Genomic DNA, 144,179 nt, shown 5'->3' on the forward strand with positions numbered 1-144,179 from the left:
GTACAAAGTGCTGGTAAGTGGGATTGGCTTCATCAAGCATCCTCTTTTCTTTCTTTTTCAGGGCTGAATGCTGACAGAAGTAAGAAGAGGTGGGGAGGGATGGAGCAGGCTGGAGGCTTATCAGGCAGCTCGTGCTCCTCAATTCTGACAGGTGGTGGGGGTGGCAGCATGCTGCAGTGTAAGCTTGCTCACCTGGGCACCCTGGCAGGCAGAAAGCTCCCTGGCATCCCTGGGAACACAACCAGTGTCCAGGGGTCCTGCTCTCCCAGATGCCTTTGTATGAGAGGAGACACTTCTCTGGATGTTCTCCAAGTACCTCCAGGTGCATCATGAAATTGAAAACTCGTGTCCTGCACAGCAGATGCAGATGACTCGCCTACTTCGGTGAAAATCACTTTCTTTCTGGAACAACCCACCTGAGGACTCGAATTCAACAAAATGGTTTTCTTTTTTTTTAACATCTTTATTGGAGTATAATTGCTTTACAGTGTTGTGTTAGTTTCTGCTGTATAACAATGTGAATCAGCTATACATATACATATACATATATCCCCATAACCCTTCCCTCTTGCATCTCCCTCTCACCCTCCCTATCCCACCCCTCTAGGTGGTCACAAAGCACCGAGCTGATCTCCCTGTGCAATTCAGCTGCTTCCCACTAGCTATCTATTTTACATTTGGTAGTGTATATATGTCAATGTTACTTTCTCACTTTGTCCCACCTTATACTTGCCCCTCCCCTAGTACTCAATTCCATTCTCTACGTCTTCGTCTTTATTCCTGTACTGTCCCTAGGTTCATCAGCACCGTTTTTTTTTTATTTTTTTAGATTCCATATATATGTGTTAGCATACAGTATTTGTTTTTCTCTTTCTGACTTACTTCACTCTGTATGACAGACTCTAGGTCCATCCACCTCACTACAAATAACTCAATTTTGATTCCTTTTATGGCTGAGTAATATTCCATTGTGTATATATATATATATATATATATATATATATATATATATATATACCACATCTTCTTTATCCATTCATCTGTCGATGGACACTTAGGCTGCTTCCATGTCCTGGCTACTGTAAATAGAGCTGCAATGAACATTGTGGTTCATGACTCTTTTTGAATTATGGTTTTCTCAGCGTATATGCCCAGTAGTGGGATTGCTGGGTCATATGGTAGTTCTACTTTTAGTTTTTTAAGGAACCTCCATACTGTTCTCCATAGTGGCTGTATCAATTTACATTCCCACCAGCAGTGCAAGAGTGTTCCCTTTTCTCCACACCCTCTCCAGCATTTATTGTTTGTAGATTTTTTGATGATGGCCATTCTGACTGGTGTGAGATGATATCTCATTGTAGTTTTGATTTGCATTTCTCTAATGATTAATGATGTTGAGAATCCTTTCGTGTGTCTGTTGGCAATCTGTATATCTTCTTTGGAGAAATGTCTATTTAGATCTTCTGCCCATTTTTGGATTAGATTGTTTGTTTTTTTTTGATATTGAGCTACATGAACTGCTTGTATATTTTTGGAGGTTAATCCATTGTCAGTTGCTTCATTTGCAAATATTTTCTCCCATTCTGAGCGTTGTCTTTTGTCTTGTTTATGGTTTCCTTTGCTGTGCAAAGCTCTTAATTTTGATTAGGTCTCATTTGCTTATTTTTGTTTTTATTTCCATTTCTCTAGGAGGTGGGTCAAAAGGGATCTTGCTGTGATTTATGTCAGAGTGTTCTTCCTATGTTTTCCTCTAAGAGTTTTATAGTGTCTGGACTTACATTTAGGTCTTTAATCCATTTTGAGTATATTTTTGTTATTGTGTTAGGGAGTGTTCTAATTTCATTCTTTTACATGTAGCTGTCCAGTTTTCCCAGCACCACTTATTGAAGAGGCTGTCTTTTATCCATTGTATATTCCTGCCTCCTTTATCAAAGATAAGTTGACCATAGGTATATGGGTTTATCTCTGGGCTTTCTATCCTATTCCATTGATCCATATTTATGTTTCTGAGCCAGTACTATATTGTCTTGATTACTGTAGCTTTGTAGTATAGTCTGAAACAGGGAACCTGATTTCTCCAGCTCCATTTTTCTTTCTCAAGATTGTTTTGGCTATTCGGGGTCGTTTGTGTTTCCATACAAATTGTGAAAGTTTTTGTCCTACTTCTGTGAAAAATGCCAGTGGTAGTTTGACAGGAATTGCATTGAATCTGTAGATTGCTTTGGGTAGTATAGTCATTTTCACAATGTTGATTCTTCCAATCAAAGAACATGGTATATCTCTCCATCTGTTTGTATCATCTTTAATTTCTTTCATCAGTGTCTTATAGTTTTCTGCATACAGTTCTTTTGTCTCCTTAGATACGTTTATTCCTAGGTATTTTCTTTTTGCTGCAATGGTCAATGGGAATGTTTCCTTAATTTCACTTTCAGATTTTTCATCATTAGTGTATAGGGGTGCAAGAGATTTCTGTGCATTAATTTTGTATCCTGCTACTTTACCAAATTCATTGATTAGTTCTAGTAGTTTTCTGGTAGCATCTTTAGGATTCTCTATGTATAGTATCATGTCATCTGCAAAGAGTGACAGCTTTACTTCTTCTTTTCCAATTTAGATTCCTTTTATTTCTTTTTCTTCTCTGATTGCTGTGGCTAAAACTTCCAAAACTATGTTGAATAATAGTGGTGAGAGTGGGTATCCTTGTCTTGTTCCTGATTTTAGAGGAAATGGTTTCAGTTTTTCACCACTAAGAATGATGTTGGCTGTGGCTTTGTCATATATGGCCTTTATTATGTTTAGGTGAGTTCCCTCTATGCCTACTTTCTGAAGGCTTTTTATCATAAATCGGTGTTGAATTTTGTCGAAAGGTTGTTCTGCATGTATTGAGATGATCATATGGTTTTTATTCTTCAACTTGTTAATATGGTATATTACATTAATTGATTTGCATCTATTGAAGAATCCTAGCATTCCTGGGAACCCACTTGTTCATGGTGTATGATCCTTGTAATGCGTTGTTGGATTCTGTTTGTTAGTATTTTCTTGAGGATTTTTGCATTTATGTTCATCAATGATATTGGCCTGTAGTTTTCTTTTTTTGTGACATCTTTGTCTGGTTTTTATATCACGGTGATGGTGGCCTTGTAGAATGAGTTTGGGAGTGTTCCTCCCTCTGCTATATTTTGGAGGAGTTTGAGAAGGATTGATGTTAGCTCTTCTCTAAATGTTTGATAGAATTCGCCTATGAAGCTATCTGGTCCTGAGCTTTTGTTTGTTGGAAGATTTTAAATTACATTTTCGATTTCAGTGCTTGTGATTGGTTTGTTCATATTTTCTATTTCTTCCTGGTTCAATCAGAAGGTTGTGCTTTTCTAAGAATTTGTCCATTTCTTCCAGGTTGTTCATTTTATTGGCATATAGTTGCTTGTAGTAATCTCTCATGATGCTTTGTATTTCTGCAGTGTCAGTTGTTACTTCTCCTTTTTCATTTCTAGTTCTATTGATTTGAGTCTTCTCCCTTTTTTTCTTGATGAGTCTGGCAGTGGTTTATTAGTTTTGTTTATCTTCTCAAAGAACCAGCTTTTAGCTTTATTGATCTTTGAGATCATTTCCTTCATTTCTTTTTCATTTATTTCTGATCTGATCTTTATGATTTCTTTGCTTCTGCTAACTTTGGGTTTTTTTGTTCTTCTTTCTCTAATTGCTTTAGGTGTAAGGTTAGGTTGTTTATTTGAGATTTTTCTACTTTCTTGAGGTAGGATTGTATTGCTGTAAACTTCCCTCTTAGAACTGCTTTTATGGTATCCCATAGGTTTTCGCTCATCGTGTTTTCATTGTCATTTATTTCTAGATATTTTTTGATTTCCTTTTTGATTTTTCAGTGATTTTTTAGTTATTTAGTAGTGTATTGTTTAAACTCCATGTGTTTGTATTTTTTATAGTTTTTTTTCCTGTTATTGATATCTAGTCTCATAGCACTGTGATCGGAAAAGGTACTTGATATGATTTCAATTTTCTTAAATTTACCAAGACTTGATTTGTGACCCAAGATATGATCTATCCTGGAGAATGTTCCATGAACACTTGAGAAGAAAGTGTATTCTGTTGTTTTTGGATGGAATGCCCTATAAATATCAGTTTCAATTAGGTCTATCTTGTTTAATGTGTCATTTAAAGCTTGTGTTTCCTTATTTATTTTCATTTTGGTTGATCTGTCCATTCGTGAAAGTAGGATGTTAAAGTCCCCTACTATGATTGTGTTACTGTCAATTTCCCCTTTTATGGCTTTTAGCATTTGCCTTATGTATCGAGTGCTCCTATATTGGGTGCATAAATGTTACAATGTTATATTTTCTTGGATTGATTCCTTGATCATTATGTAGTGTCCTTCTTTGTCTCTTTAATAATAGTCTTTATTTTAAAGTCTATTTTGTCTGATATGAGAATTGTTACTCCAGCTTTCTTTTGATTTCTATTTGCATGGAATATCTTTTTCCATCCCCTCACTTTCAGTTTGTATATGTCCCTAGGTCTGAAGTGGGTCTCTTGTAGACAGAATATATATGGGTCATGTTTTTGTATCCATTCAGCCAGTCTATATCTTTTGGTTGGAATATTTAATCCATTTACATTTAAGGTAATTATTGATGTATATGTTCCTATTACCCTTTTCTTAATTGTTTTGGGTTTTTTAGGTCTTTTCCTTTTCTTGTGTTTCCTGCCTAGAGAAGTCCCTTTAGCATTTGTTGTAAAGCTGGTTTGATGGTGCTGAATTCTCTTAAGTTTTGCTTGTCTGCAAAGGTTTTAATTTCTCCATCGAATCTGAATGAGATCCTTGCTGGGTAGGGTAATTTTGGTTGTAGGTTTTTCCCTTTCATCACTTTAAATATGTCCTGCCACTCCCTTCTGGCTTACAGAGTTTCTGCTGAAAGATCAGCTGTTAACCTTATGGGGATTCCCTTGTATGTTATTTGTTGCTTTTCCCTTGCTGCTGTTAATATTTTTTCTTTGTATTTAATTTTTGATAGTTTGATTAATATGTGTCTCTGTGTGTTTCTCCTTGGATTTATCCTGTATGGGACTCTCTGCACTTCCAGTACTTGAGTGACTATTTCCTTTCCCATGTTGGGGAAGTTTTCAACTATAATCCCTTCAATATTTTCACAGACACTTTCATTTTCTCTTCTTTTTCTGGGACCCCTGTAGTTTGAATGTTGGTGTGTTTAATGTTGTCCCAGAGGTCTCTGAGACTGTCTTCAATTCTTTTCATTCTTTTTTTTTTAATTCTGCTCCCTGGCAGTTATTTCCATTATTTTATCTTCCAGCTGTTTTATCTGTCCTTCTTCCTCAGTTATTCTACCGTTGATTCCTTCTAGAGAATTTTTAATTTCATTTATTGTGTTGTTCATCATTGTTTGTTTGCTCTTTAGTTCTTCTAGGTCCTTGTTAAATGTTTCTTTTATTTTCTCTATTCTATTTCCAAGATTTTGGATCACTTTACTATCATTACTCTGAATTCTTTTTCAGGTAGTCTGCCTATTTCCTCTTCATTTCTTTGGTCTGGTGGGTTTTTACGTTGCTCCTTCATCTGCTGCATATTTCTCTGTCTTCCCATTTTGCTTAACTTACTGTGTTTAGGGTCTGATTTTTGCAGGCTGCAGGTTCATAGTTCCCATTGTTTTTGATTTCTGCCCGCAGTGGTTAAGGCTGGTTCATGGCTTGTGTAAGCTTCCTGGTGGAGGGGACTGGTGCTTGTATTCTGGTGGGTGGGGCTCGATCTTGCCTTTCTGGTGGGCAGGGCTGCATCCGGTGGTGTGCTTTGTGGTGTCTGTGAACTTATTATGATTTTAGGCAGCCTCTCTGCTAATGTGTGGTGTTGTGTTCTTGTCTTGCTAGTTGTTTGTCATGGGGGATTCAACACTGGAGTTTGCTGGCCATTGGGTGGAGCTGGGCCTTAGCATTGGGATGGAGATCTCTGGGAGAGCTGTTACTGATTGATATTACATGGGACTGGGAGGTCTCTGGTGTACAGTGTCCTGAACTCGGCTCTCCCACCTCAGAAGCTTAGGCCTGACACCAGGCCGGGCCACTGAGACCCTGTCAGCCACACGGCCAGGTACGTGGGGATTTTCTTGCCTTTTGGGATGTCTGAGATCTTCTGCCAGCATTCAGTAGATATTCTGTAGGAGTTGTTCCACATGTAGATGTATTTTTGATATATTTGTGGGAGGAAGGTTATCTCCACATGTTACTCCTCCGCCATCTTGAAGGTCCCTCAAATGGTTTTCTTTTTTTATTTTCCAGATGGTTTTCTTGATCAATGATCTTTCCTACCTTTCCTTTCCTGTTCATTGTCTGTGAAGCTGAGGCACCACCTCTTCCCCCATGTTGGGGGAGGAGGGACTCAGAGCAACTGTTCACAAGCTGTGGGTATTAACAGTGTTGTCTTCCAAAGAGCTTTGACATCCTTGGTGGTTTATAGAAATTCATGGTGTCATTTCATATGCGCTATGCAGAATAAACAATACTAGACACTGGCTCTTTACTTTTATGAACGAGGAAGAGTTGTTTGTGAACAACATACAATTTCCACTCACTGTTCCACAGTTGAATGGTTGTCATGGAAAACTGAGTCATTTGAAGACCTCAAAGACTGCAAAGGCGTAAAGTCTCATGAATCACGACTTGGGTAAAATAACGCCTTGCTGAGAAAATAGCTCCTGGAAATGTCCTCAGCTGAGTAACATGTGGGCTGAGAGCATCACTTAGTCAGCTAATGCCCCATAAAGGGGCAGTGACTGGCAGTGCCCAGCTGGTGAGATCATGAGTTTAAACAGGCACAGGACGGGTTTGAATCAGCTCAGGACGTGCTGGGTGTCCAGGTGGATTTTTGCTGGATTTGGTGATGGTGGCTCTGGAAATGTGTACTTTCTTAATGTAGGTTAATTTTTTAAAACTACAAAATAATAAATAAGTGGTCTTAAAAAGAGCTCTATGTAATGAAACATCAAGTTATGTGCCCTGGGTCCTCCTTCTGTATCAAAATGCTATCATTTTATTTCTTTTTCTTGGAAGGAAAGATTGATTATATGTGTCCCAGTGTTGTGTGTATGTGTGTTTGTGTTTGTGTGTGTGTGTATGTGAGAGAGAGAGAGAGAGAGAAGGAAAGAGAGAGAGGGAACATGATGTATAAATAACCCACATTTGAGAACAGGACAGGGCTGGTTTTTCAGCTAATAAGAACAGGGTAACTGTTTCCTTGGATGATTTCAGGGACAGAATTACGTTCCCACAAGTGCACAGTATCCCACTGTAGAGATCCCTCCCTCCTGCGTGGTAAGTCTGGCATTTCCTAAAGTCTGTGAGGAACACCAGCTTGGTCTTGCTAGTAGGCATTGAGCACAATAGTGCTTCTGTGGTCAAAGAAGCCGGGAAAATGATGAGCTAGAAAAAAATGTGTGAAAACGTCTTTGTTGCACTTTATTCCTTGAACTTTGGGCTAACGGGGCACCAGAGTCCTTACGTGGGAATGCACTCAGCCGTGTTATTTGATCAGGGAACTGCTGGGTGCAGAGCACAGCTCTGTCTTCCAGACTCATGTTTGCAGGAAGACACCTGTGAGCTGTTTCTCCGGTTTTTCTTTGGATGGACAGCAGGGAGAAGGAAAAGGTGTAGGGCCTGGGGCCTGACTGTGCTTTGCCTCTGCTGGGCTCCCAATACCTGAGAAAGGCCATGATTCAGGAGGACTTGCTTTCCCTGAAGCAGGGACAAATTCCACCCTGAGGCCACAAGCCAGTGTCTAGATGGAAGCAACTGCTGCATACAGTGGGAAATGGCAGCATCGTTTTTCCTGAACTAGAATCTCTTTCTGGCTCTTTCAAATTATTTTCATTTTTCTGAAAATCAGCTTTATGTTTCAGAAGCTGGGAGCCACTCATGCTCCTGGCCTTAGGTGTTCTACAAATTGATAGGCAGTTCAGGGTCACACAATGAGTTGTCACTTCCATGTATCAGGTGGTCATTTGATACGTTTCTTTATAGCAATGTCATTCATAGCCCCCTCCCCCCCCCATATGGGGGGTTAGTTTTCAGACCCCTCGGTTTGGCCTGTGTGGGTGGGATGGGAAAAACACATTCTCTTCCTCCAGTCAACACCACCAGAATGGGCCAATTTCAATGAAATGGAACTCTTGAGTGGACAAGAAGTCACCCAAGCGTACAGGAAGTCAGCTGTTCTCTGCCGCCCCCCTTTCCTTCGGGCCCCAGCAGCTCTCATCTTAACAGCAGCTCGGGACAGACAAGGTCTAATGGGTGCTTCTTCTAAAAAGATAAAGTGTTTATTGGCTGGTTCTGAAGTCCCCTCCTCCCCTTGGAAAGACAAGGGTAGGTCTTAAAATCTCTCTCTGCCCGAGGTCACTTTGGTGACAAAGCCATCTCACATCCCTGCTTCCAAGGATCACAAACATGTGATTACCTGGGTTCTGCGCCCTCCCTGGGGTTGAAGAAGTCACTTCCTGAGCTGTCACACAGTGCCACCTGCTGGCCTACCGAATCCCCATCGACCAGGTCGCCCATTGCTCTTGGGGGCACAGGCTGTGGGGCCCACTGGCATTTTTAGAATATGGCTCCTGGCCTCTGTGGCCACCACTTACACATGTCATCGTAGGTCAGTGGGTAACCCTCAGCTGCAGTCATGCACATCAGGAGGTTGAGTTTGCATGACTCGCCCAAGGTCAGTGCCGGAGACCACCTGTTGTGCCCTGCTTCCAGGGAAACCAGCCAAAGGGCTTTTTGGCAGTCATCCCCCTTCTGGGGCCCTCCTGGTCTCAGGGCCCACCAATGGAGTGTGAGGCCAGCCAACCCAGGTCTCCTCCAAACCTCTGCCTGCCAGGAGCTGGAGGACCTCTAGTGGGGCTGGGAGGGAGGCTGATGGCCAGGAGAGACTCTGGTACTTTACACAGGCCCAGAGCAGGTAGAAGAGAGATGACTAGATCCACTAGCATGTATTCTGAGGCAGGATGTCTGCTCCACGGTGGCATTGAAGTGGTCATTCGGAATAAGGTTCAGTGTGCACGTGTGCTTTATTGCAGTGTGTGTATGTGCATGGTGTGTGTGTGTATGTATGTGTATGTATGCGATGTCCATGCATGTGTGTAACCTCCTTTAAAACAGGGGATGGGGGCTCTGGATATCTTTTCTTGATACCCCCAATGCTCCCTAAGCTATCTGTACAGAGAAAGGGAAAGTTCACCAGCCACAATGCTGCTCTGGCCTCTTTTGGGATTTCTGTCTTGTTAGCCCACCTCTCATTAGTGTACGATGTGAGCTATGAGGCTCTCGCTGGGCAGATCCCCTGCCCGTGAACAGAGGATCATGGTGGGCCAGGGCCCTCCTTGACAGGCCTTTTCCTTCTGTGCATGGCAGAAGCTTCCAGATGTGCTCCGACCAGCCTGCATACATCCATCTTTTTAGGATGTGGCTGGGGACTTACCATTTTTTAAAATACATGTTGCACATTTGACAATGCTGTTTGGCACCGTGTATTTGACAGTATAACCTATCATACTTTAATCACATCCATGAATATCATCACAAAGCTCATTTAAAAGTTTTATTAAAAATCACAGTTGAAAAAAAGTCCAGTGACAAAAGATTGCTCTTCTGAAATGAATGGAGAATATGATGCCCGGATTGACAGGTAGAGTGTGCTCTTTGGGAGTGTGGGAGCCTGATAAACCGGCAGTCACCCCTACATGTGAAAACCCAGGTGGGGTTGCAGTCATTGGGCTGGGGTAAATGTGAAGTCACCACGCAAAGGACAAAGGCAAGGCTGGTACCAGCAAGTGCAGGGGAAGGACATGCTCAAACGAAAAGCACTTGTAATTATTTTAACCACAGAATGAACTGTGTTTCTGCTACAAAAACTTTTGGTCCCACTGAGGTGACAAAGTGTTTGTGGCATCAGCAGACAATTGGTACTGGCCAGGGCCGTGTGTCTGATGTGCTGTCCTTTTGTTCCTGCTAAACATGGACCAAAAGGTGAAGGCACATGGAGGGCGCCCAGACCCAGGTAAAGACGTGGTTAGACCCATCAGAAGGGCAGCATGCATGTGAAAGCCCAGCCCTGCAGTAAGCCCTAAGCTTCCAAATTTTGCTCATTTACATCATAAATCCTTCCACAAAGGTGCCTTTCCCTATGTGCCTTCCTCTGTGACCCCAGGGAGGAGAACAGTTATCTCTAACGCAGGACACAATTTTCACTAGACAAGACTTGGGCGAGCGGCCACAGTGAAAATTCTACACACAGGCCTCTTTCCACTAGGGGGAGAAGCAGAGGACAGAGCGGAGGGGAGTGCTGGCTGCCTCCTGGGCAGGGCATCTCTTGCCCACTCACATTCTAGATGTTCTTCATCCCCAGACTCCTGGGAAGTGTGTTGAGCTGCTAGACAGTGTGGAAAATCCCACTGGAAAGAAGGCAAGAGCGCTACATGTTTATGACATGCATGCCCTCTATTCCTGTAAGTGTGTGGCCTTGCTACAGACACACTTTGCGGGTAGAAGAAGGACCCTGGGAGTTCAGCAGTGTGTATGGATGGTCTCTTTCTCAGATGCCATTACTGCTTTATCCAGCCCTTTCTGTGATGATTCTACAAACAACCTGACCACAGAGATTGTGTCACTCATCTTTATAATCTCAGGGACTCTAAATGTGCATTGCCGTTGTTTTGAGTATCTGCTCAGCATACAGGGATCCTCTCTTTAACACGATGATTAAACCACCATGTGGCAAAAAAGCATGGGCGGCTTCTGAAAGTTTCTTAACACAAGTTCTACCAGTGGACCCATGTCTTCTGCTGGCTAAGCTGGGGTGCCGACTGCTGCCTTTCTCCGTGCCTGGCTCCCCTGTCATGAGTGGGGCCTCCTCTCTGGCCATAGGCTGGATGTACACTTTAAAATGTCTTAGGTACCACTGAAGACAAGATGGTCTGAGTTTATGTGTCTCGACTGACCTGAGAAGGATGGCTACAGCAAATCTGATATCAGTGAGATCAAACATTAGCCAAGGATTAACTAAGACTCAGGGACTAGAAAAAAGTTCTCGGGTCTTGTATCTTCAACCCAAAGTCACACTCAATGAGGTTTACTTGTGGAGAGGGTCAGGATCTGTGGCTTTATTGTGAATTGATACTTGCCTTAGAAACTCCTCTTTAGATGACCTTGGCCACCAGGTTGTCCCTCACTATGTATACAGAAAAAGTCAGGGAATTCTGGCTGCAGGCCCTCTCTAGGGGAGAGCAAGCTTGGACCCCACTAAGCAGACGACAGCCCGCTGTACCCTGCTGTCTGTCCTAGGTCAGACCTGAGAGGACAGACATCCTCTTCCCTACTGGGTCTCCACGAAGAACTTTATTTATTAGTCTCCAGTCAAGTACAGTCTTCAGAGAGGCTTTTGGGGGGAAAGTAAGCCAAGCCAATTCATTCCAACAGGCTCCATTTTTCATACAGATGTGAGTCTTCTGCCTCAGAACACATAGAGCAAAAGCAGTATCCATACTTTTTATTTTCCCTTAACTGGGCTACAGGCTTAGAAATTGCAGTGGTCCAGCCTGATTTTTTTAAGCCTCAAAACACTTTTATCGGGGAATGTTTTTCAGTGGCAGGGCTCAGTCTTGGGACCTGTAGGGGCCATGTTCTGGAGGCAGTCAAACCTCTTCTCCTCTCCCTTCCTTCCCTCCACGGCAGGCATCACAAGCCAAGGGCACCCTCTGGCCACTGAAAATGCAGCCGAAATGGGCAAGAGGGTTCAGCACCCCATGGTGATGCTGGGTATTCAAATGCAGCCCAGGAGCCCGAGAACTGAAAAGACAGAAAGAAATTTGGAAACAAATCCTGCAAATAACCTGCCACACAGACAAGAAACACACATGAATCCACGGGACCCTTGGTCCTGGTGTCTGTCTGTCTTCCCACCGTTCCTCTGGGACGGGTTGCTTTGTGGAGGGCGTGTTCCAGGACAGGCTTTGGGGAACGACAGTCAGTGGAACATTCCACCTGAGCTGGCTCTCCCGGGCGGAGGAAGATGGAGACTCAAAATCAAAGCATTGGAATAGTCTTCCCTCGACTGCTCATTTGCTCAAAGGCAGCCACAGAAGGGCGCCAGAGCCGTTAGTTAACCACATCGTAGTAGTAATTGCGCAGCCGCAGTTCCACTGCTACAAATCCGGGCCTGTTCTCCACGCTGCAAAGGGAAGAGAGGCATTATTGTCTGTAATCAATGCTTGTGAAAAAGTGCTGGTCACAGCAGGGGTCTTTGCAGGCCAAGCGCTAGTGGAGTGGCGGCGCCCCACTTCCTCATGAGCCTGCGGTCACACTGCATCCCTGCTCTAAGTGTGGCTGACCAGAAGCCTCTGGGGAATACAATGTTAGGCCCACCCCAGACCTAAAGAACGCAATATGCATTCAACAAGGTTCCCAGGTGACTCCTGTCCACCTTAAAGATGGGAAAGTTTTGTTCTCAAAGTCAGGATCTTTCAACCGCAGGTTCAGAGACTGTTTCCTTATGACCTAGCAAAACAGAACGTGTCTGAAAATACTTAGTTGGTCAGTGTGCTGCAGATATATATTTAACGTTTGACTCAATGTGGACACAATTTAAACTTCCCATCCCCACACCCCAATCAGATGGCTCTGGATTTTCTGAAAAGACGCTGCTATTCTAAACCTTAACGTGGCCAGGCCTTACTTCTGTCACTGTTGGCAGGTGAGGCGATGATGTATATAAACCATGGGTAAAAGTTTTTTTAACAACTTGCAACCTCTAAACAAACTTCTATAGACATCTCTGCTTTCTCTAACATGGGCATACTGAACAGAATCAGTTGGAAGCAAGTATTTCTTAAAATTCGGAGAGTCTATCCTTGCTTGGAAGTTAATTTTATTTTGCAAGAGTTTTGGCTATATTGCAAGTGGGTAAAACTGCCCAAAAAGTGACATAGAACTTGAGGTTAAACTGCATGAACTGTCCACATTCAACCTTTTTGACCTACAACAACTGTGATTTCACATGGTTCAGTCTAGTTATAAGAGAACAGCCAGGGACCACCCATGGGAACCAAGAATCATTTACTGTTATAAGGGCAGGGTGGCTTCTACAGAACCAAAATAGGTTGTCTTGTCAAAGGGCATCAAACAAATGGTTGCACCTACAGCTTTCAAGAGCAGGCAATAAAACTGCGTAAAAATATCAGCCATCTGTGGTCATGTCTATAGACCACACTCACTGTGGGAAGATGTCTCTGGCCACCACATTGTGTTGCAGGAGGGGACGTGATGGCCAAGCCTGGGATGTAGGACCATGTGTGGAAACCTGTGTCCACACGGAAGGAAAGCCTCCCTCCTGCTACTAAACTTCAAGCCAAAGAACACAACTTCAACATCTTTGCCAAACAGGGTGTTCTACTCCTACCATGGGGATCCAAATGCACCAAGAGTCCCTTTGAGTCTTGCTATAAGGGTTTCATCCACCCAGCAGCCTAGCACCAAGCAAACAAACTAGTGTAGGGAAACAGGAGTACAGACTGGCCCTCAGCAAAGACACCTGGTCAGGTTTCCCAGGGAACCTCTCCTTTATACCACGGGTGAGGTTGCCTCTAGGACATCACTGAGCTTCTGCAGAGGAGGGTGGTCAAGTGTCCTGTGTGTGTGCCAGCGTCCTGGTCACTCCCGACTACCTGGGTCTGGGGTGCTCTTTCCGCTCTGACCCTCGTGCCTAGTGGGGGCATTGCCGGCACTCAAGCTCCTCAACCTGCAGTTCTCGGTTGGAATGCCCCTCCCTAAAAGAGGCCAGTATGGACTCTCCAATGGAAGTATGACCCTCCCCCCAAAACTCTCTACTCTCATTCAAAGCTCCCTGTAGCTTGCTCTATAGCACCCATCACAATACATAATCAGACGTTTATGTTGGGGTTAATTTGTTTCCTGTTTGCCTAGCCCAGAATTGTAACCTCCATGAGGAAAGTGGCAGGGAAATAACTGCCCTCTCTTTTGCTGACCCTGGGTCACTTCTAGATAATAATGAGATTCTTCACTTCCACTCCCAGCTACAGTTGTGGAAGATGCTTCCCGGGGTGTTGCAGAATCCCAGGTGGCATCTGAAAGCACCTGAAATATCCATCATCCTGAAGATACTCTTGCAATATCAGCTGTCATATCTGAGAACAAACCTGACCCTCGAAGTACCAAATCTACTGGCAGATATATGAGCTCCCCCGGATGACAGACCTGCATCATTGCCAAGTTGCAAGGGCGCTATACGCACACTTCAGTGTCAGAGGGACAGAGACCATGGCTTGGAGGTTTCCCCATGATGCATGTCCAGGCTGCCAAACCCAGGCAAGGTCAAAGGCCACGTCCCTGATTCTTAGGTGCAGTGTGTTTCCCTTGCCAGCTGAGCTGCCCTGGACATCACCTGCCTACAACGTCACATGTGCTCTACCAGGCAGGCCATGTGAGGCCCCTCAGTGCAGACCCTAGGGCCACTGTTCCAAGTTCTGAGTTGCTTCTCGGGAAGTGCTACCTTGGCCAATCCATCTGTGAACTGGCCACCATCCGTGGTCATGCCTCACTCTGAAAGGTGGTCAGGAATTAGGAAGTATGACATCCCCCTGCTAAGTACCTCTGCCATCCGCTCATGCCAAAATAGCACGTATCACCAGACCAGACCCTTAAGTGTATGTTTTTACTTTGACCACCCCTCCACCCTTTGGCCAATATTATCTACGTTTAAATTTTGATATCCCGAATTAGAGTAATTGTCTATACTCTTTAGACTAAAGAATATAAGTGTGTGGTCCAGGAAGCAAGACCTCTCCCCCCATTGTTTGTTTAGAAAGGAGCCCATCCCTGATTCATGAAAAGACAGAATTCATGCTCCTTTTTAGTGCTCAGCAATTCTATCTGCCTCCAGAGCATTGGGCTAAATGGCAGGAAGGGCTGGGTACTCACTCATAGGTCCAGCACAGGGTCATCAGCTCGTACATCTCTCTCGGACACCCTGGAGGGCACCCCATCCTCTCTCCTTTCTCCAGCATAGCAGAAACTTCACTGCCTTTCATTCCCTAAAACACACAAAATATTCTTGAGCTTTTTAAACATAGCACGCAGCAAAACAAAACAAATACATCCTACCCCCCAAAAGAAACAAAAGAGTACATGCTGTGTGATTTCAACTATATAAAGTACAAAAAATAGGAGCACCTAATCTATTTTTTTAATATTTATTTGGCTGCTCTGGGTTTTAGTTGCAGCACACGGGATCTTCATTGTCATGTGCAAGATCTTTAGTTGTGGCATGTGGGATCTTTTTAGCTGCGGCATGTGGGATCTAGTTCTCTGACCAGGGACCGAACCTGGGCCCCCCTCATTGGAAGCGTGGAGTCTTAACCACTGGACCACCAGGGAAGTACCAGGAGCACCTAATCTATGATGCTAGAAGTCAGATGGGTTACCCTTGGGTAAGTTTTGTGTGTGCAGGGGGAAAGGGGGGCTTCTGTTCTGTTTTTTCATTTGGGGGCTGGCTTCATGGGTGTGTCCCAATTGTGAAAATCCATCAAGCTGTGGCCTAGGATTTGTGCACTTTTCAGTATATATATATATATATATATATATATATGAATGAAAGAAAAAAATCGAAAAAAAGGTAACAGCTACAAATTTGATAACGGGAATAGCCATTATTTCTATTTCAAATCTAATAAATGGTGATTTGGGTATACATTTGATGAAATAAAATTTATATTTTAAAGCAGGACAAGAAAAAAATTAAACATAAAATTCTGTGTTTGTTTGGACATTCTCCCTCCCTCCCTGCTGTGCAGTGTGCATCTGCGTTACACATTAACCAGAGCTCCTCACAGATGGGAGTGTCTGTTTGACCATAAAGATCACTGTTTTTCCTTTCTTCTGACGCTAGCACTGTAACTTCTTTAAAAAACAGTGCTCTTTCCTAGCTCTGTAGGTCATGGTGACTTGCCGCTCCCTCTGTACATGTTTACCTGGACTGTGTATCCCTAGTGACCTTTATGTAAAATATCGGTATGTCATTTTGATGTATGATCCTTTGTCTCAAAAATATATATGACTGTGCCTTTGACTTCTAACGGTGGAACAGTTCTCAGAGCTTTCCGAGAATCTACTTCCTGGGTTATAGTCCTCAGTTTGGCTCAAATAAAATTCCCTTTTACCCTTCTTAACTTGATAGTTAATTGAATTTTTGTTGACATATTTTATGCATATTTATATGTGTAATACACAATTAAAAAAACCCCACATACTGTCCAGATAGCTTCAAATATTTCTTTCAGTTTAGAATAAAGTGAGATCATATTCACCCCCCACTCTCAAAAGATAAAGACTCAGAAAGGGTGTCCAGATTTGATGATTTTCAGGGTCCTTTAAAGATAATCTGGGGCTTATCTGTTTTGATGGTCTGTTAATTAGGAAATGAAACAAATGTAGCTCACCCGATACGGCTTCTGCCCGTAGGAAAATGCTTCCCACATTAACACTCCAAAGCTCCAGACGTCACTCTTGCTGGAGAACTTGAAGTAGTTGATGCATTCCGGAGCGTACCACTTCACGGGCCACTTCCCGTGGGTCTGGGCCTGAAAACCAAGCACATAAAGAGATGTTTCATTAAGAATAAAATGGTGGACATCATGTTTGTTCATAGCAGTACTATTCACAACAGCCAAAGGTGGAAGCAACCCAAATGTCCATCGACAAATGAATGGATAAACAAAATGGGGTATATTGATACAGTGGAGTATCATTCAGCCTTAGGAAGGAAGGGAACTCTGATACACGCCACGACATGGATGAACCATGCGGTTACCCTTTATTATGCTCAGTGAAGTAGGCAATTCAAGTCACTAAAGGACAAATATTGTATGATTCCACTCATCTGATGCCCCTGGAGTAGTCCCATTCATAGAGACAGAAAGTAGAATAATGGTTGCCTGGGGCTGTGGAGAGAGGGTGGGATGGACAGTAGCTGTTTAATGGGTATAGAGTTTTGGTTTGGGAAGATGAAAAGAATTCTAGAGATGGGTTGTGAGCAAAGTGAATGTACTGAACATTACTAAACTGTACCCTTAAAGACAGTTAAGATGGTAAAATTTATGTTATGTGCATTTTACCATAATTAAAAAAAAGAAATAAAATCATGACTCACAAAATGCCTGTGTGTATATAACTGGTCTGAATCTTAAAAATATGTTAAATATTAACATCTTAAATTTAAAAAATTTAAATACATATTTTTAAGGTTCAGACTGAATTTTTTGTATTTTTTAGTCGCTTTCTCTTACCTCTTCCTTTGTCTACTCACAGCTTCTTGGAGCTTGGCGTGGCAATGCAAGAGTCAGGCCTGAATATTACTTCATGGTTTTGCTCCAAGAAATACTAGGTTGTTCATAATATATTTAACTATTACTGTACATTTGTCTACATCTTTAAGCCAACACTGTTTTGGGGGAGATGGTTTGCTAGTATTTAAGACAAAGTTGTAAACTTTCTAATTTAAAAAAGCAGGTGCTAGTAAAGAGATAAAAATCTTGCCTAGCAAAACTCTTTCTTTGGGGCTTTAGGGTTCAGCGTGGTGTAGTGAAGTCTTGATACCTCCCATGGAAGTCACTCTAACCTGGGCGACATCTCTTGAAGTGGAGGGAGGGAGGTGAGTTGCCCTACGGTGGTCAGAGGAGACAACTCGGGGATATCAATCTGAGACCACAGGTGCTAGGGCACTTCTCTAAATGACACACTGCTTATATGTCTGTCTCATTCATGTTATGTATTATTTCTAGATTTTGATTTCAAAAGTTGTGGACAATCTAGTCATGTGTGTTATTTCAAGTTTATTCTGAATTTTAAACTGATCACAAGATAAACCTTTGACAAACCCTAAATATGATGAAAAGGGAATCTCTCTCCACCACAAACTCCAAATCCTCACAAGAGAGACAGCACGTTTGATCGTTTTTCTTGAATCCTTCCAGAAAAATCTACATATAAGTATAAACTGGTAATATATGCTTTCTTGAGGGGTAATCAAGCTATAGGTATACACATTTTGCACTTTTTACTTTTTCTACTTAACCATGTGTCATAGATATATGTCTATGTCAGCACATGCAAAGAAAGTCACTTTTAGGAGAGTTAATTGTATGCTTCGCATAAATCTGCTACAACTGATTTAACCAGCCTCCTACTGAGAGGTCATTAAGTCGTTTACTGATTTTTGCTATTACACATCATGCTAGAATGAACATTACTGACAGTGTATCTTCCCTGTGTGTAGAGTACTTGTAAGGAGTTGCTGGATTAAAGGGCATTTGCATTTACAGTCCTGCTGCACAAATTCACGCTGTCATGCACAGTTCTCTGAGCACTGAGCTAATCTGCTTTCATCACTATCATTTCTCTTTAATCTTGCTTAACTCTTTAATGTTTTCCATTTCACTTTGTTTTCTTAAAGAAATTCTCCATGTTCCCATCTTTTCATTTGTGTTCAGTCTCTTTTAGCTGCTTCTAACATGGCTTCTTTCTTTTGTACAGTATGATGATTGAGACACGTATATATTGCAAAATGTTTACAACATAAGGTTAGTTAACACATCCTTCACCTGACAAAATTGCTAATTTTTGTTGTCACTGTTGTAATGGTGAGAACACTTAAGATCTACTTTCTCAGTAACTTCCAAGTACTATACAATGTAGTACTGTTAACTCTAGGCACCGAGCTGCAGATTAGATTCCCAGAATTTATTCCTCTTATAACTAGAACTTTGTACCCTTTGATCAACATCTTCTCATTTCCCCCACCTCCCAAACCCTGGCAACCAAAATCTACTCTCTGTTTCTATGAGTTTGGCTTTTTAAAATTCCACATATAAATGATATCATATAGTATTTGTCTTTCTCTGACTTATTTCATTTAGCATAATGCCCTCAAGGTCCATCTATGTTATTGCAAATGGCAAGATTTCCTTCTTTTTTATGTCTGAATATATCCTATATATTTGTCTACAGTTTTAAGCCAACACACACATACACACACACACACACATGCACACACACACATACACATATCATATTTTCTTTATCCATTCACCTATTGATGGATATTAGGTTGTTTCCATGTCTTGGCTATTGTAAATAATGCTGTAATGAACATGGGGGTAAAGATATCTTTACAAGATAGTGATTTCATTACCTTTGGATACATATACAGAATGGGATTGCCAGATGATACAGTAGTTCTACTGTTGATTTTTGAGGAAACTCCATACTGCTTTCCATAGTGGCTGCACCAATTTACATTCCCACCAACAGTGTACAAGGATTCCCCTTTCTCCATATCCTCAACAACACTTGTTATCTCTTATCTTTTTGGTGATTGATCGCTATTTTAACAGGTATGAAAAGACATCTCATTGTGGTTCTGATTTGCATTTCTCTGATGCTTAGTGATGTCAAATACCCTTACATGTGTTTGTTGGCCATTTGAATGTCTTCTTTTGTCATAGAAATATAGAAAAAAATAGAATACTTCTATTCAGGTCCTTTGCCCATTTAAAAATCTGATTATTCGGGGGGCTTTACTATTGAGTTGTATGAGTTACTTATATATTTTGGATAATTACCGATTATCAGATAGATGGCTTGCAAATATTTTCTCCCATTCTGTAGGTTGAACTTTCATCCTGTTGATGTTTCTTTTGTTGTACAGAAACTTGTTAGTTTGATGTAGTCCCATTTGTTGATTTCTCCTTTTGTTGCATGTGCATTTGGTGTCATATCCAAAAAATCATTGCCAAGACCAACACTGAGGAGCTTTTTCCATATGTTTTCTTCTAGGAGTTTTATGGTTTCAAGTCTTACAATCAAGTCCTTAATCCATTTTGAGTTAATTTTTGTTAATGTTATAATATAGAGGTCCAATTTCATTCTTTTGCATGTGAATATCCAGTTTTTTTAACACTATTTATTGAAGAGACTATTTTTTCCCCATTGAACATTCTTGACTCTCTTGTCAAATATTAGTTGACTATATATGCATGGGTTTATTTCTAGTTTCTTGATTCTGTTCCATTGATCTATGTGTCTGTTTTTATGTCAGTACCACACTGTTTTGATTACTACAGTTTTGTAGCATAGTTTGAAATCAGGAAGCATATGCTTTCAGCTTTGTTCTTTCTCAAGATTGCTTTGGCTATTCAGGGTTTTTTTGGGTTCCATATGAATTTTAGGATTATTTTTTCTATTTTTGTGAAAAATGCCACTGGAATTCTAATAGGGATTTGTATTGAATCTATAGATGGCTTTGGGTAGTGTAGTCATTTTAACAATATTAACTCTTCTGATCCATGAACACAGGTTATCTTTCCATTTCTTCAATTTTTTTTCATCAATTTCTTATTTTTGGTACATAGATCTTTCAGTTTCTTGGTTAAATTTATCCCTAAGTATTCTATTGCTTTGATGCAATTGTAAATGAGATTTTTTTCCTTTATTTCTTTTTCAGATAGTTCACTATTAGTGTATAGAAATGCAACTGTTTTTTGTGTGTTGATTTTGTATCTTGCTATTTACTGAATTTGTTGATTAGTTTTCAGTTTTTTGAGGGAGTCTTTAGGGTTTTCTATATACAGTTGACCCTTGAACAATGTAGGGGTTGGGGGTGCCGACACTTCACACAGTCAAAAATCCATATATAACCTTACAGTTGGCCCTCTGTATCCACAGTTCTGCATCCATGGATTCAACCCATAGTGGATTGTGTAGTACTGTAGTACATACTAATGAAAGAAATCCATGTGTAAGTGGACCTGCACAGTTCAAATCTGTGTTGTTCAAGGGTCAACTGTATAAGATCATGTCATCTGCAAATAGAGATGAGGTAATTTTGGTTTATAAGCCTTTTATTTCTCTTTTCTTTCTTTCTTTCTTTTTTTTTTTTTTTTTTGCCTAATTGCTCTGGCTAGGACTTCCAGTACTGTTTAATCAGTGGTGTGAGTGGGCACCCTTGTCTTATTCCTTATCTTAGATGAAAAACTTTCAACCTTTCTCCACTGAGTCTGATGTTAGCTGTAGGCTTGCCATACATGGCCTTTATTGTGTTGAGGTATGTTCCTTCTATACTGACTTTTTTGAGACTGTTTATTATGAAATGATGTGAATTATGTCAAATGCTTTTTCTGCACCTAATAAGATGACCATATGATTTTTATCTTTCACTCTATTAATGTGGGATATCATATTTATTGATTTGAGTATATTGAACTATCCTTGAATTCAAGAATAAATCCCACTTGACCATGGTGTATGATCTTTTTAACGTGTTGTTCAATTTAGTTTGCTAGTATTTCGTTGAGAATTTTTGCATCTATGTTCATCAGGGATATTGGCCTATAGTTTTCTTTCCTTGTATCTGGCTTTTGTATCAGGATAATGTTGGCCTTGAAAAATGAATTTGAGAGTATTTCTTCCTCTTCCATTTTTGGGAATAGTTTGAGAAGGACTGGCATTAATTCTTCTTGATATGTTTAATAGAATTCTCTTGTAAATTCTGTTAGGCCCATTTGGTCTAACGCACAAGTCAAGTCCAATGTTTCCTTATTGATTTTCTGTCTCTATGACTTATCCATTGTTAAAAGTGGGGTATTGAAGACTGCTACTATTATTATATCGTTATCTATTTCTCCCTTCAGATATGTTAATATTTGATTAATATATTCAGGTTCTCCAATGTTGGGTACATGTATATTTACAATTATTTTATCTTCTTAATGAATTGACCCCTTTACCATTATAAGATGACTGACCTCCTTTGTCTCTTGTACCAGTTTCTGGATTAAAGTCTGTTTTGTCTGATACAAACATAGGTATACCTGCTACTTCTTGGTTTACATTTGCATGGACTATATTTTTCTATCCCTTCACTTTGAGTTTTTCTGTGTCCTTAAAGTTGAAATGAGTCTCTTGTAGGCAGCATATAGTTGACTTTTTTTTTTGTCCATTCAGCCACTCTATGCTTTTTTGATTGGAAAATTTCATCCATTTACAATTAAAGTAATTATTCATAGGTAAAGACTTACTAATACCATATTACGGTTTTTTGGATGTTTTAAATTTCTTTTGCTCCTTTCTTCCTCTCTTACTGTCTTCCTTTTTGATTTGATGAATTTCCATAGTGGTATACTTTGCTTCCCTTTTCTCTATCTTGTATGTATCTATGGCAAGTTTTTGACTTGTGGTTACCCTGAGGCTTACATAAAACATCTTATAAATATAAGTCTATTTTAAGGTGATAACAGCTTAACTTCGATTGTATGTAGAAACTCTACCCTTGTACTCCTCCCCACATGTTATGTTTTGTTTTGTTTTGTTTTTTGCGGTATGCGGGCCTCTCACTGTTGTGACCTCTCCCGTTGTGGAGCACAGGCTCCGGACGCGCAGGCTCAGCCGTCCATGGCTCACAGGCCCAGCCGCTCCGCGGCGTGTGGGATCTTCCCTGACTGGGACATGAACCCATGTCCCCTGTATCAGCAGGCGGACTCTCAACCATTGCGCCACCAGGGAAGCCCATGTTATGTTTTTGATATCACAATTTATGTCTTTTTATATCATGTATCTATTAACAAATTATTGTAGCTATAGCTATTTTTAATACTTCTGTTCTTTAATCTTTGTATCAGCATTAAGTGATTAACACAACACCATATTAGAGTAATGGGGTATGCTGAATTTGACTATATACTTACCTTTATCAGTACGTTTTATATTTTCATATGCTTCCATGTTACTAATTAGCTTCCTTTTATTTCAGCTTGAAGAACTCAGAATTTCTTGTAAGGAAGATCTAGTGGTGATAAACTCTCTCAGCTTTTGTTTGCCTGGGAAAGTCTTTGTCTCACCTTCCTTTCTGAAGGACAGTTTTGGAACATAAAGTATTCTTGGTTGGCAATGTTTTTCTTTCAGAACTTTGAATGTATCATTCCACTCTCTCCTGGCCTGTAGGTTTGTGCTGAGAAATCTGGTGGTAGCCTTATGGGGAGCTCCCTTGTAAGGGACAAGCTTTTTTTCCTCTTGCTGTTTTTAAGATTCTCTCTTTGCCTGATTTTTGACAATTTTATTATTTTGTGTCTTGGAGAAGATCTATTTGAATTGAATTTATTTGGGGACCTATGAGCTTCATGAACTTGGATGTCCAAATCTCTCCTCAGATTTGGGAAGTCTCAGCCATTATTTTTTTATTTTTAATTTTTTGTTTTCAGTATGCGGGCCTCTCACTGCTGTGGCCTCTCCCGTTGCAGAGCACAGGCTCCGGACGCGCAGGCTCAGTGGCCATGGCTCACGGGCCCAGCCGCTCCGCAGCATGTGGGATCTTCCCGGACCGGGGCATGAACCTGTGTCCCCTGCACCAGCAGGTGGACTCTCAACCACTGCGCCACCAGGGAAGCCCTCAGCCATTATTTTTAAAAATAAGTTCTCTGCCCCTTTCACCCTCTCTTCTTCTTGGACTTCAGAAATATATAACTTGTTTCTCTTAATGGTGTCCCATAAGTCCCGTAGGCTTACCTCACTTCTTTTTATTCTTTTTTCCTTTTTGCTCCTCTGACTAGCTAATTGCAAATGATCTTTGACTTCACTGATTCTTTCTTCTGCTTGGTCCAGTTTGTGGTTGAAACTCTCATTGAATTCTTCAGTTCAGTCTTTGTATTGTACAACTCCAAAAGTTCTGTTTGCTTCTTTTTTATGTTCTCTATGTCTTTGTTGAACTTATTTTGTTTTTGTACTGTTTTTCTGATTTTTATTAAATTGTTTATCTGTGTTCTTTTGTAGCTCTCTGAGCAGAAGAATTATTTTGAATTATTTGTTAGACAATCTGTGTATCTCCATTTTGGGGGGATCAGTTATTGGGAGTTTACCATGTTATTTTGGTTGTGTCATGTTTCCCTGATTCTTCATGATCCTTGCAGCCTTGTGTAGGCATCTGTACATTTGAAGATGCAGCCACCTCTTCCAGACTGTATGGGGTGACTTCAGTAAGGAAGGACTTTCACCTGTGGGTGGGAGCATGCTGGAGCATACTTTGACCCTGGGTCTAGGACATGGGTCCCCAACCCCTGGGGCAAAGACCAGTACTGGGCTGTACAGCAGGAGGTAAGCAGCAGGCAAGCGAGAAAAGCTTCATCTGTTTTTACAACCACTCCCCATTCCTCGCATTACCACCTGAGCTCCGCCTCCTGTCAGATCAGTAGCAGCATAGATTCTCATAGGAGCACGAACCCTGCTGTGAACAGCACATGCAAGGGATCTACGTTGCGTGCTCCGTATGAGAATCTAATGACTGATGATCTCAGGTGGAGCTGAGGTGGTGATGCTAGCTCTGGGGAGTGGCTGCAAATACAGATTATCATTAGCAGAGAGGTTTGACTGCACAGAGCCCATAATAAATCAATTGCTTGCAGACTCATATCAAAACCTTATCAGTGAGTGGCAAGTGAAAACAAGCCCCGGGCTCCCACTGATTCTGCATTATGGTGAGTTGTATAATTATTTCATTATATATTACAATGTAGTAATAATAGAAATAAATAGAAATAAAGAATAAAAAAATAATAGAAATAAAGTACACAATACATGTAATGTGCTTGAATCATCCCCAAACCATCCCCACCCCCGGTGTGTGGAAAAACTGTCTTCCACAAAACTGGTCCCTGGTGCCGAAAAAGTTGGGGACTGCTGGTCTAGGGTACAGGATATCAAGTGCAAGGGTATGTGATGGCTCCAGGTCTGGGGGTAGGGCTTGATGTTTCACTTGCTTACATCTCTGTGGTTCACAAAACAACAACTGTTTGCTCCTTGGCAATAGCTATAGGGGATCTGCAGTGGCTTCAAGGGCTGTTGGGGTCCTCAGTGGTACCTCCAGGCCCAGCAGCTAGGGACCAGGCAGGTGTTGGCAGTGGCCAGAGCCAGTGGTGTGCATATACTCAGCTGTGGGGGCTGGCTGCAGCTGCCTCTGTAGTGACTGGGGCTGGCTGCAAAACACATAGTGGCAAGGGCTGGGCCTAGCAGCACAGGTTGAGGCCAACTGTGGGTGCACTAGCAGCTGCAGTGACCCTGGGCTACTGACATGCTCTTTTGTGGCTGCAGAGACTTGCCATGGGTACATGCGTGGCACTAAAGGTGATGGGAGTTGGGCTGACAGTGTGTAAGTGTACAGCTGCAGGTGAGCCCAATGGTGCAGGCCAGTGACAGGAGACAGGGATATATCCAAGCCCACAAGATGCCATAGGGGCCGTGGCTGTCAGAGTGCACTCCTGCAGCCGCACAGGCTCATCCCAGGTATACGCACAGCAGTGGAGGCCAGTAATGGGATTTGAGCTGGCAGCGTGCAGGTGCACAGCTGCAGGAGATAGCCACGAGTGCACACATGCCGGTGGGGATCAGCCATTGGGGTCCAGGCAGCTGCAGCAGCTGGAGCGGGCTGCTGGTATGGATCCTGCTCCCCAGTGGGTGAGGTGGGGGGAGTAGGGAGGGACTCAGGTGGCTGGTGAATTAGAAAACCTGTAGGGCAAAAACCCTCAGCAGTGAAATCTGTGGGGAGTCCATGATGAGATCCTGCGTGATGAAAGCTGGGGGGATCTGCAGCATCTGTAAGGGCGGTTGAAGTCCTCAGTAGTGAAGGCTGCTGGGGTTCCTTTGCAGAGTAGGTCACCAGGAACCATGCTCACTCCTGCTGTGTAGCTGATAGTGGTAGCCCCCACTCTTCTCCCTTCTTCCTTGTTCCTAGCTGTCTCTAGACAGCTCAGCTTTGCTGGCCTCTGGGTTGGGTGAAACTGAAGCAGGTCCTTCGTGCACTGCTCCAAAAGGCTGGGGAAGCTGGTTGCTCACCCTGCTTTCCCTTTCCTGGTGAAGAGAACTCTTTCTAGCTGGGTTCTTGCCTCCACTGAGCAGTGCTGACCTGAGGGATGGGATGACGTAAGCAAAATTAAGCTATTGTTCCTTCCCTTTTTATGTAGCTATTCTCAAGTTTTTCGTTCCACTGTGCTGCTAAAGCTTCTTAAGTGGACTCCAGCATTCTCCCAGAGCTGTTTCATTCACGGATAGCTGTCTAACTGTTGATCTTTGTTGGGGGACAGAAGCCGGGGTCTCCTACTCCATCGTCTTGTTCCTGAGCCTTTGCCTTTTACTTCTATACTGCCTTCTATATTTTCTTCCCCACTGATTTTCAGAGATTCACTGGTTTACTTTCAATGGTATGTTGTTTAATATCTGTGGCAGTTGAAAAAATTGGCCCTCGTGTTCTTTGACATTCCTCCCCACTCCCTTGAATATGGGTGGTCTGTGGCTGCTCTGACCAATAGAATAAGTGGACATGACTCTGAGTCAGTTCCTGGGCCCTGAACTTAGGAGCCTGGCGGCTTCCACTTCCTGCCTCTTGAGTACCTTGCTCTTAGGACCCAGCTGCCATGCTGTGAGTAAGCTCAGGGGCACATGGAGAGGCCACATGTAGTTAAGTTATTGTTTAATGGGTACAGCCCAGTGGAGGTCCCAGACCACAGCCCATGTCAAATCAGTCATTCGCTGTGTGAGTGAGCAGAGTGGAAATAAATCCTCTGACCCCTTGGAACCACCTCCTGAGACACTGTGTGGAGCACAGATGCACCATTTCCACCAAGCTCTGCCTACAGTGTAGAACTGTGTGTAAATAAATGCTTGGCATTGTTTTAATGCACTAAGTTTTGGGATTATTTGTCATCTCAACTTCTTCGTCTCCTCTTTGAGTCCTTGTTTTAGTCTATATTTTCTTCTAATTATCTTGATGAAGTGCATGTTACAAAGTGTCTCCAACATAAAATCTATTTTTTTCTGGTGTGCATGTGTGATTGTTATTCTAGGCTATTGTTCCCTTTGCTCCATCTCCCAGCAGTCCCTGCAAAGGGCTCACTTGATACTTTTCTCATGATGGCTCATTTCTGAAGCAGCTTTGCTTTGGGGCCAGCTTCTCTATGAAGAATGGAGTGAGGAGCTGTGATGGGAGCTCTGCTACTGTTGCTCGTACCTTTGTGCTGACCCTTAGCTGACCAAGAGCTGCTATCTGCTGCTATCTGTCATACCCACACCTGGCTCTCAGAGAAAGGGTGGGTGGGTAGGTGTGGATACTTAGGCGTATTTCTCCAGCCGCTCCAGGGTGTGGCACACAGGGCAATCCCACAGATCCCATCCTGCCATTCACTAGTTAGATCTTCAAGGTATGCTGTCTATTTCTGAGGTGGCTGGACATTCCCAGGGACCTGAAGAGGTGGGAATCTGTTCTTGGTACACTCTTCCACCACCTGGTCTCAATCTTAGTACATCTTCTAATTGATCAACATAGACTCTACATACAGACTGTGATTGAATTCATATGAGGATGGGGCTTTCTTATTTTTTCCCCTTCTTTTAGTTGCTATTAGTTCATTTGAGGGTTCAGAGAGGAGCTTTGAAAAGTCCTGCAAGAGTCAACTTGTTCAACGCATATTTTCCAAAACAATTTAACAAAGGAATTCTATTCTTGTTTTTTTCCAAATGAATCATCATTAATACCTTGATTCCCTATTGCTCCAAGGAACATAGTTTGGAAGATACTATTCTGAGTAAATCCCAAGTTGTGACATATTAGGGTATTTCCATTTTTTTAAACAATAGAATCAAAGCTTAAGAAGAAAATTTCTTACATAGTTATTTTTAAATAGGGAAATTGCTTCTTGAAACCCTACCATAATAAATTAAGAAAACATACGTTTGCATTTCAGATTTTTACTACCTGATGCTCTGAATACTGGCTAAGTTGTTCCTACCTTGTAGTAGTTTTCATCAGCACGAAGTGCTTTGGAAAGTCCAAAATCACTGATCTTGGCATAATGTTGAGTAACCAGCAATACATTTCTTGCAGCCAGATCTCTGTGCACAAAATTGCACTCTTCCAAATACTTCATTCCCATAGACACCTGATGAACCAGCTCTATGATGTTCTTATCCTTGACATGCCTGAAAGTCACAAATGTGTTATTAGTGATAGTGAACAAGAGTCCATTTTAGAACAACCAACCATGCACACAGAATATGAACCCACTCACTTCCTATTCTTTTTAAGCAAGAGTCACAAATGGTGGTGACTGGTGTTCAGCTGGTAGAATTTTCAAGGTATGCTTTGAATTGCATGAAAAGCAGTATAATGGGGTGGTCAGACCTGGCTCACCAACAAACAGGCTTCAGTTGGAATCCCCCTTCCAATATTGGACAGCTAGCAAAACCAATCCTGAGTCTCAGTTAAGTATAAACATAATGTAGCAAATGGGATAAAGTAATCAGTGGCTATTATTATGACTTATTCCACGTGAGTTCCTCCATCTCAACCATGGCTGGAGATGAGCACAGAATGATTACTCCATCGATGGTTGTAATCAGTTAATAGCAATGGATGTTTTCAGAAGTAATTACTCAAGGGAATGTAGAGGTCAGCCAGACATGTAAAATATCACTGTTTTCTTTTATAATTGTTTATTTAAATATTTCTTTTAAAAGAGCATGTTTTTTCTGCTTGGTGAGGGGAGACTGCTTGCCAAGATAGTCTAAGGCTGATTCTATCACCAGGCCAGTACAGAGTGAGCAAAGGAGACCAAATTGTTGGATTAGAGTTTTTCTTTACACATTAAGAACTAAAGAGCACTTGATCCAAAGACTACAGCTCTCTTGTCTCCCTGAGTGTGGACCAACCCTGGGAAGGTGTGGGAGGAGACAAGGCTTCCTGTAGAAATCAGGTTATGATGTGCATTGGGCAGGTGGGCCCTGCCCCTCACAGTATGAGCTTCTGGGGTACCTAAGGATACCTGTTCTGCTGTAAATATTTGTTGAGTGGACCAAGTTCCGCCATCTCCATAACCAGCATCCAGGACTCGGCTTCGCATATCCCAATCATGCGCACGATGTAAGGGTTGTCAAGTTGCTGCATGACGTTTGCTTCTGCTAATAACTCATCTTTAAGAGCGGGGTCATTGGCCTCGTTTTTCAGGATTTTCACAGCCACTGTTTTCACAACTCTGCAAAAGAAATCACAACACATAAGAAGCTTTTCAAAGTGGCTCACATGTAGGTAACTATCTTTCATGAAGCATAATTCCTACGCTAGAAATGATGTTATAGAAATATCTGTCACAGAACGGAAATGCATCTTAAGAAGCCATGTTATACATGACTAATTTTCCAATCATGTTCTCTCATTTTATAGACAAGGAGAGGAACACTCAATTGGTTAAAAATAATGGGAGAGCGCTGAAGAATGCCGCAACCAAGCAGAAAGCCAACACACTGTAGAATATTTAAATAACTTTCCAACAAACTTTACAAACTATGACATACATGAATTCCAGTAACATCTTGAGATGTATCATCTCAGATTATGTGTAATGTATGTAAATACAACATGCCTTTAATATATGTTACAATGAATTTCTAGCTGGAGAATTAAAAAACATATACTATTAAAGCTCATAATTTATAAAACTTTTAAAAACTGAGCTCTGCTAATTTTAAGCACACTTCAACAAGTTTGAAAAAAACTAATTACTTTCCATTTTCTAATAAAAACACCACCTGGGTCATGTTTCAACTCTTGAAAATATTCTGATATAGTGGGGCTTAAATAAATGAATGCAACTTAACTACGTATGATTTGAGAAACTGCATCTCTCCATGATACAGTTCCCACAAATACAAGAAATATACCTCTTTTGTTGAACTCTGAAATGGGAGAATAAAAACAGAACTATCCCATAAAATAGGTAAAATAACAGAGTAACAGACTAAGTCTGACATACATTCAGAAAAGAACATACAGCTTCAGTGCAGAACTCAGAAGAGTATTTACACATTGGACACATGCTATAGCTCCTACACAGATAGAGATACACAGCATCACCAGCACCCTAGAAGACCCCTGCATCCTCTTCCTGAGACCAAGGAAATATTATCCTATGCTATCTCTAGACAGTTTATTGTTTTACCTTTCACATTTCAGTCTGCCATCCACCTGGAACTGGTTTCATGTATGGTGTGAGGTAGGGATCAAAATTAACAAGGAAAAACCTCTTGATTCTTCCCAATGTTTAAGGAAGAGAGAACACCCACAAACTCTTCCAGAAACAAAAAGAGGAAGGGAACTTCTCAACTCATTTTATGAGGATGACATTAACCTCATTAAAAAAAAAAGAAGTTACAAGAAAATAATTTACTGATATCCCTCATGAACGTAGATGTAAAAATTCAAAGGGAAATATTAATAAATTAAATTCAGTGATTTATGAAAAAGATATGATGAATATATAATTCATGAACAAGATGGGTTTATTCCAGGAATGCAAGGTGGGTTGAACATCTGAAAGTCAATCAGTATAATTCACCACATGAACACAATAAAGGAGAAAAAGCCTGTGGTCCTAGCAGCAGAGGAGAAGAAGTACACAAAAAAATGTAATACACATTTAGGATTAAAAACAAATCCCTCAGAAAAGTAGAATAGAAGGAAACTTTCATAATCTGATAAACAGTAGCTATAAACCTAATGGTGAAATGTGGAAAGTTTTCCCCCTGAAATCAGGAAGGAGGAATGAGGCTACTGCCACTTTTATTCAACACTGAACCACAGTTCCTAGTTAGTACAATAAGGCAAGGAAGAAATATAAAAAATATAAGGATTGGATGGGATGAAATAAAACTGTTGTTATTTATAGATATATTTCTGGGTCAAAGAATACATAGATAAACTACTGGAAATAAGAAGTGAGAAATAATAGGGGACTTTAAGCAAAGTTGCTGGGTATCAGGCCAACAGACTAAACCAGTCATATTCCTGCATTCAAGCAATGCCAAGGAATAACAAGTAAGAATTTTTAAATTATACCACATATATTAACATCAAAAATACTAACTACCTATGAATGAATCCAACAAAGAAGTTGTACAAGACCTCTACACAAAAAAACTAAACAACTCTGCTCAGAGAAATAAAAGACCCAAGTAAATGGAAGGATGGGTCACTGTTATTGATTGGAAGACTCAGGATTGTAAAGACATCATTTTGCCCCAAATTCACCTATATGGCCTCTCCTCTCCCCAAATCGCTAGCTGAAATTATGTATCTATAGTTATATCTATGTTAATTTATATATTTAATTAAGCAAGGAATTTGAGTATCACAAACTAGTTGAGAACATCTATACCTTAATACAGGATAATTTATATTCATTTTACAAAATAACTGTGATATATATATGTATACACATATATTTAAAAATAAGCACAGCAGTCACATATATATATATACATATACACATACATACATATATATATATATATATATATATATATACACACATGTATCCACACACACATACGGTGGAAGGGGCAGGATTAAAAGCGTAAGTTTCTGTGCATACTTTTGTCTATATTTTTGACCCTTGAATCATTTACATGATTCAAGGGTCAAGAAAAAAAATTTACACTAATTTCTTAAATTTAAAATAGCATCAAACAACCAAACCCAATTATATTCCTATCAAACAGATTTTCAGAGAAGATTTGTTTCAAAGGACTTTAGAAACCAGTATTTTTCAAAGTACTTAGGAACCAGTACTTTTACTGAACATTCCCTGTTGGATTCCTTCTAAAGACCAAATGAAGTACAAAGAGATTTTTAGTAATTTAGCAATTCTAACTGTTATGTAATATATACTATTATTTGAAATTACAGGATAAAGCAAATAATTATGCTAAGGATATTTGTAATCAAGAATTTTCTGGTTAAGGGAAATGAGACACAATATTTAAAAATCAAAGAAAATAAGTGAGAACACTGGGTTATCACTGAATGATTGCATTTTAATTAATTAGTACATATGTGCACGTGTGTACATATAAAGATCAAAAAAAATATAGACACGTTTGTTAACAGTAGTGGTGTTTGAGTGGTAAAGTAGGATGTTTTTATTTTCTTATATTTTGCTTGTTTCTATTTTCTAATTCTCTGGAAGGGACACATAATACATCTAAACTAATATGTATATAATTATTACATACACAGTTAATATATATAATGGATGCTTTCACTTCAATTGTACCAGAACAGAACAAAAACTACACTGTTGATAACAAAGGATTTAGCTATGCTAGGTTAAATTTTGCATTTGAGATTAAATAAACACAATACATGTATATGTGGTAGTTTCTAGAATGTAAGCTCACATGAGAATGAGTGTGTTGTGACAGGGCACAGCTTTGACTTACTTTTTCATCTGGTAGTAGCCCTTCTTCACCGTCCCAAAGTTCCCAGAGCCCAGTTCCTTGTCCTCCAGGGTCAGCAGCTTCCGGTCCAGGTAGACCTCTTTGGGCCTGATCTCCTCGGGGTCTGCATAGGGGCTTTCATAGACCTCGGTGTCCATGGGCAAGGCTTCTCTCTGGGCTTCTGCAACGCAGTCAAGAAATGCACAACCCTGGGGCTGGATCCCCCATGAAACTGCCATCGTCCCCCCCACCCCTACCTCCTGGGCTCACAGCTTGCCTTTTAGGACCTTGGTTACCTTGGGCAGTTATGGTGTCTGTGAGCGCTCAAAGCACTCAAGGCAGCTGGTAGCGGGGTAGGAAAAAGCCCTTCATCCCTGTTGTACTTGACCCCTGTTCTTGCACTAATGAACATCGAGAAAGGGTCTTCCTGCCAGAGGCAAAGACAGATGGGGCCCTCCTAATGGGCCGTGGTGGCTTTAAACTATGTCTGAAAATTGTGACCCTCCTTCATTGAGAGGTGGAATCTATGTCACCTCACCTCAGTGGCTTTTGTAATCATGTCAACCAACAGAGTGTATCAGAAGTGATGTCTGTGATATACTCAGGCAAGGTTCTAAAAGGCCATGCACCTTCTGCCTGGGCTGCTGGAAATCTACTTCTTGAAGCTTCAGATGCTATGCAATTGTCTAACTGCCCCGACTCCTTCTATGCTGTGAGAATGTTCCAGTCAGCCCAGGCGGAGAGACCAGACTGAGAGCCTCCGAGGCTCTGTGGAGACAGGGAGATGCTGGCCAGCCGCCAGAGCCCCGGCCCCAGTCTCACCACAGCCTCCACCCACTGCTGGCCCAGCTCCACCCCCAATCTCCCTGCAAGAGGCCCTGAGCCACCATGGACCAGCTCAGCCTTGTCCAGATTCATGATCTGCATGAGATAATTAAATGATTGCTGTTGATTTAAGCTACTAAGTTTGGGGGTGCTTTTCTTTTTGTAGCATTAAACAGACCAAGTTCATCAATTTAAAAAAACCTGGGGCCACCTAGAAAACCTAAGAAGGTCACCTAGAGGTCCCATTTCTGATCAGTCTAGTAGAGGCCTATTGAGTTTGAGGGGGTGCCTCTCTGAATCCTATCCTCTCCTGGCCTCACAGAATCACTACAATTCCCTGAACATGTGTTGAATTCCAACAACTCAGACATTCCTTCAGTTTTTACCAGTCACCCATTTCTTTCTGCACCTCCTGCTGAAACGTATTCCTGAACACAGACATTTTTCCAAGAACAGGATCTTAGAAATGGAAACTTTGAGTAGTATCAGTTATTGTTGCAAGAGGTGAGAAATCCTGAAGCAGCAGGACTGAAGGATATTTTCAACGTGGCCAATTTATTGTGATGGAGGCCGTACAGACCATTTCATCCAACAGACAGCACTGCTCACAGACACGTGGCATCTGTCCCCCGCCACCAGATGACAGGACCACTTGCTGCTAACCAGTGCTATGTTACAGCTGCTGACAGTGGGGTGAGCCCACCCTGCAATCGGCAAGGGACTGTGGGAGACAGCTCTGTGCTGTGAACACCCAGGGACAAAAGGTGCATCTCTCACCTCTTTCGTTGGCCCAGGGCCCTCGGTCTGGCTCATAAGGGTTGAACGTCACCGAACTTTCTGGCCTTTGGGATGAGGAGCCCTGAGGCACACAAATGATAACAGCTCACTTTTCTTCAGGGATAACACTGTTGAGTTGATCTGCGTAATTATTTTTATTTCCAAATAATCACATTTTAACTTAAGCAGGGAAGACAAAGGAAGGAACTAGGAAAAGAGACGGGAAAATAACAACGACATGGCTTATCTCATTCTTTGGGCAACTGATGGGATGCTGTGAGGGTTAAATAAAGCTCTTGCTCCCACAAAGAAAGGGGCAGGCAGGGGTCCCATTGTGAGAGAATTAATCGTAACTGTTTGGGTGGTATTCCTTCCTACTTACATGCCCTTTCAAATCCTACTTCCACTTACTAAAAGATGCTGAAGATTCTCATTATCCCTTTGGATTTGTTTTCCTCCATTACTTCTTTCCCTTTAATATTATATTGTAGGGAAGTTATTTAGAAAGAAACACTAGGTATCCACCAGCTGCTCCCACCCACTCCCCAACTCCAAATACCTATGCCTTCCTAGTATCCTCTTATATCTTTATCATCCATGGAGATGTAGCAACTTTTGGGTAGATGCCAGAGGGTAGTGCTGGTCAGTAAACTAGAGGTCCCAAGAGGAAGCGGCTGCCAGCAGCCCAGGGTCCACTGCCCCTGCTGTCGATCTTCATCATTGTCATAATCATCATCATCATGGACCCTGTGAGATGGGGAAGCCTCTTTTTGCTAGCCAGAAGGAAAGTAATTCTTCCTTGTACTCAGAGCAGGTAACTGAAGCATATGGAGACAAAGCCTTGCTGGCCATTATTAATGGCAACCTTCCGTATTATTTATTCAATTTGCATCAGTCTGCAGCATGAAATAATGGGGGAAAAAATCCACTGTTATATTCTTATATCCTTTCCCTTCCAAAAGTCTCTATCTCAAAGTCTGTCTGATCCACCTTCACCCCAACTTAAAACAAGGGTATTGCTACTAAATTTGGTTCATGGGAAAACCACGATTCAAACTATTTTTTTGGCATGAGTGAGTGGAAATTTTATATATCTATTTACCTTAGCAGTGCCCAAACACTGGCCACAAAGGAATGAGATACTGCCAGATTTTGGAGAAATTTAAAGAAACAGAGACAGTAAGCTTAATTTTACACAGTCACTTATCTCCTGGTACACACTGAATCTTCTGCTGCCTTCCTGATACCCCAAGCCCGGGAACCAAAAGTACAGTAACAAAGTCACAGTGCATCACTGCCGCCACTTGTCCACTTGTCTCCAAACCTTCTTGCTACCTACTGAGCTCTACAGAGCCACTGCTCACTGGGCAAAGGCCCTTCTGACAGCCTACGGGACATTCGCTCTTATGTGTCAATGGCGTGTCACTGGATCCATTTTCTGACGACTATCTCAGCATTCTTATCAAACTGTTTAATAGAAGTAGCTATGATATATCAAAAATGAAAACAGAATATAAGTTACAGGGGGCATAGTCATTTATACACTGAACTAGAGCTTTTCTACTAAATTTGGTTCACTCAACCCACCACTGATGCTAAACAAAAATGGGTTCAACAAACACATGATGAATGAATGAATGAATGAATGGAGATACCCTTCAAACTGGGAGATGTGAAGTGTAAACTTAATGTGATTTAAAAGTGAATTCTCTCTCAAGTTCTTATATTAACAAAGAATAGGTGTGGATAATTCCAAATGACAATATGCCACTTTTAAAAATTTACATATAATTCCGAGATTATCGGACGTGCTGTGAGCTCACTTCTCATTTATAAAATAATTATCCTGTCTCAACAGAACTGTCCTAGGAGAAACTAGGTAATTCCCAAGGCTTGCCATCCTCCTGCTCTGCTCAATTCTCTCTAGCAATCAAACTCTAAGATGGAAATAGTTTGCAAATTTTAAAAAAAGGTCTCTTTTAGGTTCATATTGACTATCATTTCAATTTCTCTGATTTTCCCTCGAGGTAGGGAGGTTCTGAATCCAAAGAGACAAAACTTCAAGACACCAGGACCAACCATCATGGACAAAGACAGGGCACCAGCACCCCTTCTCTTGACTGGAAGACCTCCCACCCTTTGTTCACTTAGAGATGTATCCTGGGTCTGCAGCCTCTCCATCCCTGATGGAATGTTCTCCAGAGCAGGACTTCATAAAGGCTGTTACAATTAAGTCAAAATGCAATTACCTGCCATATGAATCCTGTGGGAGAGAATTTAAAAACAGAGGTAGGGGTGTAAAAAGTACTGAAAAGGATACTAGGGCACGAGGAGTAAGAATCAGCAGGGACGGACACAGTTTGCCTAAAGCCCTGGACACAGTAATGTATACTCTGATTAGCTGTGTAGTGCTCACCCCTCATCTGTCTTGGCTATGGATAAGGAAATGGGTTGGGGGTCTTCTTTGAAAGGTTGGGTCCCATCTTTTAAGCTGAGGTGGTTCAGGACTTCATTTCAATGCTGCCCACATGGACCACCACTTGACTAGGAGCCTTTGCAGAGCCTTGAGTTTCCCTCAATAACCACATCAGCTCCCTGTGCGGACCCCTCGGCCCTCCCTGCCCTGACGGGGACAGAGGATGGAACTACACTCGAGAGACTGTTCTTTGGAAGAAATGGGAGGTTTTCTGCTGTGTCTGTTAAAAGGGTAGTATTGACTTTATGTGAAGATGAAGATACAAAATACAAGTTTCATCTTTCCCAGAGTACTCGGTGAATATGCCATTAGTAAAACAATGACAAAAGCCCTCTGGAATCAAATGCTCAGTTGAAAAGGAGAATTTGAGGACTTTGTAAAGAATGAGCTCTAAGGCAAAATGATAAATTATCGAAGAATTTAAAGAATTTAAAGAAATTTTAATTTAATGAAAAACATATTGCTGGTCCAGTTTGCTGGTCCAGTCTATCATTTGTCATTATTCTTTCTTCCTTGTATTTGATAACTTATTCTGTCCTAATCAATAGCATCCCCTTTTCTACACAGAGAACAAGGTATAAATGAAATGTTGACTGTTGCTTTTTTCCCCATTTTTGCTGGTATTCGAAACAGAAGTCAAAGCTGAAGGACACCACTAGATGGCACTAGCTACCTTAGCTTTCCACCTTCCAAAGAGCAATTTGCGATTTTTCTTTAAGTTTTGCAAATTCAGGTAAAAACAGATCACTCCACAACAATAAAAAGAATATTTGTTTAGGTTATAAATTATGATCTGTGATCTCTGACTGGCCAGGCTTAACTGCAAGTAGGATATATATTTGACAAATATTCTTTCCGTGCCTGTTTCTAAGAAGTGCACATTCAGAAGTGAACAAAGGAGAGAAAAAAAATATTGCTGTTATGGAGCTGGTAGGCTAATTCAGAGTTTCCTGATTGGGGAGTATTGCTAGATGTTCTGATGGCCATTTATAGACTTTAATTTTTAGACTTCTTAAAAGACATTTTCAAATCAGGCAACAGCAGTAATAAAGATGACAACGTATTTGTCACAACTGAAGTGACAAAAAGAACCAGTAGGCTTTAGAAATATTGGCTGCCCAAACCAGACATGGTTCTGGTCTCTGGTGGAATGACCGTGGTCCCAATGGGGACTAAGGTTCCACAGGTGAAGGCAGACTCTTCTTGGCCAGGGTATGAGATAATCTTAGGTTTGCTTCAGATCCATGAAAATAAACACTTCACCTTCATAATTAATCTTCCCTCACCTTAGAAGCAAAGATCTAAAATCTGGCCCTTTATAATCATGTGGAAATATTTTCTCAGGGGTCTGGTCCACTGCTCCCACATTACCAAGTAAATGGGTATGACTTAAGGATTCTTCTTTCTCTCCCAGCTGAACACTAGTGAATCATGTATGAAAATGTCTTAGGGCTTCCCTGGTGGCGCAGTGGTTGAGAGTCTGTCTGCCGATGCAGGGCACGTGGGTTCGTGCCCCGGTCCGGGAGGATCCCACATGCCGCGGAGCGGCTGGGCCCGTGAGCCACGGCCGTTGAGCCTGCGCGTCCATAGCCCGTGCTCCGCAATGGGAGAGGCCACAGCAGTGAGAGGCCCACATACCGCAAAAAAATAAATAAATAAAATGTCTTAAAATATTCCAACCAGCAATGTATGTGTTGGAATAAAACATGTAAAATGGGTTTTAACTTGAAATTCTGGAACACTTTTCCACAACTAAGATAAATGTGAATGCTATGTCTCATCTTAGAGACTCTGCCTTTGAACTGTGAAACAGAAGCACAGTCTTTAAGGCTGCTGTTGTTCCAACTCTGCCAATCATCCTTAATAGAAGGATAGGTTTATGCACTTAAAGTAGCAAAGAAAAATATTCCAAGGCTAATAACAGGAGACATTTTATTCCTGTAAGGACTACAAGTCCTTAGAGTAAGTGATGGCAGGGGGTAAGGAGAGGGTGAATTATACTTTGATTTTTCAATTAAATCCATTTATATTTTTAAGTGTTAAAATGTACTAATCTCTAAAGAGAAGAAAAATACACCTGCTCTAAAGATTTTATTATGGAATTTCAAATTATCTGATTAATAATATTCTGCAGATCAAAAAACACTTGTCATTAACTACCTACATGCTAGAGTTAATTCAAGTTCGAACATGTCCATTTTGTGCCTGAATTATTAAAAACAACTATTTATATTGATCAAATTAACAAATTCAAGAAAATTATTTACACCTTAGCTTAACAAATGGGATATTTGACATAATTCCCACAAGTCTTTTCTCATGACTGGTTAAATAATGGAAAATTCCCCTTCTATTTGTGAAAACGTAAGTATTAGTTCTCCTAAAATATTTCTGGTGAGCAATTAAAATATTTTTAATCCATTGCTTAAATCACACAATCCTTCCTTTATCAATTAACTATTGATATTTTTGATATTTATGAAAATTCAATGCATACTTCAAAGTTGTTATAAATTTACATAGGGACTTCCCTGGTGGTCCCGGGAAGTGGTAAAGAATCCATCTTACAGTGCAGGGGACACAGGTTCAATCCTGGTCAGAGAACTAAGATCCCACATGCCTTGGGACAACTAAGCCCGTGCACCACAAATACTGAGCTCACACGCCTCAACTAGAGAGCCCGTGTGCCACAAACTACAGAGCCCACGCGCTCTGGAGCTTGTGCACCACAACTAGAGAAGAGAAAACCCCCATGCCACAACTAGAGAGAAGCTCGTGCACCACAACGAGAGCCCACGCACCGCAACGAAAGATCCTGCATGCCTCAACAAAGAGCTCACGTGCCATAACTAAGACTCGATACAGCCAGAAAATAAAAATAAATAAATAAATAAATAATAGAAAAAGAAACAGCAACAGCATGCTTTAAAAATAAATAGACAACAGCCCTCTTTTAGCCAGAAAAGTATTTCCACAGTATTAATCAGATTAGTTTCTAATATTTAATTATCCTTTAAAATTGATTAAATAATTTAGGAGGGGCAAATTGTAAAAGGCACAACAGGGTTTACTATGAAAAGCGGGTCTGCTTGACACCCCATTTCCTACTCCCAAGGCAACTAGTGTTATCAGTATTTTCTGTATTCTTCTGGAACATTCTACACTATATCAGCACATATATACGTGCATGACTTTGTTGTCTTCAATTAACATTGTATTTTGGAAACAATTCTAGATCTCAGCTACCCATCACAGTATGAATTTTATTGTAGCTGATTTCATTTATTTCTCATTGCTTGTCTTTTAAATTATTTCCAGATTTTGTCAATGATACAACGTTAGAATAAACATTTTCATATATACATGATTACACATAAGTGCAAGAATATCTGTATGATAAATACCTACAAGTAAAATTGCAGTTAAGAGGTTATATGTACTCTCAATTTTGATGGATGTTGTGAGATTGCCTTTCTTACAGATTGTACCATTTCACACTTCTCCAATAAATTACAGCTGTGCTTACTCACCACACCCTTGTGTGGTGTCACCAAGCTTGTTTATTTGGATCAGCTTCACAGGCGGACATAAGGGAGCCCCACAGTTTTAACTTGCATTTCTCTTATATGAAATGGAACAGCTTTTCCTATGTTTAAGAGCTATTTATGTTTGCTTTACTATAAACTATTGCCCATTAATCTGTTAGACAGTTAAAACTTTTATTAATTTATAGAAACTCCTTACATATTAAAGATATTAACCTTATATATGGATCATCATTACTAATACTTATTCCAAGTTTATTATGTTTCTTTTGATGATGTTACAGTTCTTATCCACACATATTTTATTTTTAGGCAGTCTTACTGATATTTTCTTCCACTTTCCTTAGACATGTTCTTCTTTAATTTAAAGATCTACTAAAACTTATTTTCTGTATATTTCTTTAGTCACTGTGGGTGACCTGAGCTGGCTTCAGCCTGCTTGGGACAAGGACAGGGGTGGGAGTGGGGCTTGTCTCCTCACAGTGCTGGGTTACTGTTTCCTGGGGTGATGGCATTTTGATGTGTCAACCTGGCTAGCCTGAATGATATTTCTGTGTTAATGAGTCAAACTGTGATCTTGGTACTGCTGTGGAGGGATTTTGCAGAGGTAATTAAAATCCTTAATTTGCTGATTTAATTTGAGGAGATTATCCTGGATGGGGCTGGCTTAATCGGTCAAGAGTCCTTAGAAGAGATTGAGGCTTTCCTAAGCGAAAAAGGGCACCAAGGGGAGAGGGGTGACTGACCCTTGGCTGGCTGTGAATGATAGCTTTGGCTCTTCCCTGCGTGGTTCCACCCTGCTCATCCTCCCTTCATGATGATCTGCTCTATGGACATTGAACTTGCCCCTACAGTTGTGTAAGGCAAGCCCTAGTGATAAGTCTGTATATCTGTGTGTGTGTACATGTATATAGATGTGTGTATGTATAAATATGTACATGTGTGTGTTATGTATGTACCTATGTGTGTGAGTGTGCTGTGTGTCTTTCATGCATAAATCTCTGACTGGTCACGCTTCTCTGGGTGAACCCTGAATGATGCCCTTGGAAACCACAGGATTAAGATAAATGTGGATTGCTGTTGTCTACTCTGTCTGCAGTGAAACTGCTCATTTCTGGGACTGCGCATGGGGAAGGGCTATGTGTTGGCACACCAGCTGTGGGCCATCATAAAGAGAACAATGAAGACACAAGCGGTGGGAGCCAGGGGCGTGGCCCACGTCCACGGGGGCTCCTCCATGGCTGCCAGTTAGACCTGGTGCGTGGAGAGGCCAAGGAAGCCAGGCGAGCGAAAGGTTCTGGGCCTGCTGATGGGGCACCATGCACGGGCAACTCAGTGTCCCTCCCTGAGTTGTGCTATGAAGCTTCGTCAATGTAGCATTTGATCAGGACTCCTGAAAAGATGACTCATGATTGAAAAGCACCCTGAACCAGAACACGTTTTGAATCACCTCAGTTGATGGGGTACCATCTGACCTATTTCCCCCAGACAATGGTCCTGTGAGATGCCATCCTGGCAACCAGGTGAGCCCTGTCCAAGGAGAAGGGGCGAATGCCAACAGGGGTCGAGGGCCAGGTGGGCCAGAAGGTGGCCACCGTGGAAACTCTCCATGAGTTTCGCCTTTGATCATGGGGAATGCTGACCTCTTCAAGGTCAACGCCTCAATCACCTACTAGCCCTGATGGTCTGAAACAAACACCAAGTCATGGGGCAAAAGGGACACCAACATAGAGCATGTATTGCCTTGACAACCTGGTCCCCAACTCCTAACATGCCACGCTGGCATGGGTAGCCGTCACTGTCACCCGCCCCCCCCCGCAAAAGGGATGCCCCCTCATGGCTGATGTTTCCCACGAGCTGATCCACACTGACTGGGAGCATGATATTGAAACAGAAAGTTATTCCATTCAGGTTTATTACATAACTTTTCCCCTCAAACACCACACTAAACTCACTTCTCTGTTCCGTGGTCAAGAAGATTGAGAACATCTAGAATATGACTGCCACTTGGAAAGAAAATCTCCGGGCTTTTATGCTTTTTATTTCCGTTGTTTCTAATAAGTACTTTAGGCAATCTGCTTCATGAACTGACACTCAATTATATGCTGAAATGTTTGGAAAAATACCAACCGATATGAAAATGGAAAGAGTTATTAATAAAATAATCAATTTTAACCCCAATGATAAAACTGAAAAGTAAAAAAAAAAGCAATCCATATACAAGTTATAAATACATTTTTTGAGGGAGGTGATTCATGATAAATAAAAATCTTTAAAAAAGAACTTTTTATGTCCTTCATAATTCAATTATATAGCAAACTATGAAAATGCATTACATGTCAGTTTTTTTTGTTTGTTTGTTTGTTTGTTTGTTTGTTTTTTTGCGATACGCGGGCCTCTCACTGCTGTGGCCTCCCCCGTTGCGGAGCACAGGCTCCGGACGCGCAGGCCCAGCGGCCATGGCTCATGGGCCCAGCCGCTCCGCGCCATGTGGGATCTTCCCAGACCGGGGCATGAACCCACGTCCCCTGCATCGGCAGGCAGACTCTCAACCACTGCACCACCAGGGAAGCCCCTATATGTCAGCTTTACTGTCTCATAAAGAAAAACAGCGTTTCTAATTCTTAAATCCCACCTTGTCTTTATACATGTTATAGTTAAAGTTCTGTGTTGGAACTCTACAGCCACAATGAAGTTGCTGTGGCACTTGATATTTATAAAACCAATGGCCTTGTGTAGTCCCTGGGCAGGATCCACACAACCTTGGCTCTTCCTTCTGCCAACATGTAATTTATCTAGTCAATTACCATAATGCTGCAGCATGTGATTCTGGCTTGCTTTGAAAAGACTCTGCCATATGAGAATTCCCTCCCACCTATCACATGGACTGAAATGACTTCCAAGAGCACATTATAGCGGAGAGAGCACACTCACGGTGATGGACTTTGCAGGAAAGGGACTCGGACCACACAGAAAGCAGGGCGTGGGCTGCCCAAGAGGGCTACATATGGCAGGGACATGAGACCAGAGCAGCAGGAGGGTCAGCAGCAGGGCACACGGAGTGGGCAGCCACAGGGCAGAGTGTGGGTGCTGACTGCGGGTCTGTCCTACCACTTAGTCAGGGACAGCAAGCAGGGGACGTTTTAGCACCTTTCTGTGGCCAGGCTTTGGGAAGGAGTATGATTTGATTCTTGAGATTATTCCACCTGCTGACCAAGTCTAGAAACCATAACGGCAAAGAGGAACAATAAATGTTTCAGAAAACAAATACAGGCTACCTTACATGACATGCTATTTTAACCTGTTCTATAATTACACTAACGCCCTCCAGATTCTGTTGATGAGATGCACTAGAGGCAACACATGATCATTAGAAAGGCTTCAGGAAAAGCCGACCACTTGAGCAGAAGGATCTGGAAAAATACTTTGGCAATATTTTCCACAGAAGGCTATAAAATTTGAGGTTTTACATCGAATAGCCGACTTTTCATACAGAATTATTAGGTCACAAACTCAAGACAAATCATCCTAAAGAAACTAATTTTGCATGCTCAATTTTGTTACTTCTTGTGGGTGCTGGTTCCATGATGTTTGTGGAAATTCACTGAGTTTGGCCCTTAGGGAACATGCATTTTTTTCCTGTATGTTTTTCACTAGTCAATAAAAAGTTTTTCCAAAATGTCCAACTCCTCGAAGCCATTAGGTGATGCAAAGTTAAATAGAGGGCTTGATATTCTTTTAAGAGTACTCAGCCCTAAGCCCTCATGCCTCTTAGAGGAAAATGGACCTGTCTCATGATGGGTACAACCTTAAAGTTGACTCGCCAGGCCCATGAGCTGTATAAAGGGTAAAATAAAATGATGACTCCATTAAGGTGCTATATTTTAGAGACTGATCCCAAAGTTCATCGGTATTTTAGCAAGTTCCAGTTCCCCCAGTCTGTGGACAGGGGCTGCGCCTGGAGAACCTGCCTGGTTCAGCACAGCTGCAGCTTCTGAGCAAGTCAATAGCCCCCTCAGAGGGCAGAGTGGGCATTCTGCCTTTTGCAGATTTTAAGGGTTAACAGGCAGAAAGTGAGGTATAGAGTGCACAGCTCATGATGGGGTAATTTTCATTCCTCACAGATGGCATCAAAGGGCATCAAATGTCCACAGTGAGGTCCCCCTTAAAGTAGCAGGACATCATTCCTGCTTGGAGTATAAATCCGTGTGTCAACTCATAACAGTCTGGAGGGAGAAGAGAGCTGGAATTCTCTCTTTTTGGGAGTATCAGGCATGTGTTGGGCAAACCCACGTGGAGAAGTGTGGACAAACCACAATTCTCACCTCCTATTGACATGGAGGGAGATGTGGGTTCTGGCCAAGCCCCTGACTCTAAGGGCTTCTCTCATGTGATGGCACAGAGCATCCCCATTCCAAGCCTTCCTCCACCAAGGTATGGCCAAAGCAGCTCTCCTGGAAAGGGTGATTTTTCTGATAACAATGTCTCGGTTGATTTAACCAAAAGAGTCGGGCAGCCAACCTCAGTGAGATGTCTTACACACCTGGCTCACCACACCATCATGCACGTGGTCACATGGATCGTGCACACGGCTCCACATGGACGGACCAGGGACTGAGCCTGAACAATATGCTACATTTCCCAAATCTGCCAGGAGGCATATTTCTGATTTAACATTGGGTTGCATGGTCATTTAGTATACTTTTAGAAAATGGAGGAATTTTAACCTACCTAAGAAGTTAAGTTGGCTAGCTCGGATCTGAAAATAGGCTGATTCTAGCTGACACCCACAATCCCAGTTTACCAAGTGTGATGAAAACAATTACCATGACTCCTGTTATCTAAACATGCTTTTCATCATGCTAATATACAACTGTTTCACTTTTAACAGCATGGCTAAGTAACACTTACCACAGGATGGGAACTTGGAAGTTGTGGACGGAAATTAATATTTCCTGGTTAGAAAGAACATGGACAGTTACTGCTATGTTAGTGAAAACCAACTATTTATCCCCTCCCCCACTGCAGATCAATCAATGTGACTGTAAAATATTACTGCTTGAGGAGTATATACATTTTCTGCATACATTTCTTGATACCCACTTTCATCTTTCTCACATAAGCAATTAAAATGAATTTGTTTTTTAAAGTTAAACTTATCAGCTATTTTTTGATGAACGATATCTATAAAACTGGAGCAATCTAACATTATTTTAATCAATCAGTAAAAACAAAGCCTCATCCCATCTTGTTTGAGTTTGCAACAGACCAAATCTAAAACGAGGCTGATTATTACCAACATCTGAAAGAGGGAGACTCCAATGTCTTGGCTACTCACCCATTTGCCCATCAAATTTTTGACATGGAACTGTAAGAACTCTTAACAAACCATCTGACTTATAAGAATAATGCTCGACGAGCTGAAAAAGAAGAAAGTAAGAAAGTATAATAAATTATGGAGGCAGGCAATGGAGAAATCCTGACCTGGAGCAGCTGACTCCCCTTTTGGACTTTAAAAGTGATTCAAGGACAGCGCTTAACAACAGAAGGTGCTTCCTTGGTGGTATTCCTGATCCCTTCCCATGCCTCTCTCCTGCCACCCTCAGATTTCTGGACAGAAGTCCACATGCCACCTTCCCTTTTGGACTCTGCTCTTGGCTCACCCTCTTTCTTTCTTTCTTTGTCTTCTTTTTTTTTTTGGGGTAGCAAGTTGCATTTATTTGTTTATATTCTCCCATATCTGTGTGATATTATAACAACGAATTCAGCACGCTAATGTTCATTAATTTATTCAGTCATTAAACAAACATTCTGCTGTGTGCTAGGTCCTGAGATAGGACAAAAGGTAAACTATGGTGAATCATCCTACAGTTGAGGTACTTTCTTGGTGGAGAGAGATATAAATGAACAATGTAAAGTGATTAATGGTGTAATAGTGCTGTGGGCAAAGGCTTTGGAAGGACCAAACAATTCAGCCCAAAAGTTTCAGAGAGAAGACATCACAGCACAGGTGATGTAAGAGCTGGGACATGGGGAAAGCTGACACTTTGGCAAATGGCCTTATGTTGACAGGATATGGACAGCCTTGGCTAATGGCTCCCAGAAAACTATGAATCATGATGCCTGATTGCTACATTAAAAAATAAATGAATGGCAAATAGATTTATTTATATCTAATCAAAATTATGCAATAGGAAGACAGTCTTAGTTTTCACATTTACTTTTCTCATACAGACATTTCCTCTTCAGACAAGCTAAAATCTTCCTATCTGATATTTCTTCCTTATCTGTTTATTGGTACCTTTTCCAGTTAAGGACTCGTTGCTTCTGAATCTTCTTTCCTCTCAAAACTTACTTATTTAGGTGAATGTTTGTTGAATGAATATATTTTATCCTTCCAGGGAGCATTCTGTTTTTTAAATTTTATTTTATTGTGGAAAGAACACAACATGAGATCCACCTTCTTAATAAATGTTTCAATCTGACCAGCCCTAACACGCTACTGAGATGGACATCAAAGTTCTCTCTATTCTGTTAAATGCAATAGTGTGTTCTAGGGCTAAATAGTATTGAGGTCCCTACAACAGCTGAAATATCACACATCTCTTCAATGTCATTCAAATATCTCCTTACAAGCTTATGTTTTCAGATAATCTATGCCACAAGGGTGTCTGGGAGGTGGGCATACATGTTAGGATTTCCCTCTTGGGCAGGGGTCTGCAAACTTTTTCTGTAAAGGGCCAGATAGTGATATTTTAGGCTTTTTCACTCCACATGGCATCCCTGTCACACAGTTCTTTATTTTTTTAAAAACCACCCTTTAACGTATAAAAACCATTGTCTTCAAGTACTACACAAAAGCAGACCAGGGGCAGATCTGGTCCACGGATGTGTTGACTCTAGCTCTAAAGAAAGGAATACTAGAGTAGTGTAGCAGTTACCACCTCTCAGACTCCTGGGTGGGGGAAGGGCACAGAGGTACCTTACGTTGATGTCAAGGAAAACCAATGAAATCACACTTGTAAAAGTGGAAGGTACTGCTGGCATTTTTATGCTCTTTCTTAAACATATATACAAGGGGAAAGATTTAATTAAGGCTGAATACTGTGAGATGCTGGAGGAATCAGTAAATGGGAAAGCGTAAATATGGGAAACAGTCTTGGGAAGGAACTTTCCAACAATGAAAGATGTTTAACATTATAGTCAGCATGCAGACTTGGAAACTGTGACTGGGCTCAGACAGGGAAAATGGTCATTCAGGAGAAGTATAATGGCTGTGTACCAGTGATGGAGCCCAGAACCCTCAAGCATTGGGCTGACAGATGGACTCCAGTGCCTTTAAATGCACACCATCAACAATTCTTGTAGGAAGTGAGAGACTCTGATGGGAAATTAATACCAGAAGGCAACATTCCCTACTCATCTCTCTGATTTGCATTGGGCATTAGTACCTAATAGGTTAAATACTCTTTCAAAGCGATACCATTAAAACAAAGCAAAGTCTGTGGTTGATAATAAGCTACATGCTAATGATCTACAAACCAAAAGACAATGTCAGCATTATGACTAATATGAATAAATATTAAAATACCCAGAATTCAAAGAAGAAGATTTTGTCTCCAACTACAGCATTAGGAACCAAAATACACCGTGTGGTGGTTACTCTAAGTGCTTTAAAGGTAATGGGGATCCCTGATCACAGTTTTTAAAAAGGCAAGATTTTGAGTCGGGTCCTTTCCTGCTGTAACCACACATGAGGTTCCTGGTGGGGCCTGGTGTAGACATTTGAACCCATCCCCGATGATGTCCCGCACCTACAAAAGCTCAACGTAGCTGTCGCTCTTGGGATGGCAGAGTCCCTTGGTTTTCTCTGTCTCTGGACCCACTACAGTTTATAGGATGCTTTGCCATTTCCTCATGGAGCTGTGATTTAGAATGAAGCCAAGTCATTCGTGCCCAATGGAAAGCAGGGATGAACACCGGATTAGGGCTCATTAGTGCCTAAGAAACTCCCAAATTACTCTCTGTTTTCGGGTTTACTATCAGGTAGGTCAAGAAGAACCCCTTTTTAGACCAGGGCTGAACAATCCTATACGAGTGGCGGCCTGAAGCGCAGGTTCAACTGCCAGGTTGCCCTAATTTTGCAGCAAGATTCATTCTGCAGTTAAGAATGGCACCTGGCATTTTATATTAAATTTGGCCTCTCACAACTCAAAAAACAGTCTGATTAGCCACTTCTAGGCCTACCTTCCCATCCATCCACACCTTTCTATTGTGTGTATTTGTATGATAGGCTGTTCTGGGTTCCAGGCAGAACGTCTTAGAAAGAAATGCCTCTAGCGCCCCAAGGCTGGGTCTCTGGTTAAAACTAAGCACAGTCCTGAGTGGGTACCACTTACTAGTGCCAAGAGCTAAGGGGCGGGCTTCCCTGGTGGCGCAGTGGTTGGGAGTCCGCCTGCCGATGCAGGGGACACCGGTTCGTGCCCCGGTCCGGGAGGATCCCACATGCCGCGGAGCGGCTGGGCCCGTGAGCCATGGCCGCTGAGCCTGCGCGTCCGGAGCCTGTGCTCCGCAACGGGAGAGGCCACAGCAGTGAGAGGCCCGTGTACCAGTAAAAATATATATATATATATATATACCAAAAAAAAAAAAAAAAATTAAAAAAAAAAAAAAAAAAAGAGCTAAGGGGCCCTGGATAAGCTATGGGAGCCTCTGTCACCTGACATGATGACCCTAGACCAGTCATCCAGGAACCTGAAGGCTGAAAAGCAGACTCTGATTGGGCAGGTCTTGGCAAGGACCCAGGTGGCATATTCTAACAAGGTCCAGGGGCCGGTTCCTCTCTTTTCTGAGGTTGATGTATACCTGCCATAGTGTGTCGAAATTCTTCCCGCCAGGGATGGAGAGCTTCCCTGTTTTGTCCTTATCGATGCGGTAGTGCAGCACCTTCCCCTCGTGCAGCAGGCACAGGGCGTAAGACCCGTTGTCCCTGGACCTGATCCTGGAAGAGAGGAGACAGCGCATCACCATCACTCCTACCGCCTGGAAGGGAGGAGCGCCCTGGGGAGGCACCCTGCAACAGCGTCCCAACCTCGGGGACAAGGGGTCAAGGACTTTGTACCCAGGGAGGCCCAGCCCACAGCTCAGTGACACCGCAAGCTCCAGACAAGGAAATGCTATGGTCAGGGACAGGCCACAGCCAAGCCCAGCAGGCTGGGGAGCGTTGGGTGGGCATCAGGAGAGGCCTGGGCTCTGGGGGCAAGTCCTCTGTTTGCCTGGAGCAGCAACGCTGCTCAGCGTACCAGTATGTGGGACCCTCAGCATTCCGCAGCTGGGGAGTCTGGAGAGCCCTCTTCACTCACCTCCTCTCTTCAGTGAGGTCTGCATTTGGATCCGATTCCAGGGAGTGCAGCTCCCCTGTATAGCCAAGGGTGGGCGTGGAGTGGGGGGGTGTCTGGTGGGCATTTTAACTAGGAACCTTCTGGACCCCAGATGGAGGGGGCTGAAAGCCCTCTTCCCTCCCTCAAGCTCGCTCTCCCCTTTGCAGGGAGGAGAGGGCGGGACCAGGACGGGTATTTAAAATGTTCCATGTGATGTGGTCAGATGACGTTGCCAGGAGAAGAAAATGTCCTCCAGCGTGGGGTGGTGAGCAGCAAGCAGAGCCAGGTCTGCACTGGCTGTGCTGGGCGCCCAGGCTCTGCCTGCTGGTCCCAGTGGGTGCTCCTGGGCACCACCCGCTTCCCTTATTCAGGAAATGAGTGTTGTGAGTCTGCTACCGAGCAGAGAGGCACCCGCTGTGATGCAGGGGGACCTGCCGCCCACGGGGAGGGCCTGTGGGACTTGGGGAGGGCGCAGGCCAGGTGGGGCTGCAAAGGCACGGAATGGAGGTGAAGCCCCTCCCCAGCTGAATTCCTCAGTCATCGCCATCCTCAGCCCATCTTCCCCTCTCAGCAACTCAAGCCCTTGGGATCACAAGATCTGCGAGAGGGTGAGTCACCGAGGTCCCAGCGGTCCCAGAAAGCCTCTCCGGCCTTGGCACTTTCTAAAGTGAGGAAACTGAGGCCCCCAAATGTTAAGCAATGCGCCCAATGCACTGTATTTTGGGAAGAGTTCAAATATGCCAAGCTGCCGTCGTATTTCCACGTTGAGGGGAAATTTCTGATGCCTCCTTTCGGTTGTACGAGGCCACATCCACAAGACGCACTTTGGAAGCTGACGTGGTCACCCTTGGCCTTGTAGGTTCACCTCAGAAAGCTAACCCAGGACTTGAGATATGAGCTGTGTCTTTGGAACCTCGTTTTAAAAATAAGTTTAAGTCGTGCTTGGCTGTGCGTGATGAACGGGTTCCCTCCATGCACCAGTGCTCAGGGCAGCTGGTGTGGGTGGCGGGAAATGCCCAGACCCGCCTCGGCCTCTAGGGGCCGCTTCTGAAACCTTCTTCTCTGTGAAAACATCCCTTCTTCCCAACCCAACCAGGTCACCGGCACCCCAAAGTGTAAGCTCCCTTTCACGGTTACATGGCCCATTAAGGCCAGTTGGTTGCTGTCAAACCGAAAAACCACCACACAGAAAAGGAAAAACATATTTTTATATGAGGGATAACTGAGTCTATCTTGTAGGGAAGCTATTTTATAATGTGGGGCTACTCACACCTGCTTTGTTTATTTTATAAGCATCCGTGGCAAGCAAATAGGATAGTTTGGAGGTACAAAGAACTATACAAATTCTTAATATGAAGCAATATCAATTTACGTATATGCATATAAAAGGTGACCTTGGGATAATGATGCTCATAGACCATTCCAAAATACCACTCTCTTTGATTTAAAGTCCTTTGTATCTTGGACCTCAGGGTCCTGGAATCAAGTAACTGGATCTGAACTCTGGTTTTCCAGATCCATGTCCAATGCCCAACCATTCCACCTTGCCTTATGCCCTGATTGACTTTTTGTTGTTAAAACTGGGATGGAGGATCACAGAATGTCTGGGGAGATGGTTCAGTCACCTCATTAGAAATTGGGAAATGCAAATTAAGACCACAATGGAAATACCATTACACGCCCTTCAGACTGGCAAAAATTAAAAAGACCAAAAATGCTAAATATTTCTGAGAATGAGGGCAATAGGCACCCTCGTATACTGCCTGTGGGAGCATGAATCAGTTCAATCATTTTGGAAAACAGTTTGGAATTCTCTACTGAAGTTGAACCTATTTATCCCCTCTGAGTCAGCAAAACACTACAAGATATACAAAACATGTGCATTCTGCACCTATAAAGTATGTGGGGATGCTTGTAACAGCTTTATCTGCGATTATCAAAAACCATAAGCAGCCTAAGTGTTCACTAAGTGCAGAGTAAGTAGGTTGCGGGGTATTCATACCACAGAATGTCATAGAATAAAACAAACAAATGGCAGTGATACAAAGCACAGATGACTCTCACAAGTATAAAACGTATACTGTGATTCCACATGCATGAAGTTCCCAAAGAGGCAAATGCGAACGGTTTTGATGTACGCCTAGGTCCTAGGTGGTGACGAGAAAGAAAAAAGTCAGGGCATGCTGGACACAAGGGTGCAGGAAGTGGTGTCCTGTAACAGGTGGGTGTGAGTGAGCGGCCTTCTGCGATGCTGCTTTTGTTTTAGTTCTTGACTCCAGTGGTGTTTGCTTTAGAATTATCCATTAAGCTGCACTTACAGAGTGACTCACTCTTCTGTGTGTTTCGTATTTTCGTAAGAAAAACAGCATTAAAAGAGAGCTGATGCAAGGCAGAAATAGAGCATCTCTTGCTCTTGGGCAGTGATTTCTGCAAAGGCACACGCTTCCTTGAGGCTCCCCCCGAGAATAGGTCCCAGAGGAGTTTCTCTCCCAGAGCTCCAGCCAGGCAACCTGTTTCAGCTCCCGGGATGCCAGTGGCGACAGCTACCTGGTGAGCACAATCTAAGGACCGGGAGGCACAGGGACAGGCTGTGGACATGCAGCCTGAGCAGCCCCCGAAGCAGCTGGCAGGAAACGAGGGCAGAGAAGGGAAACCCACAGGCCCAACATCTGTAGGTGGCAAAGCCCAGAGGCTTGGTGACACTAACGGCCAGTAACTGTGAGGTGTCTGCTGGCTGCAGGCAGATCCTGGGCTGGGCTATTTTTAATCTAACATATGGAAAATACTGGTTTGGAAGCTGAAGTAGCTCCTCCTCCTGGCCCCCTCCTGTTCCTCAGAAAGCCCCCCTCTGCCCTGGGACACCCGCCAGGTTTGTCACATGGACGCCCAAAGGGGAAAGAGCAAAGACTAGTCTTGCACCTTCTCTTGGGGTTGCTGGCCTCCATCCTCCAGGTCAACTATCTTCAGTCATGTTCCCGGAAGCCCCAGAATACTGTATTTTTTCCCAGTGAATCTCTTGGAACAAGCAGGCTCACGACAGATTTGTGTTTTGCTACGACAGGGTGTGGGACTTCAGCGCTCTTGAACTGCGAAGTTGTCCTAACTGGCCTTAAGACCATCTTGAGGTCCTTGGTGAGAGGGCAGGAGAGCCACCTTGCCTCTGCGGGTGGATGGTCTCAGGCTCTGCGATGAGCAGGCCTTGCACCTCACAGACACCAAGCACTTGGCCAAGCTGAGGTGGGGAGAGTGTTCGTTCTGCCAGGCACAGCCTGGGGGGGCTGAAGCCCTTTTCCACCCTCCTATGACCTCCTGGATCGGAGAAAACATGTGGTAATGATGCCCAGATACTGACAGGGAAGTGAGGACCAGGAGGTGGTGGGACCCTCAAGGTGACCTCCACCCAGCAAGGTCTGGGGACAGTGCATTGTGTCTGCTGCAGACAGAACAGGACAGCTGGGGCACATCCTAGCCCACCAGGCATTCTCACTGTCCTGTGCATTTGTTTTCCCATGGGCAGAGTAGAGCGTGGCTGGCTGGAGGGGAAAGGGGGTGCCTGGGATAAGCTGTGTACCTATGGCCCGGATGGGCTGTACAAAGAGACAGGGAGGGGCTCACTTCCAGGGCTGACGCTGTATCGGGTGGTCAGATACTGTGGCATGGGGCCCAAAGGTGGCTTCGAGACAGCAGCTGAGGAAGGAAGGAGAGGATATGGGAGTGGCACGCCCAGTAGTATGCTTGCCAGTATAACGCTGAGAGCATCCCCAGACTCAGGAGAGGTATCAGCGCTAATGATCCACGGAAGACAAGAGGAAATGCAACTTCTGGGTGCTTTTGCTTTGCACTATAGCAAAATTTAGGCACGTGAGCATTCCATACATGCAATGAAAGCAGGATCAATATGGAACACAGGTCTAAATGTGGGGCCATGCCAAGCTATTCTTTCACACATCTGCCTTTTAAAAAGTTTTATCAATTCCCCTCTCTCTCCCTCTGCTCTAGTTTATGAGGTGAAACTAGGTCATGCTGCTTCTCCTCCAGCTTCATGGGGACCTTGATCAGACCAATGAAGTGATACTGACGTTAGTCCACAACCCCTTTTAAACTTTTCACTTCAGACAGGCCATGACCCTTTATGCTGACCTGCGGCTGCAGAACCACACGTGTCGAATAAAATGGCACACTTTGATCCATGATGGCAACACCTAAGAGCGCTCACAGAACTCAGCTTTTATTGTGGCATATGAGGGTCATGCAGTCTCATTCATCTATGAATAAGGTTTTTTCTAAACCCAGAGATCACTTTTGAAATTTAAATATATAACAAAAAGTGAGTTATAACTTAAGGAGGGAAAAGTGAGTGGCAAATAAGAGCAAAAAAAAAAAAAGTGAGATTTAGCTAAGGACAAACACCAATATCAGTGCTGCAGTGGACAGGGGGAGAACAACCCGGGCCAGCAGCAAGGTGGGCACCTGAACCTGAGATTCCCCCATTAAAGCAAGGACGGTGAAGAAGAAAACCTCTTCAACTCCGGAGAACAGTGTTCCCAGCATAGAACACTCAGGAGTCCCACAGATGAATATCAATCAAATACGAGCTCAAAAAGATCACCCAAAACATAAGGAAACAGGAGTTATAAGAAAGAGGTCAGGGAGGGAAAAAGAGCAGGAGAGACAGAGATTTATACACCTAAGGACTTTCTGTATTGGAATCATCAGATACAGAATATAAGCTAACTATACATGAAATATTCAAAGAGACAAAAGATGGAATCACAAAAACTAGCAAGCAATAAGATACTCTCAAAAATATAGAGGACTATTTGAGAAACAACAAAAACAAATGGAATTTCTAGAAATTTTTTAAAAATATAACTGATGGAAAAAGCCAGTGGATGGGTTTAAAGTAGATTAGATACAGATGAGGTAAAAATTAATGAACTGGAAGACAAATCCAAGAACATTACATAGTTCAGTGCAAAGAGAAAAGGCAATAGAAACTAAGAAAGAATAGAGGATAAATTAAGAAGGTCTAAAACACGTTTAATAGGAGCCTCTGAAGGAAGAAATAAGAAAGAAGGATGATAATACTTGAAAAAAATAGATGAGTATTTTCCAGAACTGATGAAAGAATCCATGGTTGTAGGAAGCACAGATACAGGACAACCACTGGCTTAGCTTTAAACATATTACCTTGTTCATCTCTGTAACAACTCAGGTAACACAGTAGTTTCCCCTTTTTATCATTCAGTAAGCTGAGGTCAGAGAGATGAATTAAGCTATCTAACTCACAGAGCTATTAAGTGGCTGTGCTTGCCTGACTTAAGTTTCTACAAATAGAAGCAGTTTCAAGGTTAACTCTGTCTCAACCAGTCAAATAATACAGGAACATTCCCTAATGCACATATGGTTAAAGACCCTCCAATGAACTTGGAAAATCTCAAATGATCACTATTCTTAACGTAGCTTAGGTAGGCATCCAGCATCTTGAGCAGGCTCAAATATGGTCCTCAGACCAGCATCACTTGAGAACTTGTTAGAAATCCAAATTCCTGAGATATAACTCAGGCCTAGTGAGTTAAAAACTGGGGGGTGGGGGTGTGTGGTTTGACCCAGCAATCTGTGCTTTAACCAGCATCCAGGTGGTCTGCACACAAACAGAAGGTTGAGAATCACTGCTTACATCATCTGCTCTGGACTTTTTATCCATCCTGTGGAACCCTACTGAAGGTACTGTTTTCATTCTTCATCCTTTCTCCTAGTTTACATTTGTTCCTTGCTCATGGGGAATACAAGTGTAGATTCTTACAAGCTATCTCAATGTCTCTGAAAAAATGTAGCATATTCTGAATACATTTTATCCTGGTTACCTTACACTGAGTTGTACTTGCACTGAAAAAGATTACTAATAGCTATTTCCAAAGAGAGGCATCCACCTGCCATCCAGTATACCTGATGGGGAAGGGGGAGAGGGAGGGGGAGGGCATTGGTGAAAGGTATTGTTCTAATATTCAAGGATGGCCGGTATGTCACCCAGTGTCCCCAAGCCAGGTCCAACCTGGACAAGGACCACATGGTTTAGCACATTCCTGATTCTGGGTGCACACAACCCTTTTCCTTAGAAAGCCACTGTCACCAAATCTTCTAGTACCCAGTTGTGTACAGAATGGTGTATGCCCTCATTGGACCATCTGTGCATGTTGCTCATTGTTTTACCTATAGGTTCCCCTGGAAGGCCTCCTACAGGGCCCCGAACATTAGAGGAATGAATAAGTGAATGTGTGTGTGTGTGTGTGTGTGTGTGTGTGTGTGTACGCGTACATGTGTGTAAAGGAGGAGAGGGTGTGAGGGGCATCAGGCTATAATGGAGAAGGATGTGGTGGGGAAGGGAAGGGAAGAAAAGGGAGGAAGGGAGAAAACAATGAGAATGTCATACTCCATCTAGAAAATGGCTAATGAAGAAGGGATGACTCAAAGATTAAAGTGTTTATTTCTCCTTGAAAGGGACAGGGGAAGGAAGATCTGGGGTACCTGGATTTCAGATGCACATAAGAGCACATCACACAGGGAACTCAATTGTTCTGCAGGGCTGGAAAGGTGGTTGACTGTGGAGGGCATGTGAAGGATAAACGGCACCACTACTTGGTACCTGCTCAGAGGCCTCTGCACTGTCTTTTTTTCTGCATACAGGGCACCAGGCTACCTGGGATGACTGTCACATATTAAAGAGCTGTCATGAGAAAAGCGTGGGTCGAGGAGTCCCACCCATCATATGCAACAACCACAGGCCAGCGCAGGGTGCTGAGGCCCACCCCCAACTGCAGGGGATGTAACGCTCTACGACCTCAGGACCCGCGAAGCCCACAGGTCACAGCTCGTACACTCCCCAGCACGTGTGCCTCTCAGACCCTCGGACTCCAACTCTCCTGGGCTTCCTCTAGGCCTTTGTTCTCACCTTCCTGCCCTGCCCACACTACTCAGCTATGGCATGGGCAACACTCGCTCTTGACTTCTGCAAACTACTGTCCTGGTCTAAGACCTGACTCTCTGCCATCTCTCCCCCTGCAGAACCCTCATTCCCCTCTCTTCAGAATCCAGGGGACCAGCCCAGAGGTCAGGGTCTTCCTCAGGACCTCACAAGTCTCTCAGACCTGACTGCACCACTGGTTTGGCCCAGGAGACTCGATCTGGCAGCACCTCGTCCCCACCTGCTCTCCTGGGATCTCCTTCAATCCCCTCCACCTCTTAGTCCCACGGCAACGCTGGCCTGGCGTTCACCAAGCATTTCCAAAATAAGACCTGCAGTCAGCACCTCTTGCCTTCCACCATTCTCACCCAGCGGCTCTGGGCACAGCCGCCCCAGCACTCATCCTGCTGTGGCTCTTCCTCCCTCCTGATGGAGTCCAGAACTGCCTTACTACCACCTCAACCTCAGCTAAATCTAATCGGCCAGTTTAAGGATCATTTGGCAAATATTACAGTTGGTGTGTAAATAGGATGACCCTCTGGTCTGAGACAGCCCTGCTGACCCCTGCTGTAACCCCTCCCATCATGTTATCGGCCCCCTTTCCCTCTCCCTGAGTGGACAATCCATTCCCCAGTCCACCCCTTAGGGTCAGGAGGGACTTCCTGTCTGGTTGGACAGCCTTTCCTTCACACAACTTGTCACTCCTGCCCTGCTCCTGGGCCAGGCCACACTCAGGTGGCAGTGTTGACCCCTAAGACTCTGCACTGACACTTCTTCCTGCCCAGGACCACTTTCTTTTCTTTCTCTACTGATTCTCTTCTCCTCACTGCTCAGAACACAGCTGAAACGTTCCTTTCCCCAGAAAAAGATTCCTACCACTGAGAGATTCCTACCTGTTCTGAGCACTTGGGCTCCACCCGTGAAGATGGAGGCCAGTCCCTGCACTTGGGCATGCAGAACAAGTGGGACTGACGGACAACAAACAAGCGAACAGAAATAAAGATACCAACAGTGTCATTAGATGGGACGACCGTGATGGATGGAGCGGGACATGTAGTCACACGTCACACAGTTTGCAGTATGTGTTTCTGAATTTAACATCTTCCCCTAGGCTGTAAGCACGGTGCAGGCAGGGACTAAAGTCTAGTTTGTCACAGTCCTATCACAATGCCTGGCACACATCTGGTGGAATGCATTATTTTGTGGAATGAGAGGCTATTTTTGCAGCTTTTTTTTTTTTTTTTTTTTTAAACAGCATACTTCTAAAGTCAGAGAATAAGAACTACAGTGAAAATGGCATTGGCGACTTACTGGTTTGATGACTCCTTTGACAAATCTGAGATACTACCTTTTCTGTGCCATGTTAATTCAGCCATTTGGAGAGCTGCCATCTGTGTATTTTACAGGTCACCTAGAACTCACTCTTGACTCTGTAAGACTTTCAAGGACATTTAGCCAAAAACAATAAAATGTTTTCCTGGGTACTAAGCACAAAGCAAGTGACAATTCCATTGCTTTTCGTTTGCAGAACATGGAAATTTTAGAGCGTTTTTGTTCTGAGATCCCTTACATGATGACACAAAGGGACTAGTACATTACATTTCAGCAGATGTGATGTGCTCTTGGAGCAGCACTTGTGAATGTGAGCTCTGAGCTGTCCTGCACGAACCACATGGTGAGATACTTCTGAACTGGACAGTCAGAGAACCATTGACCACAGCCCGTCCCCATGGCCTCGTTTGGCCCAAGCAGGGCCCAGCAGTGTGACCACATGGCCTTAGAGTTTTGTATGATTTGTAAAAGATATTTAATCACAGCCAGAGAAGACCACTCTTTCTTCCACTCCAACTTCCTTTTCCAGAGTTGACAATGATCCTAAAAATAGACATGCATTACTCAGAATGAGGTGTGAACCTAGAGGAAGGACTGAGTTTTCTTTTTTCAAAATGAAGAAAATACTACCAAATTATTGTCAAATGAAGAGGGAAACACTATACTGTCAAAAGATGTAGAAAATAAAAGGTGCTATAGACATGTGTCAGGAACTTAAGTAAAAATAAAAATATTACTTTTTCTAAATTTTGTATGTTTAAGGTATTGATAAGTTTTTTAAAAATTGTAAATCTTTGTGATTTTTTTCTCACTCTAAAATATACTGTATTGTATACCTAATTTTGTGTTCTTTCTTAAAGAGGGTCTCCAAATTATATATACGCTTTGGACCCCACCAATTCTGGATCCTTCCTTTGGGGGAGAGGATACAACATTTTTGGAAAGTAAGCTTTGTTTCTCTTTCCTAACAAATCTATTTTGTAGTCACGCCTGAGCTGTGGCTAATTTCTCAAAATGGCAAACTGTGCTGTCATATGAGGCCTCAGAGAGCTGAGGGGACTCATCCCCAACACAGCCTGTCCACTCTGCCTCTGTCCCTGATGTCACAAATGAGGCAGAGCTCCAGCCCTGACCCACAGGACCTGGGCTGAGGGTCCCTGTCTGGTGTTCCCATCTGGCCAGCCAGACCCCAGACACAGGCAGGTGCCTTAGTCAGAATACCACAGGCTGAGGGGCTTTAAAAACAGACGTTTCTCTCAGTTCTGGAGGCTGGAAGTCTTGGATCACGATGCTGGTGAAAGCCTGTTCCCTGGCATGTAGACAGCCGCCATCTGGCTGTATGCTCACGTACGTGGCCTTGCCTCTCTGGTGCAGGCAGAGTCCAGCCTCCTCCTTTTCATAGATAATCCCATCATGGGGCCCCATCTTCATGGCTTCGTCTAAACCTAATCATCTCTCAAAGGCCCCACCTCCACATCTGTTACACTGGGGGCTGGGGCTTCAACATACAAATCTGTGGGGACACAAACATTCAGCCCATCATAGCAGATGATGAAAAGCCACCTCTAGAAATGCCACAGATGACTGCAAGGGAGGGTCTATAGGCCACACTGTCCATCTCCTCTGTAAAGAGCCTTTATTCTCCAAGGACAGTACAAAGTCCCTGACAGCCACTCTTCACAAAGCCACTCCTGAACAGTCCCAGCCAAGCTGTGTGTACAGGAGACAAGAGCGGGGAGCGGGCATTCTGAGTAATGTGCCCTGGTACCACGCCTTGCATGGGGAGAACGGTGGAGCCAGAGACAGTGGACGCCTTGGATGTGGCTTTTGCTTCTGCTTCCTCTCAGCTCAGACGTGCCAGGGACACCACATTCCAGCTCTCATCTCCTACTTGCCTGACAGCCTTGGGCAAGCTCCTCTGTGCCTAAGTCCTTGTTTGAAAATCAAGGGATTTAGACCATTAGCAGTGAGGTCCCTTCTGGCTCAGGGGTTCTGCTACTGCAAATGGATTTCATACCATAGTTCAAGAGGAGAGAAAATATGTACAGTGTGGCCGGTGAGCATGCTCACTTCTGCACCTCTGCACTGGCTCTTTTCTTTTTTTTTTTTTTTTTTTTGCCGTACGCGGGCCTCTCACTGTCGTGGCCTCTCCTGTTGCAAAGCACAGGCTCCAGATGCGCAGGCTCAGCGGCCATGGCTCACGGGCCCAGCTGCTCTGCGGCATGTGGGATCTTCCCGGACCGGTGCACGAATCCGTGTCCCCTGCATTGGCAGGCGGACTCCCAACCACTGCGCCACCAGGGAAACCCTGCACTGGCTCTTTTTTACACGCAGCCAGACGGGTACCATTGAACTTCAGTTGGATCTGCCCTAACACCTTCCCGAAGCTGGACAGACTGGTTTGCCCAAAGCAAAGTCCTCCCAATGCCCGAGAGCCCTCAGTAAACTGGCCCCCATCCTCCATTTCTCCCCCTCTCACTCTGCACCAGCCACAGTGGCCTCGTGGTGGCCTGGCCCTCCTAGCACACTCCTGGCCTCTGGGCACCCACACATGCTGTTCCCTCATCAGGATGGCTCCCAGCTGCTTTCAGGTCTCTGCTCAAATGTCTCCTTCACAGTCAGGCCCTTCCTTGCCATCCAGCATAAAACAGAACCCCCAACCACAGCGTGCTCTAGTCCCTTCCTTAAATGCTCCGATGCGCTGTGCAACTCTTGTTCAATCATTCAGTGTCTACTTCTGCCAGTGACATGTGGGCCCCACGAGGCAGACACCTCCGTCTCCAATGCCCAGGACGGAGCTGGTTTCCAGTGCCTCACGCAACTGTGGACACCAATAAATGCTGGTCCACAGATGGACGAGTCAGTTTAAATGATGGGAAAGTAGGCAGGAGACACATTCTTTAGGGAAACCTGGATAAGGCCGGAGAAGACCCAGTTGGAAGGACCCCACAACTGTGGGGCTGTCCCAGGGTGGGTGCTCCCTGCAACACCCCCTTGTCTAAGTGGGGAGCAGACGGTCTCCCTGAATGCAGCTCTTCCCCGGCGAGAGTCTGAGCCCAGGCTTCTGAACCGGTGAGAAGGCAGAGGTCTTGCTGTTTGGATAACCCAACTTGGGGCTGACTTAACGTACCAAGATGCCATGTATGCAGTCCCATGAGAGGTGTGTTGGAAATTATTCCTAAGAAGTTGGTTCAAACCTCAGGGGAAAATGAGCTGATAGGTGCCACACTGAGGGCAAAAAATATCCCTCTGTCCCATGATTTCTGCCAGTGGCCATTACTGCATCCACTAAGCCATCATCCCAGTCATGCAGTGTGCCAGCCTGGGCTGCTCTGGACTTGTTTTTAGGATTTTTTTTTTTTAAGAGTATTGTGTTTAAGATCATTTCTTAAATAATAGGGATTATAGGAAAGTCTGAGGAAAATTCTTTACATAGATGGATACTCAGAGAAAACACTTCAATTCTAGGAAAAGTTTACAGTGCCAGCTGGGTGTGACTCCACATCCTTGGTCACGGGGCTACACTGCTGTGTAAGTGTCCGAGGCCAGATTGGGGCACCCAGTCAGCATGTCCGGGGCGGGGGTCACTGAGCAGTGACAAACACAGGTGAGCATGCCTTGGCTGGCAGCCCCCCGGCAACCCACCAGCCACAGCACCTCAGGGGAATGAGGTCGACACCTGTCCAAGACAGCTCCTTGCCCTCTCTGGACCACCGACCCTGCCCCGAGGCAGCCTACATCTCCAGCACCTCCAGGACTGAGGTGCACTGAGCACTGAGGATAAGAGTGAGCAGGCCTTGAGACACACACCTCATTTCTGAGATTATGAGGCCAGAGTCTGCACACCTGCTTGTGATCAAGTTCCTGCACTAACCTTTCATATGAGCGACTCCCAGCAAATTTTCTTTACTATCCATCCTACTGGTACTTCTCCCCAAAGAGAAGAAAAGTCTGAGATCTTGGAGCAAATGTGAGCAATCACACTGCAGTATCTTTAGCTTGGATGGATAGCCACAGATAGTGTTATGCATCCCATGTTTATCATTAAAAGCAGAATACGTGGCTGAACAGATATTCTTCAATGATGTCCCTTGGTGCCCAAGAAAAATGTTCACTTTGGGGCCATACTGGGCAAAACAAATGCTGAATTCCATGAGATGGCTTCAATTTGAGATGTCTGTGCAGCCAACCAACACACGTGTTTTGATGATAGCCCATGATCCCTTCCCCAAAGTCACCAGGACTCCAGGAATGTGGAGGCTGAGCTACCCCTAACTGTCCAAGCAGGCCTGGAGCTACTGGGTGAAGGGAAAAGACACAATACTTACAAAAACTTTCCATTTGTCTTTGATCCTACCAGGACAATCTGCTCAGATTCATCCCGAGAGATTTTTCCGTGGAACCAGGGCATTTTTTCATGGGCTGTGGTGGCGATCAGCTTCTCCAGCTGAGGTTTCTGGCTGATAATGGCCTGCTCGAGAGCTTGACCCTGTCACGAGGAGAAGAGAGTGAAGCCATACCAAGCGAAAGTGACGAGAAAGACGCAGAAAGCATTTCCAATCTATCCTAAGTCCTGACATGGTAAAATGTCATCACATTTATTTATGTGTTTGTATGTTCATTCAATAAATAAAGCCAATAGATCTTATATATTGTTTAAGTGCCTTCAAGTATATAACTAACAAAATAGACTTTAGGATACAGAAGTGGGCACTTTAAAAGCCACATTGGGCTTCAGAAACCATCTGGTATAATCCATGAGGTCTAGAGAATGGTCTTCCTGCCCTCTTCCAATCAGTCGCCTCCTAGAACTGACTGTTCTGTGTTAGACGCTGATCACATAATAACAATCAGGAAGATGTAAGACGTGCTTTTTCCTGTCTGCCTCTACAAGGCTTCACTCTGAGCACTTACACATGTTGCTGCCTGTAACTGCAAGAGATGTGATCACAGAAAGAGGAGATAAACCTTGACAACATGGAAAACAAAAATGAGAAAAAGGCTGACAGCTGGGTGAATTCGCTTCTTCAACTGTTCTTAGTGGGAGAGAAATAGATATCTTTCACAGTAGTAAATAAACAACCTGAGCTGATTATTCCAAGTTATAAAAAGAATCAGAAGTGAAAATAAAAACATAACCAACCCACGTGAGGAGATGGAAGGGGGGAGGGAAGGCAGAAGGGAAGGTGAATTTGAAAATTTTGTCATGCTTCACAGATGGAATGAAAAACAAAAGCAGTAATAGTTACATACCAGAGAGGCATCCGATTCAAAGTGAGCAGAGGGCAAAAGCAAAAGGGTGTGGAATACTACTCGGCCATAATAAGGAACAGACCCCTGACACACAGCTGACTCACGAATGCATTATGCGGAGTGTAAGAAGCTGGTCTGAAAAGGCTACATGCTGTGTGAGTCCATTTATATGCATTCTGGACAAGGCAAAACTATAGGGACATAAATCAGATGAGGAGTTGCCAGGGGCTGGGGTTGGGGGTGAACATGAGGATGCTTGATGGGTGATGGAACTGTTGCATGCCTTGACTGGGGTCGGGGGCTACATGATGCCATGTGATTGTCAAAAAATCATAGAACCAAGGCTTCCCTGGTGGTGCAGTGGTTGAGAGTCCGCCTGCCGATGCAGGGGACACGGGTTCGTGTCCCGGTCCGGGAAGATCCCACATGCCGCGGAGCGGCTGGGCCTGTGAGCCATGGCCGCTGAGCCTGCGCGTCCGGAGCCTGTGCTCCGCAACGGGAGAGGCCACAACAGTGAGAGGCCCGCGTACCGCAAAAAAAATAAATAAAAATAAAAATCATAGAACCATATACCTAAAAAGGATGAATTTCACAGTGTGTAAATTACACCTCAATAAATCTGATTTATCTGATTTTAAAAAAGAGTAAAAAGATGGTCTAAGACTTATGTAATGAATACTGATGAAAAATACTGAATACATAGTATCTGTTTGCAAGACTGAATTCAGTGCAGAACATATTAAAGGAGTAAAGAAGTAGGTGTATAGAATCCTCAGAAAGCCTGTAGTGTCATACATCCACATGGATATATAGAAAACATACATCCAGGAAACACAAGGAAATGGTTGAACACGTGGGTCTGAGCAGGAGACCATCAGCCAGCCTGGTGGCTCCTGATATCAAGTGCTGTTGAGAGTGTGGCAGGAATGTAAGTTGTCACAACCTCTGGGACCTTTCTGGATGACAACCTGTCAATATGTCCGAATCCTTCACTGTGGCAAATCCAACCTGTTCAGGGTTATCCTGCTGATGCTGCATAAAGCGTTAGGAGAATGTTACTAGCAGGATTATTTATAAACAATGAAGATGTCCATCAATAGGTACTAGTAAAATAAATTATGGTGCACAGGAGGGACCATCAGGCAGCCAGTAACAGGCTGATGCAGCTGTGTGTCTATGGACATGGAAAGTTCTGCAAGAGATATTATGAAGGTGTGAAATCAAGTGCCAATCAGTGTGTCCAGTATGACCCTCTTGGGTAAATAAAAACCAGTATATGCCTGTGATGCCTCTCTGAAAGGGCCCAGCACGAATTGGGTAACAGTGGTTTCCTGTGGTGGAGAAACCACATGGCTGGCACTGTAGGGGCCCACCCTCTCAAGTGTGACCGCAAAAGAGGAAAGGCTGTCTTCTTGGAGTGAGGCATTTGGGGGCCCACGCTGATGACTAAGGGATAGGTTGCTTATCTGAGGCACCACTGCATGGCTCTCATGCAACTGGGTGCCTGTGTGGAATCCCAGGGCCGGCGAGCACACGAGACCGTGCACTGCCGTCGCCGGGGGACCGGCTGCCGCCCACCTGTAGGTTCCATGTCTGTTTCACATACTCCCGGATGAGGTTCTCCTTCAGGTCCTCAAAGGGGCCGGTTTTGGGCTGCACCCCGGGCGGCCGGTTGAAGGGCTTCTTGAGGAGGCAGATGAGGCCATCCAGCTCCTGGGAGTGGTAGTGGCAAAGCTCGGCGGGGCTGCTGTGGGCCCTGCCGCCTGAGATGGCGTAGGTCCCGTTTAGCTCCCGCTCAATGGTGTAGTGATGCGCCTTCCGGTCGTGCGCCACCGACAGGGCAAAGCCGCCCAGGTAGTTGCGGCTCTGGCGCAGCAGGTAGAGCCCGTCGCTCATGCCCCCCTGGGCCAGGTAGTCTTCTGCCTCCTCCCGGGTGATGTTGCCGAAGAAGAAGGGCAGGTGGTTAGCGCTGTCGCCCATCCCTGCGCCTTCCCCTCAAGTGTCCACCTGGCAAAACAAAGACGGGGCAGTGGTCAGGACCTGAGCGGCACGACACTGTTAGAGCACCGACCCTCCAGATAAGGAGACAAGTCCTCCCGCCAGGCAGAAGCTCTTCCCTCTGAGACTCGGATCTAGAGCCTGAACTAACTGTGCCCTCGTCCTTTCTGCCCACATAACCATTACATTTCCAAACACACCCTCTCAGTATTGAACCAAGAAACAGAGCATTGGACCAATGCAGTCAAATTAATCTTTTGTGTGCATGTGTGGGTCGGGGGGTGGGGGGACAGAGAATTCTAAGAGACAAACTAAAAAGAGAAGTCCCCTTCCAAAACAGGGCTTAGGAGCTCTCTGACAGTCAGTGGGGCACAGGGGCAGAACCCAGACGAGCCCCTTGTTCTCTGGAGATGCAGTTGTCCAGAACACTCACGCTGGTCAGAGTTATGTGCAGTGAAGATGTCACTGGACTCCTTCTACGTGAACATTGAGGGTCTACTGTGTCACACGCTATAGCTGGACACCAGAGAGCTGAGCACTGGCCACATTTATATATGTCAAACCTCTGGCCAGGAGGTTGGACGGGCAAGTGGCTGCCCTGAGGCATGAAAGTGCCATCCTCCCAGAGCCCCAGGCCTCAGAGACACACTGTCCCCTTCCCACCCTCCTCCGGACCACTTCCTGGCACCCGTCTTGTACCATCCGCCGGAACAGTATCGAAGAAATAGTGCAGGTTCCACATTTGATGAGGACACCTGTCACCAAAAACAGATACTTCTCACACTAAACAGAAACACACTTCAGAGGGGAAGTGTGAAGGCAGTGAGTGCAATTGGACAGGAAGACTGTTTGATCATTTGTGGTTGTAGATGAGAAGGATCTATAATGCCAGTCCAAAAAGTATCTAAAATAGTGTATATTTTAACCAAAAGGGGATTTTCATCAATGGAAAAGTATCTAGATGACTGCATCTGTGCATCTAGGGAGCAAAGCACATACCCCTTCATGTTATACACACAGACATGCACACAGACACCCAAAGAAACACACACAGACCCACACACCACACACATACAGAGACACAGATACACACACACATGATTATGTGAAACAGCCTCTTCTCAACAGGACTTACCTTACAAAAGACAGTAGAACATAGTGCCTGCCTGGTAGAGGTAACAGAATTTTCTCCAGGCAATACTGCCAAATCCTGAGTGAGCCCCCCAAAAGACATGGGTTTTATTATAATTAGATTGTACAAATAATTTTCTCATTTGCTCCTCTTAATATCTGACTATCAATCACTAATTTTTCTTTGTCAATGTTTCTAAACATTCATCTTCCAGCAAGGTTTTGTTTTCTCTTATAAGTACCATCCATATTTGCTCTTAAAGCAAAGACATCTGCTATTAACCAAAAGACATCCCTGGAAAGACGGTGAGTAGATGTGTCTTTGGGGAGCAGTAGTTCCCTTCTGCTTCTTTCTTCTTCTCAGGCTAATCCCTCTATGCCATTTGTGTTACAGTTTCAGCCCCTGCCCCCCCATCCCCCAAAGAGTGAGGGCTCTGGACTCCTTTCTCATGCTCTGCTCTGTTCCTGCAGTGGGTCTTCCAGGGCCTCACCTATCTGTCATGCACAGTGAGCCCACCTGCACTTCCAACTCCTGTCCCCTGCAGCCCAGCACGTTTCCAACCTCCACGTGCCTACACATCACCTGAACTCTGTTAAGCGCAGGGGCCAACCGAGCTGCAGTGCCAACAATCTGGGTGATGCTGATGCTGGGCCCCTGACCGTATCTGAGGCTGAGATCTCCATGTACTACCCCCTGCCTTCCTCAGCCCAGGCCCTCCCCCAGCCAGGAACCCAGAGTCCTTCAAGAGTCCTTGCTTTCTCTCAGGCTGGTTTCCCAAATGGCTGTGGTGTGTGTTCCGTTCCCTCTGTATCTCTTACCACTGCCCTTTCTAATGCACCCTCCCAGCTGCACTGCTGTAAGCACTGATGTCCTGCTGCCCTGCCATCCCCTCCCCTCCTATTCTGCTTCATCTGCCCCGTAGGCCCACAGTTCCCTGCAGCTTGCCCCATCCCTCTCTGCCTATCAGCCTCATTCCTAGCAGGCTCGGTCCACAGGCCACGGCTGTCCCCTCCTATCTCCTTGCTTACACACTCCCTCTGCTTGAGGGACACACCATCTTGCACACCTGCCCCAGATGCACCCTTGATCTCAGCTGTCCCTAGTGCTTGGGACTTCTCACAGAGCTGCCACCCACCACTGGCCTCAACAGTAAGTCTTCAAAAACAATATTGTAAGTGTTTACAAATATTTTTTAATTTACATAAACCTTAACAACTATTATTTTTAAAATTCATCAGTTTGCCACTAAGATTTACATCGGTGCTGGCCCTCTGCTGTGAATCCCACATTGAAGCGAACCAACATGACAAGATAGAAGACAGGCGGAAAGGCAGCCTGCCAGGCCCATCTTCCAAGCCCATGAGGGATGCTCCTGAATGGCTCTGATGGTGCATGTCAGACTCACCCCTAAGCAGGTGGTACCTCTCTGGCTTCCCTGGGAGGGGAAAGGCCTGGCTGCCCTCGGTGTCAGCAGTGCCTGGCCAAGCAGCCCTTTTATAATGGTGTGATTTCCTGGGCTGGAGGTGACACTGGGAGAGGGCCTGAGCAAATGCACTGGGCCGTTGCCGTTGGCGGTGGTTTTGACAGTAGAGATGGTTTACTGCAAGGACAGCTTAGGGCACATTCTTGGGCTATTTAATTTGGGAGATGAACAACATCTGCGATGCCTTCTCAGGACCGGCTCCCACCACTGCCCACCCGGGGCCTTCTCCACAACACAGGCCACGGTGATGGGAGACGGTCACCTTCATTGCAGCCGCTGTCCACAGAAGCTGCGTGACCGCACTGCTGCTCTCAGCCCTGTTCCTCAGACAGTAGCTCTCGCTCACTATGGTAAATAAGTACAGACAGCAGCTTCCCCGCTGTGCTGTGTACTCCCCTCCACAAGCCCGTTGACTTGGGCCCCTCTCCGTCCACACTTGCTCACAGGCACTGCTTAAATCTTCCTTTTCTTTGGACCCCAGGGAAAGTCTGTAGCTCAAACTCTGTTTAACACACACAGGGATAATACTCTCCTCAACAGTGCCTAGAACTTGCTACCTATTTTTTTTGTCTATTTCAACATTCCCAGTTATTTCTCGCCATGTGTGAAATCACTTTATTGTGATAAATCAGCTTTATTCCAAAGCTCAAAACTGAGAAACAAAAGAGGCCGTTGGTCCCCGTGGACCAGGCCCCCCAACTCCTCCCCAAACACCCCCAGCACCTCGGCTGGTGCACAGGTAGCTCTTGAGTAAGGTGAGGCTTCATGCTATTGCCAGGTCAGTGCCTCAAAACACTACAGCATTGGGGAGGGTTGGATTGGGAGTTTGGGACTAGCAGATGTAAGCTATTACATATAGAATGGATAAACAACAAGGGTCTATTGTGTAGCACAGGGGACTATATTTGATGTCCTGTAATAAACCATAATGGAAAAGAATATGAAAAAGAATATATATGTATAACTGAATCACTTTGCTGTATACCTGAAACTAATACAACACTGTAAATCGACTATACTTCAATTAAAAAAAAAAATAACACTACAGTATCATTTCCCTTTTGGGGCCTTTTTATGACACAGGTTCAAGGTGGATTTCACACTAGAAAAATGTTTTATAACATGAAATAATGTTTTGTGATGCCTAGGCAGCCTATCCCCCTTCCTGGCTTAGTTTTTCTCTAGAGCACACCTCCATGGGTAACAATCCTTTAACACACTGTAACTTGCTGTTGAATTGGATTCTTGTCTCGGTCCCTGCACCAGAGCGGCAGCTCTGAGAGGTGAGAAGAGGATGCCTTTGTTCACTGCCCTGTCTCGGCACACAGCAGGTGGTCAAAAATATTTGTTGATTAATAGGTATTGTAATAGGGAAGAACAAATCTGACTCCATATTGGATGTGTTTCTCTTACTTTAACCTTTGTATTCTATTGCTTTTGCTACAAGTTAATCACTAAAGAGATGTTGCCCATAGCTTAGAGAACACATAATGGCCCATCTCTGGAAACCCTGCCTCCCATGCCTGAGTGTTAAGCTAAAATACCTTTGTTTAGCTCACAGGAAATATCCTGACAAGGCCCACCTGTGAGTGGCCGCAGGAAAAGAAGAAATTAACACATTGCCTGCAGGGTCTGGCCAGAACCAGGAAATATTTGCAACAACTTAGTGTCAACCTTTTTTACTTTACCTCCTTACCTCCCCCTCTTTGCTCTAGAAAAGAAACTAGCATCCAAACCCCAGTAAAATGGTTCTTTGGGACAGTAGTCCATCATCTTCTCGGTCTGAATAAAGTTGCTATTCCTTGCCCCAATACCTCATCTCTCAATGTATTGGCCTGTCGTACGCCGATCTTGGACTTGATAACAGTATGATTAAGTGAAAGCAGCTTTCAAAATAATGTGTCCAGAGCAATCTAGTTTTGTTTTTAAAAGGTTATATGTACCCAAGTATGTAATAACATACACCTAGAGAGTCAGAAAAGAGACATAAAGTCTGAGAGGACAGTGGGTATGGAGGAAGAACCCTGGCTGGTTTTACTGGCCTCTTTTATATTTTCTGTCAAAGCCTCTGCACTGCCCCATCCTCTTCTGCCTACTGTCCTCTGCCTGGCCTTTACTCCACACTCCATTAATCTGCTCTTGCCAATGCCACCAACCTCTAAATGGCCAAACTCAAGGTCACTCCTCTGGCCCTATCTTGCTTGACCTCCCAGCAGTGCTGGCTGCCACCCAGCACTCCCACTTCAGTGGGTCAGTCCCTCTTCTTGGCCAACCCCTCCCCAGTCCACGGCTCCTTCCTTCACTTAATCTGCAACCCAGTGTTGGGTCTTCAGCTGCATCTTCTCCCAGCACACGGCCCCACTGCCAACGACGTGCCCATGGATCCCACATCCATCTCTCCAGGCTGAGCTCCTGACCTAAACGCTGTTTACCTGACGTTTCCACCTGAACATCTAAAGGGCAACTCAACCTTCAGGTGCCTAAAACGGGACTTTCAATTGCTCACGCTTGGTCCTCCCTGAGCCCCTTCTAATTGAGGAAATGACACCAACTCTAACCAGTTGCTCAGGACGAGACCCTAGAGACTTTCAGGATCCCTCCTTTTCACTCATCATGCATGTCTAATCCACTAGCTTAGAAAAGAACATGTTTTCTTTCGGATGTGTCCAGGCCACCCTGGAACATGTCCCTTTGAGAAGCAGTGAGCTCCATTCAGAGACCAATGGGCTCCATCACGGGCTGGGGAATCTCAAAGGAGGTTGGATCAGCTGGTCTCCAGGGATCTCTTATCAGTTTTCCTCTAAAACATATCCCAAAGCCATGTCTTCTCTCTTTTTCCCCTGACATTCCCTGGGTAGAAGGTCCATCACCTCTCACTCACGTGGATGGAAGTCTTACCCATTAGTTCTCCCTTCCACCCAGCCCTCCTCATGGACCATTCCCCACACAGCAGGCAGAATGATGCTAGCAAGCCATCTCCCTCTCCCAGACACATCCCAAACCCTCTTCCTCCGGCCTTCAAGCCCTACTTGGTTAGGCCCGAGCCCCCTCCTCACCTTGCCCACTTTCCCATCTCACCCGTGCTTACCACGTCCAGCCACACCACCCTCCTTCCTGTCCCAGATGCTGTACTTTCCCCCATGGCTGGTTTCCTCCTTCTCAGGCCTGTGGTCTCAACTCATGTCACCTCCTCAGAGGGGCGCATGCTGATGGCCGAGTCTAAGGTGGCTTCATGACCCAGTTCATCTTTATCTCCTGAAAAGGTTTATTTCCTGCATCACATTCACCACAAGCCTGCCCTCGTACAAGGTAAGGTCCAAGGTCTGGAAGTATCGACCTGCATCCCCAACACTTAGGGGCTTCCCAGGGGCTCACAAAATACCTATTAAATGGAAACCTGCTGATCTCTCCTTTTTAGAGTTTCTACAGTGAATAATGCCATTGCTTTACTAATATAAACTCTCACTGTGCAGCTGCTGCTTCGCCCAGGTGGAGAGCATGGTTGCAGAGTCAGAGAACCTCGGAGAACATGCGTCCAACCTCCTTCGAGACCCACACAATTCCAATTTGCCCAAGACCCTCTTAAAGGTATAGTTGGCTTCAATGCCACCACCGCCGAGATCTAAACACACAAGTGCACAGGCCCCTCTTGGGCTGCTGTCGGTAGCCCACAAATGCAGCCATGGGTGGCCTCAGCTCCCAGTATCCACACTGGGTTTCTAGCAAATGAAAAGCTGCCCTTTTCACATGTGGTCAAAGCACGTCCCCCACCCTTGATTTACACACTAAGACCGCTGCATTTGCCCCCTCTCACACTCATTTTGTTGGTCTCACCCATTTCCATCTGTCACCTTTCATTAAATCAGCACCGGGCTTCTCAACCTCGGCACTCTTGACATCTGGGTTGGATCATTCTCTGCTCTGGGGGCTGTCTTGTCCACTATAGGCTGGGGTAGCAGCAATCCTGGCCTCCGGCCACTAATTCCAGCAGTTTCCTCCCATTCCCCAATCATGGCAACCATTTCCAGACATTGCCAAATGTTCCCTGGGGGCAGTGTCCCCAAATGTCCCTTGACTGGAAGCCACTGTGTTAGTGGTTTGGCCTGTCCACAAATCTGATGTGTTCCTTCCACTGCTCGAGCACCTGCACCAATAAATTAGATAAATGAATATCCCTCTATCGAATGATCACTCTGAGCACAGGACAGGGAGAGGTGGAAAGGATCAGAGCCCCGTGGAAGTAAATGTGCGCTGACCCTGGAGGAGAGCTAGGGGTGCAGAGCAGAGTCTGGGAGCCGGACAGGCTGGTGTCCCATCCCAGCTTGTGTGACCCGGGCACATTAGCATCACAGGTCTGCACCTGTGAGAGCGATGACGGTGGCACCAAAGTCGCCGTAACTCACCGCAGTCATGATGGAGAGTGTGGAGGGGTGCCCATGACAACTGGTACCTCACAAGTGGGAGTTCCGAATAAAAGAGAGAAGGAGTGGTTCATGGTGGAATGGTGAAGGGGAGGTATGGGCAGCCCACACTTGAAAGGAGAGTGTGTGTGTGTGTGTGTGTGTGTGTGTGTGTGCGCACGCAACCCCAGTAGACACCTTCACAAAGGCAAGATGGAGGCTTGAATGGAACCACAGACAATGTTTTCTTACTTTAAAATCCTGCCTAGTCAGGTAAGGCTTCATCCTCCATTCAATGCACTCTGAGGAGTTACATCTAGAATAGAGCCTATATCATCCCTGGGCTTTGATTCTGGCTGCCCACCGCCCCACACCCCACCTAGGAGCCCCACCAGCAGCCCTCCCAGAGCCTGCAGAAACGAATTCCTGTGACCTACGATGAGCCCCTTGAATCCAACTAGCACTCTCATGTCTTCCTCATTCGATCTAAGCAGTACTGTATCCTTTTGCACTTCCTGACATGTTACAATCTCCCCTGCCAACTAGACTCTCACAGTGCATTTCCCCAGTCCCAGAACCAAGGCTGCCTGCATGACCTTTGCCCTTTAAAATGCATTTAGCTTTGAAAATATCACTAAGTTCTAGCTTATCAGACAGCAGTTTCATAGATTAAGAGGAATAGCCCAGGCTTGTCATCATAAACAAAATGTTTCAGATAAGATTTGAGCTAATTTTTTTTAAAAAAGTCACATTTCTGGGGGCAGCCTGAGTGGAAGATTAGATACAGCTGCTCACATCTAGCCTAGTAGCTGAAAAAGCTGTCTGGAACCCACAACTCAGGTGGAAGGAAATTTCGTCCCCAGCACAGGACAACCAGAGTGAAGTCAACGTGATGAAGCGGGGCTGGGCTCTGCATGCTCACCCACCTCAGCTTTATAACCTATTTTTTCCTTGTCTGCATCCTGAAAGCCATTAGAATAGATACTCCGTAAGGATCAGTATGTTTACTGTATTGTTCCCTACTGCCTAGAACAGAGGCTACCCTAAGAATGGGCCTCCACCCTGCAAAGCTCGGTAGAGAATTATTATAGAATGTATACATGGCAGGCAGCCTCCTAGATGACGCCATCAAGCCTCACCTCTTGGTTCCAGGCCTTCGTGTGGTCCCTCCCACACTGACTGAGGGCTGCCTGCACAGTGAGAGTGTGGAATGCCTGAGCCTAGTCTGTAAAGGCCTTTACAATTTACGCCTGGTCTCTGGGTCTCTCACCCTCGGAGAGGCCAGATGCCAAGTCGTGAGGATGCTCAAGCAGCTCTTTGGGGAACTGAGGCCTGCAGATAACAGCCAGCATGGACTTGCCACCCATAGGAGGGAGTCACCTCAGAAGAGGGTCCTCTAGGCCCAATGAGCCTTCAGACTATGCAGCACATGTGACTGCAGCCTCATAGGAGACCCTGATCCAGGCCAACCCATCTCAAATTCCTGACCCACAGACACTGTGAGGGATGCTAAATGATTATTGCTGCTTCAAGCCACTAAGTTTAGGGTAATCTGTTATGTAGCAATGGATAACTAATGCAGCATGTGGAATAGGGTCACATGAGAGAAAAGGGCTTCATAAATATTTGAATGATTTGTTGACAAACAAGGCCCCCAAATCTGGGGAGTGAGTGAGGGAAGTAATTAGAGGGGCTGGGTTCTGGCAGAGTTCGAATAAAACTTTCTGGTACTGGGGAGGGAAGAAGAGGAGGAGATAAACCCCTAAGGTCAGGAGGGAGGGAAATGAAGTACCTGTGCCCGGCGAGTGTCCCTAGGAGCTGCCATCTCAGTCTGCCTTCCTTCATTCCCTACTTCTACCCGCTGAAGGCTGTCAGAGGCACTGACTCCAAGCCCTGCAAGGCTTGGGAACCAGGATCAGAGGCAGATCCCAGAGTTCAGATTAATTTACTATCTCTGACAACTGTAACTCACACACCTACACAGCATCCTTTCCTTCCCTTCTTCCTCCTCTCTCCACTATGTCAATATTGCTACCCTTGCCTCTATTCTCTTTTCATCTAATGCATAAAACAAAGCACAGTCAGCTCTCATTTTTGGCGGCGGTAGTTAGGCTCTACAAAGGCACAGTGAACAATGAATTTTCAAATGCTGAAACACTGCTCCTGGAGAAAGACTGGGTTAGGTTCTTGCGAGCCTCTGGTCCACGATATTTTTGTCAATAGATCAATATATAACCTTGTTTCATGTGTATTCCTGTTTAAAGAAACTTATTTCATATATATTGTTGACTTATTAACATTGCATTCACGGCCAACAGCACCATAACCCACACCTGAAGGAAGCTTATCTAACATGTGGTTTCTCTGTAAGGCATATCACAACCTTCTTGCCCTTAGGAACACCAGACAGCACTTCAGCACTATGCTTGGGGCTCTTCTAAATAAGAAAAGCACAGAAATATACAACACACTTGGCACTAAACAGACCACAGAAAGGACCCTTGTTTGTGTATGAGCTGAGACAAGAGGGCAGAGTGTCTCCTCATTCAACCTCAGCGGGCAACGTATGTCTTGGGCAACTCAAGTTTTTCACTGCCCTGCGCGTGTCCACAAATAACCACACAAGTGTGGTGGGTATTGATGTGGGTGTTACAAATCTATTTTAGCGAGACGGTGGATTCATAAATATGGAATCCGTGAATAATGAGGATCGACTGTAAGTGACTTTCCTCCACTCTCCCCCACCTGCCCCAAAAAGCCCCCACCTCCTGGGTAGATACACGATGATGCCTTAATATAAGACCATGCTCTTAAATGTATTATTCTTATTATCTAAATCTGCGTTCAGTTCAGTGCTTTTTTTTTTTTTTTTTTGCGGTACGCGGGCCTCTCACTGTTGTGGCCTCTCCCGTTGCGGAGCACAGGCCCCGGACATGCAGGCTCAGCGGCCATGGCTCACAGGCCCAGCCGCTCCACGGCACGTGGGATCTTCCCATACCGGGGCACGAACCCGTGTCCCTTGCATCGGCAGGCGGACTCTCAACCACTGCGCCACCAGGGAAGCCTCCATTTCAGTGCTTTGAAACTTGGCGTGGAACCAGAAGAGGTAGCCTAGCTCTCCGTACTTTATTTTTTTTTTTAATTTTTCTTAATGTTTTTTAATTTTTATTTTTTAAATTTTTTAAGAGTGTAGAATATTTTTATTGAATAATAATGTATACCTTAATCATAGATTCCATAAAAATCCCAACACTTGAATGCTAAAATATCAGCTACAAAACGATCATTTGCTTACTTATATACATTTTATTCTTTTCTTCCTCCAAATTTTTAAATAAATTTTTATTTTATATTGGAGTATAGTTGATTAACAATGTTGCGTTAGTTTCAGGTGTGTGGCAAAGTGATTCAGTTATACTTATACATGTGTCTATTCTTTTTCAAGTTCTTTTTTAAAACCCTATCTGCCCCGGTTATCACTGGCCCAGACCTGCGCTTCAAGGCTTCTGCTTTTCTTAAGACCCATCAAACCATGGCTCCTGCAGGTGCTGTCCTCTCGACTACAGGGTTCAGCCCTTTCTACTTCCTGTGGAGAACATTTCAACAGCACTTAGCACATTAAAGGTGGCTGATTTCTTATCACTGGGCCACAGTTTCCCCACATAATGTGGACTGAGGTGACAGTGGCAAGAAGTAAATGGTACCCTGGGGAGACAACATCTGGGGACAATTTCTGCCATTGCCCTACCATATAGGGGAACAAAATCAGGAAGATGCAAAAAGATAGCTTGGCTTACCATGCTCAAAGCCACACAGCCACCTCAATGCAAAGCAGCCCTGATAAAATTTGCCTGGGAATTTCCTTTGCAGGTTGAAGCTGAGAAAATTAAGTACCAGGACTTTGGTAAAAGGAAAAACTTCATCTGTGGGTTTGACTGATTTTCATAAGAAAGAGGAAAGAGCCCGGCCCAGAGGGAGAAGGGTTCTTCCTGGGTCAGTCAGGGACTGGCTGATTAGTTACAAGAAATGACCAGGCAAAGGGAGATGCAGATGATGCAGATCCACCCCAAACAGCACCTGCAGACAACTGCCCTCCATCAGTCTGCAAAGGGCCCTGGGCACTGCCTGACCCAGCCTGAGTTGGCCCCATGTCCACCCGGCCTCCTGAGTGACACCAGCTGGCCTCGTGCAGGGCTGTCCCCAGCCCCCCTGAGGCCTGCTGGGCCGGTCATACTGCTGTAGACCTGGTCTTCCGAGACAGAAACATACTTCGCGACTTCCGCGGAGTGGCCCCTGTTTTGCATTTGTGGTACGGCACAGTTTCTTAGGTACAGACACACACATTTCAGAAACAGAAAGTAAGTCTAAGGCTGGCAAGAACATGATGTTTCACTAATATTTAGAAAACAGGGGCTGTTCCAATACTTGAAAACATTACCCAAACCTTCGAAACTGAGTTTTTTTGCTTTGCCTTCAAAAACCCTGAAGGTGCTGAAAACGCATCAAGGAAAGACTGATGTATCTCAACCAACAACATCTGGATTTTCAGACTCCACAAGAGATGTTCAAGAACCTCTTTACTATGTCCACCTAATAGTGCTCCCTCGACCTAATAAGCACAACTCACTGATACTACGCCTACATAAACGTTAACTCTTAACATAAACATTCACTCTCAACATATTTGGTTACAGATAAGCCACCAGCCCACCACAGTGAATTTAACTTTAAAATATGAATCATTTATTCATTCAGGATGTTTGTTGGGCATCTACTAAGTGCAAATCATTTTGTTGGGTGCCCTGTGGAATAGAAAGGGGACCTCCTGCCTCCAGACAGTGAGTAGGCATAAGAGGCTCATGGGTGGCGGGATCTGTTCCAGGGGCCCTGCTTCCATGCCCAGGATTGTGAAGATCCAGGGTCTCTACTGTCTATACCTCTTCTCACTGCCCAGTGTGACTGGCCAGGACCACTGCAGACGCAGCTTCTAGGCAGGAACTCACCATGCCCATGCCGTGCACTTCAGGCTCAGCCCTGGAAATGCGGGTCCCGACCCAGCTCAGGCCCGCAGGTAGAGAAGGCAAGTCTGGATTTTAAACGACTTCCTGGTGATTTTCAAGCACTCTCCTGTTTGAGAACCTCTGCCGTAATCCAATGTATCACTCCCCAAGTGGGACTGGCAGAGAGAAAAGGGAGCTGAGTATGTCTCCCTCCAGGATATAGGGAGGAAGGGAATCAGGAGATGGGCCGAAACTGGGCTGCCAGCTGCCACGGCAGCGAAGCGAACCAGGGAAGAAAATTAAAGTCCCCTATAGTGTGCCTGCTGAGCCCGGGGCAGGAAAACTCGGCTCCAACTCCATCAGGGAGGGAAAGTTACCCCTGCACTACTCTACCAGGGCACCAAGTCACAGGCATGCTCATCATGAGGCCGGATTTATGCACAAGGATGCGGTGATTAAAAATGAGCTATCCAAAAATGGGCAGAAGACCTAAATAGACATTTCTCCAAAGAAGATATACAGACTGCCAACAAACACATGAAAGAATTATCAACATCATTAATCATTAGAGAAATGCAAATCACAACTACAATGAGATATCATCTCACACCAGTCAGAATGGCCATCATCAAAGAATCTAGAAACAATAAATTCTGGAGAGGGTGTGGAGAAAAGGGAACACTCTTGCACTGCTGGTGGGAATGTGAATTGGTACAGCCACTATGGAGAACAGTATGGAGGTTCCTTAAAAAACTACAAATAGAACTACCATATGACCCAGTAATCCCGCTACTGGGCATATACCCTGAGAAAAGCCATAATTCAAAAAGAGTCATGTACCACAATGTTCACTGCAGCTCTATTTACAATAGCCCGGAGATGGAAGCAACCTAAGTGTCCATCATCAGATGAATGGATAAAGAAGATGTGGCACATATATACAATGGAATATTACTCAGCCATAAAAAGAAACAAAATTGAGTTATTTGTAGTGAGGTGGATGGACCTAGAGTCAGTCCGTCATACAGAGTGAAGTAAGTCAGAAAGAGAAAGGCAAATACCGTATGCTAACACATATATATGGAATCTAAGACAGAAAAAAAAATGTCATGAAGAACCTAGGGGTAAGATGGGAATAAAGACACAGACCTACTAGAGAATGGACTTGAGGACACAGGGAGGGGGAAGGGTAAGCTGGGACAAAGAGAGAGAGTGGCATGGACATATATACACTACCAAACGTAAAATAGATAGCTAGTGGGAAGTAGCCACATAGCACAGGGAGATCAGCTCGGTGCTTTGTGACCACCTAGAGGGGTGGGATAGGGAGAGTGGGAGGGAGGGAGATGCAAGAGGGAAGAGATATGGGAATATATGTATATGTATAACTGAGTTACTTTGTTATAAAGCAGAAACTAACACACCATTGTAAAGCAATTATACTCCAATAAAGATGTTAAAAAAAAAAATGGGCTAGACTTAGTGAAGAATCAATGAGCACGGGATCCTATCCAAGTTGTCACTGGGTGATGCCCTCTCATGCTCTCCTGAGCAGAAGAGGAGAAGTGTGGTTGCTGTCAGTGGGCTGAGGCCCAGGTTGCCCCGGAGTGGGTCCCAGGACATCCCCCCACCCCTCTGAGAACTTCACTCAGCCACTGTGTCCTGAAAGCCACCTTGTCACCCACTCTGCTTTGGGGAAAGGTAAAAACAACACACAAAGTCACAGACAAGAGAACTCACATTGAAAGTGGCTGAGAGCCCTCACTGGCATTCTCTTCCTATGGGCAAACCACACAGGGAATCTGAACAGGCAGCAAAATTACTGAGTTTCCCCTGGTACTGATTCAGATGACTTTCCAAAACCCTTTCCCACTCAGAGAACAGAGCTCCTGGCAGGGCCGTGGTCATCTCACAGTGACTTGGCCTCTCCTGTCCCCTGTGGTGGTACCTGGAGAAAGTTTTTAGCTTCCAGGCACTATTTTACTTTCCTGTCCCCCACCTCATTCACACAATATTTATAGGGACCCTGCAGCTGCTAGAAAAACCATACCACCTGATTTAAATGAAACACGCCTTTAAATCCTTTAAATGAAAGGATTACATCATCTACAGAAAGTTTTACTTTCTGTAGATAATTTTTACATTAAAAATAGCCATCACTTTTTTTCTAGTCAGTGAAAGAATAATGTGAGTGACTCATGATGGCAAAATATTATAGAAGCTTATGATCGTATTCTTAGATTTCATAAACCTGTGACATATATATACCCAATGCTTAAACAAGTGGCAAAAGGTTCTATGAGGGAGAGAGAGATGATCTGACCACACAATAACTGCAGGCAAGGAGTAGGATGGCAAAGACCTGAGCCCCGGCTCTTCTGGGCATGCGGTCAGTGGGAGAAGGCTGGCTGTACAGGGAAGAGTACACACAACACATGAGCACAGACATGAACTCACTGAAGCACGAGTGTGGTATCCTTCCTGTGGGCAGCCACAGAGGGTTAGAACTCTGAGGTCACCCTTCTGGATTTATTTGATTCAGACACATCTGACCCACCTTCCTTTTCTGGATTCAAGCGTAGGTCTGCAATCAGAAGCCCAGGACAGCATGGAGTATGGGATGGAAAAGAGCCCAAGATGGAGAGAGGTATTTAAAGGGAGAACAGCAGAAATGGAGAGAAAGCAGAAGACAAGCCTTACCAGCTGGAATACTTCCTGTCCACACTGTGTCTGCAATTAGGGAAGTGGGCCTTCTCCTCCCAAATCGGCAAACCAACCAGAAAGCAGAAGTGCAGTTCCCCACGCAACCAGCCTCCTTCACTTGCGGGTACAAAAGAACACCCCAGGGACATGGAACCCAACAGAACAGATCGCACCAATGGCTGATCCTGTTACGCTGAGCCAGCCAGGAAATGCACTCTCCCAAGAGTTCTTGCTAAGCAAACATTGTCCTGAAGTGCTAGGTGGGGTATACCAAAATCATCTTGGTTATTTTATATTTTTAAAAGCCCTAGGACATTGTAAGTTCAAATTCCACCTGAATGGTGGATCGAATAGGAGAGGAATCCTAGGAAAGGCCTTCTCAGAGAACTCAGGATACTGATTCATGGCTGGAGACTGGAGAGGTAAGCAGGTCATTACGGCAGGAAGGCCAAAGTGTAGGGTCAGAGTACATGTGCCAGCCCTCCCCAACTCTGCTCCCAGGACTCCTGGCAGACAGCCGCTCATGGTACCAGCAGGAGACACAACTCCACAGAGGACCTCTGGTGAGGTCCTTCAAGCTGAGTCAGGAGGTGCTTTCCAAGCATCTCCTAAACATCCACACCCTCTGCAGGAAGAATGATTTTGAATTTCTCACTCCAGGCTGCGTCATCCCCCACGCTTGGAAAAAGAGCTGGGAAGAGCCTAGTCAGGCTTCTCTCTGAAAAGGTGAGGAAACATCCGTGAAAGGCAAGATGGAGAGACACCCTCTCCAGACACCTGAAGCTGGAAGGAGCTCGGTGGGTGGTTTACAGGGGTGAGGCCAGGAGACTCCCAAGGATGTATTCAGAAAAGTAACAGTAGCCAACCTGCCCCTGAAGCCAGCAAAAATGACAGCTCAATGCAAAAAGCATTATCATTTTACAGGTGATAAACCCAAGCCACAAAGAGGTTTATGCCAACCAGGATGACTGTGAGAAGGACGATGACGAAGATGACAAGGATGACAAGCAGAAGCAGCTCCCTCGTAGGGCATTGGCTGACCTGCATAACATCCCTAAGGGTAGCGGCTACTGTCACCCCCAATTCACAGACTTGGACATTGGGCTCAAAAAGGTCAGTTACTTTCCAAAAAACACACAGGTAATAGTGGGAGACCAATGTTGGAAGCCAGCCCTTCTCTTAGCTACTGCCTTTAGAGACCCTCAGGTGGATGTGAAAAGGCGCCTCTATCAGCACATCCAAATGCAAGTTCAGAACTTTTGCAACATCAGCATCACCAGGAACTTGCAGGAACTTTGGCTCAAGGACTCCATCCATGTAATGGCTACAGACGAAAACCTAAGTCCTCTCAGATAGTGCTGTCCTCCGAATTTCTGAAAGTAGTGCATCACCAATTCCACGAATCTTATCTTGCAGTCTTCCAAACACGTCCTCTCTTCAAACAAAACCTGATCACACCACTTCTCTGCTGAAGATCCACCACTGTCCACTCTCTGATCTCAGGATAAACGTGCCCCTGTCCCCCAGCATCCACATCAGCTTCCCTCAGATCTCACTCCCAGTGGGCTTTCTCTGTACAGCATCCTCGGATGCTCTCAGACCATCCAGCTCCCCTCAAGGTACCATGTGCCTTTGTTTTGCAATACTGACCACTGTTCTGACTAAATTTTAATTTACCTTTACTTAGACGTGTCTGATTATTTGATGAATTCCTGTCTACCTGAGGAGGGCCGAGATTATATCTATTCATCTCTCTCTCTTACTTTTTAAATAAACTTTTAATTTTAGAATGTATTTAGATTTACAGAAAAGTTGCAAAGATAGTACAGAGAGCTTTCATGTACCCAACGTCCAGCTTCCCCTATTATTAACATCTTACATGATTATGGTACATGTCTCACAACTAATGAACCAATAGTGACAAATTATTATTAATTAAAGCCCATACTTTATTACTTTCTTTGCATTTCCTTAGTTTTTACCTAATGTATTTTTTTTTTCTGTTCCAGGACCCTAGCCAAGATACCATATTATATTTAGTTGTTATACCTCCTTAGGCACCTGTTGGCCATGACATGTTCTCAGACTTTCCTTGTTTTTGATAACCTTGACAGTTTCGAGGAGTACTGGTCAAGTAGTTTGTAGAATGTGCTTCAATTGGCATTTGTCTGATGTTTTTCTCATGGTTAGACTGGGGGTTATGTGTTTTGGGGAGGAAGAACACAGAGGTAAAGTTCCCTTCTCCTTAGACCTTACCAGGGTGCATGCTGTCAACATGACTTATCACCACTGATGTTAATCTTTGATCCTGGGCAAATGGGGTTTGTCAGGTTTCTCCACTCTAACGTTGCTCTCCCACCCCATCCCCTTTCCATACCACCCTCCTTGGAAGGAAGAAACTCTGCACAGCCCACACTTAAGGAGAGGCACTTATAGATCACCATAACAAATATTTATACAATAATGAAAAAGTTTGAAATATGGTGAGAATTACCAAAATGTGGTGCGGAGACATGAAGTGAGCAAATGCTGTTGAAAAATGGCACTGGTAGAGTTTTTTGACACAGTGTTGTGACAAACTTTCAATCTGTAAAAAACACAAAACCTGTGAAGCACAATAAAGGTAAGTGCAATAAAACGAGCTATGCCTGTATTTTTCCATTGTTGGACTGAATATCTTATAAGTATCAAGGAGATCAAGTTGATTGACAGTGCTGCTCAGGTCATCTACATCCGTACTGATTCTCTATCTACTTCATATATCAATTACTGACAGAGGGTGATGGAAATCTCCAGTTGTAATAGTGGATTTGTCTATTCTCCTTTCGGTTTTATCAGTGTTTGCCTTTTTTATTTTGATGCTCTTTTGTTATGTGCACGCAAGTTTAAGATTGTTCTGTCTCCTTAGATAGCTGATCCCTTTATCATTATGTAACATACCTCCTTATCCCTGATAATCTTCCATTTTCTGAAGTCTGCTTTGTCTAAAATTCATATAGCTACTCCAGCATCCTTTTGATTAGTGTTAGCATGGACTATCTTCCTCCATCCCTTTACTTTTACTTTATATGGGCTTTAACATTTAAAGTGGGTTTCTTGTAGACAGTATTCAGTTGGGTCTTGGTTTTTGATCCACTCTGACAATCTCTGTGCTTTAATTTGTGTGCTTAGACCATTTGCATTTAAAGTGATTACTGACTTAATTGGATTAATATCTACAATGTTTGTATCTGTTTTTTTTTTAATTCACTGCATTTGTTCTTTTTTCTCCTCTGTTTCTGCTTTCTCTGGTTTTAATCAAGCATTTTATATGATTCCATTGTATATCTTCCCAGCATATCTTTTAAAAATTTTTAGTGGTTGTCTTGTAGTTTACAATATATCAATACATTTTAAAATTTAAATTCCATTTTCAAATAATACTATACTGTTTCATATATACAGGTACCCTGTAACACAGTATTCCCAATTCCTCCATCCTGTCTTTAAGACAATACTGTCATTCATTTCATGTATCCATATGCTATAATCATCCAATACACAGTTACTTCTATTGCTTTAAACAGTTAACTTTTTGACCAATTAAGATTATGAAAAACAAAATATCTTATTTTACCTTTATTTTTCTCTTCTTTATAATGCTCTTCCTTTATTCAGAGAGATCCAAGTTTCAGACCTATATCACTTTCCTTCCACTAAAGAACTTCTTTTAGTATTTTTTGTAGGGCCAGTCAGCCAGTGGTGAATTTTCTGTTTTTGTTTGAGAAAGTCTTTATTTCTCTTTCACTTTTGAAGGGCAAATTTATCTGGATATAAGATTCTAGGTTGTTGCTTTTATTTTTTTCCTGTCAACACTTCATATCTTTTACTACTCCAATTCTTGTTTGCATTGTTTTTGATGAGAAGTCTGCTATAATTCTTATCCTTATTCCTCTGTAGGTAAGAGTTTTGTTTTTGTTTTTTTCATCTGGACTCTCCTAAAACTGTGTCTTTTGTATTTGAAATAATCAATCCCCCACCAACCTCATTTACATGCCAAGCCACTATTCCCCTGCCCCAATCATCCCAAGGTCAGGTACCAGGCAACTAGGGACAGCCCCTACGCACCATGGCCCACTGAAATCATTCAGACTAGCCAATCCCAAGCCTACTTACCCTACCTCACCTGTTCTTTCCCACAGAAACCACAACAAAGGCTCTTGTCCACATTTTCCCCTCTCCCTCTGCCTCCTGACCAAACCTGGTGATTCCCCATGTTGCCCAGCATGGTATGCTGTGCCTGCTATTTCTAGAGATATGTGAATATAAAAACTTCTATCTTCATGACAGTTATTTCTGTGTCTTTGTGTCTTACCATACCTCAGTAGAACATAACCCAGGTACCCTTAAAACAAGGTTTCTACAGGTAAAGCCCAAGAAAGTGGAGATGCTTCTGAGACTGTGACCTATTGGAGTTTCTCTCTCTCAAACTAGTCCACACTTGGCCTCACCAAAGTGACCATTTAAGAGTTCCTGTCTGGTTAGGGCTCCAGCAGCATCAGGCCAGGTAAGCAGGTTTTGGTGTTTCTAAATACACCTGTCTCTTCCAGACTTCTAGGTGACAATCTGCCCTAAGACTTCAGTTCTCTGATAGTCTAAGAAGAATCACTGAATCACAATTAGTCCAGATTTTTTCTTATTCTAAGAATAAAAGTGAGAACACCTATTTTAAGTTCTTTATTTGTTGAAGCTGAAACTGGAAGATGGTGTCTCTTTTCTTTCACCCTTACCTGGTATTTATCCTATTAGAGATGGCCCACAAACATTTGTCAGATGAATGAATAAATGAATGAGTAATTAGATGTGATTACTCTATAACAGATGGTCCATAAGCATTTGTCAGAAGAAAGAATGAATGAATGATCCAGATGTGATTACTCCATAATCGATGGTCCATAACCACATCATACCTATGAATTTATGAATGAATGAAAGAATGATTCAGACGTGATTTTCTGGTCCATAAACATTTGTCAAATGAATAATGAATGAGTGAGTGAGTGAGATGTGATTGTAGTTTTATCCAGACAGGCGTCCCAACTGCTCATCTCAAATCTAAGGCAGCCCACAGGTGCTCCGGGGTCCTGAGTCCACTCCACACTATTTCACTCCAAATCACTAGAGAGCCCAACATCCTCTGACACACAGTGTACACCCTTTCCATATTTTCTCCTCAGGAGCTCTGAGACAGTCGTAAACTACTTTTGCCTCAAATGATTAGGTCTCTGCTTTTTCATGCAGGTCTGGAATGCAGAAGGAAAAAAAATATTTGTTTTTCACACTCCCCCAAATACAATATATTTAGAAAACCTTGATATGCCCCATTTAGATATTGACCAGTGTTATTTTCTACCTGGCTAATTAATAAACCATAATCTTCTCCCAAATTACAGAGAAGTTGTGGGCATTATTGTCTTAATTCCCTTCTTTTTCCCTCTGCACAACCTTTAACAATATTTGAGGTCTACACCAAGAAAACTACAATAACTCTGCAAAATTAAGGGCCTTGTGTTTTGACAGCAATGTTCACTTTTCACTTTCACCTGAAAAGCAAGGTCAAGCAGCATTTTCTGTGCCTTATTTCAGGCAGAACCCTCTTGTAGAGTCACAGAAAGCCTTGCATACATGGGGTGGAGAGGTGGTCTGTGACAGGCTCATGAGTCCCAGCTTAAGACAAGAGTCCCTGGGTCCAAACACTGGACCTGTTGCAGCTGAGCCTCAGCTTCCCTCATTTGCAAGACGAGAATCTTGGTGAAACCCACCTCCAAGAGCAGTGTGGGGATTCCATTGCCAACCTGCGTGAAGTGCTCACAGCATGTAGCCTGGCACCTGGTATATGCCCCGGGTTGGCCATGAGGATAAGTGTCCTAGTGGCAGGCAGGGTGACGACTAAGTGCACACCCTCACTATTGGAAATGACCTCCTTACGTAGATTTTCTTATCCAATCACTCCCAGGATGGTGTGTTCACACATTCCTCTTCACCTGTCTCTGTGGTTCTGCAGCTAGGGTGATGCCATAATTACAAATGTCACCTAATGCTAATTGTGTTGGGGGGATATCATGCCTTTTTTCAGAAAGGAACATCAAAGTGTTTAGAGGTGAAATTTTATAGTATCTGTAGTTTACTTGGAAGGCACTTCAGAAAAAAAAATATGGAAAAATATTACCACAACTAAGTCATGAGTATACACATGATCATTACACTCTTTTCTCCATGTGTCTGCATATGAGAAAATATTCATGATAAACATGTAAGCTTTTTTTCATGCAAAAAGATTAAAAAATGAGCATAAAACTTACGTTCCATAATATGGGCTTTAAAGACAAATTTGAAGCCTGTCCCCATCAGCCACCACTCTGACTACACGAGGGCCCATGATTATGTTCAGGCACATCAACTGCAGCCCTGGGCAACGATGATCAGCAAAGACGCTCTGTATTTTACGGATCTTAGTGGAAAAAGTGGGGATGACCACACACCCTAGACACAAACACACTCCTAGCACATAAAGTGATAGAGAGGATCAAGAATAAGGTGCAAGAAACTTTGAAAACATAGAGCCTTAAACAAAAAACATTCTCTATTATGACATCATTGAAAGTATTTTGTTCCCAGAAACCTCCAACTGCTAAAATGACCAACATTTTATCCTCCAAGGAGCATATGACCTTTATCACAAGAATTGCTTGGGTTCAACATCTCCCACCTAAAGAACAGGCTCTGCCCCACCAGAGGATGCCCTTCTCCCATTGGCTATGTGGTGCCCACCTATTTAGGCAACACCACTTTTGCTCGTGCTAATTAGCATTTAATTTTATAAATTGCATCTGGACTGGAGGAACTATAAATATCTAATAAAAACCAAAGGTTTGGCCTGTTTCCAGTGGGACCTTTAGGCTGTCTTGAGTGTTGTTCAAAGAGATAGCTGGCTTCCTGGGCATGCTCCGGGTGTGGACCTGGCTCTTTACACCTGAGCTGTATGATGCAGTAAAGACCCCACTGGAGGGAAATGCCTGCCGTCGCCCTGCTGCACAGAGCAGTTTCTGCCTGACAACCTTCTGAGTCAGCCAGTGCCAATATGACCTGTGATGACCTAGGGGTCTGAATACTGGGAGCCACGAGGACTTTCTGGTGTGTGTGTTTTACAGCATTTCATCACGAGCCTCCAACTGTGCAGCTGGGAGGGAACTTGCCATAAAATCAGTCCCTGGTTATGAGAAAGATATTTACTTAAAAATACTGCTATGAAAAACTATTCTTTCATAAGAAAACACTCGTGTGAGAATCAGACTCTTGTTTTGAGAACTCACTAGGGTTGTTACCAAATTTAAACAAAAATCATGTTGATGAAGTGTCAGGACTTTTAATCCTGATGATTGTGATCTGACCTCTGGACCTGTTCACCGATGTCCTCCTGGTACCAGAACAGTGCCAGGCACACAGTAGAAGCTCAAGAAGAACCTGCTAATTTAATTAACTAATACAAAATGCAAGGCAAAGAGATTTTCACTGGATTTTAAAATAGTTCTTTTCTTTCAAAGATATGTCTCATAAAAACAGTCACATCTAACTGGGTGTTAAAAATCATTTCCCTGATTTGTACCAAAAAAATAATAAAATACAGTCATTTCTCATTATTTGTGATAATTATGTTTTATAATGTTGCCACAAACACTGAATTAGCAAATATTGAACCCTTGCTCCTAAGGGAAATACACAGCTAGGTTCCAAAGAGCCTAAGGTCACATTTTTGTCAACCAATCAATACATAACCTTGTTTTATGTGTGCTTCTGTTTAAAGATACCTTATTTAATATATACTTTTGATTCATTACCACTGAACTCACAGCAAAAGCTCCATAATTCATGCCTAAATGAAGCTTATCTAACACATGTATTTTACCCATAAGGTACAACACAGCCTTCCTGTCCTTAGGACACCAGACAGCACTTCAGCACTGTGCCATTTTTTTTTAATTAATTAATTATTTTTTTTTTTGCAGTACGCGGGCCTCTCACTGTTGTGGTCTCTCCCGTTGCGGAGCACAGGCTCCGGACGCGCAGGCTCTGCGGCCGTGGCTCACGGGCCCAGCCGCTCCGCGGCATGTGGGATCTTCCCGGACCGGGGCACGAACCCGTGTCCCCTGCATCGGCAGGGGGACTCTCAACCACTGCGCCACCAGGGAATCCCCAGCACTGTGCCATTTTAAACAGCAAAATCACCAACAAAAAGCACAAAAATTAAAATGTACCACTCAATTGACCCCCAAAATGACACTGTTTATAGGATGAGCTGAAGCTAGAAGGCAGAGTTTCACCTTGTTCAGCCTCAGCTAGGAACACGCATGTAGGGTGACTCAAGTAATTTGCTGCTCTGCACATGTCCACAAAGGACTACAAAAGCACCATGGGTACTGATTTGGGGGTTACAAATAAATTTTGGTGAGTAGGTGAATTTGCAAATATGGAACCTGCAGAATGCTAAATATAAGTCTTAGATTCATTCTTTATCCATTTTGAGTGACTTCTAGAATATTCACAAGGGGCCTCAATGGTCACAAGCTAGATGAAAAAGTATGAGTTACTGTAAAAATCAACACAAGGGTAAAGGGATACTAACATTTGGAAATTTCACATCTCAATTCATCTCAGCTTCTGATAACCACCTTTCCCTTTCTTTGCTTCGCTCTCTAACAAGATGTTTCTTGGCACTCTCAAAAATGTAGGCTTTATTTACATTTACTAAAAATCAGTCCATTGCATAAGAAAAATCCGTCTGGTTTACTATCATACGTGTTGATATTTGCTGTAGATGAGCCGCACAGCTAACACGGCACAATCAATGCCTCGTACACGAGGCAATGCAGCAAAGTAAATAAAAGAATAAACAGACTTTGTACCTAGAGGGGCCTGCTGCTCACCAGCTCTCCAGCCTTGAGCAAGTTACTCTCCATAAAAAGGGTTCTACTTTATTTGGGATGTTCTTTCTTTAGAAGAAATAAATGCAAAAATGGTAAACTGGCAGTGTTTGTTAATTATGAGTGTTATTGCTCTTTTCTGAACTTTTTAAATGGTTATTGTGAAGAATAAATGAGGTTACGTCTGATTAAGTCCTGGTGCTGGGCCTGCTCTTTCTTTCAACTTGACTGTAAACACCTTGAGTGCAGAGAAGGATATTGGTTACAGCTGTAGCCTCAACACCTGCCACCATCCCTGGCTCATGGAAGGTGGCCAGTGAATCAACGTAATGAACAGATCAAGAAACCAGCCAATAAAACGGCCCCAGTTGGCCAGGTAGATCAGAGAGGCTGGCAGAAGCAAAGAGTGCCACGTGAACTTTTGTGGTCATTCTGAAGTTTTCTGTTTGTTTGTTCTTAACTGTTCCTGTAGAAACTTAGTTGTTTGACAAAAATGCCAAACACGCTAAAGTTGTCCTGTATGATGAATGTCAAAATATCAGATAGCCTGGATGTTGACCGAGTAAAGATGTCACAACCCCCTTCTCTCTAAAATCACCCCCCAAAAAGAACAAGAAAGAGAAATGTCATGGAAGTAGTAGACCGCTCTCACCCGGAGCAACAACCCAAGAGGAACAACAAAATGCAGCAAAGGCTTGTCCTGGGAGCATGAAGACTTTTAGGGAAGATGGTCAAGGAAGCGGAGGTGCTGCTGCAGACCTCAAAGCCTGCAGATGTGTAGCTTCTATAGAGCCGGAGGAAGCCAGCCACCGCCCAGGGGTGGAGAGGAGATTCTGAGAGGAGAGAGGAGGCTAGCAGCCTCCATGGGAAGAAGTAAAGGTTTAAGCAATTCTTCCTTCCTTTTCTTTCTTTTCTTTTCTTTCTTTCTTTCTTTCTTTCTTTTCTTTCTTTCTTTCTTTCTTCTTTCTTTCCTTCTTTCTTTTTCTTTCTTTCTTTCTTTCTTTCTTTCTTTTTCTTTCATTTCCTTCCTTCCTTCCTTCCTTCCTTTCCTTTCTTTCTCTTTCTTTTTCTTTCTTTCTCTCCCCCCCACTCTCTCTCTCTCACACACACACACTCACACACACACACACACACACACACACACACACACACACACAGCATTACTTAAAATGAGGAAGATATTCTGTTAGGCTAGAACACATGCTGGGCCGCTCCCTGACATGATTCATTTCCAAGATGAGGAACCTACCCTGGATCTGTACAATTACACTAAAAGAATAAAAGGAGAGAAGCAACAAGAGAAACAAATAGCACACAAAGAACATTGGCCAGAAAATCTTCCCAAGGGGCAGATGAAATCACAACCACACATATAGCCATGGAATCAAAGGACTTCACAGAAGAGTCACTGTTAAAAACAGTAGCTCTAAATGGAGACATGAAAGGCAGGGGATGAGACGGGAAGGCAAGAAAAGTCATGGGAAATAAGCTGGAGATCAGAGGAAAATGCAGGAAAGAAATGATGGCTATTATTTCAAACAGCAAAAAGAGAGCAGACATTAACACTGTGAAGAAGGTGGTGGACAGGATGGAGTAGCCTGAGAAAAATGAAATGAAGATGAACAAAGAGTGAAAGAATTCAACAGAAAAGGACTAGAAGGACAAAGGAGATCTAAAATATGCAAGATGGACGTTCCTGAAGTAGAGAATTTAAATAAAGGAGTGGAAGAGATGTTTAGAGTCATAAAGTAAATTTCCAGAAATAAAAGAGGACTTTTCTCCTGGATTCTCTTATCCAGGATCCTATAAAGGGAAGGAAAGTACTGGGCTTCAGACTTCTCCTGGGCCATGTTCCCAGCCAGCATAGAGAGGGCTGAGGTCCCCAGAGGAGGCAAGAGTGTCCAGCCCAGAGACAAAAGGTCCAGCTGGGCTAAGGGCTGGCTACAAGCAGCACAACTTCAGGACATGGACTAAGAGGATTGTGAAAAGTAGCAAGGCTTTAACGCTTCTGCCAAGAGTCCAAAGGCCAAGCAGGCCCATTACACCTCCAAGATGGCTTCAAAATCACTCCAGATGCTTCTTATCTGTGCAGACTCGGGGCCCACAGCAGCCTAGGGTGTCTAAGTCTGAGGGCCTGGGCTGCTGCCCCAGGTGTTGGGTATGCACATAAAATCACAGAAGAGTGCTTTCAACAGCAAGTTCAAGAGCAAAGCTCTAGGCCAGAGCAGTGATTCTCTACCCTGGCTGCAGGTGACAACCACCAGGGTACTTGAAGTACTGGTGAGAGGGTCCTAGCCCAAACTAACTCAGAACCTCCAGGGCTGGGGCCCCGACAGCACTAATTTTTTTTTTTTTTTTTTTTTTAAGTTCTCTGGGTGATTCTCATGAGCAGCCAGGACTGAGAATCACTGCTCTAGAATTACTGCCTCTGTATGGAAGGTTCAAAACTGATCCAAACAGAGCTGACCACTGAAGTGAGCAGCGGCACGGGTTATGGAATGGAGGAAGATGGGCAGAGTAAAAAATTCAAAGTTTTACATAGAATTCTAAAGGAGAAACAGGAAAGGCATCATTCAGGAAACCACTTTCAGTTCAATAAAACCTCCTCACACACACTGATTTTGAGACGTACTTATTTTGCTAACACAGTAATTCAGGTAAAAGAATCTTGCCCGTGCTCGCCTCGCCCATCACGCATGCGTATTGGCCGGGGCATGTCAGCTTGGGAATAGCATACGTATTGCTCCACTTCCTGATGTCGGGCTGAATCATGAAAGGAAGTTCTATAATTCGCAAACCCTTCCAACCGCTTCTCTTGTGGTGTTTTATCTCTCCTGAAACTGAGCAGCACAGGAATTCCAGAGACAGGCAAATGGCACATCTCTCCCCCGCCACCCAGGATGAGAATGAGGCAGAGATGGAGCCTAGTGGACGGGGCAGGCGCCCAGATGGAGTGGGTCTCCCTGCCTGCGGTGGGCCCCTCCACCTGTCCCCTCCCCATTGCAGGCTCCTCGGGTGCTGCCTCTCACAGGATGACCTGCGTCTCAGCCCACCTCACCCCTGCCACTGCCCTCGGAGTTCTCAAATGCACATTCCAGAAATGAGTCTTGTTTTCTTGTATTTGCAAGAACAGAACATGGTCACGTGGTAAGCACTGCATTTTCCTCATTTTGTCTTGACGAGGAGCACACTCTCTCTTCAAATCTTCATTTTAAAGTGGACAGAACCTTGGATTCCAAATATTTTGAGAAAATGACATTGGATTTTTTTTTTTTTTACTGCACAGAAATTAGTCAGTACTAAAGTTCTTTCCATTACCTCTAAATCCTCTTGAACAAAAAACTAGTTTATTCTTTCAGAAACTATACTGAATCAAAGGGTGCTTAACCGCAGCCTAGTATTCTCCAAGGCTGGGTTCCCACTAGACCGCTCCAAGAAAACAACTGGGAACCATTTCCCTTCCTATGTTACTCATTAGTAAGTAACCTCTCACTTACCCAGACTGCCATGGTTTGTTTGCATGTGCGTGTGCACACACGTGTAGGTGTGTGCTGTGTATCTGTGTTGGTGGAAGCTGTTGTGGTGAGTAGGAGACTGTCACTGTGTTGAGGATGAAAGAGCCAGGCCAGATCCTGTGGACAAGACTTGGGGTCTCATCTGAAGGATGTGGGCATTCTGATGCCACCACCACCTTCCAGGGTCAGAGCCTCTTAAGGAAATGGGAGACAACCGGGGTCCACACATGGAAAAGTGTAATGATGCATCATCCACACGCAGTGGTACCAAGGGCTAGGAAACGTGGGAGGGGGTAGAAGCTTGTGTCTCCTGACTCCCCAGGAAGAATCGCGTGGGGCTCAGGTGTAACACAGAGTAGTTAATCTGTCCCCAAAACCGTACTGCAATGATGGAGATGTTTGTTCTACTTTGTCCCACACAGAGCCACCAGCCACATGTGGCTAGCGGCCCCTGAAATGTGGCCATTGTGACTGAGAACTGATTTTTACATTTTATTTCAGTTTAAGTATTTGAAATGTAAATGGCCACATGTGGCTGGTGGCAATGTTCTGAACAGCACAGTTCTAGGTCCTTGCCAGGGAAGCTGGAGAGAGGCCATCTGTCCTCACCTGGGCTAGGTGTCCGAGGTGGAGCAGCAGGCAGCACCTCCCTGGGACCAAAGTGATGGGATTGCAGGTCGACAAAGGGAATATTATAAATTCACCCTGAGGAACAAGCTGTATGGTCCAGACACTTCTCCCTTCCAGATGTTTCTCCTACTTGGGCCAAGCTTGGGGCTGTAGGTTTTCTTTCTATTAACGAGAGACACATTTTACTCCAAATATCTAGCTTACTGTATCCAAATCCTATGTGACATATTGAAATGTAAGGAGGGGACTTTAAGAGCACCTACACATGCACAGTGGGCCCCATGCTGGGAGCACAGAGCTCACAAAAATGTCCACAGCATGGTCTCCAAATGGATGTTGTAAAAATATATGACAAGGGCCAAAATAACGTTACACAGCATTTTAGCACTTCAGGTGAGAGTGCTGCCAGGAACCCCTGAGCAAGGTATCCTTGTCCAATCACTGGGGACAGGAGAGCACGCTCCCTAAGGGCTGCCTGTTAAAACCCAGGAGGGTTCCCAGGTGTACTGCCAGGGAATAGACACTCATTTGCTTCAGAGTCAAATGACACTTGGGCCAGAGCCACTCTTTCTGTGACCTTCCCATAAAGTCTTCTAATATCGTTTTGTCCCCAGAAGACCCCCTTTTCAATCCCCAGGTAACCAGAGGCTACGTAGCTCCTTGACTTCCTGTACCCAAATACGACTGCTCTGCAGGGCACCTCTTTGCAAGCCATTCTGATGGGCACTCTGCACAGTGGGTCTCTGGGTGCCACAACCACCCAGGGGCAGGTCTTTCTGGCCTAGTTTTGAAGATGAGGTGGCCAGAGCTGAAGGAGTTTCAAGGAAGGATGAATTGAGACAGGCTGGGACCCGGGACCTGGGACCCTTTGCTGCAATGTTCACACCTGGACAAACGTCTCCTCCAGGAACAAAATACAAAGAAACTATAAGAGACTAAAAATAACCATGTGCATGTACAGTTGGGGCAAATTATGGACAAGAAGGTACAAAAAAGACCAAAGAAGCCCCAACTGCCACTTCTGAAGAGCCAGGAGCAAAAGCAGGGGATCGGGAGCAAAAGCAGGGTACTGCGCATGCCCCCTGCACTCAGCACCACCAAAGGGGTGGGCAGACCACCTAAGTCACCCCTCTGGCCTGACCCCCCGGACCTACCCCTACCGTCACCCCATATAAGGAAACAGCTCACCCCCCCACCTCAGGGAGCAAGCAAGGGAACCTGTTAACTTGTTCCCGCTCCCCCTTGCTGCAGCAGGGGCCCCAATAAAGCCTTGCCTGAATTTCTTGTCTGGCCTCTGATCAATTTCTTTTGCTTAAGGAGGCCAAGAATCCTGGTCAGTAACAGCATCAGAGGTGTGTGCCTGGTCTGCTTCCGCCACCCACACTGCCCCCAGAGGGGCTTTCAGAACTGGATGTTTATGGGTTACAGTCCTAGAAGTTTTATTACAAAATATAGATGTGGGTGCCCTTGGTGAGCCCCAGGGTCTCCCCATGTGAGTGCTGCATGGTGCTCCCACGTGTGTGCTTGGACGGACAGGGTCAGTACCGGGAGGCCCAGCCACAGACTGTCCCCAAATGGCCCATAGCGGGAGCGGCCCCTCTGTCACCATCTGCTGCAGGCTTCGAGGCCCAGAAGTCACAGACACCAAGAAACCCAGGCCCTGGCTCTCCACCCACAGCGAGACTGTTCATTCACGTCCTTCTCTTGAGAAAAACCATCTCACATGAAACAGGCAGATGACAGAAGATAAGTACAGTGGACTTGGAGTCACACTAAGAACTAATCTGAGAGATGGAAATCATTCAGTTTATCTTGGGTAGAAAATGTTACTGGTGGCTTTTCTATCAGACCAGTGCGCACATTCTTTCTCTGAGAATTGTTTCAACGCGCTCACCTCCCACAAGTCTCACAGCAGTGTGCTGAGAACACGCTGACATCCTCCCTCAAATGCCTGCCTCTGTAACTGCCACAGGCCTCCAGACTTTATGAATCCACGTTCCCAAGGAATGGAGTGTTTGCATCATAGAAACATGGGAGTTCTCTCTCTCAATCATTCTCCTTCTCTCAGTCTCTCTCTCTCTCCCTCTTTCTCTCTCTCTCTCTCACACACACACACACACACACACACACACACACACACACACACACAAAGTGGGGATGCACCAGCTAATATGCCCAAAGTCTCTACAGTCAAAGGCACACACAGCTGCCACTATACCCAGTGTACCAATACATTCAAATTTGGTGGAAATTGCATGAGGCTTGAAGGATGTGCCTGTGTGCTATACAATCCCATTAACTCATTCTAAACCAGTGGTACTCAACCTTGGCTGCTGTACTTGGTGGGGAGGCCTTAATCATGAATTTCCAAAGGCAGGTCACACATTAGACCACATCAGAAACTTTGGAGGCAGGCTGGGCATCAGTGGGCCAGACAAGCTCGGGTGACGGCTGTGCACAGGCACACTTGAGAACCTCGACTGTATAACTCTGGGCAAACCACCCAACCTCTCCAAGCCTAATGCCTTGTTTGGAGACAGAATGGTCCCAACAGCCATGACTGATGCTTTGTTGCTGAATTAGTTCTTTTCCTGGTCTCATCCTACTTAGCCCCCAGACCCCCAAGCAAACCTCATTTTATCATGATCACTGCAAACATCTGTATGCAGAGTAAAAATGTACATTGCACTTTTTTTCTCAAAACCAATTCCCTTACTGCCTTCCCCAGACAACTGCTACTCACAGTTTGGTAACTTTGCTTCTGGATCTCTCTGCATATTTACACACACACATCGGTATAGGCAGACTTGCATCTATATGTAGTAAATAACATTCCAATAGAGCCTACATGGCTATGTGCATGTATGTGTTTTTAAAAATATAGCAATATATTACATTTTGCTGTTTCACTGAATATAACTTGGACATCTTTATTTTTTGGTCTACAAGATTCCACATGTTTAAAAAGGCCACATATGATTCCAATGCATGGATATACCATAGTTTATTTAACCAGGCATGATACATATTTCCCTTCCTTTTCTCTTTCTTTCTTTATTTTCTTTCTCTCTCTCTCTCTGTCTCTCCCCCCCTTCCTTCCTTCTTTCCTTCCTTCCTTCCTTCTTTCTTTGCTATTACAAAAGAAAATGTTGCAATGAATTACTGTATGCACATATATTTCCCCACCTTTGTTAAGTTATGTGTGCAATAAGTTCCTAAAAGTGAAATTGTTGAATCAAAACACATGTGCGCTTTACATTTCAGAAGACGTTACCCAACTGCCCTGCTGGTGCTGACCTGTGGGAGTGTCTCTTTTCCCCACACCTCACCACACAGCAAACCCTTAAATCAATGCAAGATTACACAGAGGCAAAGCATATTTGTGTGCTTTCGGTTCATTTACATTTTGAGTTGCCTGTTCGCGTCCTTGACTGATCTTTGTATTGGAGTGTGTTTATTTTTCTCATTGATTTGAAAGAACTCACTGCATATGAAGGCTACTGGTCCTTCACCACAGACCTTGAAAATAAATACATTTTATAGGTTTTTTCCCTCACTTATTTATATATATATTTTCATTTGTATAAGGACTTGCTTACAATTTTAGAAAACCATACTTATCAACTGTTTTCTATTATGGCTCCATATTTCCTACCATATTTATAAAGGCCTTCACTCCACAATTATTTTAAAACTCACCTGTTTTCTTCTAGCACTTTTATGATTGCACTGTTATATTTTTATTCTTTGTTAAATTCGGAACTTATTTTGGTATACAGAGCAAAGCTTTATTTTTCCCAAATTATCAGCTGGTTTTCCCAAGACCATTAATTGATAACCCATGCTCCATTTCCTGACTGATGGGAAAGGCCACCCTTGCTTTGCACTAATTTCCATGTGAAATTTGTGTCTGTTGCCCCACTTTCCATTGCAGTTTTGCCTTAAGATCTTACAGAATTTGTCTCTCCTCATCATTCTTATGTTTCATTTTTTTCTCTGGGTCTCATAGGTTTCTTTTCTTAAAAATAATGCTAATCTAAGGTGGAAGGACAATTGTTTCTTGAGCATTTTAATTTGCTTAGTTTTGTGTGTGGTGTCCACGTACATCATGTTCCATAACCATCTGTGCACAAAGCTCACTTCAGCTGGCTTAGAAATCTCTCCATCATGATACCGGAGAGCTCTCTTGTGCTCTCAATGGCAGCACAGCAAGGCCACTTGGGAGGAGAGACCAGGCTCCACTTAACCACCTGCTGTGGGAGGAACTGTTTCCCCTCCCAAATTCATATGTTGAAGTCCAGACCCCCAGTACCTCAGAATGGGACTTTTCTTGGAAATAGGGTCTTTACAGGGGTAAGTTAAAATGAGGTCATTAGGGTAGGCCCTAATCCCCTATGATTGATGTCCTTATAAAAAGGGTAAATTAGGACACAGACACATGCAATAGAGGGAAGAAGATGTGAAGATACAGAGAGAAGATGATGTCCACAAGCCAAAGACAGAGGCCTCAGGAGAAACCAACCCTGCCCACCTTGATCTCAGACTTCCAGCCTCCAGGACTGTGACATGATAAATGTCTGTGGCACTTTGTTCCAGCGACCCTAGCAAGCTAATACACCATTCCTCTATTAATGGATACTGACAGTTCCCAGAGTTTTCTTAGAAGGGATAATCTAGAAAGAATATCGTGCACACATCTTTGCAGGTATTGGCTCCTTCGGGGAAATCATACATGACTTTTCTATCTTCATTCTAGAAGGCATCTTTTTTTGCAGTTGTCAAGCTGCCTTTCTTTCACTGAGCCACTGAAATCCCACCTGCATCACAAGTGTTTCCACCATGGAATAGAACTACTTTTGAAATTTTCCTTTATCTCCTCCATTCCAACCTTCAGGACCCCATGTATGTCCCCTCCCCAACTCTAGGGACAGTAATGTGTGCAGAGAGTAGCAATTCTGTCCTGTGTGGGGACAGCCACAGAGATGCAGGCCTGATGTGCAGACAAAGGCTTGGTGCGTCCTTTTAAACCAGCTTCTCACATTACTTTAGTGCCCTTTGGGTGGTAAATTTGAAAGTCAGCTCAATCTGTGTTGGAAGGAGACGTATGCAAAAACATCAGATATTCTCATATTAACCTGTCATTGATTCAGGATTTTTTTGTCCAATTCCTACTGAATTTGCTTAATTTCTCAACACAAAGCTATAAAGATAATAATAAGTTTTCTAAAACTACTGGTAAAAGAGTGAATCGACACGTCAAACTGGGCTTATGCCCTCCGGCTGCCTTCTCAGGCTCCTGTCTCCACTGATAGGACTTGAAATCTTCTCACCACCAGGCATGATGGCAGGTCCCTTTTTGCTCCTCATTGGAGTAGTGGATAGGAATTCTGGTTCTGGATTAGAAACACCTGGGTTTTCGGCTTCGAATCACAGCACCATCACTTAGCAGCTGGATAAGTGAAAGTCACTTTACCTTTCTGGGCCTCACTGCTTACCAGCAGGTTGAATTAGACATTCTCCAAGATCCTTTCTCCCTCTAATATCTCTGGTGTCCTTAAACATGTTTCTAAGAAACTTATGATTTGGGACTAGCAATTTCCTAATAATCAGTACAGACTTGACCACTGCAGCCCTCTCCTTGGACACACTTCCTGCCTAAGCTACAGGATGGCTGGCCCAGCTCTCAGGGCAACAGTGAAGGCCAAAGAAGCCCCAAGCCTGCCATTCATGCCTGCTCTAGAGAGCTCCTCTCCCTCCTCCCTGTCACTTCCTTCACAGCTATGACCATCAGCTGATTGGTGTTGCTAAAAAAAAAGAAAGGAAAAAAGGAAGTGGTGGACTTGCCCTTCAAGTAAATACAGCAGCTATAAATGCAGAGAAAGAAAAGAAACAGCATTGAAAATAACATAGAATATAAATCCATAACCACGCTGGGGAGCAAAGGAGGCATATTACTAGTGGGCTGGAAACTACTGCTATCGTTGAAGGAAGCAGAGCGAGATGGGCTCAAACTGAAGAGAGAAACCACAGCCTAAGTGCAGGCAGCTGGGGATGGCTGTGAAGAGCCAAGGGTGTGGTGCCTTGGAAATGACAAAGCCTGGGTGGGATGGGGTGAGGGAGAAGCAGAGCGGGAAGCAGGCAGGCAGCCAAGCCCTCTCCAACTCCTCAGCTGCTGGCACCCTTAAGAGCAACAGGAGTCCCTCTGTAGGAAAGACGTGCATTTGAAGAAGCAGGGTATGGCCACATCCATGAAGAACAGAGAGCACCTGCACCGCCCCCCCCCCCATTGGTTACTGGCTCGTCCTGCCCTGCTCACGTCTCACCTTCCTCACATCTCATGGGGGACAGGTTACAAGAGGGCCATGCAACACACACAGCATTAAAAGACTAACTTGTAGGGCACCTCAAAAACAAGACCAGCATACATCCTAGAAGTACCAAGCACATCAGGAAAGCTAACCGCACAAAGGAAGGCACCCAATGGGCAAACAGATGAGTAGGTGCCAAAGAAGACAGAGGTCATGGAGCAAGAAGAGAACATCTACGCTGGAACCAGTAATAAAAACAAATATTAGAAAAAAAAAAAAAAGAGTATTAGGCAAGAGCCTAATGTATCACTTAAAAAATAAATAATTAACTACCTTCAGTGCTTGCTAAAATATAAATGACTCAATAGATGGCCTGAATAACAGGATGGACAGGGCTGAAGATCTTTCTTAAGAAAGTAATTAACCTGTCAGTTCCATGAAATGCAATGAAAAGGGTAAAACAGAGGGAAAGAATGAAAGAAAAAGTGCATTCCCTGCAGCTTTGTTTACAGTATCAAAAATTAGAAAAAAGTCCTAAATGTCTAGCAATAAACAATCATTTTTCACCCTGGAATAAAGCACGATGATCACTGATAGGAAGGGCTCCCCCAATACTGTTGATTCAAAAAAGAAAGTTGCAGGATGATATTGGTATTAAGAAGGCACACACACACACACACACACACACACCCCACCACCACCACCACCACTACATCGTCTAAAAATACACACATATATACACATGCATGAATGCACAGGATGAAAGATTAGAAGAATATGCACCAAGTTGCCCTCTCTCAGTGGGGATGGGCTGGGGCTGAGGGTGGTGGTTAAGGAGGGCTTCAATGTCGCCTGTTATATCTGAATTCTTCACCAATGGATATGTACTTAGACATCAGTTATGCAATTCAACACTTTTCAAAAAGAAAATGATAGAAAGTTCTCCCATCTTGCAGGCCAGAGAAACTAACTTCAGAGACAGTACTTACTCATCTGTGACCTATTTGGGACTACTCTTATTAGCCTCCAGCCAAGACTACAGGCGCAGACTCCCAGAGCCACCCACCTGGGAGAGACTGTGACAGTTATGCCAGTTCTAACCACAGGCCAGGTATGGGCACTGCATGCATGATCTCCACCGTACATCACAGTGAAATCCCCTGTAATCCTTCCATCTACAAAAACTAAAAACTGTAGCTTGAAAACACAGTGAGATTTGAACCCAGTGGGACCTCAGCCCCCCTACTCTCAACCACTGTTGATAAAAATATTCAGTGACTGTGACTTTGAAGCATTAGGGCAATCAAGTGATTCATATACTCTTAGCATTTTGGAACTTCCCTGGTGGTGCAGTGGTTAAGAATCTGCCTGCTAATGCAGGGGACACGGGTTTGAGCCCTGGTCTGGGAAGATCCCACGTGCCAGGGAGCAACTAAGCCCATGCGCCACAACTACTGAGCCTGTGCTCTAGAGCCCGTGAGCCACAACTACTGAGCCCAAGCGCCACAACTACTGAAGCTCATGCGCTCTAGGGCCCATGCTCCACAACAAGAGAAGCCACCGCAATGAGAAGCCCGCACACTGCAACGAAGAGTAGCCCCTGCTCGCTGCAACTAGAGAGAGCCCACACGCAGCAACGAAGACCCAACACAGCCAAAAAATAAATTAATTAATTTTAAAAAAATACTCTTAGCATTTAAGAGGTATTCTGCCTCCACCTAAGCAAAGCCCGAGGATCTTGTAAAGGGGTAGCAGGTTACCCAGTGTTTCCCAAAGTGGACTTCGGAAGTCCTGGTCCCCAAGGTGCTCCAAGAACCAATGAATGCATCCTATGACCACAGGGGTGTAAGAGTTCAGTGACGTATGTCCTGACCATGCACAACACCTGCACAACGGCTCTGAACAAGCCCACGACAGTTACCCTGCTTACTCAACTTTATTCTGTCTCTCATTTCACTCACTTCAACAAGGAAAGCTTCCTCGGGAATACCATTTAAAATTGCACAGCACCCACTTCAGAAATCCAGGGAATTGAGGCTGGCCATCTGATTAAAGCCCTGTGGATTCCCTAGTCCCAGGAAAATACATATTCCCATCAATCAGATAATAAACCATCAGGGTCAGAGCAAATACAGAGGTAACACTGAGACTGATTTAAAACGTAGCTGCTGACCGCTAAATTGGAGCTAAAAGTAATCTTTCACGAAGCATGACTCAGAATATGTCCTGACGGGAGAAATTATAAAAGTTCCAAAAGTTACAAAAAGTAACAAGTTATATAAATGAGCAAATATCCATAGAAATCAAAAGTTTGGGGAAAATGTTTTCAACAATTATGACAATGGATTTACAATGGATTTGAAAGCTACATGAATGTTGATAAGAGTTATGTTAAGACTCCAAAAAGTATACAGGGCAGCAACTTGCAGAAAATATATTTAGCTAACCAACTCCCCAAAATATGCTTCAGTTATTAATAGGTGTGTAGCAAGACTGAAAAGAAACCGTCAGACTGGCATAAGGAGGCGGAGGGTTCCAGAAAAAGAGAGAAGTGGAACTGATAGGTTGCTTGGTATATTTGACTCAGTGGGAAACTGAGTCAAGTGGGGGGTGTTTAGCTTTGTGTCAGAGAGCTGGGGAGAGAATTGTAACAGGTACAGGACCAACTGAGAACACACAAAAATGAAACAAGAGTTTACACCAGGAAAACCAACATGGAGTAAATGAAAGAAAATGGAACTATATTATATACTGTGCTCTAGCAGTAAATATAACCACAGCAAGGTAAACAAACACCAAATAGCATCTTAACCCTAAACTGTAGAAAGATTATCCTGAGTAATAAGAGTCTAGGACTGCCATGCACTTATTTATCAGAGTAGGAAGTCAGGAGACATTGTCTAAAACTGATACATTAAAAAAAAAAAAAAAGTGCAAGTGAACATAACATCAGGAAATAAGAAAGAAAATTCTAGAAGAAAGAGCTAAAAAGATTAAAAGATTGCTTTTGGGGAGCAGTACTAGAGCATTGGAAGGTATTCTTATAAATTGAAATTAAATAAAAAGAAAGATTAACTCTGGTCCCACCAAAAAATTTCCATGACAACTGAACAGAAAACGGATAGATTTAATAACTTGTTGGGCTGACCAAGACAAAAAGATGGAGTGGGAATGTAGGAGGTTAACTGTTGGACATTCAAATGCTCTTTGTAGCCATTCTGAGTATAACTAAACAAACCAATATTTAAATTGTGACTTTTCCTAACACTTGGCCCTTGGCCCTCTTCCTTCCTTCCACACTCCCCCCATTGACTGTATCCAGGCCTGAGCCTCATGGACCCTGACATCAGCCCTACACTCTCCTGTCAATCCTGCTGCCTGCCCAGACTCTCTTCAGATCAAAGATGTGACACTCAGCATGCCAATCTGCAAGCCCAGTGTCCTCCCACATCTGTGCTCCCCTCCAGGGCTCCAGCACAGCACTAAGGGATACTGCCTTCTCCAGTTTCAGGAGCCAGGACTCCAGGGTCAGAGACAGGTACCCCCAGGACAGAGGATGCTGCTTACCAGATACTGTCCATCATAAAAGCTTTCAGTATATCCCCCTTAGTAACTGAGGTGTTAACAATATTCTAAATCATCCTCACCTTCCTCTTCCCATCATCAGCCTCTGGCAGCCACCAAAACAAATACACAGTTTCCCAGAAATAAAAGAATCAAGAAAGAGTCATTTTTGAGTTGTTAAACCCACTATAATAGAAACTAAATATTCTTTCTTCTACTGGTATTTTTGGCAGTGGCTAAATTTGACTATACTTAAGATTCCAATGCAACCACCTTTCAGGATTCATAGGGCAAAACTTACATAACTCTTATTAAAGTAAAAAAAAAAAAAAATTCAAACCGACGCAGGCTAACATTTTGCCAGACAAAATTATAAGCTAGTAGAAAACTTTCCTGCTAATATAAAGTCAAAATGAATGAATAAATTTTTCCTTTAAAATCCAATCAGCCTAGTTTTTTTAAATCTTCCTACAATTCCTCAGTTTAAAAAAACTCTCTTTTTCTGAGTGGAAAAAAAAGAAAACCCAACTTGTTCAATTCCAAGGTAGAAGAGTAAGATGGTAAGATATAATTAAGTCAGACAATTTAATTCCAATCTCTCTTTAAGACTCTGCCTTTTGATTTCAACTGCTGTAAAAGAAAAGCAATGTTCAGTGTGCAGACATTTTTAAAAAATTTCTTACCCAAAGGCCTAATTTCCTAATTTTCTCTCCACTCATTTGCAGCTAAATCAATCCAGAAGTGGAAGAAAGTGTTGGGGGGCAGGGTGGTGGTGAGTTAGGGAACCGTTGGAAAAAAAATCTATTTGGTGAAAAGCTGAGAAAGCAAAAATTAGCTCAGATTGTACAAAGTACCCGGCCATTCCTTAGGTACAGATAACAGACAGAGATAGAATGAGCTGCAAAGTGAACAGGAAACAGTATTTCTTCCAAGGCCATGTAGCTGTGAAGGGTGGTAATAGCCCTTCTTTAAGTAACTACTGCCTTCTTTCTCTAGAATCAGACTGTCAGAAACTTTGCTGTTGGAAAGTCTCTCAGTAAGGATGAAACATCGTATTCTCACTTGGAGGATCTGTATTTTGATTGTTATCACTGAAAATTCAGGAAAGTCTTGCTATTTCAGGCTTCCTGGAAAGGGGGGAACTACCCATCTAATTACTGGAAAGTGTGAGTTGTTGGGCAGTAGAAATGTAATTTGCTTTCAAAAGAAATCGGTAGCTTGACAGAATCTAATACAGAATCAGTCCCATAGCCCTAACTCCAAAAACTGCTGAAAAACAAGGTTTTTTGGTGAGTTTTATAGGGAACCTCATTTAGTGACATTGACACACGGCTATTTGTAGCCTCTCTTTATTCCACTTAGTGAGACTTTTCACACTGTTTGTGCAGAAATATTAACATGTGGGATTATAGGATGCTGCCCAGGCTGTGTTGGAGTGGTGTGTAACATATGGCATCAGTATGTATGCAAACCTTTCTAAATTCTGAGAAATGCCTTTCTCAAGGCTGAAATTCAGATTCTAAATTTGAATTCTAAATTCTCAAAAACCCTGAATTCCAAAACATATCTTGGCACAAGGGTTTTGGATAATGATTATGGATATGCTATGTGCTAAGTGATGTCCTACTAAGAAGTCTTTGGTTTAATAGAGAAATCAGACCTGCACTTAGAATACTAAATATGAACCTAAAGAAGGCTAAGGTAACTTATTTCTGAAATGCAAATCTAGGGATAAAATTATCTTTCTGACAATTTCATCCCTCAGGAAAGATAAAGAGCTAAAATATACACCTCACTTTTATCCTTGGCTTAAAACATTAAAAACATTCTGGTTATTAAGATGATTTACAAAATCCTACATATTGAAGCACTCCAAATACAAAGAATATAAATGTTTCTATTTTAGCGCAAAATTTCCCTAAACAGATCAAAAGTTCAATGCAGACAGAACAAAATAATTTGATAAAATATTTTTAGTAGACAAGATTTCTCACTTAAAATACCTAATACTTTACAAGTATTTAAACCTTTTACCTCAAAGACAAACATATCCAGGCACTGTTTGGCCTTTTTTTTTTTTTTTTTTTTTTTGCAGGGAGAGGGAGACGTGATATGCACATCAGTGAATTAAATTGCATTTAAGTAAAATGCCACCTGTGTAACAGCAATGAATTTGTTCTTACTAAAACAAAGAAAACAAATACTAGAATCAATTCCATTTCTTTCAGGAATTCTCCATCATCCCATGATTTTTCTTTTTTAACGTGAAGATTCAGATGTGACAATTTGAATCTCCAAGTCTTTAAATTACATCTCCAAGTCTTAATTACACACTGAAATGCCTCCAGGGTTTAAGAAAATGAACATCTCCAGTCAACAGTTTTACTTGGGTTAAACGGGAATCTATGGCAAGTCAAGCAAACTCATTAAAATAACCTGCAATCCTGTTTCCAAAGGCCACCTGGCAGGATGGCATGGGCCTTTTGATCACCAGTCGGGAACGTCTTGGGTTAATGAGTGGGAAGACTCTGCACCGTGAATGAGATTCTCTTTCCCAAGCAACTGCCCCTCAAACAGCCAAAAGACTGAAACTCTAACTTCTCCAATGATTGTCTTGCTAGTTCTTGATATTCAAACAAACCAAAAAAAAAAAAAAAATTCGCTTTTGTATCGTTATTTAGGTGGGTTTAAGGTTTTGAAGCCATAATATGACCAAAAATATCTTTAACTCAAATTCACATTTGACTACACAAAACTTCACTGCTCTTCAAGTCATTCACTGGCTGATGAAGTTATTTTACCATGAAAATGTGGAAAAAAGGGCAATGATGCTACATTTTCGTAGTGGTTCAGAAACTTTCATGGTTTTATGCAACTGCTCTTTCTTTCTGTAGTAAAAGTATGAATAAAATCTTTGCAGGCATATAAACATCCCTACATTGAGTCACTTCGACAAATACAGTGGAATTTTCCAGTGCATTCTGTGAATGGCCAAACGAAAATGTGTCCTTTCCGAGACCCCGACACGGAGTTTCTTGTGCCTGCGGACTCCAGCTAAGTCTCCCAGGACCCAGCCGCTTCCGCACTTCCTGCGCTCGCGGCAGCACCTGAAGTTTTGGCTTCTCGGCACAGGCCCCCACCCACGGGCCCGGCTCCCCGTACAAAAGCTGGACCCCAAGAGGCACTAACTAGTTTTAGGAGAAAAGCTGGCACAACTGACTAGTTTTCAATAGAAAAATTTTATCAAATGTTCCCTCCGATTATCAAAGCAGGAGGGCCCTAGGCGTACCCGTCTGGGTTAGCATAGGCGCACAGACCTTGCGCGGGCCAAGGAGGAAGGGCCGCATCCTCCCCTCTCTCGGCGCCTTCTCCCCTTCCACGCCGCCTTCCCAAGCCTAAAGGTGCGTCCCGACTGCCCAAGCAGAGAGAGCAAGCGGCCACACCTACCTGTATCAGGTGAGGCTAGGGCGGGGCGCGGGTCTCCGGGAACCGGACTGGCGCGAACTAGGGGGCAGCTCTGGGCGCCGCGCCGAGCAGCCCCCTCCTCCTCGCTGCTCCCGCCGCCGGAGTCGCCTCAGTCGCCCAGTGCATGGCGCTTCCTCATTTTGGGCAACTTCCTTAACGCTCCCAGGCAGGCCCCGCGCTTCCTCCAGGCCGCCGCGCTCCACCGCCCTGGGACCGCCCCGCAGCCCTTGCGCCGCGACCGCCCAGTGTGCCATGTGCGCCCCCAGCGCCCAGGGCAGGGCAGCGGCGGCCGGAGCGCGCCGGAACCCAGCCCGCGGGGTTGGCCTACAAGGCGGGAGGCCGGAGGGGAGAAGAGAGAGGAGCCAGGTGGGCGATCCTTGCCAATTCCCGGGCGCAGAAGGCCTGGACAAGGGGGCCTCATACCAAAAAAGGGCGTGCGGCCAACAACAGGAGCCTCTTGCCACCTGGCCTGCCTGCTGCCTGATCCTTCCAAGGACCGACAGGCAATCAGGGGCACGCTCATTTGCCGTGCAATTGCTTGGGAAGAGAATCTTGTTCACTGTGCGGGTATTCCCAGTTACCAACCCAAGACGCTTCTGCTGACTGGTGATCAGAAGGCCCCTGTCATCCTGCCAGGTGGCTTCTGCCTTAGGTGAACATCAGATTTTATAGCGCACCTTTGGGTGAGACCAGCCTGTCCAACAATTCAGTTTTCTGAGGGCTTTAATTATTACAAGGTTCTTGACAGTGAGTTAAACTTGCGTCCTTCTTACCCACGAACGGTTCTGTTTCATCCTAATTAAAGTTTCATCCTTCTCCGTAGTCTTTAAAATAGTTTAAAAACACCTACGTGGTTCCCCTTCCCCCTTTTTTCTGTTAACCCTCTTTAAAATTTTCCCATAAAAGTTGCAAGCCCCTCACATTCTTGGTAACAGTGGCTAACAGTGCCTGTTTTAAAAAGCTGTACCTGAACCGAAATACAATTAATAAAATAAAATATATAGTGTGTTAGATTATAATTGCCATGGAGAAAAATAAGGTGATAGGAAGCATTTACACTCGGTTGGAGCCCCTCAGCATTTTCCACTGGGACATTCTCTTCCATTTATTTTTGCCACGAAATTTTTATTCCAAGTGCAAGATTTTTATTATGGTTATATTTGTTAACCACTGGACTTAATTTTACTGCAAATAACCAACAAAATATCCATTGTTGTCTAAACAGAGGCTGCAGATCCTCTGGCAATATTGTTGGAAATGGGCAGGAGGGTGATCTGTCTTGCTTTTACTAAGATTACAACGTTTCCTTAGGGAATGCTAGTGGGAGATGAGATGAAGTTTTGGATCCATCTCTAAGCCACCCTTTAGCATTGCTGCAGTCCTTCCCACCTTTGAGTCATCTTGAAAGTTAATTAGTATGCTTTTTTTTAAAGTTAAAATCATCACACAAATGCCTAGAAAAAGAATCCTCCTAAAAGTCAACACATTTCTCCCAGCCTTTCTTCCTTCACCCCATGTGCCATTTCCTTTTGCTGACTTTGCTTTTTATCTTTCATTCAAATAAATCTTAGCTGTGATCACATGCGAGTCCTGGAAGCCCTCCTAACAAAGCCCTGCACCCAGAGGGTCTCAGGGACTCCTGACACCTTTACTTTTTAAAGTCTCCTGTTACCTTGAGGTCCTTTATTTTTATATTTCTTTGAAAATAGTCAATATATATTTTATATGTGGTTTTGCTGTGTTAATTGCACCTTATGAAGTCTTTAATGTACACTTATGTTGTCTGAGTGTTACCATTGCTTCTTGCTCATGGTGCCTGGCTTCCTTGTGTATTTGGCTACATTGGATGTGATCCACTCATTGTCCTTGAAAAATTATTTGTGGAGATTAATTGAGGCCTAGGGAGAAGGTACTTTCTTTCAGAGAGAATTTGCCTTTGCTTCTGTCAGAAACCTAGGGTGCAACTGGTGTTTGGACAATTTAAGGTAAATTCTCAGCTTTTGTGTTTTGGGACCACCTAGGTGATATGAACCTGGGCTGGAAATTTGGGCACAATTTTGGTCAGCTGGTGGTTGCTGTTTCTCAAGGATTCATTTCTTATGCTCTGTGCTCTGCTCTGTGCTTCCATTCACATTTCTTTTAATCTTTGAGTCCGTGTTTTTTGTATTCCATGCTTTCTCTCCCTTAGTTCACGCCATCATTTTGGTGGAACACAATCTTCAGGAGTTTCCTGAGAAGCAGAAGTAGGTATTTTTTTCCTGTGCACAGATATTTATTTTTTAAAAAACGTATTAACAAGGAGATACATTACAGTTCATATGACTCCACAGGTGAAGTGTGTCTTTAAAATAATTTAGGCAATCATATATTTCTAATGGCCCTAATACCCCCAATGAGAGTCCATATTTAACATCCCTATGTTAATTATCAATACCTGGGGTGGGTATGTTGCCACTGATAAAAGAAGCCATGTAGTGGTGGCCTCCAATGTGGTTAGAATTCTAGCTGACCACTAACTGGGATGTGAATCCCAGATAAGGGAAGCAGAAGTAGGTATTTTAAAGACCTTCCATATCCCAAAAGTTTCTACCTTCAAGTTTGATTGATGGTTTAGATTGTAATTACACCTTTTTCTTCTCTCAAGATTTGAGAGAGAATTGTCAGGATTTTGTAGACTCACAAGATGTAGTTTTTGGGAGGTGGGGACATGACCTCATTGTGATACTCTCAAACTTCTGTTTTGTAGATGAGCCAGCACTTTTCTAAATTCATCCAGTTAAGCGCTTCTCCTTTTCTTGCTTGGTTACTATTGGTAACTTACATTTTTATTTCTCCCCCTTCCTTTTTTTATTGGGAAGGGGTAGAAGGGAGGTGTGGGTGAAAGAGGAGGAAGGTTCTTTATTTTTTTCTAGATAGTGGATATTATTTGGCTGTTATGAATAATCCTGCCATGAACATCTGTATACAAGTTTTCGTGTGGATATATGTTTTATTTTTTTCTTGGATATAAAACTAAGAGTGGAATTGCTGGGTTATATGGTAACTCTATGTTTAACACTTTGAAGAACTGCCAGACTGTTTTCCAAAGTGACTTTACCACATAACGGTGGCCAATAGGCACATGAAAAAATGTTCAGAGTCACTAATTATTAGAGAAATGCAAATCAATACTACAATGAGGTACCACCTCACACTGGTCAGAATGTCTGTCATCAAAAAGTCTAGAAATAACAAATGCTAGAGAGGGGGCAGAGAAAAAGGGAACCCTCCTACACTGTTGGTGGGAATGTAAATTGGTACACCCACTATGGAAAACAGTATGGAGGTTCCTTGAAAACTAAAAATAGAGTTGCCATATGATCCAGCAATTCCACTCCTGAGCATATACCTGGAGAAAACTATAATTTGAAAAGATACATGCATCCCAGTGTTCATGGCAGCACTATTCACAATAGTCAAGACATGGTGGCAACCTAAATGTACATCAACAGATGAATAGAAAAAGAAGATGTGGTATATATACACAATGGAATACTGCTCAGCCATAAAAAAGAAGGAAATAATGCCATTTGCAGCAACATGGATGGACCTAGAGATTATCATACTAAATAAAGTAAGTCAGACAGAAAAAGACAAATACCACAGGATATCACTTATAGGTGGACTCTAAAATATGACACAAGTGAACTTACTTATGAAACAGAAACAGACTCACATAGAAAGCAAACTTATGGTTACCAAAGGGGAAAGGGGGTGGGGGAGGGACAAACTAGGAGTATGGGATTAGCAGATACAAACTACTATATATAAAATAAATAAACAACAAGGTCCTACTCTATAGCACAGGGAACTATATTCAATATCCTGTACTAAATCATAATGGAAAAGAATATGAAAATCAATATATATATGTATAACTGAATCACTTTGCTGTGCACCAGAAACCAATACATTGTAAATCAATTATACTTCAATTAAAAAAAAAAAAAAACAAAGTGGCTTTACCATTTTTAGATTTCCACCAGCAATGTGGGAGGGTTCCAATTTCTCTCCATCCTTATCAGCTCATGTTATTGTCATTTTGATTATAGCCACCCTAGTGCATGTGAAGTGGTATCTTACTGTGACTTTGATTTGCATTCCTTTATGTCATAATGCTGAGAATCTTTTGATGTGCTTTATAGCCATTTGTATATCTTCTTTGGAGAAACGTTTATTCAGGTCCTTTGCCCACTTTTCAGTTGACTCATTTTTATTATTGAGTTGTAAGAGTTCTTTACATATTTTGGATACAAGTCCCTTATTTGATATAAGATTTGCAAATATTTTATCCCACTTTGAGGGTTGCCTTTTCCCTTTTTTGATGGTATCATATACCAAACAAAAGTCTTTAATTTTGATGAAGTTCAATTTTCTCAGTTTTTCTTTTTTTGCTTGTAGTTTTGTATTATATATAAGAAGCCATTTTCTAACCCAAGATTTTGAAGATTTGCTCCTATGTTTTTCTCTCGGATTTTTATAGTTGTAACTCATACCTTTATGTCTCAGATCCATTTTGAGTTAATTTTTATATATAGTTTGGGGCAAAGGTCCAATTTGAGCTTTTTTTCAGGCACATATCCAGTTTTCCCAACAGTAGGTGTTGAAACAACTATTCTGTCCACAATTATCTCGACACCCTGTTGAAGATCAACATAAAGGTTTATTTCTGGACTCTCCATTCCATCTCATTGATCTATGTATCTGTCCTTACACCAGAACTACAGAATCTTAATTACTGTAGTTTTGTAGTAAGCTTGGAAATTGGGAAGTTTGAGTCATCGAGCTTTGTTCTGTTTCAAGATTGTTTTGGCTGTTATGGTTCCTTTGCATTTATTATATGAATTTTAGAATCTTGTCAATTTATGCAAAAACAGAAGCTGGGGTTTGATAGGGATTGTGTCGACTCTGTAGATCAATTTGGGAGCATTTCCCTCTTAACAACATTAAATATTCTTATCCATGAACATGGTCCATTTTTTTAGGTCTTCTTCAATTTCTTTCTTTTTCTTTCTTTCTTTTTTATGGTTCCTCTACTTCTTTGAACATATTTATAATAACTCCTCTGAAGTCTTTGTTCACTAGGCCCACCGTCTGGGCCTACAAAGGCTGTTTCTGTTGCCTGCTTTCTATTCCTGTGTATAGGTGATGATTCTCTGATTCTACGCATGTCTCATTTTCTTTTTTGGTTGAAAACTGAACACTTTAGGTTATACATAGCAAGTTTGGAGACTGATCTCTCCACCAGGGCTTGTTGATGTTTGCCTGTTTGCTGGTGCATTTGTCTGGTATTGGCTGGACTATTTTCCTGGCTGTGGGAAGCCTGTGATGTCACTCCTCTGAGGGCACAGCCTTGGGTGTGGGACAATATCTCTGACCATGGGGAGTGATTGTGGTCTTAATGGGGTCTCTTTGACTTTGTCTTTCCCTGATCTCCCTGACGAGCTTCTGACTGGTTTGCTGTTGGTGTCACACCAAGATTTTAACCTCTTTTAATTGCCTGCTGATTTCTTTGTTGTTTTCAACAATGCCCTGGGTATAAATTGCTCAACTGTCTGATCCAATTAAAGTCAGTTCTCTTTGCAGGGACAGATGTTACTAGGCTTTGAGGCTTGCTCCTACCTAGGAAGGCTCTTTTTAGCTACCTCTTGTTCTGGTTCTGTTAATCTTCCAGCTGGTCTGTTTTGCTTATTGCTACTAGTATTATTAAGTTACCATCTTCCTTTTAATTGCTCACCTCCAGAACCTCTATTGTTTTTAACAACACTTTTAGATGTGAACTTCCTTATGTTCTATTCCCGTTAACTAACATTAGTCCCTATGGACCTATTCATCCATGAACCAAACAAATAATTGTTGCACCCTCCTTGGCATGCATGCTAGAGATTGTACTTGCCTATCTCAGACAGTAGAAAATTAAACTTATAAAATTGACACTTTTGGGCTTCCCTGGTGGTGCAATGGTTGAGAGTCCGCCTGCCGATGCAGGGGACACAGGTTCGTGCCCCGGTCCGGGAAGATCCCACATGCCGCGGAGCGACTGGGCCCATGAGCCATGGCCACTGAGCCTGCACGTCCGGAGCCTGTGCTCCACAATGGGAGAGGCCACAACAGTGAGAGGCCTGCATACCACAAAAAAAAAAAAAAAAAATTGACACTTTGTAAAAAATGACTGGTATTTTTCTTTTAGTTCAGTAGTACTCAAATGAATTTTGTTTCTTTAAGTCTATATGTGGTCTTAGGGAGATGGTGAATGATTTGTGGAGGAAATTAAGTTAAATATAAAGTAAATAACTTGATGAGAAAATATTATTTTAAGAAAGTCTTCTAATGTAAAGCATTAAGCGTACTGGTATGAAATTCTATTAAATATTAGTACCCTGGGAATCATAATCTATTTCAAGCGTACCTAGAAAAAATATGCCTAGAAACAAAGAAACATATTCTGACGCAAAATATGTTGCAGTTCCATGAATGGGCATTTCCTGCTTGCATTTCCCATATATCTCTTCCCTTAATAATGTTTGAAAAACTTGACTGATTTGAATTTTCAGGTTTGATCTGGGGTTGCAGTTGCCACCTTGAAACTCAGTTAAAAATGAAAACTTGTCATTCTTTTCATTCGTACAAATGGCCAAAAGGTACATGAAAAGATGTTCTACATCACTAATCATCAGGGAAATGCAAATCAAAACCACAATGAGATACCACCCCACACCTGTTAGAATGGCTATCATCAAAAAGACTAGAAATAACAAATGTTGGTGAGAATGTAGAGAAAAGGGATCCCTTGTTCTGTTAGTGGGAATGTAAACTGGTGCCACCACTATGGGAAAGAGTAAGGAGGTTCCTCAAAACATTGAAAATAGAGCTACCATATCATCCAGGAATTCCACTTCTTGGTGTTTGAAGAAAATAAAAGCGTGAACGCGAAAAAATATCTGCCCCCCCCATGTTCATTGCAGCATTATTTACAATAGCTAAGATATAGAAACAACCTAAGTGTCCATTGGTGGATGAATGGATAAAGAAAATGTGGTGTATAGACACAGTGGAATATTACTCAGCCATAAAAAAGAATGAAATAGTGCCATTTGTTAAAACATTGATGGACCTCGAGGGCATAATGCTAAGAGAAATAAGTCAGACAAAGACAAATACCATGTGACCTCACTTAAAAATGGAATCTAATATATATATGTATATATAAGCCCAAAGGTACAGAGAACAGACTGGTGGTTGCCAGGGGAGGTGGGGGACAGGAGAAATGGGTGAATGGTTTTTGTCTTTTTTTGCTTAAAAAAATTGTATTTATTTTTGAAATTAAAAATGAAAAGCTTTCAAATTAATGTATCTTTTATATTATTAACACAGTTTGTTGTGAAATTTGTTGCCATATAGAAATTGAAGAAAGGAGTGACTGACTGAAGTTATCTGTCAATACATACTTTGACTTTTGAGTCTGTGGACCCTCAAGTCTCCCTCCTCTCCAAATGGGGGCTCTTTGATTTGACTCAAAGACAAAATAGATTGCAAGGAATGTCAGGGGGCTACTAGACAGATGGGGTTAAATGAAGACAGAATTTATACACAGAAATGACTCAAGAAAGAACTCTGGATTTCCAAAGAAAATATATATCTAATAAAACGGGTAAAATATAAAAGTCATCCCAAGTCACAACTCTAGAGGCAGCTACTCAAACTTTTCTTGATGTAGTTTCAATCATTTCTCTGCATACAGAGACATATAAATGTGTGATTATATAAGATGTTTTATCACTCAGTTATAGGATTACATAACATGTTATGGAAATACATTTTTAACATCTTTATTGGAGTTTAATTGCTTTACAATGGTGTGTTACTTTCTGCTTTATAACAAAGTGAATCAGTTATACGCATACATATATCCCCATATCTCTTCTCTCTTCTGTCTCCCTCCCTCCCACCCTCCCTATCCCACCCTTCTAGGTGGTCATAAAGCACCGAGCTGATCTCCCTGTTCCCGCTAGCTATCTATTTTACTTTTCATAGTGTATATATGTCCATGCCACTCTCTCACTTTGTCCCAGCTTACCCTTCCCCCTCCCCATATCCTAAAGTCCATTCTCTAATAGGTCTTTGTCTTTATTCCCGTCTTGCCCCTAGGTTCTTAATGACCATTTTTCTCTCTTTTTTTTTAGATTCCATATATATGTGTTAGAATACTGTATTTGTTTTTCTCTTTCTGACTTACTTCACTCTGTATGACAGACTCTAGGTCCATCCACCTCACTACAAATAACTCAATTTCGTTTCTTTTTATGGCTGAGTAATATTCCATTGTATATATGTGCCACATCTTCTTTATCCATTCATCTGATGATGGACACTTAGGTTGCTTCCATCTCCTGGCTATTGTAAATAGAACTGCAATGAACATTGTGGTACATGACTCTTTTTGAATTATGATTTTCTCAGGGTATGTGCCCAGTAGTGGGATTGCTGGGTCATATGGTAGTTCTATTTTTAGTTTTTTAAGGAACGTCCATACTGTTCTCAATAGTGGCTGTATCAATTTACATTCCCACCAACAGTTCAAGAGGGTTCCCTTTTCCCCACACCCTCTCCAGCATTTATTGTTTGTAGATATTTTGAGGATGGCCATTCTGACCGCTGTGAGATGATATCTCATTGTAGTTTTGACTTGCGTTTCTCTAATGATTAATGACGTTGAGCATTCTTTCATGTATTTGTTGGCAATCTGTATATCTTCTTTGGAGAAATGTCTATTTGGTCTTCTGCCCATTTTGGATTGGGTTGTTTGTTTTTTTGTTATTGAGCTGCATGAGCTGCTTGTAAATTTTGGAGATGAATCCTTTGTCAGTTGCTTCATTTGCAAATATTTTCTCCCATTCTGAGGGTTATCTTCTCATCTTGTTTATGGTTTCCTTTGCTGTGCAAAAAGTTTTAAGTTTCATTAGGTCCCATGGGTTTATTTTTGTTTTTCTTTCCATTTCTCTAGGAGGTGGGCCAAAAAGGATCTTGCTGTGATTTATGTCATAGAGTGCTCTGCCTATGTTTTCCTCTAAGAGTGTTAGAGTGTCTGGCCTTACATTTAGGTCTTTAATCTATTTTCAGTTTATTTTTGTGTATGGTGGTAGGGAGTGTTCTAATTTATTTCTTTTACATGTAGCTGTCCAGTTTTCCCAGCACCACTTATTGAAGAGGCTGTCTTTTCTCCACTCTATAATCTTGTCTCCTTTATCAAAGATAAGGGGACCATATGTGCATGGGTTTATCTCTGGGCTTTCCATCTTGTTCCATTGATCTACATTTCTGTTTTTGTGCCAGTACCATACTGTTTTGATTACTGTAGCTTTATAATAGAGTCTGAAGTCCAGGAGCCTGATTCCTCCAGCTCCATTTTTCTTTCTCAAGATTGCTTTGGCTATTTAGGGTCTTCTGTGTTTCTATACAAATTGTGAAGTTTTTTTTTTCTACTACTGTGAAAAATGCCAGTGTTCGTTTGATAAGGCTTGCATTGAATCTGTAGATTGCTTTAGGTAGTAGAGTCATTTTCACAATGTTGATTCTTCCAATCCAAGAACATGGTATATCTCTCCATCTATTTGTATCATCTTTAATTTCTTTCATCAGTGTCTTATAATTTTCTACGTACAGGTCTTTTGTCTCCTTAGGTAGGTTTAATCCTAGGTATTTTATTCTTTTTGTTGCATTGGTAAATGGGAGCGTTTTCTTAATTTCACTTTCAGATTTTTCATCATTAATGGATAGGAATGCAAGAGATTTCTGTGCATTAATTTTGTATCCTTCTACTTTATCAAATTCATTGATTAGCTCTAGTAGTTTTCTGGTAGCATCTTTAGGGTACTCTATGTATAGTATCATGTCATCTGCAAAGAGTGACAGCTTTACTTCTTCTTTTCCAATTTAGATTCCTTTTATTTCTTTTTCTTCGCTGATTGCTGTGGCTAAAACTTCCAAAACTATGTTGAATAGGTGAGAGTGGACATCCTTCTCTTGTTCCTGATCTTAGTGGAAATGGTTTCAGTTCTTCACCACTGAGGACAATGTTGGCTCTGGGTTTGTCATATATGGCCTTTATTATGTAGAGGAAAGTTCCCTCTATGCCTACGTTCTGGAGGGGTTTTATCATAAATTGGTGTTGAATTTTGTCAAAAGCTTTCTCTGCATCTATTGAGATGATCATATGGTTTTTCTCCTTCAATTTCTTAATATGGTGTATCACATTATTGATTTGCATATATTGAAATATCCTTGCATTCCTGAGATAAACCCAACTTTTTCATAGTGTATGATCCTTTTACTGTGCTGTTGGATTCTCTTTGCTAATATTTTGTTTAGGATTTTTGCATCTATATTCATCAGTGATATTGGCCTGTAATTTTCTTTCTTTGTGACATCTTTGTCTGGTTTTGGTATCAGGATGATAGTGGCCTCATAGAATGAGTTTGGGAGTGCTCCCTCCTCTGCAATTTTTTGGAAGAGTTTGAGAAGGATAGGTGTTAGCTCTTCTATCAGTGTTTGATAGAATTTGCCTGTGAAGCCATCCGGTCCTGGGCTTCTGTTTGTTGGAAGATTTTTAATCACAGTTTCAATTTTAGTGCTTGTGATTCATCTGTTCATGTTTTCTATTTTTTCCTGGTTCAGTCTCGGAAGGGTGTACATTTCTAAGAATTTGTCCATTTCTTCCAGGTTGTCCATTTTATTGGCATAGAGTTGCTTGTAGTAATCTCTCATGATCCATTGTATTTCTGCAACGTCACTTGTTACTTCTCCTTTTTCATCTCTAATTCTATTGATTTGAGTCTTCTCCATTTTTTTATTGATGAGTCTGGCTAATGGTTTATCAATTTTATTTATCTTCTCAAAGAACCAGCTTTTAGTTTTATTGATGTTTGCTATCGTTTCTTTCATTTATTTCTGTTATGTTCTTTATGATTGCTTTCCTTCTGCTAACTTTGGGGTTTTCTTGTTCTTCTTTCTCTAATTGCTTTAGGTGTAAGGTTAGGTTGTTTGTTTGAGATGTTTCTTGTTTTTTAAGGTAGGATTTTATTGTTATAAACTTCCTTCTTAGAACTGCTTTTGCTGCATCCCATAGGTTTTTGGTCATCGTGTTTTCATTCTCATTTGTTTCTAGGTATTTTTTTATTTCCTCTGATTTCCTCAGTGATCTCTTGGTTATTAAGTAGTGTGTTGTTTAGCCTCCATGTGTTTGTATTTTTTACAGATTTTTTTCCTGTAATTGATATCTAGTCTCATACATTGTGGTCAGAAAAGATACTTGATATGATTTCAGTTTTCTTACATTTACCAAGGCTTGATTTGTGACCCAAGATATGATCTATCCTGGAGACTGTTCCACGAGCAATTGAGAAGAATGTATATTCTGTTGTTTTTGGATGGAATGTCCTATAAATATCAATGAAGTCCATCTTGTTTAATGTATCATTTAAAGCTTGTGTTTCCTTATTTATTTTCATTTTGGATGATCTGTCCATTGTGGAAAGTGGTGTGTTAAAGTCCCCTATTATGAATGTGTTACTGTCGATTTCCCCTTTTATGGCTGTTAGTATTTGCCTTATGTATTGAGGTGCTCTATGTTGGGTGCATAAATATTTACAATTGTTATACCTTCTTCTTGGATCGATCCCTTGATCATTATGTAATACCATTCTTTGTCTCTTGTAATAGTTTTTGTTTTAAAGTCTATTTTGTCTGACATGAGAATTGCTACTCCAGCTTTCTTTTCATTTCCAATTGCATAGAATATCTTTTTCTATCCCCTCACTTTCAGTCTGTATGTGTCCCTAGGTCTCAAGTGGGTCTCTTGTAGAAAGCATATATGAGGGTCTTGTTTTTGTATCCATGCAACCAGTTTATGTCTTTTGGTTGGAGCATTTAATCCATTTACATTTAAGGTAATTATCGATATGTATGTTCCTATTACCCTTTTCTTAATTGTTTTGTGTTTGTTACTGTAGGTCTTTTCCTTTTCTTGTGTTTCCTGCCTAGAGAAGTTCCTTTAGCATTTGTTGTAAAGCTTGTTTGATGGTGCTGAATTCTCTTAGCTTTTGCTTGTCTATAAAGGTTTTAATTTCTCCATCAAATCTGAATGAGATCCTTGCTGGGTAGAATAATCTTGGTTGTAGGTTTTTCTCCTTCATCAGTTTAAATATGTCCTGCCACTCCCTTGTGGCTTGTAGAGGTTCTGCTGAAAGATCAGCTGTTAACCTTATGGGGATTCCCTTGTGTGTTATTTGTTCTTTTTCCCTTGCTGCTTTTAATATGTTTTCTTTGTATTTAATTGTTGATAGTTTGATTAGTATGTGTCTTGGCATGTTTCTCCTTGGATTTATCCTGTATGGGACTCTATGTGCTTCCTGGACTTGATTAACTCTTTCCTTTGTCATGTTAGAGATGTTTTCAACTATAATCTCTTCAAATATTTTCTCAGTCCCTTTCTTTTTCTCTTCTTTTTCTGGGACCCCTATAATTGGAATGCTGGTGCCTTTAATGTTGTCCCAGAGGTCTTTGAGACTGTCCTCAATTCTTTTCATTCTTTTTTCTTTATTCTGCTTTGCAGTAGTTATTTCCACTATTTTATCTTCCAGGTCACTTATCCGTTCTTTTGCCTCAGTTATTCTGCTATTGATCCCTTGTAGAGAATTTTTTTATTTCATTTATTGTGTTGTTCATCACTCTGTGTTTGCTCTTTAGTTCTTCTAGGTCCTTTTTAAACGTTTCTTGTATTTTCTTCATTCTATTTCCAAGATTTTGGATCATCTTTACTATCATTATTCTGAATTCTTTTTCAGGTAGACTGCCTATTTCTTCTTCATTTGTTAGGTCTGGTGGGTTTTTGCCTTGCTCCTTCATCTGCTTTGTGTTTCTCTGTCTCTCATTTTGCCTAACTTACTGTGTTTGTGGTCTCCTTTTTGCAGGCTGCAGGTTCGTATTTCCCATTGTTTTTGGTGTCTGTCCCCAGTGGCTAAGGTTGGTTCAGTGTGTTGTGTAGGCTTCCTGGTGGAGGGGACTAGGTCCTGTGTTCTGGTGGATGAGGCTGGATCTTGTCTTCCTGGTGGGCAGGTCCATGTCTGGTGGTGTGTTTTGGGGTGTCTGTGCCTTTATTATGATTTTAGGCAGCCTCTCTGCTAATGGGTGGGGTTGTGTTCCTGTCTTGCTAGTTATTTGGCATAGGGGTCCAGCACTGTAGCTTGCTCGTCGTTGAGTGGAGCTGGGTCTTGACGTTGAGATGGAGATGTCTGCGAGATTTTTGCCATTTGATATTATGTGGAGCTGGGAGGTCTCTTGTGGACCAGTGTCCTAAACTTGGCTCTCCCACCTCAGAGGCACAGCCCTGATGCGTGGCTGGAGCACCAAGAGCCTGTCATCCACACGGCTCAGAATAAAAGGGAAAAAAGAAAGAAAGAAAGAAAGAAGAAGATAAAATATAATAAAGTAAAATAAAATAAATTTATTAAAGTAAAAAATAATTATTAAGAAAAAAACGTTTAAAAAGTAAAGAGAAAATAAAATGGACAGACAGAACCCTAGGACAAATGGTAAAAGCAAAGCTATACAGACAAAATCACACACAAAGCATACACAGACACACTCAAAAAAAGAGAAAAAGGAAGAAAAAAAAAATATATATATATCGTTGCTCCCAAAGTCCACCTTCTCAATTTGGGATGATTCATTGTCTATTCATGTATTCCACAGATGCAGGTACATCAAGTTGACTGTGGATATTTAATCTGCTGCTCCTGAGGCTGCTGGGAGAGATTTCCCTTTCTCTTTTTTGTTCACACAGCTCCTGGGATTCAGCTTTGGATTTGGCCCTGCCTTTGCATGTAGGTCACCTTAGGGCTGTTCTTCAATCAGACAGGACGGGGTTAAAGGAGCAGCTGCTTCGGGGGCTTTGGCTCACTCAGGCCGGGGGGAAGGGAGGGGCACAGAGTGCGGGGCGAGCCTGCGGCGGCAGAGGCCAGCGGGACGTTGCACCAGCCTGAGGCGCGCCGTGCGTTCTCCCGGGGAAGTTGTCCCTGGATCACAGGACCCTAGCAGTGGAGTGCTGCACAGGCTCCCGGGAGGGGAGGTGTGTATAGTGACCTGTGCTCGCACACAGGCTTCTTGGTGGTTGCAGCTGCAGCCTTAGCATCTCTTGCCAGTCTCTGGGGTCCGTGCTGATAGCCACGTCTTGCGCCCGTCTCTGGAGCTCCTTTAAGCAGGCCTCTTAATCTCTTCTCCTCACGCACCAGAGACAAGGCAACAAAGAGGCAAGACATAGTCGCTTGCCTCTTCAGCAGCTCCAGACTTTTTCCCAGACTCCCTCCCGGCTAGCTGTGGCACATTAGCCCCTTCAGGCTGTGTTCACACAGCCAACCCCAGTGTTCTCCCTGGGATCTGACCTCCGAAGCCGTTGCCTCAGCTCCCAGCCCCGCCCGCCCCGGCGGGTGAGCACACAAGCCTCTCGGGCTGGTGAGTGCTGGTCGGCACCGATCCTCTATGCAGGAATCTCTCCGCTTGACCTCTGCACCCCTGTTGCTGCGCTCTCCTCCGTGGCTCCGAAGCTTCCGCCCTCTGCCCCCCACAGTCTCCACCCGAGAAGGGGCTTCCTAGTGTGTGAAAACCTTTCCTCCTTCACAGCTCCCTCCCACTGGTGCAGATCCCGTCCCTATTATTTTGTCTCTGTTGTTTCTTTTTTCTTTTACCCTACCCAGGTACGTGGGGAGTTTCTTGCCTTTTGGGGTGTCTGAGGTCTTCTGCCAGCGTTCAGTGGGTGTTCTACAGGAGTTGTTCCACATGTAGATGTATTTCTGATGTATTTGTGGGGAGGAAGGTGATCTCCGCGTCTTACTCTTCTGCCATCTTGAAGCTCCTCTTGGAAATACTTTTATGTTATCTTCTTATTGGCTACATTTTGGCTCTGGAATGCATGAAAAATGGTTTATAACCAATCCCTGACTGATATACCATTAATTGTTTACAGGGTTTTGCTATTATGAATAGCCTTACTACAAACATCCCTGTTTATACATCTTTGATCCTTGATGGATCTTTTTGGGATAAATGCCTACAAGCTGACTTAGAAGGTCAGAGGAGGTGCAGTTTTATTTGTGATGCTTGTTGCTGATTTGCACTCTGGAAAGATGTGAGTCTGATTTATACTTCCACCTTGCATAGGGGGTGCTCAGCACAGGATCAGGTGGGCTGAAATCTAGCTCATACTCTGCTTGACCAGCATCTGCCTGGAGGAAGGGTGCTGATTCTTCATGGTACACAGGTGCCATTGGGGCAAGCAAAGCCCTCGGGCCAGCCAACAGTTTGCGAGTTTGCTACCTGTTGTAATTAATTCCAAGCACCATTGATGCCTTTATGCCATGTAGTAGTGTTGAGAGGTGAAAGATATCTCATTTTTATTTCTAATTTGTATCATTTTAACTAGAGAGATTGAATATCACTTTATAGGTTCATTGATTATTAATATTTACTTCTTTTGTGAAATGCCTATTCATTACATTTCCCAGTATTTTCACCAGATGCTAATTTTTCTGTATTGCTTTATAAAAAGATTTTGTGGATTAGAAACCTTATTTCTATGTTCACCAGTTATGTTGTAAATATTTCCCCCATTTGTTCTTGTCTTTCAGCTTCCTATATTTCATTTGTTTATGTATTTATGCCAAAATTAATATTTCAATTTTTTATATAAAAATTACCTATCATTTCTAGCTTTAATGCCTTTGTTATCTTCAAATATATAAAAACACTCACACCTTTTTATAGTTAAATGTTTATAATCCATCTGGCATTTATTTGACCATAAGGAGTGAAATAGATATTCAGTCTCTTTCCCCAAATGGTTAGTCAGTTCATTCAACAGTCCATCTTTTCACGGATTGATAATTACATTTTATCAAATACTGAATTGCTAAACACTTGGATCTATTTCTGGCCTTTCTGTTCTGTTTCATTTATCTGTCTAATATGCTAGGACATTACTGCTTTAATTGCTATAGCTCCGTAATTTTGCTTCATTATAATTATTTCTCAGGATTTGAAAAAGTCTTCTTTGATAGCAAAAGCCCCTCCCTCAACATGATAGGATGTTTAGTTTTATCATTAGTAGACTGAGAAAATGCATATGCATGTGGATTCTTAGATCACAGACTCTCTGATTCAGTTCTGAGATGAAGGAGGAAAACAAAGGGAAATTTTTCTCCAATTCATGGTTATCAAGTGGAAAAGTGAGTTTGGTATAGTGATATCCCACAATTCTCCTACAGTGATCTACATTGAATGTTAAATTTTTCTGATATTTCTGGTGACCTGCAGCAGAATGAGCTGCTAAAAAACAAGTGTGGATCACTCTACACTTCGTTGTCTTTTCACAAATGCTGTTGGACATATTTGTCTTTAATATAAGTTTGTTAAACTATAATTTATGCTATAGAATGTGTTTATGTTAGTTCAGATTCAGAGGCTGTGGTTGTTGTCAACAGTTGTTTTTTGAATAACTGATGTAACTAGATTTTCCACTTTCAGTATATGTTTGATATTATGAAGAGACTCCTTAATAGGAAGTATACATTGGAGTAACCTTTCTGTTAAATGCAGACACACAAACTACATAGAACCTAAGTACTTAAAGACTTCTGCTATTTATTTCTCCTACAGTTAAGAAGACTATAGCTTGCAAGGCAATATATAGACACGTTCCCTACTTCAACCTTCTGTATTAGAGAAGGTAAATGTTAGGGCTTCCTTGGTGGCACAGTGGTTGGGAGTCCACCTGCCGATGCAGGGGACATGGGTTCGAGCCCTGGTTGGGAGGATCCCGCATGCTGCGGAGCAGCTGGGCCCGTGAGCCACGACTGCTGAGCCTGCGTGTCTGGAGCCTGTGCTCCGCAACAGGAGAGGCCGCGATAGTGGGAGGCCCGCGCACCGCGATGAGGAGTGGCCCCCGCTTGCCGCAACTGGAGAGAGCCCTCGCACAGAAACGAAGACCCAACACAGCCAAAAATTAATTAATTAATAAACTCCTACTCCCAACATCTAAAAAAAAAAAAAAAAGAGAGAGAGAAGGTAAATGTTAGAACACGCTGGAACCCTTGAGGATTTAGAAGGAACAGTGTCTGTAGTCACACTCAGAGGATGGACAGCTTGAAGCAGCAGGAAGCAGGGGACCTGTCAGTGTCCTACATTCCTGCCACATAATGGGAAGGGAGCTCCTGCGTGGAGCTCTCAGCAATGGAGATCATCAACCTCAGTAACATGGAAGGTATGGCTTGCAGTGATCCAAAATAGGTCCCCCATTCTGCATCCTTCCTCCTTTTCAGAGGCTGCACTGAGGGCCGAAAACACCTTGAGCAACCAGAGCGTTAGAATAACTCATGATGGATGAGAAGCCAATGATGGCTCCATTAGGACTGGACCATCTTCTGCTGTCCACCTGGTCTCAGTGTCCTTGTAGTCCAGGGACATCTCAGAGGAGAAACAGGACTAGAGCTTCCTGGATGTGCTGTCTGAGCAGGTTGGGGAGGGGAGTGGGCATGAAATGCAGGGGAGGGGAAGCAGGGAATGCAGCTGGCTACTGAGCTCAGGTGAGTGGGCATCAGGTGAGCAGGAATCAGGCAGACTCATAGCCACACCCAAGATTGGAGGCTGCCGGCTTATCCTCTGGGCTCCTGGGACCAGACCCTCAGATCCTGGAGAGCCCTCAGGATCCTCTGCACCCAGGAGGAAGTCCTTGACCAGAGGTAGTATGAGACTCTGGCTACTGGCACACTCCCCCCGCAAATCCACAGCCCTCCTGCCTGGAACCTGCAGAGGCTGATGTCTGAGCAAACACGACCTACGAAATGGCCCTGTTAATCTAGGAAGATTTTGTCATCTTAGGGAAAGGTTTTTAACAGGCCTTTTCATTCTTTTTTTTTCCTTTGAGACATTATTAAAAGTAAAAATTAAAGAAGTTGTCAGCAGCGATCAGGCATGGCAAACTATAACGGCTGGCCAAATTTGGCCAGTGGCCTCTTTTCTATGCTCTCCCAAGCCAAGGATGGTTTTTATATTTTTAAAGGGCTGTTTAAAAGCACACACAAAAACTAAACACTATTGACTGTGCTCCAGCGATTCCACGTGGCCCACAAAACTTAACATTTTTGCTATCTGGCTCCCGGAACAGGTGTGCGGACCTCTGACATAAACAATCTAGATTATCCAAGGAGTTTATCTATAGAGTATTATGGTCCTTCTGTACAGTGCATGGATTCCTTGCCCAAAGTCAGAGACAGGTGGCATAGTGCAGCGCTGGAGATAACACATTAAGTAAGTTTAAGAGACAGAAACTATTTAACCGGAAGTTAGGTTCTATTTTGAAAAGCACATTCAAGTCACTTGGGACTGAATAGCTATTCTGAGCTGGGTTACCCTGGTCATAGTCAGGAAAAAGAAAAAAGCGTCTCATTACCCTCAGAGCCCACTGAGGCTGCCTCTGGTCACAAGGCTTCCAACTCCTGCCTTCTTCCATGTGACCTTTGCAGGGACCTGATCACCCCCAACACCACCCCACCTACACGCCACCCTCCAGAAGCCAGAGGTTATGTCTTGGCTTATACTAAATCTTATATTAAATATGAAATATTTATCATACGCTTTCTCACTCTTGCTCTTTTATATATAATAATGAAAGGAAGAAAATACAAAAATATAAAAGGAAAAAAATTTCTGTTTTCTTTCATTGAAGGTATTACTACTATGCAAACTTTTTAAAAGAATGATTCTGTTCAAAAAATTATGGTGCATGCTGATTTTCCTAGGAGTATCAGGGTCAAACTTTTTTTTGTATCCATGTGTGGTGCTCACTCTAAGTTCTTTTTAACATTTATAAAGGTTTTAACTGTTCGGAAAATTTTCATTTTATCTCATGAATGACAATGAGAAGGCAGTGTTGATTTGTTTAACCTTTGGGAATCTTGAAGAGAGATCCTGATTTAAACACACGTTAAAGGATTAAAAAATGTATTATTACTCAATACAGAAAACAAATGTGACTCAGAAATATATTAATAAATGGAAATCTGTCTTCCATTTTTTTAAAAAAAACTTTTAATTTTGGAATAGTTTTAGATTTACAGAAAAATGCTATTGGAAAAATGCTATAGAGAGCAGTCATGTACCCTTCTCCCAATTTCCCTGACGTTAACATCTTATATAACCATGGAACATTCATCAAAACTGAATAATTACCATTGGCACAATACTGTTAGCTAAACTGCAGACTTTATTCTGACTTCATCAGCTTTTCTACTAATGTCCTTTTCCTGTTTTAGGATCCAGTCCAGGATTCCAGGCTGCATTCAGTGTCCTTTCTTGTTTAAACTTCACTACCGACAATAAGACAAAATCACATTCACACTTACGTTTTTAACAAGAAGACTGGACCTTCTACTTTTGAAGGTTCCTTTGAGATCTGATTTTCTTTGATTCTATAATGTAGAAACCAATGAGAGAAAGAAATAAAAAATTCCCCTGACTTTGTTTAAGTCCTTTTAAATAACCAAAGATCTTTGGATAGATGCCCAGTCCATAATGACAGAAAGAAACCCTTAGTAATTTTTCTTAGAAACTCATAACTCTCATAATTAGAAAGTTCTTCCTAAATTACAAGTTAAATTCCTTCTGTGGCAATCTAATTCAGCAGAAACAACAAAGAGTTTATGATTGTAATCATTAAAAATAGAATCAATGGTTGTTTGGTTTAACTCATCCTGAGAATCAAGGTCCTGGTGGGGAGTTTGGTGGCTGTCAGAGAAAAGGCAAAGTCAAGAACCATAGGCGAACATTTTCTGGGCTGTGGCAGGAGAGACAGGAGAGCACCCTTGGGCAGGGCTGCTGGCTTTGCCAGGACACCCCTTCTTTTCACCAGGTGAGTGTGGGGTGAGACCCTGGAGGCTGGTGGCCCCCCAGGTTCGATGAGCCTCTTGTCATAGCTGTCAGAATTTCTACTTCAGAACAGTCTCCAGTGGGTGCATAGTTTTATCAGGGTTTGTTTAGTTGCAGATGACTGGAAAACAAAGTCCGGAGCAAAACACCTAAAAACTTGCCAAAAAACCCCCAAAACACCTCTGAGAAAAAGTGGCAGTTATACCACAGGGAGTGTATCAGCTTCCTCCTGCCAGCTGAGCCTTCACATTGAGCATGTGCTTCTGTATTTAAAATTGTTTCCCTTTTTCTTGCTTTAAAGAAACCACATGTTCTCATGTTTCCAGAGAACATTCTGTCAATGACCTTGGGAAGAGGCGGTTGAATTCACTCACACTCCGTCAGGATGTTGCCTCTGCTTCCGGGAAAATGGCCAGCTTGCCAGGTCAGGAGAGGGAAAGGCAGCCCCGTCTGTGCCTCCACACGGTTCTCCCAGAGCCAGCCTTGGCTTAGCTGGAGACATCCCTTTCCTGGGGAATTCAGACAGCCCAGCCCACCAAGAGCAGGCTTGTGTTGGGGGATTTGTGCTTCTACTTAGGAAGGGATCCCTTCTGAGCTCCTTCCAGTGGCAGGAGCTCTTCATATGAGCATGTGTGCCCACACTGGTGCATGTGGGACCCCCTTGGAAACTCGGCTCTGTTCTGGGGCCTGTTTGATGCATCCATAAAGGCATAGGTGCCTCCAGACATTTTGTTCCCAGGGTCTGCGTGTAGGATCAGAACAGTCCTAGAATCTCTGTTCCATTTTCAGAGAACCCAATTTTTATAAAGTTCTTTCTCATATTGATCAACACTTTTACATCCTAAGACATCTCCCCTTTGGTGTTAAGGCTGCCTTCTAGAGCTAAGACTTAATCCTCTATTGCCACAGCAGTCTAGTTTAGAGACAGCTGTCACAAATATAGCAGTATAGTCAAGAGCATAGACTGGGTTTCTCTAACTAGAACTTCCAGTACTGTGTTGAATAGAAATGATGAGAGTGTCTTCCTGGTATTTAACCTGCAGGGGAAAAACATTGTTTTTTTACTGTTGATTATTATGTTGGCTGTGGGCTTTTCATACATGGCCTTTGTTGAGATCACTTCCTTCTGTTTTTAGTTTATTTTGATCATGAAAAGATGCTAAATCTTGTCAAATGCTTTTTCTGCATTTGTTAAGATGATGATGTGATTTTTTTTTTTATTCTTCAGTTTGGTAATGTGGTGTATCACATCTATTGATTTGCCTATGTTGAATCTTCCTTGTATCCCAGAGATAAATCCCACTTAATCATGGTGTATGATCCTTCTTACGTGCTGTTGAATTCAGTCTGCCAGTATTTTATTGAGGACTTTTGCATCTAGAGTCATCAGGGATACTGGTCTGTTGTTTTCTTTTCTCGTAGTGCATTTTTCTAGTTTTGGTATCAGGGTAATGAAGGCCTTGTAAAAGGAATTAGGAAGTGTTTTTCCTCTTCAGTTTTTTGGAAGAGTTTGAGAAGGAATGGCGTTAATTCTTCTTTGAAAGTTTGGTAAAATTCACCAGTGAAGGTATCTCATCCTGGGCTTTTCTTTGCTGGGAGGTTTTTTATTACGGATTCAATCTTTTTACTCATTCGTCTGTTCAGATTTTTTATGTTTTCATGATTCAATTTTGGTAACTTGTATGTCTCTAGGAATTTATCCACTTCTTCTAGGTTATCCAATTTGTTGGCGTATAATTGTTTATAGTAGTCTCTTATAATTCTTTTTATTTCTGTGGCATCAGTTGTAATTTCTGATTTTATTTATGTGAGTCTTTTTTCTGTTTTCTTCTTATAGCTAAAGGTTTGTCAAAGTAGCTGATTTAAAAGAAAAAAAAACTAGCCCTTAGTATTGTTCATTTTTTTCTATTCTCCATTTAGTTTGTTTCTGCTCTTATTTTTATTATTTCCTCCCTCCTCCTAACTCTGGGCTTAGTTTGTTCTTCTTTTTCTAGAGCCAGTTGGGATACCCCATGCCTGTAGCCTAGTGACTGGACAAATGGTGGGCATGTAACTCAATTAGAGCCCACCTAGACTGCTTCCTTAAGATTTGACATAGGAATCATGGATAAGGGTGGGTTTGTCCTTCTGTTGGATTGCATACTGCAAGGATATGTCCCTGGAGCTTCCAGAGTCATAATTTCTTGGCTCACTGAGACAGCCTCTCTGAAGTAGGAGGGAATGTGGCCAGCAAATAAGAAGAAAGAGAGAACAATGTAGCTGGGATAATGGAGCAAGAAAGAGAGAGAAAACATTCACACATCATTTAACCTGCAGGTCTTCTAGCTATATCAAATCTCCTCCTTGATGTTCCGGTTGTGGAAGTCAACACATCTTCCCCCTCTCTCTCTCTCTCTCACTTTCTTACTTTCTCAGTTTCTTCCTCCCTTGCTCTTTCTTCCTTTTGTCTTAAGCCATTTTGAATTAGGTTTACATCTCTAGCAATTGAAAGTATTACTATATTTTGTTGTTGTGAAGTCTAAAAGCAATAACTTGTGTAAGATTCCTGACATCAATGAATATTATTTATTATTATTAACATTTATTTATTATTTATAACTCCTTAGATTCCAGTTCCTTTTTTTCTAGTACAGATAGCAACATCTACAGCTTTTTTACTCAAGATAGGGCAATTCCTTTTTCTCATTGCATTCAGAAGACCTTCCCTAGCCCTTTGCTTATAAATTGTACTAAATACATATTTATAAAAGCTCCAGACACTCTGCTAAAATATTTTCCTGTATCTAATTTTTTTCTTCAACATAGCCTGTGAAGTAGGGACCATTATTATTTCCATTTTACAGATGGAGACACTGAGGAAAAGGAGGTGAGGTAATGTGCCCAAGGTCACATAGGCAGGAAGTTTTAGAACCAGGATTTGAACCCAGATCTCTCTGCTCCTGGAACCCAATTTGTCTTTAATGTTCCAGTGACCAGAGAATAGATTTCTGGAGTAAGGGTGCAATTATTTCAGAACCTCTGTAATGCATTTTCACAGTTCAAAACACAGACTAACCACTTTGTATTAGTCCACCAAATAATAAGGATGTTATTGGAATCCCAGCAAAATGAAAAAAGACAAATGTCACCAATGGTGACACCTTGAGTCCTCCATGTGATCATTTATGCAGGCTGCCACCCTCCTTGGGAGAGACACACTGGTCCAGAGGACACCAGACATCAAGGATTGTGACCTTCCTTCACCAGGATGTAGGAACCAGAAATGGCCCTTGAGGTCCAGGGTGCATATTGGGGTCATATAAGAGAAGCTGGGGGAAGAGAGGTTATTATCATTCTTGTTGTGGGATCAAAGAAACATACAAATTAGAATGATAGTCACATTTACATATCACATTCCACAGCCATTTTCACATAGCTATTCAGAGATGTGCCTGGGAACTAACTTTTATATATTTGTCAGGACTTGGGAGGATTATTGAAAGCATGCTATTTCTTTGTAAAATCCAGTAACTTTGGCCCTGGAAAGGTCCTGGGTATTGCTGACAAAGGAATGTTATTATTAATGTTTAGCTGATCAGACTGCTACTGATTGAATTCATACATCTAGCCAGCAAGCCAAATTACATGATTTTCAGTATCTTTACAATTTACTGACTTTCCTAGACAAATTCTTACAAATTTATTTACTTATTAACCCCTCCTCCCTCCCTTCCTCTTTTTTTTCCTCCTTTATTTCTTTTAAAATTGAGGTTTAATTGATTTTGCCCTTCTTTATCTATTTATTTAAAATTGAGGTATAAATGAAACAATTATTTTTATTTTTCAAGAAAAATGACCCAAGCCAGATACCTCTTTGCTGATAAATATTTTTATTTCCGGGCTTCCCTGGTGGCACAGTGGTTGAGAGTCCGCCTGCCGATGCAGGGGACACGGGTTCGTGCCCCGGTCCGGGAGGATCTCACATGCCACGGAGCAGCTGGGCCCGTGAGCCATGGCCACTGAGCCTGAACGTCCGGAGCCTGTGCTCCGCAACGGGAGAGGCCACAAAAGTGAGAGGCCTGCGTACCACATACACACACACAAATTTCCAGTTGAGGTCAAGAGCAGCTAAAATTTCATGTGAACTTGGTACCTTTCTTTATCCAAAACACTGTGTAATATATTCTACAGCACATTTCTGTGGACATAAGAAGTATAAGTCCCACATGGAGAAACAGAGGGCTTCCTGCAGAGATTTATATGTGGAGTTTTACAAGATCTCAGCTTTCTAGTGGAAATAAGCACCTTATAAGTACAAACCAATGAGAAATTGTCTTACATGGCTCTGCCCACTCTTCTTAGTCAACATGTATGTATGTAACATCTACTATGCACCAGGCAGTTCTAAGCCCTGAAATATAAGATGGGCAAGGTCTCTGTCTCCAGAAGCTGACAATCCAGTGGGCAGATAGGTGATCAATAGGCAAACTGATACACATGCAGTTTAATTTTGGGTAAAATTAGTGCTATGAAGAATTACAGCCAATGAGAAGGAAGAGATAGAGTGTCAGGGAAGATGTCTCTGAAACAAAGATATCTGGGCTGTGAGTAAATGAAGAGGTTCATGAATTAATGCTCCGTGAGAAGATGTGGAATAAGAGTTTTCTAAAGAGAGGGCAAGGGAAGTGCAAAGGACCTGGACTGTTCAAGCCAGGGTGTTTGAGATGAAGTGACCATTAGAGTGAGTGATAGCTGAGTGTGGAGAGGAAAGAGGCTAGATCAGGCCCCCCTTGTAAATCACAGTAAGTACTTTGATTTTGTTAAAAAGCCAAAGAAGCAATAGGAAGATTTTTTTTTTTTTTTTTTTTTTTTTTTTGTGGTATGTGGGCCTCTCACTGTTGTGGCCTCTCCCGTTGCGGAGCACAGGCTCCGGACGCACAGGCTCAGCAGCCATGGCCCACGGGCCCAGCCGCTCCGCGGCATGTGGGATCTTCCCGGACTGGGACATGAACCCGCGTCCCCTGCATCGACAGGCGGACTCTCAACCACTGCGCCACCAGGGAAGCCCAATAGGAAGATTTTGATGACAGGAGGGACTTCATCAGAGTATTATTTTTTTAAATTATTTGACACAGGAAACTACTGCATTATAAAATTTTAATTTCACTGGGTTGATCCTGATCTATTTGTAAAATTAAGGCATCATTCACATACAGTAAATACACAAACCTCACATGCATGTTTTGATTAGTTTTGACAAATTTATACGAATGTAGATACTTAGGTAACCACCATCACAATGAAGACAGACAATTTCCGTCCTCAAGAAACTGCCGCATTGCAGCAAGTCTCTGCTCTCCCAGAGTTAATAATTCTCATTTGTATCACCTTAGATTAGTTTACCCTGTTCTTGAACTTTATTTAAAAGAAATCATACACTTAATGTACTCTTGTGTGTCTGGCTTCATTTCCTCCTCATCATTTTCTTAAAATTCATCCATGTTATATGTTTATTTATTTTCATTGGATGTATATTCATTTGTCCATTTTCCTGTTAGTGGATATTTGAGCTACTTCCAGTTTTTGACTGTTCTAAATAAAGTTGCTATGAACATTTTTGTAGATTTATGTTTTTATTCTTCTTGGGAAAATTCAGAGGATCTAGAATGGAATTGCTGAATCATGGATTTTGTTTAACTTTAAGGGAAACTGCCAAATACTTCCAGAGTGATTGTAATATTTTATGTAAAAGATTTGTGCAAAGTGTTCCAGTTGCTTTGCAATTTTGCCAACACTTGATGTTACTTGACTATCCTTTAACTATTCTTGTGGGGGTGTAGTGATATCTCACTGTGATTTTATTTACTCTGACAACCAACGGTTGTTGAACATATTTTATGTGCTTAATGACACTTCCATTATTATTTTTGAAATTAATATATAATTTATAATAATCTATAATTTTACATTAGTTTCAGGTGTACAACATAGTGATTCAATATTTTTATAGATTAAATTCCATTTAAAGTTATAAAATATTGGCTAAATTCCTGTGATGTACATTACATCCTTGTATCTTATTTATTTTGTGCACAGTGGTTTGTACCTCTTAATCTGCTATCTGTGTCTTGCCCGTCCTCCCACCCCTCTCTCCACTGGTAACCACTAATTTGTTTTCTATATTTAGGAGTCTCTTTCTGTTTTGTTATATACACTCATTTGTTTTATTTTTTAGATTCCACATGTAAGTGAAAACATACAGTATTTGTCTTTCTGTGTCTGACATTTCACTAAGCATAATACCCTCCAGGTCCATCCATGTTGTTGCAAATGGCAAAATTTCATTCTTCTTATGGCTGAGTAATATTCGATTATATATATATGCCAAATCTTCTTTATCCATTCATCTGTGAAGGACATTTAGGTTGCTTCCGTATCTTGGCAGTTGTAAATAATGCTGCTAGTAACATTAGGGTGCATGTATCTTTTTCAATTAGTGTTTTCATTTTTTTTTTCAGATATATACCCTGGAGTGGAATTGCTGAGTCATATGGTAGTTCTATCTTTAGTTTTTTGAAAAACCTCCATACTGTTTTCCACAGTAACTGCACCAATTTACATTCTCACCAACAGTGAATGAGGGTTCCCTTTTCTCTACACCCTCTCCAGCATTTATTTGAGTTCTTTTTGATAACAGCCATTCTGATAGGTGTGAGGTAATATCTCGTTGTGGTTTTAATTTGCATTTCTCTAGTGATTAACAATGTTGAGCATCTCTTTTTATATATATACAAATTTATTTATTTTTGGCTGTGTTGGGTCTTCGTTTCTGTGCAAGGGCTTTCTCTAGTGGCGATGAGCGGGGGCCACTCTTCATTGTGGTGCACAAGCATCTCACTATCACGGCCTCTGTTGTTGCGGAGCACAGGCTCCAGATGCACAGGCTCAGTAGTTGTGGCTCACAGGCCCAGTTGCTCCGCAGCATGTGGAATCTTCCCAGACCAGGGCTCAAACCCATGTCCCCTGCATTGGCAGGCAGATTCTCAACCACTGCACCACCAGGGAAGCCCTGTTGAACATCTCTTCATGTCCCTGTTGGCCACCTGAATATCCTCTTTGGAAAAATGTCTATTCAGATTTTCTGTCCATTTTTTAATTGGGTTCTTTGCTTTTTTGATATTTTGAATATTAACCCCTTATTGGTCACATATTTGAAAATATTTTCTTCCATTCAGTAGGTTGTCTTTTCATTTTGTTGATGGTTTCCTTTGCTGTCCAAAAGCTTTTATGTCCCATTTGGTTATTTTTGCTTTTGTTTCCTTTGCCTGAGGAGACAGATCTAAAAAATATACTGCTACAAATTATGTCAAGTAGTGTTCTGCCTAAATTTTCCTCCAGCAGTTTTATGGTTCCTGGTCTAACATTTAGGTCTTTAATACATTTTGTGTTTATTTTTGTATATGGTGTTGGAGAATGTTCTAATTTCGTCCTTTTATCTGTAGCAGTCCAATTTCTCCAGCATCAATTATTGAAGAGACTGTCTTTTCTCCACTGTATATTCTTGCCTTCTTTGTTGTAGATTAGTTGACCATAAGTGTGTGGGTTTATTTCTGGGCTTTCTATCCTGTTCCATTGATCTTTGTGTCTGTTTTTATGCTAGTACCATACTGTTTTGATTACTGTAGCTTTGTAGTATAGTCTGAAGTCAGGGCGTGAGATTCCTCCAGCTCTGTTCTTCTTTCTCAAGACTGTATTTTTGTTTCCATACAAATTTTAAAATTCTTTGTTCTAGTTCTGTGAAAAATTCCCTTTGTATTTTGTTAAGGATTGCATTGAATCTGTAGATTGCCTTGGGTAGTATGGTCATGTTAACAATATTAATTCTTCCAATCCATGAATTGGAAGAATTCATCTGTTTGTGTCATCTGTTTGTGTCATCTGTTTGTGTCATCTTCAATTTCTGTTGTTTGTGTCATCTTCAATTTCTATCTGTTTGTGTCATCTTCAATTTCTTTCATCAGTGTCTTATAGTATTCCAAGTGCAGGTCTTTTAGCTCCTTAGGTAGATTTATTCCTAGGTATTTTATCCTTTTTGATACTGTTGTAAATGGGATTTTTTCCTTAATTTCTCTTTCTGATAGTTCATTGTTAGTGTATAGAAATGCAACAGATTTCTGTATATTAATTTTGTATCCTGCAACTTTAACAGATTCATTGATGAGCTTTAGTAGTTTTCTGGTGGCATCTTTAGAATTTTCTATGTATAGTTTCCTGTCATCTGCAAACAGTGACAGTTTTATTTCTTCCTTTCCAATTTGGATTCCTTTTATTTCCTTTTCTTTTCTGATTGCTGTGGCTAGGACTTCCAATACTATGTTAAATAAAAGTGGTGAGAATGGATATTCTTATCTTTTTCCTGATCTTAAAGTAAATGCTTTCAGCTTTTCACTGTTGAGTATGATGTTAGCTGTGGGTTTGTCATATATGGCCTTTATTATATTGAGGTATGTTCCCTCTGTACTCACTTTCTGGAGTTCTTATCATAAATGGATGTTGAATTTTGTCAAAAACTTTTTCTGCATCTATTGAGATGTTCATATGATTTTAAAAATTCAGTTTGTTAATGTGATGTATCACATTGATTGATTTTCAGATATTGAAAAATCCTTACATCCCTGGGATAAATCCCCCTTGATCATGGTATATGATCCTTTTAATTTATTGTTGCATTTGGCTTGCTAATATTTTGTTGAGGATTTTTGCCCTTATGCTCATCAGAGCAGAAATAAATGAAATAGACACACAAAAAATAGAAAGTTCAATGAAACTAAGAGCTGGTTCTTTGAAAAGATAAACAAAATTGAAAAACTTTTAGCCAGATTCATGAAGAAAAAAAAGAGAGAGGGCCTAAATCAATAATAACAGAAATGAAAAAGGAGAAGTTACAACCAACACTGCAGACGTACAAAAGATCATAAGAGACTGCTATGAATAACTACATGGCAATAAAGTGGACAACATAGAAGAAATGGACAAATTCTTAGAAATGTACAATTCCCCAAGACTGAACCAGGAAGAAATAGAAAATATGAACAGACCAATTACCAGAAGTGAAATTTAACCAGTAATAAAAATACTCCAGCACACAAAAGTCCAGAATCAGATGGCTTCACAGATGAATTCTACTAAACATTTAGAGAAGAGTTAACATCTGTCCTTCTCAAACTATTCCAAAAAGTTTCAGAGGAAGGAATGCTTCCGTACTCATTCTGTGAGTCCAGCACCCTATGTCTTTTGATTGGAACATTTAGTCTTTAACATTTAAAGTGATTTTTGATAGTTGTGTACTTATTACCATTTGTTACTTGTTTTCTTGTTGTTTTTGTAGTTCTCTGTTCTTTTCTTCTTCTTTTAGTTTCTTCCCTTGTAGTTTGATGATTTTCTTTAGTGGTATGCTTGTGTTCCTTTCTCTTGGGTTTTTGTGTATCTATTGTAGGGTTTTGATTTGTGGTTACCATGGGGTTCATATTTGTTGACCTATAACTATGTCTATTTGTTTTTCATACTACTAACCATTTAAGTTCAAACACACTTTAAAGGTTCTACATTTTTTACTCCCCTCCTCCACATTTTGTGTTTTTGATATTATATTTTACATCTTCATGTCTTTCCCTTAACTGTTTATTGTAGTTATAGTTAATTTTATAATTTTTTGTCTTATAGTCTTTATAGTTGGTTAAGTGGTTGATCCACAGCCTTTATTATATATTTGCCTTTTACTAATGGGATTTTTCCTTTCCTATAAATTCTTTACTTTGTATTGTAGCCTTTTCTTTTCCACTTAGAAAAGACCCTTTAACACATCTTGTAGGGTCAGTTTAGTATTGATGAACTCTTTTAGTTTTTGCTTGTCCTAGAAATTCTTTATCTAACCTTCAATTCTGAATGATAATCTTGCTGAAAAGAGTATCCTAGGTTGTAGGTTTTTGCCCTCCAGCACTTTGAATATATCATGCCACTCCCTTCTGGCCTGTAAAATTTCGGCAGAAAAATCAGCTTATAACTTTATAAGGATTCCCTTGTATGTGGATCTTTGTTTTTCTCTTGCTACCTTTAAAATTCTCTCTTTACCTTTAACTTTTACCATTTTAAGTATGTCTTGGTGTGTGTCTCCTTGGGTTCATCTTGTTTGGGATTCTCTATGATTCCTGTACTTGGAAATCTGTTTCCTTCATCAGCTTCAGGAAGTTTTCAGCCATGATTTTATCAAATACATTTTCTATCACATTCTCTCTCTCTTCTCCTTCTGATACCCCTATAATGCAAATATTAGTATACTTGATGTTGTTATGGAGGTCCCTTAAACCTTCCTCATTTAATTTTTTTCTTTTTGCTGTTCTGATTAATTTCCATTCATATATCTTCCAGATCACTTGTGTGTTCTTCTGTGCCATCTACTGTGCTGTGAATTCATGTAGCTTATTTTTCATTTCAGTTCTTGTATTCTTCAGCTCTTTTTTCTAGCTCCTTGTTAAAATTCTCACTGTGTTCATCTCTTCTTTTCCCAAGTTCAGTTAGAATTCTTATTGCTAATTCTTTGAACTCCTTATCTAGTAAATTACATATCTGTTTCATCAGATTTTTTTTCAGGAGATTTTTCTATAATTTTTTCAATAAAGGGCTTGTCCAATATTTTCCCATTAAAGATATTAGACTATTCATGTTTTAATTATTGATTTCTTGGATTTTAAAAAATATGTTCCAAATTCAAGTCCTTTGACAGATATACATGTGGCAAACATTTCCTCCATTTTAATTTTCTTATCGTTGTCTTTTAATGAGAAGTTGTTAATTTTGATTAAGTAAAATTGATCAACTTTCTTATTTTAAGTTTAGTGCTATTTTTGACCAGTCTAGAACTCTTTGCCTACCCCATCTGATATTCTCTCTCTCTCTCTTTTACAATTTTATAACTTTTAGGTTTAATAAAACTTTGATCCATCTTGAATTGATTTTTGTGTATGCTGTAAGATAGAAGTTGAAGTTTTTTTTGTATACAAATATACAATTGATTCAGCATCATTTCTTAAAAGGACTTTCTTTGTCCCTTTTGAATTGTTTTAATGACTATGTCAAAAAATATTGTATACTAATGGACTCTCTATTTCATTTTAATGATCTATTTATCCTTACACAAATATGCTTACTGTACTATAGTAATACAAATTATGTAATGTAATTCCTTCCTTTTTTTTTTTTTTTCTTTTTTGAGACTGGGCTATTTTAGGTTCTTTTTATTTCTATATAAATATAAGAATATAGCTTATTATTTCTTACAAAAAATCCAATTTGGGTTTTGATTAGTATTGAATTGACCTTATAGATCAATTTGGGGTGAAATGACACCTTAACTATATGAATTTTACAATTCATGAATATAGTAAATCTCTCCATTAATTTAGGTCTCCTTTATTTTCTCTCAGCAGTTGTTTTCTAGTTTTCAGAGTACAGGTCTTACACAACTTTATTTATGTATTTCTAAGTATTTTACTATTGTAAAATGGTATAAGTTTTGTGAATTTTTTTCCAAAATTTTACTGATAGTACATATGTATACAATTGAAATTTGTAGATTTACTTTGTGTCCTGAGACCTTAGTAAATTCACTTGTGTGTTATACTAGTTTATTTATAGATTCCTCAGGATTTTTGATGTAAGCAATTGTGTCATGTGCAAATAGAGACAGTTTTACTTTTAATTTTTCCTTTCTCATCCTTATGCTTTTAATTTTTTTTAATTTATTTTTTCTTGCCTTATTGCAATGCTTAAGACCTCTAATACAGGGTGACCAGAATAGGTGAGAGTGAACATTTCTGTCTCTTTCCCAATTTAGGGAAAACATTCACTGTAGCACCATAAAGTGTAATATTAACTATAGGTTTTCCATAGATGCCCTGGATTGAGGAAGTTTCCTTTCATTTTCAAGTGTAACTTCTCCAAAAGGCCTGAGGGTTTGTTTTGAATTGAAAGGGTTTTAAAATACCACTAAAGTCAAAAGCCTTATTTCACAAACAGTGTTAACTATGTGCTGTTCTCTAAGTATTAACTGATTTAATCCTGAAATAAGGTTGGGGAGCTATTATTTCCATTTTATAGTAGAGGAAAATGATGCATAGGCTGGTATAGAATTTGTCCAAGGTCAAACAGCTAAGAAGTGGTAGAATCCTACAGTCTGGCTTCTGAGATCATAGGCTGGCTGCTCCTATAACCTCATGCATGGGGTTGCTGTCATTGTAACTCCCTTCTGCCTTCACTTGCTCATCTGAAAGTAGCAGATGCTAGAGAACAATACTTCCTTTTGGGGGTGGGAAGGTGATGACTGCTTAGTGTGTTAGTAGCAGTGCATTTCTACAACATGGCTATAACTTCTTGCCTTGAAAAAATGTAAGTCAACCTAAAATACATATTTATATAGATATAATTAGCTTTTATTTCTTCAAAATACTTAAGGAAACAAATGAGGAGAAACACTGATTTCATTCCTCAAACAATTTTAAATCTCATTTTAATTTAGTGGCTATCTCCAGAGCTTTCCTTAAAACATGTCTTTTCCTTGCCTCAAAAGATAAAAAACGGCTTCATGACCCAAAGCAGTATCCTTTTTATTTTTCATTTGGCTAAGTAAGCATACTTACCCCTTGTAATATCAAGAGTATACATTCTTTCCTCTTTTCTAGTATTAGACTAAATATTTTACATACAGAAACAGAAATCAGCATCCATGTTTTTTGTTTGTTTGTTTGTTTGTTTGTTTGTTTTCCGGTACGCGGGCCTCTCACTGTTGTGGCCTCTCCCGTTGCGGAGCACAGGCTCCGGACGCGCAGGCTCAGCGGCCATGGCTCACGGGCCCAGCTGCTCCACAGCATGTGGGATCTTCCCGGACCGGGGCACAAACCCACGTCCCCTGCATCGGCAGGCGGACTGTCAACCACTGCGCCATCAGGGAAGCCCGCATCCATGTTTTTATATGCACCAGTGTGTATATATAAACCTACATATACACAGTTCACACGTGTATTTTGTTTAGGTGTGAAATAATAACAATGGCTATATAATGTATATAGTAAATGGCTATAATACTAACGATTTACTTAGTGCCCATTCTATTTAGGAAGCCAGGAGCTTGACATTTACTTTATTTAATTCTTCCAAAATTTTGCAAGATTAATATTATTATTCCCACGATCCAATGAGAAGTTGAACACAGGAAAGATTGAATAGTCTACTGAATGTGACCCAGCTGGGGTCATTTCTGGAATTCCAATCCAAACCCATTAGCAGTGGTGATTTAGACCTGTCCTTGTGTAGTGACCCTGGGGGGCTATGAGGGCCCAATGCCCAATTATGTCTATGTAATCTACTAAAAAGACAACCATGATGTTGAGACAGTATGTGGATGGCCCCAGTTAGCAAATATGTTATTTTGATGGCATAATGTTTTAAGTCAATATGAACCCTCACTTGCTCAAACTTGTTTACTGGAGGGACTGTTCACTCTGCAGGATATTATGGAAATGCCCTGGTAAGGGTTTCAATCACAGTCCTGGGAGTGTGACAAACCATACAAAAGGGGAACCAGTCCACCTACCAGATGCTCAAGGGTGTCTCAGAGCCCATCTGGAGCCCCATTTTCATACTCTGTTCTTTTTTTCTCTGTGAGTGGTGAGAAGAGTTGCTTAGCAAGTGGTGTTAGTAAATACTTGCAAATGAATAGATATAAAATGAGTGAATGAACTTTCCAGTTGTTCAGTAAGGTCAGTCAGTTGATGGTCCCTGCTCTTGGACCCTGCTGCCCCAACCCAATTGCTCTTGGCCTAGGGGATTTTCTCTCCATTTTGAGAATTATGCTAGCTTCACATTGCCCTCTGCTTAACAGAGCCTGTGGTACCTATGAGTGAACTCTTCTGTTGGGGAGGAAGGCAACATTTCAACATTTCCTTGTGGGGTGACATGGTTAGTCAGGCAAGGGTCAAGGCCAGGGCAGCACCTAGGTGGGGGGAGTGAAAGGAGCTCATTGGAGCCCAGGACACTTGCGGGAAGGTGGGTGGTTCTGGCCTGGGATTACCCCCTCCTCCATCCCTAAGCAGACATATAACCTTGGGACCCTCAGTCAAGACCTTTGAATTTTTGTGTCTTAAAGGAGGAGGTTGATGATAACCAACTTTTATTGAAGTACTAAGTGTCATTCTGCTAATGAAAGACTTTGCGTATACTTTCTTCTTTAATTTTTGGATCTCCTTATGAATTATCTCATTCCACCGATGAGAAAACTGAGACTTATAGGGGTTAACCAATTTGCTCAAGATGGCACAGCTGGGACCACCAGAGCTGGAATCCAGCTGTCCTTGAAACACTTACAGTCCCTTGATCTCCAAATGCACCACTGACTGCCTAAGTTTGCCTCTGAAGAGTAAGAGGCTTTGCAACTGTGACAGCCTCACTTTGCTTTCCATGTGATGCTCCTGTACAATTTTCATAAACTTCATTAAAAATGAAGAACAACACTTCTGAGAATTTCCCTGCCTGACTTGGCCTCTGTCATCCAGCAGAGTGCAGTGCAGTCTAAGGCCAACTCCCTTTCCTTGCCTTGGATGGAACTGTGAAAATCTAACTGCTTCTAGCAAAAACCAGTCTCAGCTGGAAAGCACTGAATCCACCTGGAGAAGACGTTGAAGAGTGCATAGCAACAGATCCAGATGAGATCCTATCTCATTAGGAGGCACAATTTGAACATTGTTCCTTGGAAGGCATTAGAAAAGCATTTTAAAAAATGTAATTCTCATTTTGTTCCATGCATGAAAAAAAAGTGATAAAGGTTTTGTGCTTTCCTTCATCTCTATTTATAAACCTTATTAACATGCCTGTAATAGAAGCCATGTCACCTTTGCTGGAACTGATGGTGACACTAAATGACAGAGCACATGGTGCCCCGTTGCCCACATTAAATATGGTCAAATGTCTCAAAAATTACCTATTTAAAGAATTTGCACATGTCACAGGGTGTTTTTAAAACCTTATTTTTTTTCTAGGTTATTACCTTTATATCTATAAGCTACTAGGATTCAGAAAAGTCGGATTATTGTCATAAACTAGCAAGGGCTCTTTAGGTAGCAAAGCTACTCTGTAAGTGACCTCTACGGCCAGCTCACTGGCCACACACCTTCCCTGGTTCTCTGGAGACCAGCTCATGGTAGAATGAAGGCCTCATTTTCACAGCAATGCCTCCATCGATTCTTGGTGTGTTATAGCGAATAAATTATTGTTAAAACCTTTGAGCACCTGCTATTTCAGAGCACTTATAAACAAAAGCAATTCACGAAAGATAATAGAATAAAAAAATGTTTGCGCACTTATTGTGGCTGGGTACTTTTTAAGTGCTTTATCTATATGAACACATTAAACCCTAACAGCAACTTTATCATGGAAGTATGATTATCATCCTTATTCTACAGAGGGGAAAAGTGAGGCATGGAGACATTTAGTGATTTGCTTAAGGTCCCAGAGTTAGTAGGTGGCAGAGAAGGGATTCAGTCCCAGACAGTCTGCCTGCAGAGTCTGTGTTCTTCACACCTACTCCTCCTGCCCTCAGTATCAGCAACGGGCAAGTCTTGTGAGGATTGCCATATCCAAGCCACCTTCTGGAAGGAATGGGCTTTACCTGGATCTATCTGTGGTGGGTTCCAGAATCTTCTCCCTAAATATATATGATGCAGAACATATATGTGTATTCCTACCACATGCTCTGGTCTGTGGGCTCTGCCTCGATCCTATCTGCATCTCCTCTTTACCTGAGAGCATCTCCTGAACTTCACGAGCCTCTCTGGCCACATCCACATGGTCTCAGTGCTGGGAATTATACAAGTTTGTGTATAAATGCCCACCTCCTTCATCCCTCTGAGCTGTGGTTCCACAGTTTCCTGGTGAGGTGGAGCTGCATGGCCTACAGTGATGCTGGCCTGATCATGGCCCCTCAATGGCTACCTTCTTGTCCTTTCTCTTCTGTCTCCTGCCCCACTTCCTGCTGAGGTACCTGCTGCACCTGCCAGATAAACTCCTCCCACCGGGATCTTGTCTCCAGGTCTGCTTCTGGGGGAAGAAGGTCAGTAAGGGGTCTGAGCATCCACATCTAACAAAAATGGCCATGACCCTGCTCCCCACACATGGTCCCTGTTCTCACGTCTGTGCCACCTTCCTGGGCCCAGACCCAGTTTACATTCTCTGGGGAAGAATCTCTTCTGCTTGGATTCAGAACTGAAAAGCAGACTCCCTTTGATGACTGCTTTTCTGCCTGGAGGAGGGCACATTATTTATGCTAATAGTTAATCAATTCTGTGGACTGGGGGTCCCTCTAAAACATTGATTGTTTACTACATGCCAGGCATGATTATAAGTGCTTTGCTTACATGAATTACCATATGTGAGTGGTGCCCGCTGGACTTCAAACACAGGCTGCCTTGTGTCAGATCCCCAGGCCTGTAAAGACTTTTCTGCTACCTTTGTTTTATGCTTTCCAATGACAGGACCAAAACTAGAGGCAGAAGAGGGTCCTGAGTTCCTCTTTCTTTTTCACACCTCACCCCTTTCCAGTAATACCCTTGCTGATGTCCTTTACATAGTGCTTTCTCCAGTAAAACATCTGTGCCTCATAATTTTTAAAAATCAAATCAATGCAAGCAAATAGCAGTTTTTTAAAGCACAACCTCAGGGACTGCCTCCTTTAGCTGGTGCTATGGTGTACCCCCAGAGTACATGGCATGAAGGTGTCAAGAGCAATGATTCACACAGCTGCTGTTTGCAAGGTTCATGCCCTTGGTTTTGGGAAAGTGTTACAGGCCTGCACAGATGCAGCTCCAGAATGTCTGGTTGAATGCAGTTGGCTGAGCACATGTGCTTAAGTCCCCACCCACCAAAACTCCGTCAACCAGGATTTGAAGAAAGGGGGCAACATATGGGAGAGAACACTGGATGAGCAATGCCAACAGACTAGAGCTTCTTCGATTTCCAGAAGATGTAACCTTGCTCTGTGAGAGCCAAACCAAAGGAATTTTCAATAAGCCGGGACCTCAAAAATGCTTTTTCTCTCTCGATGTTTTACTCCAACAAAAGGAAAGTGAAAAGAAGCAAAGTAAGAATGAGAGAGAGAGTGAGTGAGTGAGAGAGAGAATATGGATGTTGTAACACAAGAAAGAATATTTTAAATTCTGCCAGTGGTTATTTCCATAGCTCTAAGTGCCCTATTTCTTGAGATTGTTTTGTAGCTTTAGACTTCACACACTGACTACACATTCTTAATGATGAAATTTTAGTTCACTTTTTTATCTGCTACTTACTTGTCCTTGCCGCCTTCTAATTTTTGACATGAGTTATTCCACTTTCTCTATTGGTTGTCTAGTATCTTTAAATAGTATTCAGACTCTACTCCTATTTGGTCCATTTAGATCTATCTCCAGACACTCTTCGCACACCCCCACCACGTAGGATGAGGTGATTGCACTCTTACCATTCGTTTTATTTCTCTCCAACCACATCTTTGCTTTTCACTTGATCGAGCCTCATAGCACTTGCATTTTATTTTAGTACCTGAGATAGACAGAACGATGGCCCCCAACAGCATACACATCGATTCTCAGAACTTGGGAATATATTACTTTGTACAACAAAGGAATTTTGCAGATGGGACTAAGTTAAGGAAGTCTTGAATTGAGGGGATTATCCTGGCTTATCCTGGTGGGCTCTATGTCAGCACAAGCATCCTTACAAGGGAAGGAAGGAGGCAGGAAGGTCAGAGTAGAGAAGATGTGGTGATGGAAGCAGAGGTCAGAGATCAGAGTGAGGCAGGGCCATGAGCCAAGGAACGCAGATGGTCTTAAGAACCAGAAAGGCAAGGAAACAAATTCTCCCCCAGAGGTTCCAGAAGGAGCACAGCCCTGCCAACACCTTGATTTTAGCTCAGTGAGACGTGTGTCAAACTTCTGACCTCCAGCACAGCAAGATAATAAATTTTGTATTGTTTTAAGGCTTTAAGTTTTTGA

At 42.6% G+C, this 144,179-nt stretch overlaps 1 protein-coding gene and 1 long non-coding RNA gene across 4 annotated transcripts; both read right to left on the minus strand.

The window, feature by feature from the left end:
- Positions 1 to 9,595: 9,595 nt before the first annotated feature.
- SYK (spleen associated tyrosine kinase) lies at positions 9,596 to 106,264 on the minus strand. Of its 3 annotated transcripts, XM_019936290.3 has the most exons (14): positions 106,078 to 106,250; positions 64,516 to 64,944; positions 62,013 to 62,173; positions 48,874 to 49,009; positions 45,347 to 45,428; positions 44,920 to 44,963; positions 43,159 to 43,227; positions 33,988 to 34,069; positions 32,389 to 32,566; positions 28,938 to 29,147; positions 27,906 to 28,095; positions 16,521 to 16,661; positions 15,004 to 15,116; positions 9,596 to 12,238 (listed from the first exon to the last, which is right to left on the minus strand). In XM_019936290.3, the coding sequence occupies exons 2-14, from the start codon at positions 64,915 to 64,917 to the stop codon at positions 12,166 to 12,168; spliced, it is 1,881 nt and encodes a 626-aa protein (XP_019791849.1). In that variant the 5' UTR covers positions 64,918 to 64,944; positions 106,078 to 106,250; the 3' UTR covers positions 9,596 to 12,165. The 3 variants fall into 3 exon arrangements, with proteins under 3 accessions (XP_019791849.1, XP_019791850.1, XP_019791851.1); XM_019936291.3 differs by lacking the exon at positions 43,159 to 43,227; XM_019936292.3 differs by lacking the exons at positions 9,596 to 12,238; positions 15,004 to 15,116 and adding an exon at positions 25,957 to 26,026 and having other exon boundaries at positions 16,565 to 16,661; positions 106,078 to 106,264.
- On the minus strand, positions 19,306 to 25,950 carry LOC141278945 (uncharacterized). The gene is made up of 2 exons (XR_012332419.1): positions 25,630 to 25,950; positions 19,306 to 24,122 (listed from the first exon to the last, which is right to left on the minus strand). It is a non-coding gene; the product is annotated as an uncharacterized lncRNA (long non-coding RNA).
- Positions 106,265 to 144,179: the final 37,915 nt, after the last annotated feature.

Source organism: Tursiops truncatus, chromosome 6, assembly GCF_011762595.2.
Source record: "Tursiops truncatus isolate mTurTru1 chromosome 6, mTurTru1.mat.Y, whole genome shotgun sequence".
NCBI classification, from domain to species: domain Eukaryota; kingdom Metazoa; phylum Chordata; class Mammalia; order Artiodactyla; family Delphinidae; genus Tursiops; species Tursiops truncatus.

Coding starts and splice junctions, on each gene's coding strand:
- SYK (XM_019936290.3), bottom strand. CDS start 64,917: ATGGGCGACAGCGCTAACCACCTGCCCTTCTTCTTCGGCAACATCACC. Junction 45,429..48,873: donor ATTTCGACACACTATGGCAG/GTATACATCAAC, acceptor CTTCTTTTTCAG/CTCGTCGAGCATTATTCTTA. Junction 32,567..33,987: donor GCCCTGGGCCAACGAAAGAG/GTGAGAGATGCA, acceptor ACTGCGTTGCAG/AAGCCCAGAGAGAAGCCTTG.